Source organism: Microtus pennsylvanicus, chromosome 3, assembly GCF_037038515.1.
Source record: "Microtus pennsylvanicus isolate mMicPen1 chromosome 3, mMicPen1.hap1, whole genome shotgun sequence".
NCBI classification, from domain to species: Eukaryota; Metazoa; Chordata; class Mammalia; order Rodentia; family Cricetidae; genus Microtus; species Microtus pennsylvanicus.
The window spans coordinates 74,048,155-74,192,333 of NC_134581.1; the positions used below are offsets into that span (position 1 = coordinate 74,048,155).

Below are 144,179 nucleotides of genomic sequence, written 5' to 3' on the forward strand. Positions count from 1 at the left end.
GGAAGCTCTGCACAGCCATATGGCAGCATCTCCCTGGGGATAGCCCAAAGAGTCATAGACAGGAGCTTCTTGGAGATCTCTGTGGGTACCACTGCTTGATTTGTAGAATGTTCAGCATGCCCCCATTGCAACAGCTTCTGGCAATTCCAGCATCATTGCAACAGCATTGATGAAATGCAGGCAGTCTCCCTCCAGCCAGTTTAGACCCACAGTGTATAGATGGGCTTTGGCCTCTGTTACACAGCAGGCAGCCATACAATCCACGGATTGGAACTCAAGTCATGGAGGGAGTCCCTCCTCCTCCTCTTACCCTCCCTTGGAGAGTTTCCCGTAATCTTAAGGTGTTCTTTATTCGCATCCATTTTTGGAAAGAGTTCTTTCCTTATATAAAATCTTCCCTATTCAAATTGCTAGGTGGTTTCTCTCTCCTGGCTAGACCATGACTGATACAATATGCATACAAATTTCCCAAATCCTAATAGGCTTGAAAACGTGAGTTTTCGCAATGACAACAAATACTGTCGATTGCTTTCCTTGAAGCGACAGCCTCGCTCTGTTCATCCACAAGAAAATGGTTTCCATATACCCCAGTCCAGACAACCATCATTTGTCTGCCAGCCATTTTTTTTCAAACAAAGGGTATTTTAGGAAGAAAGGGGTTGGTTCAGCTCACAACTCAAACATTCATGGGTTTGTTTTTTTCAAGACCAATGTATCTGGCATAAATGCCTGTGCATCCCTCTCATTTGATGGCACAGCCACAAAATGGACATGTTCTGAAGGGTGGCGATTTAATGAAGTTGGTAATTTCATCCTCTCATGAGGAAATTTTTGTTTTTTCATTGTGTGCATGTGTGTCTGTGTCTGTGGCATACATGTGCAAATGTGTGTGTACGTGTGTGTACGTGTGTGTATGTGTGTGTGTACGTGTATATGGGTGCATGCCCACATATGCGCACATATTTGGAAGCTGAAGACCGATGCAGGGAATCGAGGCTCCTTGACCTTCCACTATTGAGGCCCATCTCCAGACCAATCCAGAACTTTCTGATGTGGCCAGTCTCTCTAGTCAGCTTGCTCTGGGGATTCCGCCTCCACTTTCTGAGGCCAGGATCATAGGAGGCTGCCATGCCCATCTGGCATTTGTGTGGGCTGTGGTCTTTCTGCTCATGGGGCAAGCACTGTAACCACTGAGCAAACTCCTCGACTTCACCAGGACATTCTTAAGTGAGAGTAGAGTTTTCCCTGCAAGTACGTTCTATAGTCACAAAACAAGTTGTCCGGTCTAGGGATGCCAAGTGCTACCCACATGCGTAAAATGCTGATTTTGCATTATCGCAGCCTGAGTCAACACAGTGGAAAAGGTAATTAGATCATTAAGATGTCTTTGCCCTCTTAGAACTCTGTAAAGAACCCAGGGGAACCAGGCAACCATGAGTGCAAAGGACATCATGAAGAGAAAATACCTCAAATCCAAGTCTCAATTCTGCCGGTTAGCAAATGACATTGGACAAATGTTCGACTTCTCCATACCGTTGTTATTGCTCCTGAAAAGGGAAGTGATGAGATCATTTCCCCTCACATGACTGAAGAATTAGATGAGATGCAGCATGGCACATAGCAAGGTTTTAATAAAGGAGTGTTTTGGTGGAATGAGGAGGAGAGGGAGCAAAAAGAAAGAAAAGGTAGTCATGGCCACTTCACAATGGGTGCCCAAGGACACTAACGTGGGGGAAGCCAATACTGGCTAAGTGGGGGGGGGGTGAGTCTGGAGGTCGAGTTCTTCCATCCTGTTCCAAACATTGTTGGAAGAGACATTGCCCTGTAGGTGAAGAAAGCAAGGTGGCCCAGGAAGCTGCTTGCAGACCACTTCTGGCTCCTCTTTAGAAGGTAACTATGGACAAACTTTGTTTCCTTGCAAGATCCCCTTTACCTCCCAATAAAGACAGCCACCATGTGAGAGAGGGGGCAGCTGACACAGAACAGGGCCTAAGTAACTTGGAACTTTGAATGGAGCGTGTGTGTGTGTGTGTGTGTGTGTGTGTGTGTGTGTGTGTGTGGTGTTTAAACTAGGTATAATTGTAGCACATACTGGCCTCAGACTTGCTATTAGCCGAAGAAGATCCTGACTTCTTATCTCCACCTCCCAAGTGCAGAGACTGTAGGCATGTGCAACACCCCAATTTAGAGTGGGTTTTGGGGGGTTCTAAATTATAAGATCTGGAGCTGAAGAAATGGCTCAGTGGTTAAGGATACTTATTTCTCTAGCAGAAGACTGGAGTTCAATGCTCTGAGTCCATATCAGGTGATTCACAGTTACCTGCAACTCCAACTCTAGTGGATCTGAATCCCTCTTCTGTTCTTTGGTCACTTGCTTACACACTTGTGCACACACACACACACACACGACAAGCAAAAACAAAATTTTAAAGGTCTAAGGTCAGGGCAACAACCTTGTTAAGTTTTAGACTCCTCTCCCTTGTCTATTGTGTTCTGGGACAGAAGGACACACAAAAGTCATCTCAGAGAATGCTGAGTAGGAAAACTCTGCAACATGTGGGATCTCTGTGTGTTGGATTTATTTGTTTGTTGTTTGTTTGTTGTTGTTGTCTTTACTACTATAACAAAATACTGGAACCTGGATAATTTAAAAGAATAGAAGTTTATTAAGAAATTCAGAACTGAACCCAATCAGAGTATCTCAGGTCATTAAAGGCTGGGTTGATTAGCTCTGGGCCAACCTGGGACTTGAGCTTGCGTGACTCTCATTTTACACGTACCCTGGAGCACCTTCTTCTCACAAGGGGTCCAGTGGCCAGATTTAGGTCCTCCTGGGCAGGTCTTCACTAGTGCCATTTCTCAGAACAGCAAACAAACACCACAACTCTCCATATTATGTCAATGACGTGACCCACATTCTGAGTCTGCTCGCTGAGAGCACACGCATCACACGCTGATCCAGAGGGAAGGCAGAAAGACCAGCTAGAAGAAACGTGATAGCTGCATTAAAGCCACACACAAACTCCAGCAAAGTCAACATGAAAATAATGAAATATTAGGGATTATATCACCATCAAAATGATACAACTACATATGTGTGCAGAAGTTTGAGTGTATGTATAGGAAGCTCTAGAAACTGTAGCACTGTTCCCCAGGGAAAGACATAGATCTTTCCGCATGTGTCAACAACCAAAAGAATCGTTCAGCTGTTCCCTCACCTGGGAGACATGGGTAGTAGAGAAAGCTTCAGTACTCTAGAAAGAAGCACTTACATGTCCATGTAGACATGCTTGTTTGAGAGAAATTTAAACAGAAGGAAGACCATTCGCTGTCCCACGTTATCTTCTTTCTTGACATCACCTGTGTTTGCTCTATAGCTGTCCATTTCTCAATAGTCATCTTTTTATTTGGCCCATTTGAGAGTGCAGTGCAGATACCCAGCCCTCCGTGCTTTATTGCTACACACACTTCGCAAGAGCAAGCGCACCGTCTCACTCAAGCATATAAAGTCCGCAATCCCCCATTCAGCGGTACTTTCACTGAATCTAGTCTCTATTCCGGTTTCATTGGCTCTGCTGGTAATTTCTCAGAGACAGGATCCAATCCAGGATTGGATATTGTATTGCCATGACTCTGATGTGGAACAATTCCTCTGCCGTTTCCAGTCTTTTGCAGTATGGATGTGTTTGAACAGCTCCGCTGGGGTTTTCTGATGTTTCCTTATGGGTAGATTTCAACTGTGTGGCGTGGGAGAGAATACTATTAAGTGATGCATTCCTGGGTACCAAGCCCAGATGCACAGAATGGGCCTGACTGCTGTCATTTATTTCCATCACACGGAAGAGAAGCGGTCCATTTTTCGCATTGTCCAGCCACTCTCTCTCCTCTTGCAATTAGTATTTTCTGGGGGAACTTTTATGTTGTGTTGAAAGTTTTTTGCCTCATCGCACGTGCCCTTCCCAGATTTTGTGTCCTTTGATCATCCTATATCTGAATAACTTTTATTAGAATTGGCAAAAATCATGATTTTATTTTTTAAGAAACCTCCACATTATCTCTGTATTTATTTGTTGTCATGGAAAGAAGAGGTTTCCTTTTATCTGTCAGTTTAAGATAAATGTGGGTTGGTTGTTGTCTGTTTTTCTGGAAAGGAAAAAAGAAATAGAAGTTTCTTTTTGCTGTTTCTTGGGGCTGGAAGTCCAAGCATGGTACCAGTTCTACATGGCATGTGACAAAGGCTTACCTGAAGCATCCCAACATGGCCAGGGGGCAACGTAGAGACACAGCATGGGACTTCTTCTTACAAAAGCCACTAAGGCCATCACTAGGACCCCACCATTCTGACCCCATCAAACCCTAACTACTCCCCCCAAATCAGTTCTGCAGCCGTTAACTTTCTCATTGCTGAGATAAAATATCTGACAAGAAGTCATTTAAGGAAGGGAGGAAGGGGTTTATTCTGGCTTACAGCTTGAGAGAACCATTCCATCACGGAGGGGAAGACATGGAGTTGGGCAGGGAGGGCATGGTGGCTGAGCGGAAGGCCAGCCGATCACATTCATTTGCAGCTAGGAAGCAGAGGATGACTAGGAAGTGGAGCCCATCCCCAGTCACTCACTTTTTCCAGCAGAAGCCCATCTCCTAAAGGCTCCTTAACCTTCCCAAACAGCACCTCCAGCTGGAGAGTGAGTGTCCAAACACATACAACTCAAACCACATCGAGGGAGCTGGAGAGAGGGCTCAACAGTTAAGAGCACTGGCTGCGCCAGTTGATTCTCAGCACCTCTCCAGCTCTAGGGCATCTGATGCCCTCTTCTGGCTTTTGTGGCACTGCATATATGTGGCATTGGTGCATACACACACACCACCAAGAAAAATAAAATAATTCTTAAAAAGCAACAACAACCCAACAAGCTCCAAGTAACATTAATACATGAGACTTGACATACATATTGCAAATGTAATTTCCAGCACGTGTACTTTTAAAAGATATTCAAACCACATATTCAGTACCATTGCTTCTATACTGTTCAGCTCCCAGATATCCATGCTGCCCCATTGCTGCTATGGGCTAGTTCAAAGTTAGCCAAGCTACTTCCATATCCTGCACTGCCTGTCTCCTTCTCCAGCTTCCCAGGCAAAAGAACACTTCCTAACAATAAATGCTTGTCTTGTCAAGCAATCCTCAGTAATATGAACAATGGCTCACACTTCGTGAGAAATCACCTTATTTTTCAGCATTATGTTAAATGCTACACACAGAGACTTCATTTCACCGTTGAAACTGCACTATCATGGAGCTACAATTTGAGTCTATTTTAAAGAGGAGTAAAGTGAGTCTCAGAGAAACTGTCTGACTGTCAGGTTTACACAAATAGCACATGGTAAATTATCGGTCTATCTGACCCCAGAGCCTCTCTTCTATCCTGCCTCTTCACACATGGAAGTTTTCATAGGATGTGACTGAATTTGTTTCCTTGGTTTTGAATTTGGGGTCAGAACTCTTCTTTGCTTGTCAGGGTTCTCTAGAACAATAGAGGCAATGGCGATCACTCAGGTTGAAATAGGATTTGTTATACTACCATGTCTCCCTCATCCGGTAATCACTGTCTTACAAGATGAGGCTGAGAACTCGGCAGTGGTTCATCCACAAGAAGTCCCAACCTGGTGCCAACTGTCTGGAAGGTTCCTAGAGAGCTGCTGGTCTTTGGTCCATGATGGGATCCCAGAAAAGCTTGTTGTAATGTAAGCAAAGAAATCAGAAGGCACAACAGGAGAGGAGAACTCACCAGTGGGAACAAAAGCCAGACAATGTAGGCAGTGATGTTTGTATGAGAGAAGAATAAACAAACATATGTATTTATACATGATAAAAGTTAATTAATTGGTTAATTTTTAGAAAAGCTGAGCAAGCAAAAAGAGAAGCTGCCAGAAAACACTTCCCACATCTAGGCTGGGTCTTCCCATATCAATTAAGATAATGGAGATGCCCCCCTCCCAGACATGCCCACAGGCCAGCCCAATGTAAACAAGCCTCATTGAGACTCTTCTTACGTGGCCCTAAGTTGTGTCAAGTTGGCAATAACGCTAGCCCTAACAGCTAGTTTGTCTCTGCCTTAGCCAAACTGAGTGACTGCTTTCAACAATGATGGCTCCCTGGGAGGGATGACTCTCCACTATTCCTCAGAGGAATCCTTATCCCGAGCATCCCTTGTGGGCTCTTCTGATCCCTGCTTGGCCCCTTGCAGGCCATCCTCCTTGTTTCTGCCATCATAGCCTTTGTGAACACACGTTCTTCCGTTTGTTAAGCGTCCCATTTGCCACCAGGTAAAGGCACTCACCTCAGCACACTTTGCTGCCCACTCCTGACGGACCTCAGCTCCCAGCCCCCGTCTACCCCTGCAGCTTTCCTAGGAAGTTGACAGTAAAAGCCCCTGTCCTCAGGATCAGCTTTGCACAGCTTCTTCCTCGGGCTTCTCTTTTCCGGCCCTAGAACCTTCTCATTTTCCTGTGCTCGGACTGTAGGGGGTCAGACCTGTGGGATGACCATGGTTTCTTAGTGCTCTGCCATTCCATGTTCTTCTCATGGAGCCTTTATCTCCCTGCCAGGAGCCTCCCAAACTTCTCTCCCACAGAAAGGTTCCTTCCAAGATACCATCTCTTTGAAGGCTGCTTTAACCGAATGGATGTCCACAATTTAATTCCCATCCTATTTTAGAATTAAAGATGTTTTCTCTTGGTTGTATAGAAGGAAGATCCATGAGGGTATGGGGTTGCCATAGTCACCACACCACAGGACAGACTCAAATAGCAGAGAAAGAGAGAGAGGAGATCGGGTATCCGAATTTTACCATCACACTGTCTCTCAGAGACTTTAGGACAAATACCTCACCAGAGGCAATGTGGCAAAAGTTTTTCTAACAAGAAAGATTCGATGGCACCAGAGGTGATTTATATTCAACTGGAATGCTTGCCTGTCCATCAACAAGGCAATACCAATTATGAGCCCAGGCCTGCACCAGCCCAGGATGGGGAAGCAGAGAGCAACATCAAACATACGAAAATGTGCTTCCCACCCCTGGACCACATTGCAAGCGAGTGAGGAAGCACACCTGGTATGAAGCAGTGAGGAAGACAATGGGTATAGAAGGGAGAGGCCGCTTGAGCTGGGTTGCTACTGATAGGGAATATAGAGTGTAGAAGAGGTTTTCATTACAGAGAAGCCAACTACCCTGTCTGAGCTCTGGACATACTCAGGCTGTTTACTATCATGTTCATAGCTTTCTAACTGTCTTCAGCTGTGGTCTTATGCAGTCCTAGTGACCCAGACAGCCCTAGACTCCTCCCATCACTCTCCCCTAGGAGATCTCCAGTAATTATCTGGAGTTCCAACCTGAGATTTGGCTTTTCTACAGCCTCCTACAAGAGCAAGAACAGAAAGGAAAGAACCACTCAGAATAAAAAATAAAGAGATAAAGAACCTTTATTATCTCAAGGAGGTAATGAAGGCAAGAATGAGGGTGCACCAGGAGGTAAAGCTACAAGTTAAACACACACACATGAACACACACTGATTCTCTGATGCTTCAAGTAACTTCATATGTTTACCAGCCAATATTTGAACTATGCATTTTATCTGGATGTTCATTCTAAATCCTTTGAGAGCTAGACTTTTTTTTTGTTTTGACTTCTGTCTTCAGCACTTAGTACAACATCAATATCAATGGACAGACAGCAATATATTGGATGAATGGATGGATGATGGATGGATGGATTATGGATGGATGGATGATGGGTGGATGGATTATGGATGGATGGTGGGTGGATGGATGAATGGATGGATGGATGGAGGGATGAATGGATGGATGGATGGTTGGATTATGGATGGATGATGGATGGATGGATTAATGGATGGATAGATGGATGGATAACTGAAAGCAAACAGTGATGCAACTGACAGAAATGAAAGATTAAGAAGGAGAGGCAGATGTTGTCACAAGGAAACAACAGAGAAACAGGTCTCATCTGGTTATGGTTTCAATGTGAAATATTTATAGAGTTGTTGCTCTTTGAGAAGCTGTGGAAACTTTGCGAGGTGGGGCCTGGCTGGAGTAGGTCAGGTTATATATTATAACAGAGATTATAATCACCCCTACTTCCTGTCTCAAGCTATCTACTTCCTTCCTGCAAAGAAGTGAAGAACAGTCTCCCCCACACACTCCCTGTCACCATGATGTTCTGTCCAGGCACATGAGGCCAAGGAACCATGGAATGAAATCTCTCTAACCGTGAACTCAAATAAATCCACCACCCCAAAGCCATCTGCATTAGGTAATTTGGTCACGAATACACATCTCAATAAGAAAAGGAAGTTTAGGGAGGCCAAGGGCATCCAAAGATGAACTCTGCTTTGTAAGAAGGTCAGAATGGCGGCTATAAAGACAGTCATTGTCTCCCTCCCATTCGTCCCATACAACACTCACTGCAGCACGCTGATCCGGGGGAATTACATCACGTCTGTACAGGTGAGAAGCTGAGACTCAAACGTTTACCTACAGATGAGGAAACCGTAAGTAGTAGAGACTAAGCTGACTCAGTCTCCCTGACTCTAGACGGTCAATGAACTTTGTGGTCCTCAAACAACAGAGTCCCAGGCCTGTGGGATGCAACACAGTGTGTACTATACCCTCCCTTTGGGGCTGTCTCCAGACTGCCTCCTTCACAGACTTCTTAAACCAACCCGCTGTTTGGCGAAATTACCAGAAGGCCTTGTCTGCCTTTGATATTTGTGTCTCTCTGACCCATCCCTGAGTAAACAGGCCTAGAGAGGAGAGTGGGTTCTTCTTCCCAGGCAAGCCTATACCTCCATGCCTCCCTAGGTCTCCTCCCTAATGTGTCCTTAGCTTCTGCTTCTGAATGCCTTGCCTGGGCAAGCAAGATTTAACCCTTTTTTGAGAGGTAATCCCACCCCCCAAATTCACCAGCTAAGTTAGTCCCAGAGGCTCCCACAAACTCTGTGCCACAACCACTGTTGGGCCTCATCCACACAGCTCTGCCTGCTCTGTCGGCTACAAATGATGGCTACAAGGCAGAGCTGGGAGTTCTGGCCCCTGCCTCAGCATCCACCTCCCTGCTGATTCTCACCGGTATTCTTCTGTAAGCAGTAACCAGGAGACTTAGTTCCGCGAGTCTTTCCAGTGAACACTGAGTGTGAGCATCTTGGGACCCTGGACAGCCGTCTTCTTATGCTTCACTGTCCCTACCTGCTCCCTCATGTCATACTGTTTTGATTTTTAGCCTGACTCTCTGCATGTACCCTCACACCTGCTCCTTGGAATGCTTTTAGACCCATGTTTCCACTGCCCCAGAGTGGTGTATAGTACTTGAGACGTAGCTGTGGCTAGTCCTGGATCCTAAAGAACTCCAGTCCAGATCTTCACACTCTGCTCCTCTTTCTCCACCCAAGGGGACGGGATAGAATGACTTCTACCATACATTAAAAACAAATCTGCTTGGTAGAAATGATGAAGACAATGACGCCAAGGGCTGACAAGTCAACCCTATGATCTCAAAGTTCCTCTCCAGCCCTAAAGCTGGCTGCTTGTGTCCATTGGCTTGTGTGCTCTAACAATGAGACAGTGATAGGACTTCCTACTGGTTATGCCTTTTGGTTTGCTTACAGAGAAGGCTGGGTGGACAGAGCTGCAGGCAGAACATCCTAGGGGCCAAGCTGTGATTGAGAGACAAGAGGCCAACAAAGGGCTCAGACTCAGGCAGAGTTAGAAGAACCCAGACTGCCATTTTCACAGCCGAGCTCTGGTTTTCCAGAACTTGCTGGGGAAGGCTCTCCTTTCCTCTCTGCCAACTTCTCTCTTCCCTACCTGGCACCAGAGGGCCTAGCCTCCAAGTCACAATTATGAAAGCTACGTGAGGATGCTAATTGCTGTGCTGACCTCCCTTCCGATAACAAGGGAATTGCTCTCTCTAATTAGCCCTGCCTCTGGTAGACCAGCAAAGCCAAATGTTTATTATGGGATGAATGCACTTACTGTAAATTTTAACATATGCTGGGGAAAGATGTTACATAAATAAGACTTCAGAGGCACAGGTTGTTTAAATAATGAATACCTGCTGCTTTGGGTGATGAAGGTGGAGCGGAGTTAGGGAAACAAGAAACTAAGGACCCTGGAACAACCCTCCGAGCCTGAGAACAGACTCAGCTGGCAGGAGAGCAGTGGAGGAAGGCGATCTGAGGATGGGCAGGCAGGATGAAGGCACAAAGAAAGTAGGCTGGTGCAGTATCTCACCCAAGAGTCCCTGAAGAAACACACCCCACTCCACCCCTTTTCCTCCTCTCTCTCCCATCTGCAGTCCCCTGGGAAGCAATGACATAGTTTCTGAAATGCAATTAAAAGAAGTAGCAGAAGAAAATCTCTCTCTCTGTGTCTCTCCTTCCCCACCCCCCCCCCTCTCTCTCTCACACACACACACACACACACACACACACACACACACACACACACACACAATGGGTCCCAAAGCTGTCTGGACAGCGCTTGAGTTCATAGTGGATGTCTTACTTCTCTGGAGTCAGAGAAGTGAATCCGTGGCAGACTGACCTTATGCCTTTACTTCCAGGGATGGGCCAAGATATGCAGCAGGAACCTCCCACCCAGCCACTGAGTTCAAGTTCAGGCAAGCTTTGAGGCATTTACAGAGGAACAATGCTTGTTTTACTGTCTCACTACCCCTTGAAGGCCTCGACCAGAGAGGGCAGACCCCACACCTGGATCAGAAAATTCTCCATACCCTATCCCGGGGACTCAAGTCTGGAGAGCTGATCCGCAGTCTGACCTCACAGATTGCTAACTGTTTCTCTCAGTTCCTTGGGTTCATCTGATCAAGGAGGCAGACGCCCTTTCATCTCGGTGCATGGGGTCTGTGAGCAGATATTCATAGATAGGAAGAAAGCAGAGGGCTTCTTGGTACCTACACAGCCTGGGGCCCTGCAGAGACCACACTTGCTTCAGACCAGGGCCCAGGCAGGGACTGATACTAGTCAAAAACTCCTCTGCAAACTGGGAGGTCAAGGACCCCCCACTTCCGCTTCTCGTCAGGACAGTCCAGACAGTCCACACTTAAGCCATGAACAAGCCAAAAGCTTCTTGCCTCGCAGGCACAGGAGAATTTCTGTGTCTATGGACAACCCATATGCTCAGCAGAGGCTTCTGCTCCCCACAAGTCTCTCAAGGACCTAGGCTTCATGATTCATCACAACAGGGAAGACACGGCTGGAGCTGTTATATGCCTGGCCTAGAAATGATGGTGGAACACTGCTCCGGGCTTATTCTCAGACCTGGGCATGGGACTTCACTTCAGTTTAAGGGGCTGACTTCACAGAGGAATGTTTAGGGCACAGGTCCAGAGGGAAAGAGAAGCAGTTAGCATGAAGCTCAGCTCCCCCCTTTCACAGACCTTCACAGACTTCGGAAACCCATAGGGCATCAGATTCAGACTGTGTGGAGAAACTGAGACCAGGGAGGTTTGTTCTCAGCCTGGTTGCACAAGACTTACCCCACCCCCACCCCCTGTCCCAAGCTCTGTGGAGCAAAGTACTGACCCTCAGAGCCATTTCCCTCAGCAGCTTCTTCTGTCTAGGGATTTCATTGCTGTTATTTTGCGCCTCTCATCTGAGGGGCATCCAAATGTCACTCTCTTTACTTTATCACCTCCATGGAGCCTCCTTTTATTTGCCTCCCTCCCTCGCTGGCTCCTTGATGGGGATGGGCTCTTTCTTTCTCCTCCTCTGACCTTTCCTGCTTCTCCATAGGACAAAGCAACGACCTGGCATGCTCCTGAAGGGAACTGACTCTAGAAGTTTCTATAATTGCTGTGTCCTTATTACTGGTCCACGAGGCCCCTGTTGGCCAGGGCAGTCCTCCCCACCACCCCATCACCACTTACTTGCTACAGATGGGCTGCTAACGAGGTGACCAATTAACAAGTGCTAAAGAACCCCAAAAGGGTGTTTTCCACCCTGGCCTGAGTCCCAGGCCCCTTTGTTCCTCTATGACAAGGCCACAATGGGGACTGTTCCAAGCCTGACCCTGTGAGAAACTGACCTATGCAAGCCCTGGTCACAAGACTGCAATTCCTTTGCATCAGGGGCCCTGGGAGCAAAAGGGATTCCTGAGTCTCAGGGTTACTGAGAACACCCCCAACATTGCTGGCTGTGTACCCTGTGTTATGTAACCCCTAGGAAAACTTTCATTCATGCATTTATTCAAACAAATTTGAGCTGACAAATTTAGGTGTGCCTCATGTTGCAAGGCATTACTGACCTTAGCCCCTACTTAAGAGCTCGAGGAACCAGCACCCGAGGCTGTGGAGCACCCTCCTGGGAAGTGTTCAAACCCCCACCATTTTGGGGCCTATAACCTGAAAGAGTTGGCTGTGTTAGTCAAGTTGGGAACTGTGTACCTCATGTGAACCCCAGCCCCATTTCTCCCCACCAAACACACACACACACACACACACACACACACACACACACACACACACACACACAGAGTTATACTCACTTTTAAACATGGTTGGCTCAGAAACTAATAAACCTGTGTGACCTCTTCTAGAAGTGGGGTTTGGGGAGCATGAAATGTGGTTGCCAGGATGGCGCTCCCATTCTGTGTCTGACATGTTTACCTTCAGGTGTGACCTGACTCAGGAGTTCAGATGGAATTCTCAAGAAGCAGCCTCCTTCTTCATTACCCGTTCTATAAATTGTGCTATAATGTCGTCAGTGAAATGGAAAGATCTCCGGAATAATGGAGTCCACATAAAACTAGTAGCCCAAGACGTACAATTTCTACAGCCCAGAAGACATCCCGTAGAGCTGGGTATGGCAGCACACACCTTTAATCCTAGCACTAAGAAGGTAGAGGCAGACGGATCTTATTCAAGGCTAGCCTAGTCTACAGCACTAGCTTCAGGACAGCCAGGGATACACAGGAAAACTCTGTCTCATTTCCCCTCTGACTCCCCCATAGATGCTAAGCTACTGAGCTGACTTTTGTCAGCATAGATCAGCCCTCCCCACCTCGACCTCCCACTGTGGAATCATGCTCTCAGACAGCCAAGTCCACGTAGCCAAGATCATGACTGTGGAAGGTACACTCCCTGTGTCTAACGGACTTTGTCCTTTCACTGCTATGTATATTCCAATAATGCCATGACTCGCATAGAGCTCAGATCAGTGTTGATGAACACAGAGGCCATGCTCAATGCTGGCAATTATGAACAAAGTGCTCTGCAGTAATTTCTCATGTATCTTTGGGTGGGCACAAATATCCTATCTGTTGGACATGTGTACCCCAGACTAGAGATGATGGGAAATATAGATTGTGTATGCTTGTCCTTAGTGGTGCCTTGAACAAGAATTCCCAGTTTAAGAGCACTGGCTCTTAACCTGCAGGACCCAGGTTCAGTTCCCAGTACCCACACGGTAATTCACACTGTTTGTAGCTCCAATTCCAGAGGGATCTTTGACCCTCTTTTACCTACCATGGGCACGTGAGGTACACATACATGCAGGCAGAACACTCATGTAAATAAAATAAAAAGAATAAATAAGTACCCCTTTTTAAAAAAGAATTTTAAAAACACTTTTCTCAGGGTATATCTTACTAAAACCTCACATTCTGACAATTATAGTTTAAAATATTTTATTTCTCTCTCTCTCTCTCTCTCTCTCTCTCTCTCTCTCTCACTCTGTGTGTGTGTGTGTGTGTGTGTGTGTGTGTGTGTGTGTGTGTGTGTACATGAATGCAGTGCCAGTAGACTCCCTATGAAGACCTTGGATACCATGGATCTATAGTTTCAGGCAGTTATATGTGTGCTACCTGCTTTGAGTACTGGGAACCAAACTCTGGTCCCCTATGGGAGCAGCAAACACTCTTAATCACTGAGCTGTCTTTCCAGTTCTCCGAATACTAGAGTTCTTTTTTCAATAGAAGAATTACAACTGTCTTTCCCCTATGGTTCCTTTCTATTGCTTGAGGTTCGGACACATGCTCAGCCTGGAAGGTAGTGTTGGGGGTAAGGAGGTCAAGCACCCAGAAAACTCTGGTAGGGATAAGGAAGGTGTAACTCTTCAGAGGAAATTAGGGGAAAAAAAAGAAATTAGGGTACTGTGACCAAAAGAAAAGGGGATGACTGGAGACCCCACAGGCTTCCATTCCAGCACCAGCAGGACTATTGAACATCCATGGCACTAGAAAGATCTCTTGCGCTTTTCAGAGATCCCAGGCCAATGCTAGTACCCGAGCCACCACTGACAGGATACGCAGGGACCCAGGTCCCTGGAGTTGCACACCACGCCTCATTTCAGCAGGTGTGCTTCCCGTGAGAAACCACTCTACTGGGGACTTAATGACAGGGGAGAGAGGACCAGGAAGGCTATAATTTCCAATACGCACCAGCCAGTCATTATGAGCAGGAAATGGATTTTTATGGGTAATCAAAGTCAAATCCCTGCTCTCCCCACCCTTGAGTGCCCCGTTCACCAGACCCCTTTGTACACAAGGTGCCCTCTGCACTCTGCTTTCCGAGTTCTGAGCTAAGATAAGTCCATGCCGGGCTCCCTGCCATTCTCTCTTCCCTCCCCAAGAACCACCACACCCTCCTCTCCTGGGGACCCTGGGTTTTCTGTTGGGGGGGGATGCATAAAAGGACAGGAGCATGGGGGTGAGGTCATTGCAGGGAGGGCTTCACCTAGCATCTGAGTGCAGGAGGAATAGGCAGCAACGTGAGGTTTAATCAACCTTTGAAGCCTGCACAGTGTTTGGACAGAGGTGTGTGAGTAATACTCATTTGGATTGGCACCTGTGCACACGGCGGAAAGGAAAATAGCATTTTGTCGCAGCTGTGATGAGGAGCAAGCGGTCTGGAGAGACAAGGTGCACATCTGAGGAAGCTGTGAAGGTGGGTGGCTTTTCCCCCTTTCGCTTCTGGCTCTGTGTGACCCGGCGACTCCTTGACAATCTAGTGGCTCCCAGTCAACACCTGACATTCTTTTTTCTGTTTCTCTCCAGACACTGAGTGAACAAGGTGGGGAAAGAAATTCCTGAGTGGGGCTGCCAGGCAGGGAGTGAGAAACAGGTATTTGAACCAGGTGCTCGCCTGTCCCTGGCCTGCTGAGCTATCGTAATGCCCCTGTGCTGTAAGCAGTGAGCGGGATTGTCTATCTGTCCTGCTTGAGAGGATCCCAGTAGGAGAGGAGACTCTGAAAGCCAAGAGGGTCACCCAGAGATAGTGTATTCCCCTCTGCCCAAAGACCCACAGTTCAGTGGCCCTGAATGACATGCTGGACTCAGTGCCTCTGTAGGTCCTGGCTCTACCTCCTGGTGGAATGGTATCATTGACCCTTATCTTTGTCTCTTTCCTACTGGGGAAAGGCTGGCCCTGAGGATAAAGAAAAAAATCCTTGTACCCAGTCACAGCACTATGGGAAGTTGGGAAGTGCCAACCTTTGTTCTGGGCTCCATGCCAGCTCCCAAGGCGCCTCTAGAGGAACTGCTTCCCACTCGGTTCATCCTGTCCCCCTGAGAACAGCCCAGCAACCAATCCATATTCCACTGTGATCACAGGGTGGCTGTGATGAGAGGTTCCAGTTCAGAAAACTTTAGAGTGCTCCCAACTCCACAGCCTGCTCCTCTCAGCATCCCTCCTCCTCTCCGCTCCCCCTCCACCCCTTCTTCCCTCCCTCCTTCCCTTCCTCCTTCCCTCCCTCTTTCCCTCCCTGCCTCCCCAGATCTCCTGTGGCACTCCACCTTTTCTATCCAACTTCCTGCTCTGTCCTTGACTCCTTTTTTTCCTTCCTCAAACTTCCTTTTCTCCATCTTCCAAGACAATCATGATGTCTTCAGGAGCTACTGGGGTTGCCCACTCCCAGCTAGAGCCCTCAGCTCGTCTCATCTCATTATGGACACAGTAAACTATCACTTCCGGATCTTTTCCAAACATGGTCCTCGCATCAGGCTCACAGGTGGCGCACCTGCCAGGCCTCCGTTGGTGAAGCACTCATTCCACACACAGCTTGGAGGGGTCCACCTCCCCAGTCACAGAACAAAACTGCCCCAAGCAGCCCTTCCCTTCTCTGGGCAGCAAATTGAGTGTGGAAAGGCGTTAGAGGCAATTTAGGGGTCTTCTGGACCCAGATGTATTGTGACCCACACACAGCAGCATTGCTATTTCGTATGCTACCAGATGTTAGTGTTGATCCCATGCTAAATTCAGTATCACATTATACAACCCTATTCCATATTATAGAACAGCCTGCATGCTAGCAGTGTGTGATCTATCCACCGTGTGACATGTTATGATACAGTGGTGGAGTGTAGTATTACATAGTGTCTATTACTAGATGCTGAATTAGTTACTTTAACCAATGTGACAGAAGCAGTTTAAGGGGATATGTGTTTGTTTAGGCTTATGGTTTCAGAGGACACCGTCCATCAGGAAGGGAAGGCATTGCCCCTCCAGCAGCGTGAATGTGGGGCTTGTTCACATTGCAGCAACACCTGCTCCCAGCCACCCACTTCTGCCAGCTAAACCACACATCCCAAAGGCTCCAGGACCACCCGCTGGGGGCCAAGGACTTGCACAGCTGAGCCTATGGGGGACCACTTCCAGAACAGATAGAAATGTCTAAAGCCAGAGCTAAATTGCAAGAGCCACAGATACATTAAACAAAGAGAATGGGGTGTGTGGAATCTATGGGGTAGTAAAAGAGGTCAGGAAAACATAGTTAAAACAGACCGTGATCAGTATGGGAAGGAAGAAATGGAGCTCAATGGAAAAGTATTCCATAGGCTGGACACATCCCTATATGAAACATAAGTCATAAGTTAGCCAACACGGGTGGCATTCGAGGTTGGTGGAAGGAGAAAAGAGTTGGCGATGTTACTGGGGTGACTATTTCAACTCTTGAGTTCTCCAGGATGGTGGTTCTGGGCTTCACGCACCACTGGGTACACCAAGCACAGAATGTCTCAAGCACACACCAGGTTTTAAAGACTCGGTATGAAAAAAAGTAAACTAACTCATTAATAATTTTTATATCAATTACATGATGAAATGATATTTTAGATAGAGTGGGTTAAATAATATATGTTGTTATAATTACTTCCACCTGTTTCTTTTTACTTTTTAAAATGTGGTTAATAGAATATTTTCAGTTACATATGTGGCTCAGTTTATATTTCTACCAGAGAGCTTCGATCTAGCCATTTGAAAGTAACCCTGAGTCCTATCATCCCTTATATCAAAAAATAAAATCCAAACACATTAAGGTTTTTAACTGCCAAATAATATGCCGTGGAAGGAAACACATACAATTTTTTTTTTTTGCTTTATAATCCCAGAAAAGAGAAGACATCTGAAAGCAGGGGAGACCTCAAAAGCCGTTTTATAAAAAGACTAATAAATCTGATACTCTAGAAACAAAATAGTTTACATACGAGAAACCCCTGAAATGTCAAAAAAAACGTGTTTAATAAGGAAATATTTGTAACATAAAAATAGTAAATTTCTTAAAATAAGAAAAGCTTTTACAAATGGGGTTAAAAAGAGATGAATGACTGAGTACGGTCGGCAGAGAACATGAATTAGCTATTCAAAGAACAGAGCGTCAAAAAAAATCATCACAACACAGATAAAAATGTCCAACGTTGTAAGAAAAGGCATAAAAATGTAAAGTAGGGCACATTTTTCTTCTAGCAGATTGATGAAACTCGAAAGATCACAAGTGTGGCAGAAGGCTGGCTTCCTCGGCTTCGGCCTGCTCTAAATGCGAGCCTTTTAAAGGCGACTTTGGCAAGGATTATTGCAATTTTAAACACATGTATCCTTTGACCCAGAAACAGCACTGTCAACTTGACTTGCAAATATTCTTGTATAAAAGTTAATATGAATAAATATACAAGCATAACCGATTTGTACCCATAGAGCAATTCCAGCCAACTAACCTCAGAGACAGCTGAGATTCTCATGGAGAGTGACTGACTTGGAAAGGAAATATTCCCATGGCCACACCCTACAATACTATACAGATATGAAGAAGGATGAGGTACACACGTGTATGTTGATGGGTAAATTACCAATCTGCACAAGTTGCTGAAAACAGCAAACTATAAAATAATGATATAATCCTATGTGTAATTTTTTAAGGGTATCTGTATACACTCTGTTCACATGAAACCTTTCTGGAAGATTCACATTTGTTGGAGGTATTATCTTTCACTACTGGGACGAATTCCAGGCTAGGGAAGGAAACTATTTAATTTCTGGGCTTTTCTTTTCCTTTACTCTTTTGTGCCATTTGAATTCTGCTTTTCAAAGAAAACAGTTTTGAAAAAGAAAACTGTTCAGCATCACTAGTCATTAGGAAAATGCAAATCAAGTTTGAAATAGATGTCACTTTATACCCACAAGGAAAAAGTCAGGAAATGAGTGTCGGCAAAGGTGTGAAGAGACTGGAAGTCTGGTGCGCTGTAGAAATGCAAAATGGCGCCTCTGCTCTGGAAAACACCATGGTGCTTCCTCAAAGATTTTAAAGCCAAATTACTGTACAACCTATCAATTACACTGTTGTGTATATGTCGGCGAGAGCTAAAGGCAGAACTTGAGGAGCTACTAATGAGCACAAGTTCGTCCCAGCATTATCCACAAACAGAATCCACCAAAGTGATCGCCAATGCATGAGTGAATCGACAAGCAGAATGTGGTATGTCCTTTTAATCTTTTCATGGAATATCACTCAGTCTTCAAAAGGAGGAGCATTTGACATGATACAACATGGATGGACCCTGAGATAAAATGGGGGTATCAGTGAGCAGGGGAGATAGGGAACAAGGAATTCCTGTTTGATACACACACACACACACACACACACACACACACATTCAATTATACAAAATAAAAAGAATAATGGGGGTGGATTTTGATACTAACATATTTAATACCACTGAAATAGGTATATTGATAAACTTTATGTTATATGTGTTTTACAACAATAAAGAACTGGGGTAAAAGTTCGTTAATTCCACACATAATTTTCAAACTATAGTTTAAATACTAGCCTAGTCTACCCACTCACTTCCAAAAAGGACCCCCCAAGGGATGTGTTTTGGCTCAGTCTAACAAATTACTTTAAAGCTCAGCAGTTTTCAGCAGCACCTGCATACCACTCAGCTCAAATGTCATAGGGCAGGAACTCAGGAGCTACTGGGTAAGGCGACTCCTTCTGGGTGGTGCAGTCAGAGGTGGGTTGGGTTGCAGTCATCTGGGGTCCACCCAGGCTGGGGGGTGCCCTCCTACAGGTCGCTGCTGATGCTGCCTGGTAGTTGGGAGCTCCTCTGGGCTGGAACACTTGCGTCAGAGCAGCTCAGGGAGGGTTTTACATCCTTCATGGTGGCTACTTCCCCCAGAGACACTGCCTGCGAACATCAAACAGAAGCTGAGATTTTTCTGAGCCAGCTTTGATGCCACTGCTCTGCTCTGTGCTGGCGGAGGCAGTCAGGAGCTCCCACCCCACCCGGTTCCAGAATCAGGAGGAGGGACTGTGGACTGGGTTCACCAACACCGCTCACTGGGATGAGTATTAAAGAACCCCGGGGCTCTGTTTTGCCATTGCAACAAGCAATTTGCCTAGCACAGGAGAGAGACAGTGTCACGGGCCAATGACGAGGCAAAGGGCTCCACACTGCCCAAGGTCCCCCACCTCAACACTGGCTATGCATCACAGGGGGCTCCAGAAAAAGACATTGGCCTCCCCTGTTTTGTGCGGATCTGATAGCTCTGCTGAGGTAGCCTCAGGCAGACATGGGGGAGCAGTTGGACTTGCAAGGATCTTCTATTGCCATCTATTTATTAGTCCAAGAGTGAAGCTAGGGGTGCCGGGGCCTTCCCCTCTGTTGGCTCCAATGATAGCTTAATTAAGGAGCCAGTTCCTGCCTTCCTCTCCCACCACACATGCTCCCGACTCGGCCCCTCCCTGCTCACCCCTCTTCTCCTCCTTGTTCAAGAGCGTTGGCAGAAATTGTCAGGGAGTTGATCAGATTTATTCAATTTAGACTTAACAGACCTGGGACTCCTATTTCTCCTTCAGGTTCATAAGGTTTTTTATTCCATTTACAGGTTTATTCATTTATCAGATCTTCGTCTCAATTCACTTTAAGCACCAGGCACAGGGAGATGAGTTCAGGGGAGACACTCATCATTTATGGCTCCAGTTCCTCAGAGAGCTGTAGCATCCATTCTATGTGGGCTGTAGATCCCGGTGGGAAGGCCTTAAAGGGACAGGACTCCAAGTCTGCACATTTCCTAGGTGACTCAGAACCATCTCATGCTCCCCTGTGATCCCGCAGGTGGGCAGCTCTTCCACTTTCTGACTCAAGGAATACAACCTTCTCAGTCTTCCAGCTTCTCCGAAGCCTCACTTCCCCAGATCTGTAAGCACCCCAGACATAAGCACCCCCATCTCTAGTATCTGCCTAGCTGACCTTCGGCACCATGCTGTCTAGATGCTGCTACAGTTTAGGGCCCTTGACCTTCAAGGAGAAGTAGGAAGAGGAGTAACTTGTGAGATGCCCTGGGCTCTGAAGAAGAAGCTGCTACCCACAGAAACATCTCCCAGAAGTCCTTCACCTCCAGGAAGTCCCTGCACACAGCCATCTTTACCCTCCTTTAGCAGGTTTTCCATCATACTAGGAAAGACGGGGGGGTCCTGCCAATTATTAAACATTTTCATCAAGTCTGTTTTGATCTCGTTTCTCTGATTAATACACACACAGAGACACACCCAATTCTCCGGCACCCTCAGACACACAGACTTGTTTTTTTCACCACTGTGCAATCTCTTCCTACAGAAAGGCAAAGCAGACCCTCCCAAACCCTGGCCCTGGCATGGAGCCTGGGCCCAGGCAGTTATCTGGAGTCCCAGTTCTGAGTAGGAAGACAGAATTGTCCCTGCCCCTGTGTGAGTACACACAGTCAGGACTCGATTGGGAAAATCAATGTCCTGGCAGAGGCTGCATGTGACTGTGACATGCGTCAGCTTCTCAGTGCTGCTGACCTTCTTTGGGAAATAAAGGAGACAGATATCTTTTTTTTTTCCTTCCCCTTTCTTGTCCCCGGAGTGATGTACATGTGGGCCCAGAAAGAATTGGGATGTGACTGTTTCTCCACTCAGACAAGAGGAAGGAAAGACAAGCTCTGGCCACAGGAAGAACTTTCTAGAAAGTAGCATTTCAGGACAACAGAGAAAAGGCACATCTGACTCAAATCAGGAGGTATGTCCTGAATCTGCCTCCAGCGCCAGGACAGTCACCAAGTCACTTGGCCTCTCTGAGAAAGAAGTTCAGCCGGTTTTCTGTCTGACCTTCAGGGTGTTGGGGTGGGGATTCACTTGGAAGAGGCTCTCCTTGCTCTCTGTAAAATCCACCTCACTGCCCAGGGCATCCATTGGCATGGCCTGGTCTTTGTGGACACTCACCATGAGGGCAGGTATTTATCTAGATCCTGCCTTCTTCTGTCAAGATCAGAAGCATCTCGTGTGTTCAATAAACGTGTACAATGATTCAATCAATCAATAGGCTAATCGTGTGAAAGCGCTTTGAAAAGAATGAGATGAAAGATACTTTCATCATCAGAATGGTGACCCAGCAAGACTGAATGATACTTTCCACCCACAAAGACTCACCCAGGAACTCTGGCCTGAGGGGAGACAGGTTTAACTCGATACTGGGTGACGGCCCCATTGACCTAGAGAGGTGACACCACTCAGCAGGGCATCTTAAAGGAATCCCAGTTTCCAAGGCTTTTAAATGAGCCCCGAGGCTCCTTGCAAAATAAGTCGCAGGTATCTACAGGAGATCCAACCTTTAAAGGGATCTAAGTGTCTTCACTGCCCACCACCTTCTCCTCTCAAACCCTTGCAGGTAGATCAATTCCTCCAAAATGCAAAAGACACAACAGCAGATTCTACTCTAAGAGGCGTGACTCCAAAAAAATTGCATAGAAAAGGGTGGTAAGGGAAGACTACACTGGGAATGTCTACATGGAAGATTCGCCAGGAGACAGAACGGGTACAGTGTTGAGCCAGGTGAGTTGGCCACTCTGTCACAGTGGGGCACTGTGAATGGCTCTATAGGTATTGTTCATCAAATTGGGCACCCCCTCTGAGCTCACACAGCAGAAAATGAAGCAGCCTGCAGGAGGTTGCAAAGAGATGGAACGGAGCAGGAAGTTTTGTCTCTCCAAAGAGAACTGGTCCCCATGCAACAGCCTCCTTCTCCTTCTCAATTCCACTGCTGCCAGCTGTCCTTCAGTCACTTCATCTGGACTAGTTCACCGTGTCTTCAAAATTGAAATGGACAGCATCGCCAGACTCCTGCCACCAACACTGATGGGAGCGAATCCAGCACTTTGGGAACTTAGGAAGGGTTAACTGGGGGAGGAAATGAGGGTTATTGCTATATGGAGCTCTGTGGGTATGTCTTTGCTTTTGTAAACCAGCGTTCATGTCTGTGTTTTCATTGTGTGTGTGAACTTGAGTTGCATTACATGTGCATGTATGTATGTATTTATGTATGTATGCATGTGTGCAATTGTGCAGAAGATGCACTGTGTGACAGAGAGGGGCTGCTCCCAGTTACAGCTAAGCTCTGTGTCGTAGCTTCCTGCCTTCTTACCGCAGTTCAGTCAGAACCCAATCATTACCACCAGCTGGAGACATCATTTGGTGTCATTTAGCTTCGCAAAACTCCTACCAGTAGGGAAACCCAGGAGAGAGTTTTCTTGGAAAGGAACAAAAGTGAGAAAAAGAGAAAATGCAGAGGCACGGGAAGGAGAGAGGAAAGCACAGGTGTCTCAAGTGGAGCCGATCCAGAAAAGCATGTGGGGATGATGTGGGAGATAAACTGAGGCAGACCTGGGAGGGGGGACTTGAGGAAGAGGTTGGTCTTTGTTTGGTTAAAGTTGGGTTTCTAATGATTGTATATATGTCAAATTAAAACTAGAAATACTAAAGAGGAAAATCATGTAGATTTGTGTTGTGTTCTGAACCATTTGGAAGACCCACTTCCCTCTTCCCTCTCTACACACGTGTTGAAGAAGTCCTCTGGAACTCAGAGGTCAGGATGCTAGAGGACTTTCTTTCTAAGATACCCAGATTTGGATCTAGGGAGCTCGACCCTCAGCTTTGATGGGGAAGCTCCCTGTATGCATGGAGCTTGGAGGAGGTTGATATGGGACACCTAGCCTGGAACCCCCTGCACTCTTCTAGCTTAGTTTGGGGACTGATGAGGTGATTAGTGGAAAAATGGACAGGAGGATCTAGGTGCTGGTCAAAGACCCTTGCCAGTGCAGAGGCCCTATGGTTTTCTTAGAATCAAGGCTGTGAACAGCACCTTCACTGCTCTGACTCTAGAAGTCTCTCATATTTTTGTAAATTGTTAGTAGCAGAGCATTTGTAGTTGCCCTATTAACTCAGCCTGAGATTCCTAAATCCTGACCGGCTAACATTGACTCTTAGAAAAGACATCTCCTTTCCTTGGCAATATCTAACCTCTCTGGAGCACAGTTATAAAACATGGCAGCTCACATGGTCTTTCAATAGAAATCACACACTTCTTTTCTCAAGTTCCTAATTTTTTTTTTTCATTTAGGCTAACATGAACTACAGTCCTGAATCCAGAAGGGGGAAAGTCATTGAAAATTGAGCAGCAATAGAAAGTGTTATGCACATAATTGATGCTTATAAATGTTAAGCAGATGAATGAACAAATATAACTCAAAAGGTAGTCAAGGAAACACATGTGCACATGCGCACACACGTGCATGCATTCCTTATATATTGCATACTGATACTGCAAGAAGTGAAATGAATATCACGCTCGATATTCAAAGTTCTTGATAAACACATGAGTCCCCCCAGCCCAAAGTCACACTGATATCAGAATCCAGGTGTGGGGTGCAGGACTCATGAACTTAACACTGTCTAACAAACATTTCAAGAGTCCTTGGGGGAACAGTTACATTTTGGAATCTTTGGGTTAGTATCTGGTCCTGTAAAAATGACAGAGGGAGGTTAATATCATTTCCAGGACACCAGACCAATAAGCCGGGGGTGTTGGTTTCTATTCTGTAGTGCACTGTGTGTTCTTGGGCAACAAATCACCTCCCTTTATGACTTGGGTGTGGGCTTTTGTAGGAATTTAGAGAGCCAAACAAGACCTGCCCAAGATCAAGCCACTCAATATTCCGGCATGGGTTGGGGAGGGAGTCACAAGGCCTTATACCTAGTCTAATTGAGGACAGTTGATGACAGCAGGGGGTTAAGGAGAGCCAGATTTCCTTGAGGGTGTGGTCCCTAGTGTGATCATGTTCGGTATATGCCCTACACCTGTGCCCATACGAGGAGGCACTAATTGGATTCTGTGGGTTCTTTTTTAAAAAATAAGTTATGATTATGGGGAAACACAGGAGTGATCAGGAGAAGTGGGATGGGAGGGAGTGGAGGGAATGAGAGGTAAGATATAACCAACATACATTGTATCTATGTATGAAATTCTCAAAGAATAAATCAAAGCTACATTAAAAACCATCCGAGTCCATTGAGTTGTCGCCCATCCCAAACCACATGTTTTCATCCTCAGAGAGCGGGAAGAGAAACACAGTGAGTTCAACATCATCTTGAAGATGCCCTTGAGATGATGAGGCCCTTCCTTCCAGCCTGTCAAACTCACCTGCCTATGTAGAGGAGGAGGTAAGAGCCAACAGGTGCCTGGATACAGGTCAGCACAGCTATGTCGCCTACCAAGCCTCCTGGACGAGTGGGAGGAAGAAGACCCACGCTGGAGCTTCTTGCCCTCTCTGGTAGTCACCCAGGTCTCCTGGAAATGGCATGGAGGGGAAGCTTTAAATCAACGTGCGGATTATAGTCATTCTGTTTGCCTTTTTCCGCAGTAGATCCGATGATTTAAATTAGGTCTCGATTCTTGTTTAAATTATAGTTTACTGTTCTGCACCCCGCTCAGAAGTGAATTACCTTAAGCAGCAGTATTAATAACATGGTTATAATTAAGCCTCATTACTGCAGGCAGTTTGCTGAAACAAATTGCTTCTTCATTATTATTATAGCACCTTTGGTAAAAAGACATTTCCCCAGAATGCGACCTTGATGCTTTATATAGTAAAAGCCGAGATATGATAGAGATGTAAGGACGCATTAGCATCCTTTGCCTTCTCTATCCGGCTCATTAGGAGGAAAGGAACGCGAGGCAAATCCAAACAGCCTTGATGACAATTTTAATCCGTACGAAATGGATAATGAATCGTTTTGAACTTTCTGCGACATTTTTGTAATGGTGTTTTATTTATATGACGCTACTACTAAAATGAATAAATAAAAAAAAGAAGAAAGAAAAAGAAAAAAGAAAAAAGAGATAAACAAGCCGAGGAGCAGACTTACGAAAACCCAGGGCAGTCTCAGCAGACAGCCAATGGCGTTGAACTTCAGCTTGTTAGCATCAATTGGTTTGAGAGTTTCTGGCCCAGAGCCTGTTACTTGGAAGGATAGAGAAGGGAACTGGCCTGTCTGTTTATTCTAATTCGTCTGCCTGCCTCTGGCGGCCAGGCCTGGGAAAGGAAGCGGCCTGCAAGGAATGACCTAGAAACTTTGCAAACCAAGTTTGAAAGGAATGTGAACATCTGAGATTCGTGGAGCCCCGGGATATTCATTTTTAATGTCCACTGGGGCTCTGGAAGCTTTGGCATTGTGCCACAACCCCCTCACCCCTCCTCACCCCCCTCTGCATCTGCCCCATCCCTCCTACTCCCCATCCTCCGGAGTGCTGAGAGGAAAACACTTCTTTGTAGACTAGGCAACTTGGCTTGGTCATTTCCTGTTTTGCTTATTAATTACTCTTTTTGATGATAATTAAGACTCTGAAAACTAATTTTGTTCGGTGATTTACACCCTTTTTGTAATTAGATGTGGTGATTATAACAGAACCCTGCCATAGCCATATTTTCTTAGAAAGAGGCAGGACAGAAACTCATACAGGCAGAAATTTTACACATGGGATTCTCCCTCGGGGAGAGCAGCCTTGCTCTGGTAGCCGAGCTTCTTCTTGCTGGCTCAACCTGTGGCTCTACCCGAGTGCTTTCAGAGGAAGAGCTGGGCCGAGCCTTTGCTGCCTGCCTCCAGGGAGCGATTCCAACAGACTCTGATCTATCTCTCCCGACTTTAGCTCCAGCTGGAGATGATGCAGTCAGTCCTGCCATAACGATACTCTCTAATGGTGTTCATGTTTCTGTCACCAGCTCGGCCACAGCGGAACATATGGCATAATCAGTAGAATAAATCATCGCCCTCTCCCTGACCCCACCCCAAGGAAAGAGCGGTCCTCACAAACCAGCTGCCCAACCCAGAACCCAGGAACCAACTTCCAGGGCCATGTGTCCTTGTCCCTGTGCAGCAACAACACTGCACCTGACCTACCGCATCCCAAGAACATGAAATGCTGAGTGAGGACTTCCGGGGTCAGAGCTAGCTTGGGTCCGTACTAACCTGGCTCTGCTGGTCCCTAGCTGTGTGGTGTTAAATAAGTGCCTTGATGGTTCTGAACTGTGGTTCTTACCGTCCTAACCCACAGCTGTGCTAAAGGCACAAAGATTAAATTAGGAAATGTATCCAAAGCGCTGAGCAGAACGCCGGGAACACTGTAAATCTCACCAAGTGGGAGTTATTACCATTCCTCCTGCCTGCTCTTTCGGCTTTCTCTAGGGAGGTAGCTCTTACACTGTGCACCGGATGAGAACTCAGCCTTCAGGACGCCTGGGGAAAGGTCAACGGGCCAGTTAGGGGACTCTCTTTATGACATAAAAAGCTCCCAAGAATAGCTGGCAAGTTTGGAACAAGCCTCCGGGCCTGGAGCCCTATATCCTCAGTGGCAGAGCTGCTGAGCTCAGCTAGGCAAAAGAGTGATGACGAGGAAGAGGCCTCCAGATTCTGCCTGCTTCTCTACTACCTGCCCTTCACTACCCTTCCCTACCTTTCCCTCCCCTTCCCTACCTTTCTCTACCCTTTCCTGGTGGCCAGTGCTATGGGGTTCATTACCACTTACCTCCATCAAGGGCCTCTGCTCTTTTACTTGCCCTTGCTTTAAATCTAGCTGAGAGCTGAGCATGGAGAGGTCGTAAGGATATTCATGTAATTTTCATGTATGTGTGAGGAGGTACACTCATGTGTGTTCTTGAGTATGCAGAACTCATACTCAACTTCAGGTGTTGATCCACATGAACTCTCTGCCTTGCTTCTTTAAGATAGGGTCTCACTGGAACCTAGGACTGGGTGATCAGGCTAGATTGGCTGGCCAGTGGACTCCAGGAATCCTCCTGTCTCATCCTACCCAGCCTTTTACACGGCATGTGTGCTGGAGATGAAACTCAGATCCTCAAGCTTGCATGGTGAGCATTCTACCAACTGAATCATCTTCCCAGCCGTGCCATGTCATTCCTAACCTTAAACAGCTTGCAACTCTGCAGGACTGCTCTCATGTGTGGGAGACATCTTCCCCATGTCCTCTTCATGAGCTGTTGTACATTTGGATGGTCAGAATGGAAATCTCAGACTGGACAAGTCAATTGTCCAAGGTGACCTTGTACCAGACCCAGGTCTGGAGGTGCAGTATGTCTCCCATGAGACTTTGAGTCAGGAAGTACAAAGATCCAGAAATGTTCAATGAGCTCAGAATGGCTCCTCAGAAGCAGCATGCAAGTAAGATACCCAAGGCAAAGAGGATAACCAGGTGCAGAGAAGGTCACATACACACGAGTTGGGCAGGTCTGGCATGTTCCACAAATGGAGGAGCCAGTGTGGCAGCAGAAGCCCAAGGTACATCACAAGAACGGAGACTGATTGACAGGTTAGAGGCTCCTGAAAGGCTGAAAAGCCACAACAAAGGGTCTAAGCTTTTTCAGCATGGCTTTGAAGGATGCTGAAGGGTGGAGAGAAGGCTAGGGACTCCACTTACATTTCTAGAAGGTCTGTGACAGCAAGGAGGATTGAGAGTAGAGCAAAGGTGGGAAAGTCCAATGGCCTCAGCAGGGATTAACGGTCCCCTGGGAACCCCAGGTGGAGGCAAGCACTAGTGACTGTGTGTTCTCAGTTCTCTCTCTGAGCTCAGCCTCCTTGGACCATGTGGACATCTTCCTTCCTCTCCCCTGGTCCTTTCAGACTCAAGCTTGGCAATCACCTTCTGTTCTTCTTCTCACATGACTTCCTCTTCTTGGACCTGCCTAGCATCTCCCTGGGACCCTGCCAGAGGCCCTTGGAGAAGGCAGCCCAATATCTGCTTCTACCTAATCACAATCTGAATGCTAAAGTCCTCAATGCCACCTCTGTGGCTTCTGGACATTGGAATCTGATCCTCAGGAGTTCCCCACTGTCTTCTGTCCTCCTTCCTCCTTGCCACATTTCTGACCCCCTGGCACTCTTGGTACTAGAGTATTTGGATGCTAGAGCCACCACAGCATGCTTCTCCTGCAAGGGCCTGGGTGGCATTTGAGGCAAAAAGTCACAAAGCTAAGGACTGAGCTTTCGAGGCCCTCCAGTCTCTTGTCACTTCCCTGTTGGGCACAGAATCACCAGTGAGCCCAACTGAATGATGGCAAGTGTGCAATTAGATCAAAGATCACTGCAGAGAAAGAGCTTGGCCATTGTGCATGAAGAGATGGACTAGGCAGGGCGTCTTGGAACCTTTCCCTCAGGTGTTTAACCGCTTGTGGGCTGAACTGCAAAGAAACACAGAATATGTTCCTCACAGGTTGCAGAAAGTCTCTTGCAGTAAAGAGCCAAGTCTAACTACTCTGTCACTCCATACATAGCCCACCAGTCAACAAAGAAAGGCACAGTCCCACCTAAGGGAGAGAGCGAAGCAGAGGACAGGAGCCTGGGAGCTCAACACAATGTCTTTGGTTATTCTGGGGCTGATTTTCCAGTTAGCAGGAATTCCTATTCCTTCATGTCTTAGGGCAGATCCGTGGTATGGACATGGTATGGAGAAAGTAATGAAAGGGCCAGTGCTGAATTAAGTTGTGTAGCAGGCAACTGTGATCCCTGGTGGAGACCAGGAAGACTATAGAAAATGATAGGAACTTGAAGATAGCTTTGCAACGTTACCCGAATTGCAAGCAGCGCTAGTATTAAATATATAATGAAATATTGTTTAATATATTTTCTTGCATTTCTGTTATATAATGCTTCCTGACCCCTCACCTGCTTTTTGGTGGAGGGGAACAATCAGCCCTTTGTATTTGTGGATTTCCATATGCATTTCAACCAGCTGTAGATGAAAAATACTTTTTAAAAAAATGCATCTGTATTGAAGAACACAGACTTTTTTCTTACGCAAATCCACTAATAATGCAATATACCAACCATCTACATACTATTTAATTATATTAGGTATCATAAATAATTTAGAGATAAAACCATTCAACAGGATGCATGCAGGTTATAAATGCTATTATAGAATATACCATTTTATAAAAAGGATAGTTTGAGTATGAAAGGCCCTCTACAGGCTTGTGTTGAATACTTAGTCCCCAGTTGGTAGCTCTATTTTGGAAGGTGATAGACTGGCTGGAGGTGGAGCCTAGTTGGAGGAAGTGAGTCACAGAGGGCTGTATCTTGTATTTACTCCTTCCTGTTACTGCTCCTTTCTGTTCCCATCTGCTGTATCCTTCCTGCCATGATGCATTGAAGTTCTGAAACCAAGTGCCACATGCATGTTTCCTTCCTTGTATTGTTTCTATCCCCACATTGTGTCATACTGACATGAAGGTCTAATTTAAGGGAGTTGATTTCTACAGATTTGGCACCCAGGAATGGTCCTGTAACCTCCTCCATGATGATGGTTAATCTTCATAGTTAAGTTGACTTGACTGGGCATCCAGGGATCGTCCTGTAACTTCCTCCATCATGATGGTTAATCTTCATAGTCAAGTTGATTGGACTGGACATCCAGAGATGGTCTTGTAACCTCCTCCATCATGATGGTTAATTTTCATAGTCAAGCTGACTGGACTGGGCATCCAGGAATGGTCCTGTAACTTCCTCCATCATGATGGTTAATCTTCATAGTCAAGTTGACTGGACTGGGCATCCAGGAATAGTCCTGTAACTCCCTCCATGATGATGGTTAATCTTCATAGTCAAGTTGACTGGACTGGGCATCCAGACAGAGATGGTCTTGTAACCTCCTCCATCATGATGGTTAATCTTCCCGGTCAAGTTGGCTGGACTTAGAGTCACCTAAGATGGAGAAGCACCTTCAGGAGGATTAGCTGAGAGGAAGGACTCCCCACTGAGTGTTTATGGCACCATCATATGGGGATCTGGATGAAGTAAGAAGGGGCTAGGGACAGAGTTAGCTGAGCAGCAGTCTCTGTTCTCACCCCTTCTCTTTCTCTCCCATCCATTGCCTTGTGAGCCACTCTGTTTTGTCACACCCTCAGCCATAATGGACTGATGTCTCTGAAACATCTCACACCAAGAACCATATCCTTCCTCATTCAAATGATTCTTTGAGGTGTATCATAATACACTTTCATAAAAGTAACTAACATAGCAGTGAATTCTGAGGGTGACTATTTATTTGTGGCTAACTTGCTCCATGGACTCTGAGCTTATAAAGATCAGAAACCAACATATTCATCTTTGTTACTGTGACATGGCAAGACAGCGCAGAGTTTCCTCCATCTTCATTCTTGCTGAGCCCAGATCAGATTTAACTAGAATTTGATCTCTCTGATGGAGAATTCATGGAAAATTGTCCAATTCTATGCTAGGAACCTGAGGTCAAGATGCCCCAGCTAACTTATCTTTGCTTCTATCAAGCTGCCTGCTTGGGCAGAACTCCCTCCAGCTAACAGCTTATCATAGCTTCGGTTAAACTGCTTGCTCCTACAAAGCATTCCTTGAAGTTGATGAACAAGGTACCAGGACATGGTTTTTGCCTTCAAAACCACCATGTGCTAGACACTCAAGACTACACTGGAGTCTCCGAATACCTGAGAGTAGTCCCAGCAGCTAGAAGAAAGACTTTCAATTGACTCTGTGTCTGAGCAATCATCTCTGGTAGACTCCCCATAACAATACTAACAGGTTGGTGATGCCAGAGCTAGTCAGTTTCCAGTTACAGCTTATTGAATTAATCACTAAGTAGAAAGAAGGGGGAACAACATAGTGACATTGTGTGCAGACTTCTGCACCAGATAAAAGTAGGCTTTTATTACTCAATCCTTAACTATACTTCATATCAAATGGCTGTCCTCTTTGTGAAGTTAAGCTCCAAGAAGTTTAAGATGTTAGTATGCATACAGGTATTTGAACTGGTATCTGTTTGGTTGTAAAGTTCATATTGTAGTTATCTATCTAGACAGAAACTATAACATAAGCTTTTATGCCTCCATTTTTTCATACTTATGTAACAATTGCTGTTTATGATTCATACCTCCCAACCCTCAGTCCATATGTTGCCCTACTCTGGTATTTCAGGGTGCCGAGTGATGCCCCCCTCCCAAAAGTATGTCAAACCCCAATCCAGGATTTTATTCAGGTAGAGTCACCCAATCCAGACAGATTCACCAGAAGCAACTCTGGAGAAAGAACCAAAGAGAGAGGGCTTTGTTGGTCTGTGACATGGTTCCACCCTTTGCAGCCCTTTCCTGATGCACAGGGCAGAAACCAGGAAGTTGTCTTCCTCAGACTCTGGTCTAGCCTGTGCTTGTGAAAGAGTCTACCAATGAGAGGTTGCAGACTCAGAGTCCAAAGGGAGGAACACAGAAAAACTTGGGGTTTTCCAGACACATGCAGCTTTGCATGCATCTGGTTTCCTCTAAATCTGTACACCTGGATGCTCCAGGCACCTGAGACCGTGAGTGACAGACCTCCAAGATCTCTGCATTCAAGATTTCCTGGAGGCCAGCCTCTGCCTTCTGGAATTTTCTACCTCAGCTCTTTTTATGGGGAGGGGGGCTGTGAAGGTTTAATTCCGTGACTTGAATTAATTTCTTCCTCTATTTTTCAAAACTAGCTTCTGGCCTCCTGATCCAGCACTGATGTGTGCAAGGATACTCACCAGGACTAACAGTGCTATGGTAGCATTGGAGGCCCACTATTGGAAAGCTGTTTCCTTCTGGTCAAGAGAATGGTATCCACCTCTGGCCTGGGTGGACACCTAACATGCCAAGCTACAGAAAATGTAAGAGTGAATCTAGGTGGACCTGTCAATCACCTGGCTAAGAGACCACTCCTCAGAAAAGTGTGTTCACCTAACACTGTGCTAAAGAGATGGGAGGGATAATTGTTCCCCTAATGAGATGATGTGCTTGGCCTTCTCAAGTTCCTGCTCTTTCTGCAGTTGCTTTGGAGCTGCCATGAGGCTCTGTAAGTACAGCCTGTCTCTCTGATTCCTTGCTCAAAAAGTGTGTAACTTTCCCCTTCCCCTTTTCCTTCTTTTTTGTCTCTTTTCGGTGACCTCTGGAATCTAACTATATTTTCCTTGGTACTTTGAACTTTTGCTCTTTCTCTAAAGCTACCTCCTTTCTGCCCTGTGGCTGCTTGCCTAGCCTCCAGGCCTAACCCAAAAGGCATGGCTTTCTCCTTTTTCTTTTCATCTTCCTCTTCCAGGAAGTTGCTGAGGCTATGGATTTCCTGCCTATACTTGAGCTTTCTGAGCCCATTACTCAGATAGGAGATTCAAATTTCCCCAGTGGGGGGGGGGTGGTGGAGGCTTCCCAAAATTTCCAGTAGCCATGGTTATAGGAGGGTGTATTCTGGCTCTGCTAGATGTTTTCTGAGTAGCCTCAAGATGAAGCCTTAGGAGAATGGGATGAAGATGAAGCGGGACTTGGTGGCATCTGAACGTGAAATCTAGCTCACCTATGGCCAGTGCTAGCCCAGACAGGCTTCTGAATGGCAGAGTTGATTAAGTTCTCCTCTGTAATTGTACCCATTCATTGCATTTGATTAGAGGTAGCAGCAACATCTTTGTCCTTCAAGTGTCTCCTCAGTTCCAGCAGAGAATTGCCCTCAGAGGCTCTCCCTGGACCTCAGCCATCCAAACCCTTTCCAAATTCCAAAGACCCAGTAATAATGGTTCTTTACCTAAAAGTCGGCAGCCTTTTTAGCCCCACTCTGCCTGCCGCCCCTTTTCCTGGGTGAGATTCTTCCTTCCAAATCAGGCTGGAAGAAAGACCTTTTGCTTGTATAACATGATTCCAAATGCAGTGCATTTTTTCTCTCCTTGCTATTGAAAAAAAAAAACTTTCCCTACTCAATACCTGACCCTGCCCACTTACCCCCACCCCCTAGGTGGTATTTTAAGATTCTACAATTAGATATTCATAGTTTTGTACATTAACATAGAACCTCTGGCCACCATTAAAATGCAAATCCCCTGGGAGAGGGAACACAATAAGGCTTAGCAGTCAGCACAGCTAATGGAAAGGACAGGGTTGCCAGACACAGATAATGAAAGTGAGACTCCCATCTCTGCTGGTGACCTCAGGCTAATTTCTCTTTGCCTCAGTTTCTTTGCTGGCGAAAAGGAGACTATAGGCCTCGTTTTCCTCGTAGAATCTTCAATGAGCCTTGGTAAAGGAGCATATTTGCCCACTGTGAGTTCCTACTTTATCTTAGAAAGCCATAGTTATTGATTAAAAACTTATTGGAGTTTGGATACCATTATTGGAGTTTACATACATTGTACATTTTCGGCTTTCCAGATCCCTATCCAAACAGTGCTGTGATTGTCTATGACAGGGCTCAGGACATGCTACCCTAGGCATCTATGTCAACAGCAGCCAAAATTTCCCCCTGACTTTCCACCCACCCCATCTTTCTCTACTGATGGAAGGATAAAACCCAGAAAATTATCTGGCCTCAAAGTAGGTCATAAACCTTCATGTCTACCAAATATTAAAAGGAAGAGTCTTCATCTATAAGGCAGAGAGATGCAGAAAGACTCTGGGCAGGGCTTGCTAAGTTTAATACCACTAGATCCAGGCTTCCCACCACTCAAAGGCCAGTACTCCTGAGATGAGACCTCAGAGAAAAGAATTGGGCTCATTCAAGGTTCAGCAATCATGAGACAACAGAGGGGTTCTCCACTCATAGGTCCATGCAGAGTTTCTGCCAAGTAGGAAAGGGAAACCTGGGCAGGAAGGCCCTATGTGGGGGGCTGTCTTTATTATCAGGGTGTAAACCTCTTTTTACTGTTCTCTTGTTATTCCGCTTGAATATTACAATGGGTTCCTAACTCCTGAAGGGGAAGAGTTCCTTTAGTGCCTCTTCAACTTCTAGATAAGTTAAGCCCCATGTTAACACACCTACTTTGTTTCAGTTGAAGGAACTGAAAGGTTAGGAAAGTTTTATAAGGGCCATCCAATTTCTAGAAACCTAAGAGGAGTTATTCAGTAGCATCTTAGGGGGCGGGGCCTCTCTTTAAAATGTGTACTGCTCTGTCAAAGGACTGGGGAAGGATAAACACCTCACCTTCTGGCCCTCCCCTAAGGGGAAGAGATGTATCATTAGACTACTCCCTCTGTCCAATCATACTTCTGCACTTCCCCACCAAACAGCATACAAATAAGTTTCTTTATATCTTTGGGTCTTCATTTCTTGAAGGTTCCATGTATATGATGCGTCTATTAATTAAACAAACTTGTAGGTTTTTCTCTTGTTAATCTGTCTTTTATTTCAGGATCCTCTGCCTAGATTCTGGAAGTCATTTCCTGTCCTCACCTTCTGTCTGTGCAAGTGAAGACACTGTAACACAGCAAGGTTATTGCTTTACCAAAAGGGAGAGACAGTGTTGGCCTCCAAGCGGCCTGATATACAAACTTGTACTCCTAAAGGTATCTTGGCCAAATATTTCATAGAAACATTTTTGTGTACTTTAGACTTTAAAGAAAAAAAAAGTGGTCCCTAGGAACTAAAAAGGTGGGATTTTGCTAATGAGTTCAGATGATGCAAGGTTGGTCAGGAAGATAAACTGTCCCAGGGCAGCCTCCTGACTCCTGTCCCTGCTTGGCTTAATTCAATGTTTTCCTCTTCTCTTCTTTCCTTCCTCCTCATCATGCTCTTCTTTCTTTTTAGTTAAACTAACTAGAAGTTTATTGAGTAACTTTTGCCATAGATTTCTGTGGGATACATATACACAGCCAAATAAAAGTTAAGAAGAAGAATTTTCTAGAAGAATGTATACCATACATGTTCAGTAGTTGCGACTATATGCTATGTCTGAAATCGCTCAGACATTTCATAAAGTTACATATTAAATACATGGACACTCTTCTGCACTTTTACCTGACATGAGTGTCTTAATTAACGTTCTGCCGCTCTGACAAAACACCATGAACAAAAAGCAAGTTGGTGAGGAAAGGGTTTATTCAGCTTCCACTTCCATATCACTCAAATGAAACCAGGACAGGAACTCAAACAGGGCAGGAACTTGAAAGCTGGAGCTGATGCAGAGACCATGGAGGGGTGCTGCTTACTGGCTTGTTCCTCTTGGCTTGTTCAGCCTGCTCTCTTATAGAACCCAGGCTCACCACAAGCCCAGGGGTGGCCCCGCTGACAGTGGGCTGAACCTGCCCCCATCAATCACCAACTAAGAAAATGCCTTACAGGTTTGCCTACAACAGCGAGGCTTTTTCTCAGATGACATTCCCTCTCCTCAGATGGCACCAGCCTGAGTCAAGTTGACATAAAATTCTCAGAACAGTGAGGGACAAACTTCAGAGCAGACAGAGCCGGGTGAGAGGAAGAAAGGAGGCATGGGCTGCTGGCGGTGCTTGATTCCTGCCATACTCCGGCCAGCTTTCCCAGGAGTGGCTAGGTAAACCCAGAGGCCGGAGAGGAGGCCACTCCCTTCAGCTCATTTCTGGACCCATAATGGTTTCCAGCTTCTTCATTTGTATGCGTAATTGGCAGTTCCTTAACAGCTCATTAGGAAAGTAGAGCTTTTTGTGACCAAGAAAAGGGGAACAAATCCCTGGGGGTGGAGACGTCCTTGAGGATCTGCTTAAAAGTCTTGCAAAGATAGGACTAAGTCTCAGGGACTGAGAGCTCCAGGAAGCTCAATAATAATTGCTGGCCCTGCATCACAGGGTAACAATTCCCATTGAGGTCAGAGTGTGCCTTTGTCATGGGTCAGGGCAGATAGGCACAGGGCACTGGCTAGTGCAGGGCCACGCAGACCTGGACACTCAGAGAGGTCAGCCTGAGTCCCCTGGGCATCCGAAGATGGTAGTTGACCCTTCATGGTGTCTAGAATCTCATGCCGAAGGGACGTTCGTGGAAACTGCATGTGCTCTGTGAGCTTCTACTAAGCTCTGTTTATTATCCCTGTTTCACGTTCTGGGTTGTTCTAATCCTCACAGTAGAATTCAGCTACATTAACCCTCTGCATTGCTTTTATAAGAACAAAGATTATAGCACAAAAAAGATCAACTAACATGTTGAAAGTCCAACAGGCCTTGGAGCCAGATCTCAGTAGTTCAGAAAACGCCTTCCCCTACCTGCACAGCTGTTCAATAAAAACCCAAGAGCAGCGTGCTAAGTGTGAAAAGATACGTGGACTGCAAATGCCACAGGAACAGAGGGGAGGTAGAGGCTGCTTCATACTGGGGAAGCCAGGGCAGGCTTCCTGCAAGAAGCAGGCATTTGAACCAGGTTCAAATGAAGGAGTAGGATTATTCAAAAAAACAAACAAAGGAGACATGGACAGGCTGGGGTCAGGATGCAGAGTGAGGCAACAGTGGATCCCTAACGGGACGTCTCACCATCTTCTGGAGGGCAGTTACAGAGCCACACACGAGAACAGTGGAATGTGGGTAGGTAAGAGAGAAGAAGACTGGGGAAAGGACAGAGGGCCCCAGCCTCTGAGAAATGAAAGCTACAAAGATGGTCAAGGAAAAAAAGATGTGTTTCAGGAGGATGGTGTCTAGCCAGGAGAGGTATAGTTGTACTTGAGACCTGGGTAGCATGATCAGGCCTGGGATTGGCTCTGGGTTTCAGGGAAGCTGGTTTATTCCCTGGGTTATGTTTCTTTCTGCAACTGTAACACACATCAGAAAAAGGTTATAAAGATAAAAAGGTTAATTTGAGGTACCGTGATTGATTGGACCCATTACTTTGGGCTGATGACCAGGAAACATAAGATAGTGTGAGCAGGAGGCAAAGAAAAGCCATGCACTTCACCATCAAGGAGCCAAAGACAGGGAGGGACAGGTCCCATAACACCTTCAAGGGTACACTCTAAATCACCCCAAAACACCTTCTCTAGAACCCACCTCTTAAAGAATCTGACACTACCCACTGTGGCTGAGACCTAAATAGTTAATAAACAGGTTTCAGAGAATGTTTTTAATGCAAACCGCCACATTTCCTCTGGCTCCCTTGGCCTACAGGACCCCTCGTCCTGCAGCCCCTTCCTCTCTCCCACAGTAGCCAGACAAGACGTGCAAACCTCTCCACCTCCTGCCATGACCTTCCAGAACGAGCCTCACAGTCACCCCTCAGTGAAGCCTGTCAGATTCCTTTCTTCCTAGAGTTAAGGAGGAGCTCACTGAGGGCCTCGCTGGTACTTCCAGCCTCCTATACCAGATCTTTCTCTACCTCCCATGAAAATCTCCGCGTGGCTCCATTCACATTTCCTGACAGATCAATTGGCTGTCATTTTTCACGTATGCATTATCTTACCATGTAGGTCACCAAGCCTGGCACATCTCTGTTTCCTTGGGGCCCCTCCCCCTTGATCTTCCAGTCTCCATGCTCACTTGTATGGATGTGAGTTCCCTACCCCTTGCTCCACTCACTGGCTGATTTATTCTATGAGAACAGCAATGGTTACAGCGGGCCTGGGTCCATAGCTTGCTAAGTCACCAGGCAGTCCCCAAGTGCTGTTGCCTCTTGTGTAGCCAATTTACAGACAGCAAATAAGGTATCTGCATGTGTCTGACACATGCTGGATACCAAAGCCAGTAGGTGAACTAGTGAATTAACCCATAGCATACACAGCTCCTGTGGTCCAAAGGGCAATAGAGAGATTCATACACTCTTTGCTACCACCCCCTGCCCTTTCCAATCCACTGGGCCCCATGTGTCTACGAACACAGATACTTCTTTCAAACAAGCGACATTGCATTCCCTGGATAGCTCCCAGGACACTGGGTCCACGTGGGCAGAAGCAAATGTCCCGGAAACCGTGAAGTTCTGAGCCAGCTCTTACCTCAATGGTCCACTCCCTAGCTGGCCTGAAGTCACAGGACAGGATGTCTATAGCCACATTCTTCCATGGTGCGGTGATGTAAGGGGGCCAGTTTCCCTTCCAATACCACCGGTGGGAGATGGCCTCACTGTAAGTATTGCAGCTGGGATGGAAAAGCATCCTGGCAGTCAGGAGCCAAGGAATACCACAAAGTCACTGTACGCCTAGCCTAGCAGCTCACAGCCCTGCTCCAGGGAAAGGTTCCCCCAATGTCACAGCTCTGCCCAGGCAGAGGAGGATTTCCTTTACAGTTCTGCTCAGGTTCCTAACAACTCTGCTCTGCTAGGAAGGTTTCTCTGGAGAAACTGGTACAACCCTGCTCTGCCCTGCTCTGGCTCCAGCGAAAATTGTTAACATCTCTGCTCCACTCAGAACTGATTCAAGAGGTTTATATTGGGAGGACGGATTCCAGGAGGGGGCCTACTTCTGCCAAGGTAGAAAAACACAGCTCCCAACTGAACTACAGGCCTCATATAGGGCTTCTTAGGGGTGGAGTTTTTCCAGAGTGAAGATTTTCAGGGTGGGAATTGGTTGACTTTCAATCCCTGAGCTTGGACAAGCTCAGAGATTGGCTGGATCTCATGATCAGGGATGGGTTGGTTTTGTGCTCAGGGATTGGCTAGTTTTCCTGATCAGGAACTGGTTGGTTTTTGTGCTGAGTTGGTCAGGGGCAAGAGTGTGTTTCTTTCACTGCCCCACATCCTCTGCACCACCACAGCCCCACATTCTTTATTCTAGGTTCAAAGAAGTCCGGCTGAGTTTAGCTCTGCTTCCAAAACTAGTTGCACTCAAGGACATTTATGACACTGACCAGTCAGTCGAATCCATAACCCCAACTAAACAATGTGAACTTAATCTTAGTTAGCAAGGACCGTGCCAAGCTGAGATCACAACCCCAAGGTGCAGTCCTGGCAGCACAAATGTATCTGAACGGCTAGTGACCCAGCGTCACTCCTCTGTGCAAGCCAGAGGATGGCACTGAAAGTCCCCTGAGCTACCATCCATGCACCCGAGTGGCAGCTGCTGATGTGCTGGACTCACAAGATATTTTTCCCACCCAGCTCCCAGCCAGAAAATCCTTCCCTGATGCTGACCTGCACAGATACTCTTGCACAGCAAGTTCCTTCTTTTACTGTTAGCCTCTGGCATCCAGTCTTTCTCATCCCTCTGTTTTGGGAAAGAGTTGGGGTTTGCAGCTTGTGCCTGACCAGAAAGAGAAGGGAGCTTACTACAACTGACTCCATTCAGCCTGCAGTATTCAGATCAAATACCATCTTTCCAGAAAGAACTTTCCCGACCATGCAATTTAAACCAGGCCCATACACATCATCTTAGGTACCTGTTTCTCTCAGTCAGCATGTCAGGGGAATGCTGATCACTTGCATTTATAGAACTATGCATTGTGATTTGTTATTTGTTGATGAAATAACATGGAATGGATTAAACAATATGAGACACTCAATAAGAAAACTCACAATTCTGGCATCCGTTAAAAAAGCACCAAACATTCAAATATATATATATATATATATATATATATATATATATATATATATATATATATATATATATAGAGAGAGAGAGAGAGAGAGAGAGAGAGAGAGATAAAGTTTATCAATTGAAATAGATTTAGAACTGACATAGGTATCAGAATTCACACATGATACCCAATCCAGTTGTTGTAACTGGATTTTATGTAGTGAGGGACAAGCCAAGATGCAGAGGAGACAAAAGAGGAATAATTTAAAATTCTAGAGATGAAAATTACATTATATGAAATGACAACTGTACAAAGTAGGACTAATGGCAGATTAGACATGGCAAAAGGAGAGATCAGTGACTCTGAAAACAGCAATAAGAAAAAAAGAAAGTAAGTAAAATGAATCAGAGAAAATAGAATATTTAAAGTGAACACATTCGAAGTAAGGTGTAGGATGCCCCCGAACACTCTAATATACAGGCAATTACAGTCTGCAAGAGAGGTGAGGTAGAAAATGTATTGAATAATGGTCAGAACATATCTATTTGATACAAACTATAAGTTAACACACACACACACATATATATATATTAAGCTCTGTGAACCCCAAGCGTAAGAATCATTACATGAACCATAAGGCATACCAACATTAAACTATTCAAGAGGGGGCTGGAGGGATGGCTCAGCGGTTAAGAGCATTGCCTGCTCTTCCAAAGGTCCTGAGTTCAATTCCCAGCAACCACATGGTGGCTCACAACCATCTGAAATGAGGTCTGGTGCCCTCTTCCAGCCTTCAGGCATACATGCAGAAAGAATATTGTATACATAATAAATAAATAAATAAATATTTTTTTTAAAAAAACTATTCAAGAAAAGAAACTACAAAGATAAAGAGAAAAATCTTAATACTACCTCAGAAAGATAGATAATATACAAAGGAATAAAGATAAGGTTGGCAGAAAACATCTCCTTAGAACAAAGGTGTGATGGTTAGCCTTGATGGTTGCTTGACAGGATCCAGAATCACCAAGGAGACAAGTATTTCATAATCCTGTGGGATTATCTAGATTGAGGTGTAAGGTGGGAAGGACCACTCTTGCCATGGGTGGCACTATTCCCTAGACTGGTGTTCTCAACTGCATCAAAAGGAAGATGTGAACTATGCAGCACTCATCTTTCTGTCTTCTGATTGGAGGCAATGTGACCTGCTGCTACCATGACTTTTCCACTGGGGAGGACTGGGCCCCCAAACTGTGAACTAAAATAAACCCTCTCTCCTTAAGTTGCTTTCATTGGGGTATTTTATCTCAGCAAGAAAACACACAACTCAAAGGAGAAGACCACAGAGCAGTATCATAAAGTAAAATACTTAAAATAAAAAAGAGTCAAGAAGAATTGTGTATCTAGTAAAATTAACTTGAGAACAAAGATGATGTGAAAAGTGTTCAGACATTTTAAAAGCTGAGATGGTTAGTTATTAGAAAGTCTACACTGCTAAAACTGAAGGACTTCTACCAGCTTGAGGGATGGCGGTATCGTTCAGACATCAGAGGGAAGATGAACCTGCACAAAGAAATGAAGGAAACCTGAAAATGATAGCTGTGTAAATAACAACGTATGCTCTTTCCTTAACCATTTAAATATCTTCATTTAATAGATGACTAAACACAAGTAACAATGCAGTGCAGGATTGACAGAAGAGGGGGCATGTGAAAAGAATAGCACAGAAAGAGCAAGGAGAGGCTGGGATGTGGCTCAGCTCAGGGAGGGCTTGCTTAGTATGTACAACGTCCTGAGTTTAGAGGAATTAGAAGTTCAAAATCATCTTCAGCTGTATAATAAATCCAAGGTCATCCTGGTCTACCCGAGTCCCTGTTTTCTAAGATAAAAATGTGTGAGAGAAATGAAAATAGTCTGTTGTTAGCATTATTGCTATAGCATTTCTTTAAAGTAATCTATGATAAGTAAAGGTGTTCCAAGATCTTAACATGGGAGCTGGAACACTTGCTGCTCTTTTAGAGGACCAGGGTTCAATTCTCAGCACCAACATTGTTGATTTACAACCATCTATAACTCTAGTTCCAGGGAATATGATGCCCTCTTATGGCCTCTGCAGACACCTGGCATACACACATTGTGTAGACATAAATGCAGGCAAACTCCATGCACATAAGAAAAAATAGTTTATTAAAATATCAACATAATCAATAACAAAGTTTCAGCTCATGAGGTAGGAAAATTCTGAATAATTAAGAAAAATCAAGATTATAGACTACAAAAAAAGGAACATAACCACAGAGACCTGTGAAATTATAACAAAATATCTCATTTTCATATTAATAGATTTCAAGAAATAGTGAAGGAAAGTAACAATAAACACTCCAAGGAATAATGACTGAAATCTTTCTGTGCTTGTCCAGAGATATAAACCTACACACTGGAACTGCTATAAAATCCCAAACAAGATAAATCTAATCACACTTTCACTACCACATGTAGTGACTAAACTGAAGACTACAGACATAAAAGAACAATGTCTCACATGCTAAGCAATAATCCTTGTACACTGTAAAAGTTTATCACTCAAATTGGCTTAATACAATGGTGATTGGCCAGTAGCCAGGCAGGAAGTATAAGAGGAGCAACTGAACTAAGGATGATAGGAAGGAGAAGGAGTTGCCAGCAGTCACAGAGGAAGCAAGAGATGAGTGTGTCATGCTAATAAAGACACCACCACATGGCAGAGCATAAATAAGGAATATGGGTTAACTTAAACTGCAAGATCTAGTTAGTAATAAGCCTGAGCTATTAACCAAGCACTTACAATTAATATAAAACTCAGAGTGGTTTTCTGGAAACAGGTGGTCAGGACAAGAAACTTCCTTTTACATATGACACCCCAATATGTGGCCAAAATTTTCACATAAAACCTGACAAAGCTTAAAAAGGAATTCCAGACACATAAGAGCAGAGTCAAGCATGATTTCTTGGAAGCCACATTCTCTTCTGTGAGCTCTGTTTGCTGGCAGTAAGCAGAGGTGCAGCTCTACTAAGAGACTGCTTTCTGGCTTGGTGCTAGTGGTAAAAATGGGCAACTCTTTTAAGAGGCCCTACTGTCAAACACTTACATGAAGTTCATGAGCAGCTGGTGGCATGTTAAACAATGGTGGCATGGACCTAGAAAAATCCCAGAGTTGGAACAGTAAACATGACTTTCAGAGCTGGCAGTATACATAACCTCTACCATGAGACTAGACTCTTAGGGAACTGAGGGGGAGGAGCCAACATCAGCATACCATGATCTATGTTACACAGAAATATTTTGTTTGCTTGTTTGTCTGTTTCTGTTGGTTTTTTTCCTCACACAGACAGAAAAAGTTACAGGTCTGCAGTAAGGAAAGATTCAGACAAAAAGACCCTCTATGTAGACTTGGGAGAGAAAAAAAAAAGGTAGAGATAGTCTTTTAAAAGTTCTCTAGACTACTTCTTGTTTAAAAGTTTATATATTTTCAGAGCAAGGGGACCAGACACCAAAGAAAACAATGGCCCAGGTGATCCAATATCCAGAACTGCTTCCAAACTGCTGACTGAGATGATCTAGTCTCACAGAATACTACAGCCAAGACTTAGCAATTATCCTAAATTTTCTCAAGGTCCAAGGATTACCAGTGCTCCCAACCAACAAGAAGTAGTCTAGAGAACTGTGCCCACATTTACAAAACACTGGTTAGGGATATTTATTATCCTTTAAGGAGGATTGATTACAAATTGTTAGTGGTCATAGTAAAGAAGAAGACTAAACAAAAGAGTTAAATTCAAAGATCTCTTTCTGAAAAAAGAAAGGGAGATATGATACAGAAGTGATAAGATGAAAGGGTAGATTATTGAATATACTTTAAGCCAAAAAACTACTATTTTATTTTGATTTGGTTTGATTTGGTTTTTTAAGACAGGGTTTCTCTGCAGCTTTGGAGCCTGTCCTGAAACTAGCTCTTGTAGACCAGGCTGGCCTTAAACTCACAGAGATATGCCTGCCTCTGCCTCCCAAGTACTGGAATTAAAGGCATGTGCCACCACCACCCAGGCAAAAAACAACTATTAATCTTATATATTTTGCATTAGTATGGATTTTGGATACAAATTTAAAGTTAATTTTGTTATACTGTTTGTATATTTCTACTTTAGTTTAAGGCATTATGTTCATGCAGTTCATTTAAAATACACTATATAATTAAGAAATACAGATTTATAGTCATCTATAATAGCAAACTTATGGTTGTGTTAGGTTTTCAAGGTCATACAGAGATATATTTCAGTTAGATAGGCAATCATCAAACATTTCAAAGACCTGAAGAACATGGCATTTAAAACATATTAAGAACTTAGACTTTTCTTAACAGTGAGACACATCTGCTCCTGGCAGTACCAATTACTTCAAAGAGGATGATGGGCATCGAAGAAACACCATATGGTGTTTGTTTTCTTTATGGAGAAAAGTAGCCATGTGGACAAAGAATTGCTGAAAGTTACCATCCAGTCTGGACCAGCAGAGTGCAAGAAAGGCCACTGCCTAACTTTGTCAAGACAAGGTAGAACAGTTCTTCAAAATTCTCTGTTTCACAGGTAAGTCCATCAGATATGCTAGGCCTGTGGCCAGAGTTGGAGGACCCAAAATTATAGAGCAATATTGGGTGCCTGTCCAGGCAGCATGATGTCCCTGTCATTAGGTAACATTTCACCCTTCTAGTGTCTTTGATGTAGTTGAAGACTAGATAGTTATAGTTTTCTTTAGTTATGATAAAAAAAATAAATTAGGTACAAAGCTCTGGACTCACAAAGATAAAATAGATAATAAAGTATTTTCTCTAATTTTGCCAAATACCAATAGACTGAATATTGTAACTATCATCCATACTTGATAACTGTTTTTGTTGAATATAATCCTACTATGTTAAAGCTAAAACTTTTATTTTAATTAGACAAAAAGGGGTAAATGCTGTGGAATAAACCTCTTGTACAGTGTAAAGATTTCTCACTCAAATTGGTTTAATAAAAAGCTGATTGGCCAGTAGCCAGACAGGAAGTATAGGTGGTGCAACCAAACAAAGATGATAGGAAAGATAAGGGTGGAGGCAGGAGTAGGCAGCAGATGCAAAGGGAGCAGGAGATGAAAGTGTCGTGTTAATAAAAGTATTACCACATGGCAGAGTGTAAATAAGGAATATGGGCTAACTTAAAATTTAAGAGCTAGTTAATAATAAGCCTGAACTATTGACTGAGCATTTACAATTAATATAAGACTCAGAGTGATTAAGAGTGGTTATTTGAGAAAAAGTGGTAAGTAAAAGAAACTTCCTTTTAGACTCACTTGCAATGGAGAAATAGCTCAAATTATAGTAAAATCTCAGTGAATGCCATGGAGACCCATAGGAAGTCACACAGTATTTTCCAGGTGCTGATCTCCAAAATCTGTTGCCTAAGACTCCAAATCTGAAAAAAACTTTCTATCATGGATAAGAAGAAAATGTTCTCTGAACAAAAATTTGTCACCAGATATCTAACCTAAAAGGGTGGTGAAAGGAGTCTCAAATTAGAAGGGAAGTAAAAGAAGGAAGATAATTTGGAACTCCAGGAAGAACTCAGGAAGCAGGTTACAGGCAAATGCAGATGGTGTCCTTTCTGTTGAGTGCTCTGAGCTCTTTATAACAGTTGAAGCAGCTGTGACAAAATTGCCTGCTGTTTTTCTAAGAGCATGTGGAAGATGTCTTTAAGAAACATATTTACAAACCAAAGAAGGTGAAGAGATGCAGAAGAAGTTAATTTCTCTATGTTGAGGGAGTTGGGAGGATGTGGTCATAGTGGAATGTGACATGCTGTGTACACAAAGTATGATATGTAGAAAATTAGCTAGAAAAGCTAGACAAAAAAATATACTCACAACATTAATAAACCAAAGTAAGTTTCTTTTAAAACTCAGTTGAAATTAAAAAAAAAAATAAACACAGTAGAAAAAAAATAAGATTGGGTTTGGTGAGATGGCTCATGAGTAAAAACACCTGGCACTTACCTCATAAGCCTGACAACCTGAGTTTAAGCAATGTAAAAACTGAAGGAAAGAATGGACTCCACAAAGCTGTCTTCTGACCTCCACATGTGTGTCATGGCACATACATATACAATCTACAAAATAAGATTAGACAGGGAGCATAAATCAAACAATAGATGAATCATTGATATAGCAATAATCACATTAAATATAAATGATACAAAACTACAAATTAAAAGGAGTATTTAAACATATGACTTAACTACATGCTACCTTCAAGCAACTAACTTTAGTAATATAAAGCATCTGAAAGCAAAAGAATTAAAATCCTTATTAAGCAAAATTATACCACAAATGTTACACGTCAGAACAAAAAAAATTACTGAAGGAAGAAAAGTGTATTATGTAGTAATATTAGGATTAATCTACTAAGAAGACTCTTAGCAATGCTAAGAAAATGACCCAAGCAGTGGAATTAATAATTTTGTAATATATATATATAAATTTGTTATACATATAAACATTAATATAGCAAATTTCAGGCCAATCAGGTTTACACAGCAGTATTCTCTTTCAAAATAGAACAAAACAACATAATCCAACAACACTGTATTGTATTATAAATTTTTATTTTTTGAATTCATTGCTATCACATGCAAATATCATTGTTCTGTGTGTATTTATCACATACTCTATAATCTTACTAACTATAATTATTGGTTCCAGAAGTCTCTGATAGGGACTTGGGATTTCTGCATACACAGTCATTTCGTGAACAAATAGGGACGATTTTATTTCTTGCTTTCCAAGTTATACATGGTTTAACTCCTTGTCTTATCTTATTACAATGGCTAGAACTTAAGCACTCTTTTAGTGAACATGGTGAACAAGAAATTACTTATCACTCTAGCATAATGGTATGGTTAGCTGTAGATCATTAGTTCTTCATGGAATTAGGAAAGTTTTCTACAAAGAATTCACTACGTTTTCTTTTTGTAGTTTCTGCTGTGGATTGGCATTGAGCTTTGCCTGCACTGATGTATGTGATTGTATGAGTTTTTTTTCCTGAAATTGTTAATATGGTAAATTAATTACACTAATTAATTTCTGAATCTTGAACAAATTTAAGATCCTTGAGATAGACCTCACTTGGTCATAAGGTCATTATAATTTTCATATATTGCAAAATTTACTAGATAATGTATATTTTTAATTTTTGTGTTTATACCCTTAAGTAATATTAGTTTATAACTTTGCTTTGTTCAGTCTTTGCCTGGTACAGTATCAGAGCCACTTCAAAAAATTAATGTAAGAAATTCTCTCCTCTTCTATTTTCTAGACATGAGTACTAAATCAAAGTTTTGAATTTATGGATGTAAATTTATGGAACTGTTATAATATCACCTATACTTTTTAATACATACAGGAACTATAATAATTTCCTTTATTTTGATATTTTATTAACAAAATATCACATCAGTTTCTGTGAGTGGAATGTTGAAATTCTCAGCTATTATTATGCTATTGGCAAACCTCCTTTCAGCATCACCAGTTTTGGGTACCTATGTATGTGTGATAAGGCAAGAAAAGGAATTAACCATGTGTGATTCAGAAAGCAAGAAATAAAACCATCCCTATCTGTTCACAAAATGACTGTCTACACAGAAACCCAAGCCCCTACCAGAGACTTCTGGAACCAATATGCTGTGAAATAATCCTTCTACACACTATGAATACATATTACTCTCATTGGATAATAAAGAAGCTGATTGGCCTATAGCAAGGAAGGATAAAGTTAGGTGGTACAATTAAACTGAGGATACTGTGATGAAGAAGGGTGGAGTCTGAGGGGATGCCAGCCAGCTGCCAAGGGAGCAGGACATGTAGAAAGTGAGGTGACAAGCCATGAGCCACGTGGCAGAGGGTAAGTAAGAAATTTGGGTTAATGTAATTGTAAGAGTTAGCTAGTAACAAGCCTGAGCTATAGGCTGAGCATTTATAAGTATTATTACGCCTCTCTATGGTGATTGGAAAGCAGGCAATTGGGACAGGAAATCGCTGCATACACTAGTAAGTACAGTTAGTAAAATTATAGAGCATGTGTAAACATATGCAAGTCAATGATATTGGCATATACTAGCAACAAATGCAAAGAAATAAAAAATTATATTACAATGCCATGTTGTTGGGTTATGCTATTTTGTTTTGTTCTGTTTTTAAAGAGGATCTTGTTGTATAACCCTGGCTGGCCTGGAATTTGCTACACAAGCCTGGCTGCCCTCAAAAATTCAGCACTCCTCTTGTCTCTGCCTCCTGGGGTTGCAGGTATGTATCATCATGTTAAAATATAACACTAATTAAACTCAATGTCAAAAAAGAAAATTTAGCTTTTAAATATAAATGACAATATGTATGGTACTCATATGCTAAAGATTACTCAATATTGATAAATTGGTGAGACATAAATAGCTATACACCAGTGTTCGTGGGTTAGAAAATTCAGCAGGACTAAGCAAACAATGTTAATCACTCCCAAATTAATAGAGAATTTTAGCAGTGGTCCTATCAAACTCCCAAACATATGTTTTATAGATATAGAAGTCCTAAACATACAGGAATGGAAATAGCTAAAAGAATTTTGAAAAATAGCAGAGTGGAAGGAACTGCTTGCTTGATTTCTAGACTAATATAGTTACAATAATTGAGACAGTGTGGTATTGGCAGATAGATAGATAAATAGGACCGAGTAGAGAAACTAGAAACTAAGCCACACAAATATGCTGAATTGACTTATGACAAAGGTGCAAAAGCAATTCACTGGAGGAAAAATCGCCTCTTCAACAAATGGTGTTGAAGCGATTGGACATCTTTAGGGAAACAAAAAGAACTAAACCCAAATCTCACACTTGGAGCAGAAAGTAATTGAAATAGATTATAGCCTTAAATGTCAAATTTAAAACTGTATCTATATTAAATAACTTTCTAAGCCAGGTGTGGCTTAGAATCCCAACCCTTGGGAGACTGAGACAGGATTAATGTGAGGCGAAGGCCAGCCTGGACTACATAGTGAGTTCCAGACTAGCCATAAAGGATGAAACCCTGTCTCAAAAAAAAAAAATTAGAAAAAGCAGAAAATCTAGGGTTAGCCATTGGATTCTTAGACTTAAAATCAAAGTCATGTTAAAAGGAGGAAATGATAAATTAGATTCTGTTAAGATAAAGATTTCTGCTTCTGTCAAAGACCTTGTGAGAGTGTTGAGAAGAAAAGCTGCAGAGCGAGAAATCATGTTTCCAAACTGTGCGTGCAGCAAAGGTCCCCATCCAGCGTATGGAAAGACGCCTCAAAATTTAGTTAAGAAATCCAATTAGAAAATGGACAGACATGAAGAGGCATTTCACCAACCAGGATAGACAGATGGTTAAAGTAAGAACATGAGAAGAAGTCCATCATCATTACCCTTTAGGAAAATGCAAATTAAATCACAGTGAAATATCACGGCACGCCCATCAGAAAGCTAAAATTAAGAGTAGTGACAATATAAACACAACTGAAGGTTTATAGAAACTGGACCACGTACACATTACTGCTGCACATGTCCCAGTATACAGACACTCTGGAAAACTGCTCAGCGGTTTCGTGAAAAGCTGGCCCGTCGTTACCATACAGCAGAGCTATTGGATTATTAAGGATAAATCTAACAAGAATGAGGACTTAGGTGCACACAAAGGCTGGCTCGTGACTGTTTCTAGAACCCATACTCATCATAACTGAAAGGGATAACTGCCTGAGATGTGTGCAGGGTGTGACTGTTGAGGCCACCGCGGCACATCCACACTGTGGAATACTACTTAGTAACGAAAAGGTACAAAACTATTGCCATGTGCAGCAGCCTCATTTATTCCCAGACAATTGTGTTAGATCGAAAAAAGCCAATCTCAACCACACATGTATTTTTAAAAGAATAAACTTTTAGAAAAGCAGGCTAGACTTTTTTTATTGCTGTCTCGGTTAGGGTTTTTTTGTTTTGTTTTGTTTTTGTTTTTTTTTTTGTTTGTTTTATTTTTTTGGTTTTTCGAGACAGGGTTTCTCTGTGGCTTTGGAGCCTGTCCTGGAACTAGCTCTGTAGACCAGGCTGGTCTCGAACTCACAGAGATCTGCCTGCCTCTGCCTCCCAAGTGCTGGGATTAAAGGCGTGCGCCACCACCACCCGGCTCGGTTAGGGTTTTATTGCTGTGAAGAGGCAGCATGACCGCAGCAACTCTTAGAAAGGAAAATATTTAATCGGGGCCGATTTACAGTTCAGAGGTTTAGTCCATTATCGTCATGGTGGGAAACATGATGGCCTGCAGGCAGATGTGGTGTTAGAGAGGTAGCTGAGAGTTTCACATCTTGATCCACAGACAACACAAGGAGACTGTGTTCCATACTGGGCATAGCTTGAGCATAGATAAGACCTCAAAGTCCACCCGCTCAGTGACACATTTCCTCCAATAAGGCCACACCTACTCTGACAAGGACACACCTCCTAACAGTGCCACTCCTGAGAGGCCAAGCATTCAAACACATGAGTCTCTGGGGGCTATTCCTATTCAAGCCACCACAGTTGCCAAAAGTTGAAAAGGTGGAGAATAGGAGGAATATGCGTAAAGACACCATGCGGCATCCCAAGGGTGCTGCGCATGTTCTGTGACTTTAACATGTCTGAGTCGGAATCTTTGCTATAATAGCAAACTGAAAATTTGCAAGATAGGGGATAAAGCTGGTCAAGGGTGATGTGGGATCTCTCTGTTAGAGCGGTGAAAATATCTGTGAATTTGTAGATAATTGTAGCTACGTTCAAATAGAAGGTATAATTGAAATAGTTTCAAGGCCCCCAAACACAAAGAACACACAATATATGACTCCACTTCTAGGAAATTTCTAGAATAAATATAATATAAAATCAGTAAAGAAATGAAAATAGTAACTTCTGAACAAAGGTGGGGAGAAGGGACTAAGGGTGGCTGTTGACAAGCATGGGTTTCCTTTGGAGGTGACAAAAGTGTTTGAGGATTAAATTACGGCGATGGCTTTTCAACTCTGAAACTACAGCCCATTGAATTCTACCTGTGAAGTTGGGTCAATTTCTACTGTGCAATCTTTCTCTGTGATGCTATGAAAAAGAAAGAGAGAAAGAGAGAGAAAACTGGAGTGGTTATTATATCAAACAAAGTAGCTTTCAGAACAAAAATATCACCGTTTAAATAAAACTTGCTTTATAATGAAAAGAGAGTAGATTCTCTAAAAGGACATATAATCTTAAGTGTTTATAACTAATAACAAAGTTTTAAATGACTTAAAGCTAAAACAACTGTCAGGAGTGAAGGACAAACCAAGAACAAGGCACACCCGTGAGATGCTTTGGGATGTGTAGACATTAGAAAAATAATGGGCATCTCTGTGCAAACATGGACTCTGTTTATAAAACTTAGAGTGTATATGCCAATCACTCCTTGTGGTTACTTGGTACGATCAAGAGGTGCTGGGAAGGTGAGCTTATGAGACTGCTACCCATGTGGCAACATGTTATTTCCAGGAGATATTTCTATAAATAGAAAGCATACACTCTAAAATAATGATAAAAGGTATAATAGAGTAAACAGACAAGCCAGCAGTATATCATTTATTCTCATAACTAGAATATACTCTAAATCACTGTGTTTGCTGGACTTGTATGTGCTTGTCAGCACAGTAGGTTTGCTGTTTCCAGCATCACCACCAGGGTGTGAATAACAACTTACACTATGACGGCTACGTGATTCTGCATTATATTTTTATGGGACTCAGGTCATCTATATGACCTGTTCCTGGCTGGAATAATGCTAGCTGGTGACTGGCTATACTTCTTTATCCAAAGGTAGGAAACATGAGGAATATCTGAATTGCGCTATCAAACAAATCAACCCAATGAACACCACTGATCACTCTGCCCAGCAATTTTTTTTTGCATAGCATAGAGAAACTTGCTTCAAAAGTAGAAAGACTACTTCATAAGATGGCGCATATTTGGTGTCACAAAGAACTCAGTTCATATAAAAGGGTTCAAGTCATCAAAATGTTCTAATTAACAAAGTTAAATCAGAAATTAATAATGTGGTATTTTTGAAAAATATCCAAACACTCATTACACAAATAACCTGTGGATCCTGGGGGACTCAAAATGGAAATTATAAAGTGCTCTTATGTAGATAGACACATGGCGTAACTTAATTAAAATTGTGGGAAGCCACAAATGCAGCACCTGGTAGAGAAGATGGTATTTTGCACTAAAAGCCACCACTAAAAAAAAAAAAGGACAGGGGAAACTATTAAATCAAAGAACTCAACTTCTACCTTAAGAGAGTTAAAACGTAAATGAAACCCAAGACAATGAGAAGAAAAGTTCATCATAAATATCAGAACGGAAATCAATAACAGGAAAACAATAAAGAAAAATCGATAGAACTGAAATGTGATTCTTTGAGATTATCAATAAAATTGATAAGTTAAATCTTTAACCAAGCTGATCAGATATAGAACGAAGATAACAACCATAAGGATAAATGATGAGAAACATCACAACTCAATGGACCCTACATCAAAGTGCAAGGGCTCATCATAAATAACCATGCCAATAATACAACAACTTAGAAAATGATAAATAGGATGATTAAAATCATCAATTCTCAATAAAAAAGAATGTAGACATCAATCTCTTGAGGAAATGGCAGTTAAAGTGAAAGATCTTCTGAAAAAACTTTGAGCTCAGTATGGTATCACAGGTTTATAATCCAAGGCTTAGGGGGATAATGCAGGAGGATCATGATCTCAAGGCTAGCCTGGGCTAGATAGGGAGTTCAAGGACAGGCGGGGCTATGTAGTGAGAGCTTGTTACAATAACCAAACAAGACAAAACCTTCAATATCAGAGAGGGTCATTCATAATTTTATGAAAACAGTATCAATTTTTACATTCTCTTCTGAAAAACTGAAAACAAGGAAATATTCACAACTCATTGTATAGGAACATAGTTATCCACATCTTCAAAAAAGGTTGTTACCAGAAAATTTTAGGCCCATAGTATTGCTAAAAAAAAAAAAAAACTACACAAAATTGGCACAAGTTGAATCTTCTATTTTAAAAAAAATGGTTATTATTATGAGTAAGAGAGATATAGTTTGGGAATGCAAGGTTGGTTTAATATTCAGATATACCAATGTAATTTAGTATATGAATAAAATTTTAAAAGGAAGCCCACAGAGTCTCAATAAATGCTGATAAAGTATTTGACAAAAGACAGCATCCATTTGAAACAAAGCTTCACCCCAAAGTATGCATAAAAGAAAAATTTTCTTGGCCGAACAAAAAGGGTGTTTATGTATAAAAAATCATGATTTGCCCTCACTTGCACCATAGAACAGTACAGGATATCGTCATCTGTTTGACACTGTATTGTGAGTTTGAGCAGTAAGAAACATTAGAAAAGGAATTGGAATTGGAAAAGATCATAAGCAATGATCTTTATTCAAAGACACCATGGTTATTCATGGATTAAAAGGGCAATAGATTCTCTAAAAAAGCTGTCAGAACTAACAAATAAGTTGACCAAAGTTGAAAAATACATGATGAATGTACTAATTTCAATATTTTAAATATCAAAATATGTACTCAAGTTACACCAATGATCATTTATGAGGTTATCAATAGTATGAAATACTTGAAAGACATGAAAATTAAGGAGCCTGAAATATTTTGGATAAAAGGATTTAAACACCCTAATAAATAGTAAGACGCACTCTGTTCATGATTTGGAAGATTCTATGTCTTAAGAATGTCAATTTTAGATCAGACATACTTTCAATCATTATTCCAGATTTAGGATTTTGACCCTGTGTAAGCCAGCTACCCTCAAACTTCCTTCCTTTACCATCTAGTTATAGGATTAAAGGCATGCACCACCACATACAGCTGCACCATGCAACTCAATAGAAATTGATTTTTAAAATTTGGTGAAAATACAAATAAATACACCAACTCTGAAGCAGAAAACAGAACTTTAGAGAGGGCAAAGCTAGAAAGCCAGCACTATCTTCATAGAGTTACAGAGATGAAAGTGGGGTCTGGGAATAAATGCTAAATAAATGGATCAATAAAAGACAGAGTGCAGAAATAGAGCCATTTTGACAACTCTGTAGAGGCTATGGAGTAGAGAGAGGTCAGTCATTTCCAGTAAAAGTCTCAACACCGAACGGCCGTGTGTAAAAGCACAAATTTTCCGTGATTCTGTGCATCATATTTAAAAAATCAAAAAGAGCACACGGAACTCTGCGGGTCAGACCTTTCATTTCTGTGGGAAATGTCGGACAGAAATAGCAGAGAGGAGGAAGGATTAATTTGGCTCACTATTTCAGAATTATCAGTTCTTCATTGTACGAAAGAATGGTGGAGTGGAGCTACCTACCTGATGGTGTCCAGGGAGCAGAGAGATAGACCAACAGGAAGGGGCATGGGGCAGGACACATCCTTCACAGGCAGACCCACAGTGACCTACATGCCCTCCCTCCTAATGTTCTCGTAAGTTCCCAATAATGTCCCCAGATTATGAGCTCATCGATGGATTTCCCCTGATGAAGGCAAGGCTTTTATGATCTAACCACGTCTGTAGAATACTACTCTGAACACCACTTGCATCAGGGAATACGCCTTCAATACAAGAGCCTTTCATAGAGGCACTAAATTCACTAACCCTAGCAATACTGTAAGATAAAAATTCCAACTTCTAGAAGTTATTTTGTACAACAAAGCCCAACAAAGCTACTAAAAAGAAACAATGCTGTGATGGTTACATTATATTGGAGAAAGTAGGCTTCAGCACGCACAAAAAAAATATTGTCAGGGATATTTTTAGTGGTTTTTTTTTTTAATAGCAGAAGGGGGGTTGTTCAGTAAAATACAATCCCTGATATGTATGCATCTGATAGCAAAGTTTTAAACAGTGTACAGGAAAGGCAGAACACAGAGTAATGGACAAATCCATGATCACAGCCAAAAATACACTCTGAAAAAGACTTCCATTAAACCATTTTTTTGTTGTTGTTGTGCAAACATCATAAAGTATATCTTATAAACTTTGAGAAGATAGACCAATATTCCACATGGCCAATTGACATAATCAAGAAACACGATATGGCCTTTATAGAGAAGGAAAATACTTACGTGTAGGAGAAACTGTAGGCCAGTCAACCCAAACTACAGTTGCCCTGCCCAAACTAGCCCACATGAGCATGTGCAGCAGGTAATTCCTCCCTGAGCCAACCTAAGGCCTGCCAGGACACCCAGAAACTGTTGACTTAGAGACATCTAACTAGAGAAGCCAATGAGGGGAGGACAATGCAGCAGAGTTGACTGCCTGAGCCAATGGGACCTCGGGAGAAGTTATAACAGGCCTGCCCGTCCCCTCAATAAATGAATTGGCTTTTGTTTCTTGACGGACCCCAGAGTCTATGTTGTTGACTCCATGCCTTCTCGCCCCCTCCCCCAAGGGGTGTCCATGCAAGGTCACCCCCAACACTTAAGTCCAATGGTATTCAAGAACAAATTGGTAAATTTCACCAACACTTACCATTCTATGCTCTTCAAAGATAGTTAAGAGAATGGAAAGACAAGCCACAGGCCAGGGAAATATTATTGTTACTACTATAATTTGCCTTTGTACATGTGTATAATGTGTGTGTGGTGTGTATGTGTGTGCATTCGTGTGTGTGAATTCAAACATTTGTATATAAGTCAGAGAACGACATCGGAAGTCGGGCCTTGTCTTCCACCGTGTTTGGGACAGGGTCTCCCTTTCATTCTCACTGTGCATGCAGGCTAGCTGGCCTGTGATTGTCCTTGGAGTCTCCTGTCTCCACCTTCCATCTCTCTGTGGGAGCGAGTGCAGGGATTACAGCCGTGTGTGCTCTTCCATTCAGCTTTCTGTGGATTCTGAGGGTGCGAATTCAGGTTCTCACACTTGCTTGGCTAACACTTCTTCATATACTCAGCCATCTCCCCACTTCAGGAAATCTTTAATAAATAAATAAATAAATAAATAAATACCCCTAAGTCATATTTCATGAAAGATTTATATCTGTGGTATGCAAATGACCCTCAAAACAATAATAAGAGCATAAACAACTTAATTTTAAGTTGAGTTAAAAAGAAAGCCTGATTTCACAGTAGAAGGTACATCACAGAAAAGAGACATATGATGGATACTCACCATCGCTATTCATTAGGGAAACGCAAATGAAAACTACCATGAGGTACTGGTGGCATCTCTTGGAATGGCTAAAGTTAAGCAGCCTGAACATACCAGGCGCTGCCAAGAGCGTGAATCAATTGGAATTCTCATACGCTGCTGGGTAATGTAAAATGGTACGACTGATTTAGAAGGCAATGTGGCATTTTTTCAAACAGTTAAACAGCTACCTAGAATGTGGTCCAACCATTCCTCTCTTAGGAGTTTACCCAGGAAGAGGGAAAACACACAGCCAGGCCAAGACTTCCACCCAACGGCTCTTAGCAACATGGATTGGAACAGAAAAAAAAAAAAAAACAACAACAAAAAAAAACTGGAAACCTCACACGTGTCCACCAACTGGCGAATGAATAAACAAACCATGGGATATTCATATAACAAAATACCATCAGAAATGAAAAGGAGTGAACTATCGATACACACTACGACACATATGGAGCTCAAAATGATTATGCTGAGTGAAAGAAGGCAAGCAAACAGAGCGCATACTGTATGCTTCCATTTATATAATTGTAGGAAATGCAAATGAGATTGTAGTGACAGAAAGCAGATTTGGTTGCCTAGGGACTGGGGGTGGGGAGCAGGAGCCAGGGATTTCAGAGGGGGCAGGCACAAAGAAACTTGGGGGGGATGATGGATATGCTCATTATCTTGAACACACATATGTCAAAACTCATCGTATGGTACACTTTAAATATGTTCAGTTTATTGTATGTCAATTAAGTGTTAATGAAGTGAAAGGTAAAGGGATTTGTGAAGAGGTAAAGGAGCAGTAATGGAGATAATTGTTTCAGCTCTTCCCTTTTCCTGATACTAATTTTCCAATCAAGGCTGATGTGGGGGAGAAAAGTCAGGGGTAGGGGCAGGGAGGAGATTGGCTCCCACATTTATTGAAGCTGAGAGGTTCCAATATGGTTTGAATATAAGATGCACCCCACCAAAGAGTCAGGTGCTAAAGGCGTGGTTCCCAGTTGGCAGATCCAGTCATCGAGAGGTATACTTGTATTAAGGGGGGTGGTGACCTTATCAGAGGATTTTCCCCTTGGTAGACTTACGATGTGATAGCATTGGAAGGTGATGGAAACTTCTAGACCTAGTTAGAGAAAAAAGATCCCTGAGGGCACGTCACTGGGGACTGTATCTCGTCCCAGGTCCCTGTATTAACAACTTTTCTTATGGCTGTGAGAAAATACTTGACCAAAGCATTGGAAAGAAAGAGATGTTGATTCTGGTTCACAGCTTGCAAAATCTATGATGGCAGGGAGGTCATAGTGGCAGGGTGTGAGGCAGTTGGTCCCATGGCCTCTGTAGTCAAGAAGCAGGGGGAGGTGAATATTGGTACTGAGCCTGCATCCTTCCCACAGAAGGGTACTCCCTTCCCATGGAATAATACCGCCCACATTTATGGTGGACCATTTCCCCCAAATTAACCTAATCTGGAAACACCTCAGAGGCATGCCTGGAGATTTGCCTCCTGGGTGACTCTGGATGCTGTCATGTTGACCATCAATATGACGTCACCTCTCTCTCTCTCTCTCTCTCTCTCTCTCTCTCTCTCTCTCTCTCTCTCTCTCTCTCTCTCTTTCTGTCTCTCTATCTGCCATGAGTTGAATGGCTCACAAGATCTGAAGTTGCTGAGCCAAAGAACCAGAAAACCAAGGGTATAAATTCCAGTCTGAAGATAGAAGACTCATGTCAACTCAAGATGGTCAAGCGAAGGTAGAAGGCTCATGTCTCAACTCCAGATGATCACGTGTTTCCTCTTTCTCGTCAGTTTTCTTCTACTCAGATCTCTCGGTTGGATAATGCATGACTCGTGAGGGAGAGTGGTCTTCACTGCATACTAATTCAGTGCTAACCTCCTAGAGAGACCGGACATAGCAGACAGTCTGGACAAATAGCAGAGTACCTCCTAGCCCAGGCAAGTTGACAAATAAAACTAATCACCATGCTCACTGGGAACATTCTTCAAATACACGGGCAGGGCTAAGGGGACAGGACAAGGGTGATACCGCACTACGCAATTAGCGACAGTCATGTATCATCACCTCTCCCCACCTTAGGCCGATGGGACTGAGAGTCAGGAGTGACCCGAACCTGGACACAGGAAATTTGGAGTGTGACAGTTTAGAGAGGGACCCAGCCCAGCTGCTGCCTAGCAATGAGAAGACAGGAGAGCTGCATACCTTAACCTTTCTGCCTTTCCAGGCTTTCTTGATTCTTCACTTCAGCCAAGCCAGAAGGGAAAAGATCCCCTCTTAGATATTTTATCCTATTAATGTTGTCTATTGTGGTGTGGCTCTACAACATCCTCCAAATGCCGTGTCTGAAAGGTTTGGTCCCCAGCTGTTGGTGCTGCTGAGGGTTGCCGGAACCTTGAAGAGCTGAAATGAAAGTCAAGCCACTGGAGGCCTGCCTTTGAGAAGGACAAATGAGAACCTGGTCTATTCTTCTACTTCGGCTTTTCTGCCACCAGGAAGTGAACCGTCCTCCTCCGCCACACTCTCTCCTTCCTTCATGTACTGTGGTTCCACAAGCCCAAAGCAACTGTCAGTGACCATGGATGGGCTGAAAATACACAAACTAAAATAAACTTCCCATCCATTTAAGATGACTTTTCTCTTTCAAGTGGACTTCATCACGGGGATCAAAAGCTGACTAAGATACATCCTGTAAAGGTCAGCCTCCTAGAACTCAGAGAAACATGAAGAGCAGCTCTGAAGGGCCCCAACAGGAAACAGCCAGAACATTCCACTAGAGGTGAGGATACTACACATCAGCTGCTAATTCAATAAGGACAAAGCAGCAGAGGCAGAAACAAACATCCCTCTGTCGCTAGGTCCCCAATGCTCTCCAAGTTCCTTGTGGGAAGTCCTCCTCACCCCCACTTCTGGGATGGACTGAAAACTTCTTTGGGGCACAAGTCTTGGTACTGAAAGGCAACTTCTGGGAGCTTTAACTGTATCTCCACTCAAGGAGACTTTGCACTGTCCTGAGACCCCCATCTCCTGCCTCTCACTAGCAGCTTTTGGTCACTGTTCCCTCACACTCCCATGAGCCTAAGGGGTAGGGAGAGACAACAGCACCTGGCGGTCACTAATGCTACAGTGTTGCATCACCCTTGTCCTGTCCCTTTAGTGAGGGTGATGCTTAATTTCACATGTCAGCCTGACTGGACCCTGAGGAACCCTGATATTGGCTGAGACCTACTATAGTGTCCAGTCACTGGATGAAGTTAGCACTTTTGTTCTCTCAGCTACCCCAGCCTCTTGTCAACTCTCAGCTTCTCAAAGAGACCAATCATTTTCCTGACCTCAAGCTTTGTACGCTCGCTTCCACCACTCAGAATACCCTTCCTCTCACCTTTCAGTGAGTTCCCTCCCAATCCCGCTGAGAGAATGCCTGCTGTTTTAACAGTCCCCCACTCTTCTCCCATCTTCCTTCATCTTTCCTGCACAGTCTTTAATGAGTATGGAGCTATATACTTAGAGATGCGACCTTTGGCTCTATAACTGGCACCTACAACTTCAATTAGGGCAGAAACTGGGTCTATTTTGTTTGCCAATGTAAACCCAAATACTTTGCACGGTATCTTATATATCACAGGTGATCAATAGAGATTTGTTTAATGCATGAGGCGATTGGCTCTGGGAGAATGGTTGGGAGGCATAAGGAGAGAGGAAGAAATGAGGAGATAGAGACAGAGAAATAGACACACAGAGAGATACGTAGCTATATAGAAAGAGGAAGGACAGGAAGGGGAGAGAGAAAAGATATACAAAACCATTAAGCAAATTTCCAAACTAAGCTTCCTTTGCAAAGAACCCCTTACTGCCTAGTAGAGACTAAGGATCACCTGTCTACAGAGACTGGGGAGTGCCTCTGACTTGATTGCTCATCTGTAGAGTACCTCTATGGGTTACCAAGCCTTTGGTATTTAGAAATTAAGCATACCTAGTCCCCTGAAATAATGTCAGTCTCCTCAAGGGGAAAGGGAGCTGTTAAAGTCATCAGTTACTTATCCTACAATGTAGATGTCTTATTGGATTTTACGACATTGTTATTGTTGGAATGGGAACTGTCCCTCACAGACTCATAAGCTTGAACACTCGGTCCTCAGCAGGTGGTGCAGTTTTCTAATGTTATAAACTCTTCTAGCATGGGGTCCTGCTAGCAGATGTAGGGCCATGGGAGCCAAGTTTATAGGTCACAACGTGGCTCCAGTTCCAGCCAGAGCCCTCTACTTACTGATTGACTACCAGGATACGAACAAGTCACCCCAACCTCCTGCCACAGACAGAAGTCACCGTTGTTAATGCTACCACCATGCCTCCCCTGCCGTGAAACTGAGTTAAAATACATTCTTCTTCCTCCAAGTTCTGATGCGCAGGTAGTCTGTCCCAGGAATAAGAAAAGTGAACTAATAGGCAGTATTTTGATGGATGGCATGAAAGAAAGAAGGAGGGAGAGGAACGGCCATGGTGGAAGAAGGCAAAGGAAGGGTATACAGAGGAGGCTAAGGCAGGTGGGCTAGAGTCACTGACAGTTGTGACTTTTTGTAGAGCATAAAACAGGTACTAGTCCAGAGCCTTGAGAAAGTTCCTCCTAACTCCACCCCCAGCCCTAGAGGGGAAGTTCCTCTTACCCTACTCCCCATCCACTCAACCCCACCCCACCCTAGAGTCAAGAAAATTCTGCCTACTCTACCCAAGAGTTCCTTGGGATTTATGAAGGTAACTGGCTTGCTCATGACCATATTCAAGCAATGGATCTGCGACGTGAACCTTCGTCTTCACAGCTTCAAAATGCAAGGTTTCCAAGATGGACTTGGTGGCATGGACCTTTAATCCAAGCACTCAGGAGAAAGAGGAGGGCGGATCTCTGTGAGTTCAAGGCCAGCCTGGTCTACAAGAGCTAGGTCCAGGACAGGCTTGGTGGCTACAGTGAAACCTTGTCTCAAAAAATAAACAAACAAAAAGAGAGGTTTTTCTCCCTCTAATTAATAATTTTCCCCAAATCATGGGTTAATCTATGGAGAAAGATGTAAGTTTGACTCTCCTTGAGGCAGGAAGGCAGGATGGCTTCAATTAGATATTTCCATAAAAAGCAATGGAAACCTGAATCAGAGAATTCAGTGTCGTTACATAAGAGCAGTAACAACAATCACAGCAGAAGTAACACTAATCACAGGATGGCTGGTGGGTGATTCCTTACACCCTGGAGTGAGAACCATAGTATACGGAGCTCAAATCTCTGCTCCCAGCCCCAGCTCAGTGACTCTATTATCCTCATTTTACATGGAAGGGTCCTGACAGGTCTCTCAGGTTAAGAACCTCTCCAGAGTTACACGCCAGTCAATCAGGAGGTCAAATCCCTAGAGTCTTCTCTCCCCACCCATGGAGTCCGAGCCCCAAACCCCTCTCCCATCCTGTGCTGCTCTTATTATGAGGAGGGAGCACTCTGGTCCCTCCCCAAACAGCTATCCACCCCCTGGGGCACACCTTGGCTCCACCTTCCCTTCCCTGTGCCACCCCACAGCCATGTGGGCAAACACTCTGCCTCTCCCCAGGCAGGGGACGCCAGATTTGCATAACTTAATTAAATTCTGCATTCTCGTTTTCAGAGGAGCGGGCCTATGAAGGATGCTGAGTGCATGGTCTTAAGGCAAATCAACGTGCATGATGAAAGAGCCTATTTCGGTTAAGCAAATTATGAAGAGGCGGGCGATGTCCTCACTCTAATAATTTCCCGTGAATTATTTATATGGAAACTGCAATTACATCGGGCAAAACAGTGTTGTGTGCATAAAGCTCACTTAATTACCCAACCACCTGTTGGGACACAGGGTCCTCCACCAACCCATTTCTTCCCCCAACAGGTCCTTCCTTCCTCTGAGAGAATACAGATGTAAGCTGGTGAGTCTGGGAGGAAACCAGGGATGTAAGAACGGGAGGTGCATTCTCTTCTCTCAGACCCAGATCCCCATCTAACTCCCTCCGGTCCAGCCGATGCTACCTTCCTCTTCTCCAGGAACTGAGCAACCCTAGTTCATCAAGATCCCTACTTCATGCTTCTCTCTCTCTCTCTCTCTCTCTCTCTCTCTCTCTCTCTCTCTCTCTCTCTCTCTCTCTCTCTCTCTCTCACACACACACACACACACACACACACACACACACACAAAAGAGACCAAAGGCAAAGAATAAGAAAGGCGACAAAGAAAGGAAGAAAAGGAGCCCCACACCCTTCTCAACAAACCCTTTAACCAAAGGAAACGAGACCCCTTTCATCAGTGCCCGGTTGTTTAACTGGAAATGAGAGTTGCCATGGCAACCATCCTGTCACATAGTATTTCTTGCCACTTGCCAGTAGGAGAGGCGTTGATGTGTAGAAGAGAACCCTGGTTGGGTGGGGAAGGTCGGGAAAGGGAGAGCCTTGTTTGTGCTCTGTTTGCTGAAACACAAGGTCACAGGGGCTGTCCCTAACCTGGGACATCTCGGTTCTCACTCCCTCTCTCAGACCGTGAAGGCTGGGCCTGGGGGGTGGGAGAAAAATCTCCCTCTGCCACCCCTCCTGGGAGGAAAACATCGTAAGTGTCAGTAGTGCAATGGAACTGTCAGAAATACATGGAGTCGGAGACAGAATAAATGGTGAAACACGCACTCCTCTTTGTTCTGCAACTGAAAAATTCATGTGATTTTTTTTTCTCCAAGAAAAAGCAAAAAGGAAAGAATAGCCACTGGGAGTGGTCGATGGGAATCGGGACTGTCTGTCCCAAGGCTGAGGAAGGAGCCCTCCCTTACCTCAGTTTGGAATCAAGGTTGGTCTAGACTCAGGCAGGAGGGACCCAGGAAGCATTAAAAGGTAGAAGGAAAGTGAAGTTGGTGAAATGTTCTTGGGGGTAGGGATGCAGAGGTCAGGGGTCACCTAAGAGCTGATGAATAATGGAAGATCCCATGTAGCAAGAACCCTGGCTTCAAGCTCTGGTTAACCCTTGGCATTGTGCAACCTTGAAGAACTGACCAGAAACAGAGAGCTTTGTGGGCAGCTCTGGAGTTCACATAGTCTTTGTAGCCCTGTGATTCATTTCGCCTTCAGTGAGAATGCAGGGTGGGTAGATAAAATATTAATTGTGTTTAAACAGTTTTAAATCGTGATGACATAGCTTGGGAGATGACTCAGACAGGAAAGTGCTTGCTCTACAAGCCCAAGGATCTGAGTTTGAGCCCATGTAAAAAGCCAGGCGCAGTGGCATGTGTTTGTAACCACAGTAACGGGGAATAAGAGTCAAACAAACCCTGGGGCTCACTGGCCAATCATTCGAGCCTTATGGATGAATCCAGGCCAGGGAGAGACCCTGCCTTAAAGAATACAGTGGATGGTGAGCGAGGAATGAAACAGAAAATTGTTCTCTGTCCACACGCACACATACGCACACACACCTGCCCCACTAAGTACACGCACACAGAGAAGAGAAATAATGATAATTTCCATGGGAAGAACACAGAGAACACACCATGTACTATGTTGAGTGAGCTACATACACATAGCATGAATCCCACGTCTTAGGCAAAAAAATAAATATGAGGCTAAGAGAGGTTCAGTCCTGTGTCTCAGCTACAAAGTGAAGAAGCATCAAGGCCAGCCTAGAAGTCTGGCTCCTATTTGCTTAAAACCCAGGCTGCTTAAATCAAGTTTGGAGCTGATAGCCCAAGTTATCCTGAGCCGAGTTCCGGGCCCACATTACTGCCATACTTGGTCTCTATCCAGTCTGGGACCAGCTGCTTAACAGGGGTGAAATGGAGTGTTTTTTCTCCTTTAAAGATTTACCATGTATAAATGTATGAGAATATTAAAGGCAACAATTAACTTTATTGGGAACCTTATATTCTCCAGCCTCATTAGAACTGCCAACAAGATCTATTATTAGTATTACTATGCAGATACTGTAATAAAAAGGGTATTTAAAGTGGATAGTTTGGCAATGAAATAAAATAGCTTTTCTCTCTCTTTCTTTTTCTTTTGAAGATATATGTGTGTATCCGAGATGGTCTGAGCAAGGCAAAGGCCCCGTGGGACCTGAGAAATGAAGAGCTCATAAAATTTCCCTTTACCACAGTGGCAGACAGCTAGAGCAGACCAAGGTGTGACTGCAGGGCATCAGAGCTCTCCAGCCCCTAGCTTGTCCCAGCACCACTCAGAAGAGGTGAATGTCTGCAGGATAGAAGATGCCGCTGCTCACTGAGCAGAAATAGGCTCTGGGGTCCAGCTGCTGTCGTGGCATGCTGAGAGTGTCTCCCAAATCCCTCTTCACAGCCCCAGTCTATCTCATCCTCTCATCTCAGAGGACAGACAGGAAGCTGGGGGAGAACGCTATACACCTCTGCTTCCTCTGTTTCCTGTGCACTCCTCCCTGCTGATGGAAAGGCAGGGGCAAGAAGAAACCGTTTCCACATTGTCTGCATCCCAGTTTGCTTGTCCTGCTAGCTAGGCCTTTCTCCCATCCCTTCTCAACTCAGCAGACTTACTGGAAAGGCAGGAATGTCTCCCAGCTCCATCCTGGGAAGGCACGGAGCACAAGATGCTTGGACTCTCCCACTTGCTGGCAGTCTTGCTTTGGTGACTCATAGAAGTGCCCCTCCTCCAGAGACCACCTGTCCACTTCTTCCAGACTGGTGACCACCTTGCCGTGGGTACTGAGCACCATGGCTGCTCTTCACACTACTAACAACCCAGGATAAGAAAACCAGGAAGGATGAGGGAATGGGATGGTCGAGAGGGGAGATGGGCAGAGTGGGAGAGCAATTAAACAGAGATCTTGATAGAGAGAGACATTACGGGTTTAGTCTGGTGCTGAGGAAATTCCCAAGAATCCACAAAAAGTGACCCCAGCTAAAACTTCTAGCAATAGTGGTGAGAATGCCCAAACTGGCCTTCTCCTGTAATCAGATTGGTGAATGCCCCAACTGGCATCGTAGAGCCTTCATTCAGTAACTGATGGAGCCAGATGCAGAGATTCACAACCAAGCACCAGGCTGAGCTCTGGGAATCCAGCTGAAGAGAGGGAGGAGGGAATGAGCAAGGGAGGTGAAGATCATGATGGAGAAATCTACAGAGACAGCTGAATCAAGCTCGTGGAAACCCATGAACTCTAGATTGACAGCTGTGGAGCCTCCACGGGACTGACCTAGGCCCTCTATATGTGGGAGGCAGTGGTGAAGCTTGGACTATCTGAGGGGTCTCCAGCAGTAGAACCAGGATCTGTCCCTGGTTCATGAGCTAGCTTATGGGAGCCCACCCTATGGTGGGATGCCAAGCTCAGCCTTAATGCAGGGGGAAGGGCCTTGATCTCACTCCAACTTAATGTGCCAGACTTTGTCGACTCTGCATGGCATGGGAGCATTTACCCATTGGGAGGTGCTCCTGGGGGGCGGGAAGGTAAGGTGGGTGGGAGGAGAGATGGGAGGGATAACTGTGGTTGGAATGCAAAATGAAATTTAAAAAAGAAAAAAAAAAGCCAGGAAGGGCAGCCTGCATCCTGTCCCCAGACTTTCCAGCTGAAAAGTCCTGACAATTATAGGTTCAGTTCTCCTGGGAGGGCTTGCACAGCCACGCCTGCAACCGTGACTATCATTTGTTGTTGTTATTGCTGCTGCTGATATTGTAATTGTTGTTGTTGCTGCTGCTGGTGTTGTTGTTGCTGCTGCTGTTGTTGCTGCTGCTGGTGTTGCTGCTGCTGCTGCTGCTGCTGCTGCTGCTGCTGCTGCTGCTGCTGCTGCTGCTGTTATTGTCATTGCTATTGCTGTTGCTGGTGTTGCTGGTGCTGGTGTTGTTACTAACGGTTTCTGTGGATTGAATATTGTTTACTCACCTCATTTTATCTTCATCACCATCCTGGGAAGTCTTGTCTTCATTTTGGAAACAGGTTCAGAGAGCCAGTGCCCCAAGCATCATCATTCCTGGCCAGGACCCTTGCAGTAGCCATGTAGCTGCACTCTCTGCTTCCACCTTGAGGCCTTGCAATTCACTGTCTGTGTGGCAGCAAACTAGGAACCTCTTAGACTTCTCAGTGGTTCCCTGCTTTGCCACTTAAGGCCTTGGACTTGTTGTATCCTATGTCTCCAAAATATTTTCTTTTTCTCCATCATTTCTTTATGCATCATCATTATGCTTTCAACCAAAAGAGGCCTTGACTGCCTTTCCCAGTGATGTTCTAGGCTCTGTCAGTTCTAGCACGCCACTTTCCTGTCCTAGTCTACACAACCTATGCTAGTGTGCGGCACACAGTGGGTGCTCAGTAAATATTTACTGACTAAATGCTAACAGACTAGTTCAAGGTCATATAGCAATGAATAATGAACTATAAAGTTAAGTTATAACCACCTTACCTTCAACAACAAAGCACATTAGTATTTGATGTAGCTATTCAGATAAAGACAGAAAGAGATGGGGGCTCCCCAGGGTCACTCACAGATAACTCATCTGGAGCCCCAAATCCAATGTTTTACAGAGCTCCTGGCAGTGAGAAGGCCAGGTAAGGGTGTTCTTTGAAGACAAGAGTCCAAGAAGGAGAAAATGAGATGACAGAGGCATCCCTAGACAATGCTAGTTCAAGAGGATGTCTACTCTGGGAGCCAGCACCACCAGCCTGTAGTGTTTGGCTGTGTGAGCCTCACACCAGGCTCCTATAACCCTCTAAGGCTATAGATAACAATCACCAACTCTTATTTCTACCCCTCACAGAGAGTCCTGGATATTGATATAAGACATCTACAATAAACCTTGGGACCAGCACCCAGGCCAGATACTTGGTTGAGGGACAGACTCTTGGGTATCTCTTCAGTTGCGCCCTTCTATAGGAGGGTCCTCTTATTTTGACACACCAGCAGCAAGGTCACTTGGGACCTGATTCCCATGCCTCAAAGTCTATAAGGTCACTCTCATCTACAACCAGGCAAAACAGGAAGTCAGGGCTAGGAAGATAGCTCAGTGGGTAAAAGCCTGTGTGACACAAGCATAAGGACCCAAGTTCAAATCCCCAGGACTCAAGTAAAAGTCAGACATGTAGCATGAACGCCTCTATTTCTAGCATATCCGTGAGAAGAAAGCGTGAGACATGACCATTTCTGAAAATCTGCAGGCCAGTTAGCTCAGCAGACCTGGTGCAGACTCAAGCAAGAGGCTGTCTCAAACAAGGGGGAAGGAAGGCAAGGTCCAACACCTGAGGTTGTCCTCTGACCTCTTGACCTTGGTACACACTACACAGCATGAGTATGCTTGCACTCACACGCTCCACATGCACACACATACACACACTGTAACACACACTGTAACACACAACTGTAACACACACTGAACATACACTGTAACACACACTGTAACACACACTTTCTACATGTACACACACAAACACACACACACCAAAAAGTAAAAGGAGGAAGGAACGAAGGAAGGAAAAGGAAGAAACGAAGGAGGGAAGGAGGAAAGGAAGGAAGGGAGGGAGGGAGGGAGGGAGGGAGGGAGGAAGGAGGGAAGGAAGGAAGGAAGGAAGGAAGGAAGGAAGGAAGGAAGGAAGGAAGAAAGAAAGGAAGGAAGGAAGGAAGGAAGGAAATTGAAAATTAATCATACCCTTCTCTGTCTACAACCTGGGGGTTCGTACACAGCATTTTCAACTTCAATCAAGGTATGTATCTGATATACCCAACAACAATCTTGACTTATGTTACTGAGCAGAGTTTTACAATAAAGGGAGATGGGAAGAATGCAGCAGTCTCTTCCCGGGGCTTCCACGGTCTAATAGGACACACAGAGAACGCATGCTGTGTAACTGGCTTACACTGGGCTAGGCCAGGAAGCTGTGTGTCCAAATCCTGACTCGGTGTTGACTCTTAGCAAGCACTTTAAGCCACCAAAGTCCTGAGTTCCCAAGGTTGCTTCTTAAGGTGTCTGCCACCTACATGCATGATAAATGGCAGTGGCTGTTGTCGTTGTCATTGTTGTTATGGGAAACATTAAGAAGCATAAATAAATGCATTAATTCCAGGATATCACAGCTTGTGACTAATGGAAAGGCCAGGATTGGGGATATCACTTGATGATGCTGTAGGGCAAGTTTCTCAGAAGAGGCAGGTCTCAAAGCTGAATGACAGCTCACAGGACCTTAGTCATATCATCTCAACAGAGACCTCTGGGATGATTTCTAGGGTGTTTCTAGGCGGTCCTTTTCTGGTTTGGTTTGGTTTTGTGTTTTAATTCACAGCACACAGAGAGAATGGAACTGTGTGATCTTCATGACAGAGATCAGACCAAACTCAATTGGGAGAGACCCTTCCAGGGGTTATCTAGACCTACCCAGACATCTGCCAACACAGGGATTCTCTGTTTGGCTCAGCACCATGCTGCGGTACTCTTGCAGAGAAACCTATCTAGGACAAGCTCTTCCCCCAAGAGAGATCTGGAGAGAAGTGATTTAGATGAAGTCTTCTCTGGTCCAGCATCAAGAGGATAACTGGAGTCTCTTACATGATATCGTCTTCTCTTAAATGATGAGAAAATGGGGCCTGGCAAGACAGCTTGGGTTAAAAGCACTGGCTGCTTTTCCCAAGGACCAGGATTCAATGCCCAGCACTAATGCAGTGGTTCACAACCATCTGCATCCCTAGTTTCACAGGATACAGCACCCTCTTCTGGCTTCCATAGGCCATAGGCACACAGGTGGGACACAGACAAACAAGCAAGCAAAACACCCATTTACCTAAATCAAAATGAAATAACAATTTAAAAACAGAAAAGGTCAGGAAGACATTGAATAATGGGAGGTCAAGGATCCTAGTCCAGGGCAAGAGAGTGGAGCTTTGGGGCCTCTGTGCCCTGAGCACCCAGTGTCCTGGGCAGCGCATCGACTGCCTTTGATGTCTCATTTCTACTGTGTCATTCAATGATGGGAACCTCCCTGAGAGAGGACACTGTCAACCGAGTTGTTACTCCAGCCTGGATAGTCACCAAAAGGGCAGGATCCATGGGCTGCGTCTCCAACGTTATACCGGTCACACTCACACAACTTGCAACGGTGTACAGGCTGATCCCACAGCCTCACTGCCACAGCCGGAAAAGGCAGCTTGTCAGGGAGGAATGAACGGTGGACACTCTCCACCAAAGTCAACTTCCCCTTCCCTTCCCCTACCTTCCCTTCCTGTCACATCCACTATTGCCACCTCTGGACTTGGTCCTGCTATCTTGCCCGTATGCATCCCATCCACCAGGTCAAAGGTCTATTAACATTGCACATATTCTGTCTGCCTAGCAGAGTCTCTGGCCAGGACTCTTGGGGACAGGAGTCCTACTCAAGAAGGTAAACCACAGAAGCTCAGCTTAACCACAGATTCCCTTGGTACTCCACACCCAAGGTTGGTTCCTTCCATATGGATCTACCAAGGCCCAGGCTGGTCGTTCCAGCCCTTTGGCTCCAGCCCTTCAATGTCCTCAGGTAGGTCTGGTGAACCTCTCTTGATTTGCCACTGCCAGGCTCTTCAACAAACTCTGGGGCTCCCCCTTCAAGATCTCTTTGCACTGCCTCTTGAGGTGACCAAGTCCCTACCTTCCCTGGGCTACCCCCATCTTTAGCAGTCACACCAAATGTCCTCATGTCTTCAGAGTGCCTTTCTCAAAACAGCCAAGTCCCTGTTAATCCAGATGCTCGTCAGCCCTTGATGTCCTCCTCCACTGTGCTGCAGGACCTCAGCTATTCTGCCCAGACGACATAGGAGGGCTGCCACATGACCTTACCTGACCACATGACCTGGCCCCATCCCAGTTTCTCTCACTTATTCTGCTCCACCACACCCACCTTGACAACAAACTTTGCGTCCCCAGGGCTTTTGTGAAAGCTGCTTCCTTGGCTGGGGCCACTCTGTCCCTAGTTCTAACCTTGCTTCTCCAAACATCCCGGGAACAAAATTTATATAAGACTGTTCCAGGGAAGCTTTTTCTAGCTGCTCTGCCATTTCCTTCATGAAGTGTAGGCAAAGGTAGGTAAGATTATGTGTTTATTTTTTCCTACTCCAGGGCAAGCACTAGGGAAGAGGACACTGGGTCTTCTTGCCACTCCACTGTCCCCTTACCCATCATGGTTCCTGGATACCCACTAAGAATTTACTAAAAACCTTCTGAGCAAGTGAGCAGATGATTTAGACAGCTGGAATCTCAGTTCCACCTTGCTGCTGACTGGTTGTGCAACCTTGATGGAGTCCCTACCTGACCTTGGATCTCTTGGCCTCTCCACAGTCAGACGGGGAGAGGAAGGAAGAGGCCTGAAATCATCCTGAATGTTCCTCGAGCTTAGCTCCCACCACAGCCAGAAGGAGACCTTAAAGATAGCACCCAGAAGACACACGCTTGGGCCAGGGAGATGCCTCAGCAGGTAAAAGCACTTGCCACACCAGCCTGGTGATCTGAGTTCAGGTCCCGGAAGTCCCAGAAAGGCGAAAGTAGAGAGCAGACTCCACAAAGTGGTCCTGACCTTCGTACACATACACGAGTAGCCATATTCATATCATACAAACACACACTGCATAATACTAAAAACAAGAATTTAAATTTATAAATTTTAAAACAGGATGACCATCTTAGGTGAGCAAAAAATTCTCACCCACCTCCCAACCCCATCCAAAGTAAGAAACCACAGGCAAGTTTAAATACACTGGCATTTATAGTGTTTTTATGTGGTTTCATAAACAGCCAGAAGGCTCTCACCAACACAAGGAACATTACTAGGGAAAACCTGAAATAAAAAAAAAAAACTCTAGGTGGGTTCCAGGTTCCACCAAGGATCATGATGGGTGCTCACTCTAGGACTCACCCCACTCCTGAGTATGGAGCAGGTTAGGGAGCCAAGTGACCAAGATCCTTCCATTCTCAAAGCTCAGCATCTCAAGAGAGTACTCTGGGACCTGGGGTAGGCCCAGTGCTTGGCATTATATAAAGAAAACTATACAGTGTGTACTTTGAATTTCAAATGAATTCACCTGATACTTACTGCTTCTGACTCTCCCAGCTCCCAGCCATGTGTGCGAGACTTTCTTTAGATCCTATCTATGTTCATAAATATTTGTGGCGCAGAGAGGAGGCTAAGTCTATTCAGTGCAAACTATCCCTTTCCATTCTCCATCTCTACAAAGTTTTTGGGCTCAGAGATTAATCCAGAAGCCATGTTGGAATTCACTGTTTAATGGGGACCACCCAAAATATTAACTCCTATGCCCAGTGAAGTCTCCGAGAGACAGGGATTCTCACTGCTCCCACTCTCTTGTGTCCCAGGTAAACTGGGGGACACACCATTCCATCTCTTTCTGTGCCTCACTCCTAGAATTATTTGATGATGAAGATACTTAGGACAGACACTGACCATGAGGGCATGTGCTGGTCCTAGGTTATTGAGTGCTATCACTAATAAATGTCCTCTATAATCACCCTGCAAGCCTCCAGTTCACACCAGACCTCAAACTTGGTCTTGAGTCTGTGATGGCTTAAACAGGAGGCTTCAACAGATGCCTCCGAGTCCTAACTAGTCCTGAGGGCTTTTGTTCTCTCTTAAAGCTTGTTCCCTACCTCACACTTTGTACGGCCTGATGGAGTCAAAAAGCCAGGAAGTAAGAGTTAGAGTCCCTATTTTGTCTCTCCCTTATCGTGAATGAAACTGGACACATCGCAGCCTTTCTTTCTCCATCTCAGGAGGAAGTGGGGCTAGGCCAGTGAATCTGGGGTTCTCGAGAGGTTCTAGAAGCATATTGTAAGTCTCCAAAACAGAACACTGAGGCTCAAATCTCAGAAGCTATTTGCTTAGATCCTAAGCCATTTGGCTGAAGACCCAGACACCTGTCCCTTCTTAGTTTCAAGGGACCACAATGTATACCATACGGGACAACCCTGCCATCTCAGATGGCTCCGTCGTAGAGCACTGGTTTGGTCACTGTATACGTCTGTGTTTTCTCCATTAGATCCCTCTCTTGATGGGCAGGAGTCTAGATCCTCACCTTTACAGCTCCACCATTTAGTCTGGAGTGGATGGAGTTGCCTACTGGCAAGAAGCAAGCTTACATCTTAGCTGTGACCTGAGTCTGAAATTCAGAGTGGGCCAGGGCAATAAAGAGGGCGCGTGGGAGAGACACCCAGAGAAGCAGAAGCAGAATCCAGGAGCCCACAGCTGGAAAGGAAGGTGGTGCTAATCACCCTGTCAAGACTGGGAAAGGAAGCACCTGGCAGGAGTGGGGGCGGAGTGAGTGGGAGCAGGCAGGCACCACTGGGAGGGGAGCCAGCAGAGGGCGCTCCCTTAGCCACCGCCACAGAAAGCTCCAGCTGGGCAGCTGCCACCTTAACACCAGGCAGCAGCCCCGCTAATTACCAACCCCAAGTTCAGCTTTGCATTTTATGAAACGGCTCACACAGGAGGCAAATCTTTTCCCTTTAAAAAAAAATCAAGATGGATAGGGGGAGAAAAAGCTCATACCAGTACATACTAATTCAATCTCATCTTGGTCATTTCAGTTTCCCTAAGAAAGTGCTTTCACAAGGCTGCAAAGCTAACATCCATAACTCTCCAGTTTCCCCAGACAGGGTACCTCTGCATTAAGCTTCCCATTTATCTTCAGAGATGGCAAATCATCCATTTATAATGGGATCTAATAAAGCTGGCTCCCGTTGTAGTCCTAGCTGTAGGAATGAGCTGGGACAGAGAGACATTGATGTTTGGGGGCCGGTAACTGTTACATCTTCTCAAGAACCTCTGACTACACAGGGTGGCTGGCTATGCTGTGACAGGGGTGTCAGTGCACCTCAGGGTGGGGTGGTATGTGTGTGTGACCTGCAGGGCCTAGTACCCTATTCCCTGTAACACACACACACACACACACACACACACACACACACACACACACACTCAATCATGAGACCAATGGAAAAAGAGCTGGACCTAACCTTACTTTACTCTCTAAGGTACCAAGGGCTTTCTGAAAGATACAATTTATAAACTGACAATTTTAGGGTTTAGCAGATTTAGGGTTTAGCCAACAAGAACCATGCTCTATTGTCCCAAGGTAGGGTCTCTGAACTGAATTTTACCAAGAGAGTTCTTAACAAGGAGTGTCACAAAAGCTGGATCTTCTGAGAGAGCAGCCAGTGCTCTTAACCACTGAGCCATCTCTCCTGCCCCTAATGAAAGAACTTTTGGAGTAATCCCAAATCCAGCCAAATGGCATATCTTCCTCCTCATGTATCAATCTGATATTGAATGTGAGAAATCTCTAAAGGGTCTCAGCCTTGGGTAGGAGGCTCTCTGCCACTGAATTGTCCCCTAAAAGTTCCAAGTGCAGACTACTTTCCCAGCATCTGGCCAGCAAGTTCTCCACTGATGAGGAACTGGTGGTCACCTCAGTGTCCACTATCCCTACTGAATAAACTGTTTCCATCCTTCTTCCCTGCCTTCCTAGAAAAGTAGTTTTATTATGCTCTGTCTGTGGCCGTATGGTATACATTGCTCTAGTCAGTGCCCTAGTCTTGGAGAGTAGCAGGTTGTCAACCTGGTTCAGTTGCTTGTTGAGTTCTAGGCCTTCTTGTCTAGAACAGGTGTCACAGAAAAAAACTTCAGACTAGGCCTGCCCAACCCTTGGCTCATCAACTGTGTGAAACAGAAGTCCTTGGGAATGGTAGACGTGGGAGCTCATCCATCCCAGAGCTATCCCAGACTAAGAATTCCAAAGATCAAGGAGAGACATAGCTGCAAGTGTCTATGAGGCATCCTGGTCTCCCAGGCCTGGGCTCTGGTGGAATAGAAGATAGGGCATACAGCACTAAAGTACCTGCCACCAAATGCTCGCAGGGGTCCTCCCAAGCCAGCAGGAAGGCAAGCTGAGCATCTGTGTCAGATGAGTGATAGGTATTCCTCAGCAGAGGAGGGAAGTTCCAGGCTCAGTGCGACATTGTCTTAATTTAGGTAGAGTCTGGTGGAAATGGAAGGAGGGGATCCTCAGAGGTCTCAGCCTCCTCCACACAGGGCAAGATACCCTTGTCTTCCTTTGGGTTATTCAGAAAGGGGATAAAGAGGCTAGGGACCAAGTGCAAGGTCATCGTTCTAGAAGCAAAATGAAAAAGTACCAGCGGAGAGTTGAGGAAGAAAGGCGGGGAGGAAGGCAGCTAAGGAACCTGGGCCCTGGGGAAGTTTCCACTGTGGGCAATAGAGCTTTGCGACATTGGGAACTCTGGAAAGTAGTAACCTTTCCCAGGGCAAGAAGGAGCGGGACTTGGACCTTTGCATACGTGTACTCCTTTCAGACAGCTATGAAGGCTGCTCCTAGGTAACACTCATGCCTTGAGACTTTCAGCTTGTCATCAGGAAGTAAACAGAGAAGGTTCTAAGACAGGAAGAAACGAGGTCTGGTAGCTAAAGAATACTGGTGTGCACTGGAAAAGGGACGGGGATAGATGAGCATTTATAGGACATGCTACATTCTCTTCTGCATCTCAGGGGTCTGTCTACAAAGTCTCTGGTCAATCTTGAAACTTTCCCGGACGTGAAGAACCTACTTCCTCACAAGCTACTGCATTGTTGGACCCTCAGCCTCTCAGAAACTCACTGCTTCGGTCAATCTGAGTTCCAGTCACTGTCCAGTCCTTCCAGCACATCCCACTTGAAGGAGGACAGCTCTGGTGTCCGTCAGCATCTATAAAGAGCATCTATCACATGTCAGGCTTAGTAAATATGTTCTGAAAGATACACTGCATGGGTACATGGACACACACATGCCTGGCCCGTCTCTAAGGAATTCACAACTTTTTTTTCTGTTTCTAGATTGCTTTTCTACTTAGTGCGCATGTGTATGTGTTTGGACCCCCATCCCCCCACCCCCACCCTAGTGCATTTAGGTACAGTGCCTCAAACAGAGCTGAGCTCCAGGGAGCACTCAGTAAACTCCTGCTCACTCTGGGCTCTGTTTTCCCGAAGCACAAAGAGTTAAGCTAAAGTTAGATGACAACAAAACATGAACAGTTGTGTAGATTTTAGGGAAAATGTTAGGTACTTAATCAGCTTCCATGGGTAGGTACACACTGCACATATACACACACTCAGCATCCCTGGGTAGGTACACACCGCACACATACCCACACTCAGTATCCATGGGCAGGTACACACCACACACATAAATGCACTCAGCATCCATGGGTAGGCACACACCACACACATACACACACTCAGCTTTCATGGGTAGGCACACACTACACACATACACACACTCAGCATCCATGGGTAGGTACACACCACACATGTACACACACTCAGCATTCATGGGTAGGCACAAACCACACACATACACACACTCAGCATTCATGGGTAGGCACACACTACACACATACACACACTCAGCATCCATGGGTAGGTACACACCACACATGTACACACACTCAGCATTCATGGGTAGGCACAAACCACACACATACACACACTCAGCATTCATGGGTAGGCACACACTACACACATACACCCACTCAGCATTCATGGGTAGGTACGCACTGCACACATACACACTCACTTAGAAAGCACTTGTAAAATTCTTTAGACAGAGCCAACTCTTCCAGCACAGCCATGGAGGCCCCTCCAACCCAGGTATCACAATCACCAGGAAAATTAGCCATCTTGTCTCTGCCACCAGGATTCTTGAGAAGGCCCCCAGAGTCCTTTAACCCTGAAACTCAGACATCCCAATTGCTGCAGTCTGTCTGTGTAAGAGGAACACGATCTTCAGAGCTCCGCTGGGGAGGAAGGAGCCATTGCCCCTCTCTGCCACGGGTACTTCCTCTGAGAGCCTCCGTGTGTGGAGATGGGGTGTGGATTAGCTCCCCTCCTGAAATATGGCTCCCGTGCCAGGAAAAACGAGTTAAGCTTTTCCGCCTCTAGCTGCAGGCTTAGTGGTACAGATTACAACAGCAGGTGAGGAGCGACGCGGGCGCTGCTGTGGAGACTGCAAATCCCGTTACAGGGCAAAGGCGTTTTAGCTCCACTTCCAAATTTCAAAGAATGATTGAGTTGGAATGTGGCAGGCAGGAGGCAACTGGGGACCAAAGCTATTTGACTTAAACTCCGAGCCAGGCCTGAGGGGGATGCTGGGGTAGAGGATGCCAGTGAGGAGCTCAGGTGTGTGCCTCTGCCTAACCATCTCCAGCCGCCTTCCCCTTCCTCTGCCCATGTCTCTGCATCTGTTGGGATTCTTGCCTTCCCCACCAAGCTACAAGCTCTCGGGGAACCAGAACCCCGTATTTCTTCAACCCAGTGTGGTTCAGCACAGCTCCTAGAACGTATGCACTGCACGATACAGTTTGCAGAATGATTGATGGGTGACTGTGTCAAAGCCCAATCCTCCCTTGCTCTGCCTGGTTTGACTTCTCCCATACCTGCTCAGGGCACTCCTGGAAGCCCTGATCTTCCTGCGTTCCCTGGCTAAGAGACCAGAATCTCGCTATAAATGACACAGGACAAGGATGAAGTCCCACAAGCAGGCTGGGAAACATGGGATTTTAGTGTGTGTTGCCATATTATGCAGGAGAATCATTAAGTTGTGAAGTTTAGGGACCCTATTAGAGTCCAACACCTCTGCCAGCACATCCTCACTCCACACCCCTCCTGCTTTCCCTTGCCCCATGGCCATTGGCCTTAACTTGCCTTTAGCAACAATGAAAGAGAAAAGAAAAGAACAACCCACACCTCCCTCCCCACAAAAGAAAACCAGTTTGATGGTTTATAGTAGAAAAGAGCTTTGCAGACCAGCAGGAATATGGATCCAGATCCTAGTTTTCACGTCATTTAATCCTTCTGAACTGCGGCTTCCTCGTCTGTCAACTGTCCACTGCCCATCAGAGAAGCTGCACACTGAGACTGTAGAGAGAGAAACTTCTCTGTGGACATTAGTCATCATAGCCACATGGTTGTTGTTGGACTTTCCAGAACTAAATCCGAGACCTGCACAGCCTCCCTAAGCTCAGATAAATAATTTCCCTGGGTTGTTTTAAAGAATCCCAGAATAGACATCTAGGTACAGAGGGCGAAGCCCAGAACTGGTTTCCATGCCAAGGTGCTGCTCACCTCACCTGTGTCAGGAACAACTATCGGTGTGTGTGTGTGTTTGTGTGTGTGCATGCACACATGCGTGTGTGTTTGCGTGTGTCCATCCATGAGTATACATGAAGCCAGGGTTTGACGCTGACTGTCTTTCTCAATCACTCCCCATCTTATTTTCAGAGATAGTGTCTCTTTAAACCTGAAGCTTCTATTTCAGTGAGACTGGCTGGCCAGTGGAGCCCCCAGAATCTGCCTGTCTCTATCCTGCAGCACTGGCTTGGGGATACACTTTCGATGCTCCACTTTGACTTGGACGCTGAGGATCTAAACGTTTGCAGGACCTCAAGCTTGCACACGGTTTATCCACGGAGCTACCCATTCCCCCAGCACATGCTGGTTGTTCTGCCCTGGGTGGGAACCCACTGTCAAGTAGAGAAAAAAAGTGAGGACAGATCTCCTTTCCTCTCCATTTCCTTTTCGTCCCTATCCAGGATGTGGCTCGCCATATGCTCACCCTGCTGGGCGTAAATACGTGGGATATAAAAGATGGAGATGCTCTGGTCCCTGCTGGCAGCAGCTCACTGTCCAGCTGAGGAAGAGGAATGACTAATGCTGAGCAGCCAGCCACATCCCCAGCAAGACTGTGAGAAGGGTGCTCCGAGTGTACAACCCAGGTGGGAGCAGATGACAGGTGCCACAGTCTAGGCGTCCCAGGAGCCTCTGGAATATTGGGTGGAAGTTCCCATTACCCACCTGGAGGCAGACTGTTAGGAGAGCCTGCATGGCGGTGACATGGTGGCCCAGGGAGGGGAGTGAGGGCTCCGTCTCTGCAAGCTCTCGGGGAGCATCAGGTGATCCTCTCCCAGCACTCCAAACTGATGACAGTTCCTTTGAAAGCCCATTGTAAGAGAAGCAACAGCCTCCATAAAGGTCAGTTGCGTTCTCTCCAGAGAAGTCGAAGCTTGTCTGAGCAGGGCTCAGATCAACCGCTCCCCAGATCAGCTTAGCGGGGCTTCAGTCTCCGCATCTCACATAAGCCATCCTCCCCTCCAATTTCTCTTGCCCGACTCCTCCAGGCCAAGATTTAGAATCGTGGCTGCCTCTCCCTCCAAGGGAAAACAGTGGAAGGCCCGCAAAGACCATCTGAAAATCCCCTTGTTTGCTCTCCCCTTCTGAGTCTCTGAAGAACACGCTGGCAGGGGCCCAGACAAACAGGAAGCCGCCTCACTTCTGCCCGTGCCCTTTGCAAAGGCTGTGCCTCCACCTCCTCCCCAGCAAGGGCCAGGACTGGGGAAGGAGTTGAGCATTGTGAGATACTTGGAAACCCTGAACCTCTAATTTCTCCGGGCAGCAAATATAAAGGAGCTTTATAACTACTCATTCTGGGGATTCTCCTGTCCACCGGAGGTTGTCACCCCGAAGGTTCCGGCACTGACAAAAGTGACATGCAGGAATCATCTCCTCCAGCCACCTCATTAACTGTTTCCTGGAGATGTCACAGTAGTATGCCACCTATAGTGACTTCCTCCGACGGCCACCAGCTAAGCTCCTGGTACACCCGTGAAGGATGGCATTGTTCATGTTGAAATTATTTTCGCCTTACCCATAGCCTCTCCACCCCCACACATCCCAACTAGCACAGCTTGAAGCATGCCCAAGCTGGATTCCGGTCCTTGCTCCTGTCGCTGAGAACTATGTGACCAGTTTGGGATGGAGGCTCTGCTTATGTGACAGTGTCTTTGCAGTGATGTGGAGCTGAGACTGGTGAGCTGTGCTGGAGTTATCATGGCCACAAGGACAGGATACACACAAAGCCTTAGGCATCTAAGCGGGAATCCACTTTGCCTCCGTCTCTGAGGACACTACCAGAGGCGCTTTCCCATGAGTCAGTCCCAGAGTCCTAGCCCCAGGTGGACCCCGACTCCTGCTTCTCTGGGATTTAACAAGAAAAAATGGGACAGAGAAGGTAGAGCCACCATTCTGAGAGCCAAGTATTGGCTCTATGTTCTAAGACTCTAAGCCAGAGCACGTCAGACATGTCCAGCCAGGCCACACACATAGCACAGAGAGGTGGGCAGACAGACATCCCATATGGCCAGCTGAGGCAAGAGAAGCAGACAGCTGTGCTATGAGAGAAGACAGCCAAAAAGAACAGTGCCTCCCAGCTGGGTATCACGGTCCCTTTAGAGGAGTAAATGGCTGAACTAAACACTCTGGGTTCATAAAGGGACTGAGCCCACTCCTGTAACGCCATTTTAGGAGGGCTGGCCTAGAGCGAAGTGACAGAAAGAAAGTGTGCTGGTTATTCTAACTATGCACGTGAGTGGGCCGTCGAGTGCCATATATCTGGTCAGACATTATTTGGCCAAACATTATTCTAAGAGGTGTCAGCATGTTTCGGGATAACAGTGTTTGAACTGGTAGCTGGAGGAAAGTAGATCTTCCCAGCGTGAGGGGCCCCTGCCCAGTCAGGGGAAAGTTGAGCAAAGCAAACTCAGCAGAAAAGCTAAGTTTTTTCCCAAGGAACAGAGAACCTCTCTGCCTGACACTTCATCAGGCTTTTATAGCTGAAAACTGCATCGTGTCCTGACTCTCAAGCCTTTGAATGGGAAGGCACACTCTCGGCTAAGCAAGGTCTTTGGTGTGGGACTTGTCGGCTTTCAGAATCTTTCCGGCCAGTTCCTCACATTATTACACAGGTCACATGTGCCTATATGTATATAATATGAGAAATAGATGTTTTGTATCCTGTTGATTCTGATTCTCTGGAGAGGCTTGACTAACCCAGGAAGACCCACCCCCTAATCAGAGATATCCCAGTATGCTAAGTTGTAAATCCTAACAGAGACAGGGAGAACATCGTCCTGCTCCTGAACTATGAAAGCAGGCCTCTGAGCAGCGTGGCATCCAACAGGGAGATGAGCTCGTGTTCTGCAAAGACCCTCCCAGTTCTCAGTCTCTTTGTGAAGCCTAATGTGGCCTTTCTGCCTAAGCACCAGCAGGGCCACTGCAGCCAGAGCAGATGTCACGTGACACAGGCTAGGTGCATAGCTTCTCTTTTTGCCCCCACCGTTCTACCGCTTGGCTCACATGGCAAGTGAGCTCTTCTGATTCCTGACCCTTGCACAATGCTGCTGAAAGACAGGTGAGGAGAGTCAGGGAGCGGGAGCCTGGGAGGAAGCCTGGGGAATCCTGAGGCAAAGGGTGGCAAATGACAGACCAGCTGAAAGGATGGAAGAACAGGCATCCTTACCCCACAACCCCCACCCCCCACTTCGGTGGCTCAGCGTCACAGCGTGGCGTGTGGGTCTCCAGATGATGGTGGGAGTGTAGAGCATTTCTACAGGGAAATAATGGGGCACAAAGAAGATGTAAAAGCTCCTTAACCCAGAAAGGAAAGTTCCAGTCTTTGTGTACTCTAAATAAAGATTAAAAAGGAAACAGCATTTCTCTTGCTTGAGATGGTTGGGGCATAATCCTATTAGGACAGAAAAATGTGAAGAGAGGTTACCGCCACCACAGCAATGGCCGGCTTAAGAAGAAGGAGAGTTGTGCTAATTCTCACCCCTGCTTTCTCTGGCTCCTGCTTCCGAATCTCCCAAACCCTGAACAGACTCCAGGCCCAGTCAGGTTGCCTCTGTACTCCTTTCTCAAAGGATTCCTAAAGGCAACCCTACTGCTCTGGAGCTTTGTCCTCTGTCAACTGAGGGCTGAGTGAGTGGCTGGGCAGTGGGGCTATGAGTCTGAAAACTGACCCCGTGAGCAATGGCAGAAAGTGAATCTGGGGACAGTGAGTGGAGCTGTAAGGGTAAGTCTCAGCCCAGGGAGCTCCTGGGGGGACACTGCCTGTCCCATGTCCCCAGAAAACAAAGCAGGGCCAAGGAAAGGGAACATATGTGCCCCCCAGTCTCTTTTCTACTGGGGTTCAGTAAGTCTGTAGAACCTGGGTTTTATACACTGAGTTTGTCTCCCACCAAATTTTGCTGTTAACAGTATAACTCTCCCAAAACCTTAGAATGTATCTCTGTATACAGAGACACTTTTTACTAAGATAGTCGAGTTCAAGATAAGTCAGGTCATTGGGATGATCCCTAACCCAGAATGAATGACACCAAGGTCTGAATTGCTTCCCTGAAAACTTCGATCTTGAATCTCATCCCTCAAAGGGATCATAGTTGGAAGCAGCACCTGTGAGGAGGTGACAGATTAAAACATAACTAGTGCTGGACTCCAGGAAGCTCACGGATATCCTCTCTTTCCCAAGTGAAGATGGCCTTCTGCAAACAAGAAGAGGCTTTCCCACCCTGCTCCGAGGCTTCTCGGCCTCTGTAACTGCAGGAAAAGAAGTGTTGGCTGCTTCAGGCATGCCATTGTTGATAACCATTTGTTCCAATAGGCTGAGCATACTAATATAATTGGTGACCCCCAAAATAGGAAAATTGGGAAACATGCAGAAGGAAGTCAATGAGGAAAACAGAGAAGGACACCATCTACAAGTCCAACAGAGAGACTGAGACCAGATTCCGCTCCTCCCTCTGCAAGAACCAAGCCCCAAAGTCACATTTTGATATCCGACTTTTGCCCTCAGAGCTCTCAAGAGACTGCTTTTGGCTTATTGTGTTGCTTTGTTTTGCTCAAGACACTGTAGCTAAGGCTAACCTGGAACAGAATGTATAACCCAGGCTAACTTCAAATTCATGTCCTTTTGCCCTCCTCAGCTTCCAAAGTGCTGGGATTACTACCATGTGCCACCATGCCTGGCTTGTGCTTTCATGACTTAAGACTCTGTGGTTCTTTAAACAGGTAAGGCTAGAATGGATATAAGGCGACCTGAAGAGATTGGCTTTTCATGCAACCCTTCCCTTCACCTGAAGGGAAACCCGTCTCCACTCCCTGGTACGGCCTTTCCTTCCTGTGGACTGAGTTCTGCGGCCCTGGAACAGCAAGTGTCTATTTCATTTTGGGGTGGACTCCAGACAAGACCCTATTTTGTCTTGCAAGAAGGAATCATTTTTAATCAGGCAGCAGTGAGTCTGAGAGAGCAACCCATAGAGACGGTGCAGGCCTAGTGCCAGAGAGGAGGCCAGTTGCCAAGGCCCAGCTCCCTGTTTTAATTCCCTGGCTCCGAAGGGAGGGCATCTCCACCCTGCCTGAGGGGAGGAAAAAGATAGGGCACTTGTCAGTAGAAGCAGAAGTCCTCCCGGAGGCTTGGCTGGTGCTCTGCTCTGGCAGGACCTGTCCTAGCGCCACATCAAGCCAGACTGCAGGGTACTGGAAGAAAAAAGACGTTGGAAGCGAAGAAAGGGGGAAGCCTTAAGAAAAAAGATGGTATCATGGTGCCCACAACCAGTTGTTCACAGCTCCTCCTCCCCACTCCTCTTGACCTTTACCCTTTGTGAAGGAAGGAGTCCCTGCCACATAGTTGCAAGGAAGACTAGAGACAGAGCTTGTGGGCATGAAGGGACCTGGTGGACAACCAGAGGATGCTAGCATGGGAACAAGGGCAGAGGCCAGCGGAAAACACCCCTGCATAGAGCTGTTTCCACAGGCTGAGGAGACACTTCAGAGAGCCTGCCATCCAACTTTCTCATCATCTCTGTGAGACTGCATTGCTATTGCCTCTGGAGTTCACCATTGCTATAAACTAGCTACAGTACAGCAGCCTGAATCCCCATCTGTCTGCCTGCCCTGCTGACACATTCCCCCAACTGTGTTTGGAGTGGGATGGGGAGACAGGGGCTCCTCAGCAACAGAGGGGCACAGGTGAGAGGGAGCTCAGACGAGCCCAGATGAGCCGGCCACAGATTTCAGGACCCTAGAATGAAATCCCTACACCCGCAGATAGAATTTGGATTCTGGCAGACTAGCAGATGAGAAGATGCTTGGGCAGCTTGACAAACCCATTTGAACCAAATGACAACGGGCATGGAGAACTGCCACACCCCCACTCTAGGCCCTCTTCAGACAGCTTTGAATCCTCAGCAACGGGTCCAGAAGGCAGACCAACATCTCAGCCAGCAGGGGCGGCAGCCTGTGTTTTCAGTAGCCAGGCACACCAAGTTCTTCTCCAATGAGTGCACTGAACATTCTAAGGCTTGGGATAGCCTTTCAAGTAGTTTGTGGAAGGTGCTAAACCTTGGAGAAAGCAGACCCTCCTTTGGATCATAGCTCTGTATATCATTAACCGGTGTGATGGACTAGTTCCATGAATCTTTGAGCTTGCTTTCTTTAATGTTAAAAAATAGAGATCAGAGCATCTACTTCTGGTTTGCAGAATGAATTTAGTGAGGTTAGAAGAGTCAGACACCTCTCTGATGTTTGGTAAATATTGTATTCATTGCCCCTCCAACCTAACCTTCAACTCCTGGATGAGATGCCCAGAGAAGGCTGTCTGGATTCTGCCTTGAAAATCAGCAGTAATGTGGTACTCACCGCCGTGCCAAGATGGCCATTCCACTTGGACAGATCTCATGGTCAGGATGCTGAAGTAAATAAAAGCCAGGCTTTCCATAATGTCTCCATGAGCCGTATGCTACCTCCCACCAGCACAATAAGACATAGGCGGAGGAACCGGCATATGTTCCCCTTCTCCTGTAATAGCGATTGCTGTCACCATCTGTACATTCTCCACTCATCCATCACTTCATCCATTGACTCACTCATTCCATGGGTAGCTAACTAGCCTCGCCACTGGGCCCAGACACCAAGACGGGAGGCCCGAGTTCTTTCTGAATCAGGAACTCACCACAGAGTAGATTCTCAGCCAAGCGTGGTAAAGTTGCTTTTTAACTCTCCAGAGGCTGAGGAAAAGGATGGAAAAGAATGGACTAGCTTTGGAAGTGCCTCTGGAGGGAAGGAAATACTCCCACGGCCTCCAGAGAGGCTACAGAGGTCACAGAGGAAGCACAGATCCCAATTTCTGATTCCCAACAGCTAATGACCCCATGGCACATGCCAAGGAAGCCGCTCTTTACTTTAAGATGAGCCAGCTCTGCCTTATTTGCGGAGCAGTCCCCAAAGCCTCCATAGGCATCTCACCATAAAGAATCCTTATCTTCTCATGTGACTACTTCTCTCTCTTAAGAAATAGTCCAAGTTTGCAGTGAGCAAGCATCCTCTCTCTCCCCCGCCTTTACCTGATATTATTTTGGCTCCTGATAATTGCATTAGGTATAGAAACTGACTTTATGATGCTAATAATTATACATGCTCACAAAACAGATGGGCCTGGGATTCAGAGGGGGGAGCCTTTATGGACTCGGAAATGAGACATTTTGTGGGTAGGAAATGGATAGTTATTTCCAGATTTTATTGCTGTGTTCCATGGGCTTCTTCTTAAATCTTGTTGATAATACTTTCCCTGAATTGCCTTCCATGCTTTTTGTAGGGCTTAGCTCATCCATTCAGGGTATGCTGGGAAAGTGGCCTTCACTGTCTCAACTAGGAGGAAGCAGATATGACATGGGACAAGTCTGTCCTCTTGGAAGAGACACACATCATGAACATGAGAGAATCTTCCCACCAATGGAAGATGCGTGACAGAGGGACAGCTAATTCTGTACTGTGATTGGGCAGAATGGCCCATAGAATGTATGAATCAGAGGAAACCTCAGAAACCATCTGGTCAGCGTTTCTCAAGCTAAGCTTCCGCAGTAGGGAGCCTGTTAAAAGTACAATCATGGTTCCTACACAGACAACTTTCCTTCATTCCAGATGATCATTGACTGCTAAAGTATAATGAAGTTTCACTGACCTGGGCCTGGAGAGATGATTCAGTCAATAAAGTGCTGACCATGCAAGCACAAAGTCTTGAGTTTGAATCATCAGCACCCACGTAAAAGGACGTGTGTGGTGAACATCCATAATCCCAGTCCTGGTGGGACAGAGACAAGAGGATCCATGGAAATTACTAGCTTACTGGCTAGACGGTCTAGCCAAATTAGTGAGTTACAGGTTCATTGAGAGACCCTGTCTCAAAAATAAAATAAGATAAAGATCAGCAGAGGAAAACCCTTATTGACTTCTGAACCTATACAGAGAGACAGACAGACAGACACACACACACACACACACACACACAGAGAGAGAGAGAGAGAGAGAGAGAGAGAGAGAGAGAGAGAGAGAGAGAGAGATTGGTCTGAGCTGATCATGCTGGGACAAGCTTGGATTTCCAGTATTTTCTAGGCAGAGGCAGGAGAATAGCTGCAAGTTTGAGGGCAGCTTGGTTTCTATAGCAAGTTTCAGGCCAACAAAGACTATGTAGTAAGAACTTTCTCAACCCCTCCAAACAACAAAAATTAGCTGCTCTAGTTTAGTCCCTTTACGTGAAAAACAAGTGAACTGAAGTCCAGAGGTGTTGTCACCCAGCCAGCGAGTGGACCCCACACTGGCCTTCTCTTCAGTATCCTGTCACCTCACAGTGTGAGATAGGCAATGGATCAACAAGCTCTCCAGCTCTAGGGCCCACATAAATCATATGGAGGGCTGGTGGAAATACCAACCCTAGTTAGTGGCCACGGCACACAGACCAAGCTCCTGCATATGCAACAGGACTCCTGGGCAATGGGCTCCACTGATCCACAGAGAAAGCTGCTACCTCATCAGAAACACTTCATTTCACAGCTGTAGAAACACAACACAACACACACACACATACACACAGATATACACACACAGCCTGCTCAGGTAGGGTAGGACTCATGCCCAGGAATAGTTGGCTAGCACAAAACAAACTCAATGGTATTTCTGTAGACTTTTTGTCTAGTTTTGCTTTATTTGGACTTTTTTTGTCTTATTGGCCTTTTATTTGTATATTTTTGATTTCTGTTTTTGTGGGGAAGGATTACATGTTTGTTGCTTGTTTTGGGAGGACATAAAGCTGGAAGAACAGAGTACTGGTGAGGATCTGGAAAGAGTTAGGGGTGGGGAAACTTGATCAAAATATGTTTTATGAATTTTCCAATTAAAAGAAAAAATACAGATTCTTGCTACAAAAAGAAAGAAATGAAGGAAGGAAGGAAGGAAGGAAGGAAGGAAGGAAGGAAGGAAGGAAGGAAGGAAGGAAGGAAGGGCTGCTGAACAGAGGCCCTGCCCAGATACAGTGACCAACCCCTTCATTATTTTCTCACCTTTTACCTTGCATTCGAGACAAATCATTCAATGCTCCTACCTAAAAGGAAGGAGAACTCAGCCCTTGTGGATACCTCCAGGGAATTTTCAAATGATTCCCAGCTGAGAAGTACCCAGGCATGTGCAGTGTCCTAAAACCCCACCAAAGAGTTCACATGTGATCGTCTACTGGTGACGCTCCATAGGGAAGGACACTTTCAAGGGAAAATTAGCCCTACCACAGTTCTGCAGCTTCATATTAATAATAGAAATATCCAACACAATGTAAATGAGTGTACATTATTTAAATATAATAAAGGCATAACTAGTCAAGTCATCCCCAATGAAGCACTCCCATCTCTTCAATGTCTCTGAGCTCATAGAAAACAACACCCCAACCTTCCTTGAGTGAGGTTCTCACTGTTGAGGCCACCAGCACTGCTCCCCAATATGGATGTTCTCTTCTCAAACACCCCAACATCTTTCCAATAAAGTGTTTGATTGCTGTCCTGCGTTCTTCTATAAATTATTTGACTGACGAGAACAAGAACCTGTGCCAGGGGAACCCAGACTCCCTGGTGCTCCCCCCCAATACCATTACAGAACCCAGCCTTCCTTGTGCCCCCCCATAGCATCATAGAACCCAACCTTCCTGGTGCCCCCCTATAGCATCACAGAACCCAGTCTTCCTGGTGCCCGCCCCCCAGTAGCATCACAGTCAAAAAGCGCTACTCTGAACAAAACAGCTGTAGGGCTTGGGGAAGTCAACCGGGTTGCAGGGGTGGTATTAGCACCATTGCAATGTTTTACGCATCTTTTGTGAAGCCAGTGTATAAGGTAGGGACTGTACCACCTATGATGCTCCTCTTTATTGTTGTTAGATCTTGGACCAATGGGTAGCAGCCCAGTCATCCACTGGCCATCTCTGGTCTGTTCACCTCTCACCCCACAGGCTCCTACAGCACCTTGAAGAGAGCTGGTTCCATCATCTCTAAACTTCTTTGCAATACACAAGTAACAGTAGCCAGAAACAATGAAATGCACCTCCCTTTCTTCCAAAGAACTCCTGAGCTAAAAATATAACATAATATAGAATAAAAAAAATCCCATGCTTTGTCTTTCTGGCTGCTGTTTCTCTTTGTTCCTTGGTGGTTAGGTCTCCTGATATTTGGCCTTGTTTCTTCTGCTGTCCATAGAGTGTCATTTCTTCATTCTGCATGATTTTGGGTGCTTTGAAAGCAGAATCTTGGGGATGCATAGCTCTGTGGTAAACAGATTTTTTCTTCTTTGCCTTCTTTCCCTCTACCGTTTGGGCTTAAAGGAAGCTGCATTCAAACCTGGCCAAGACTCCTTCTTGTTGGACATATTTACAACATTTCTTCTAATTTCTCTTGGCTCACCTGACTAACCAGGTGGCCTTGTTTTAATCTCCTAATTGGGAACACCCTATCTCCAGCCCCCAAACACCCATTCATCAGCTGCTAGCAGATTGGGATCAGCCTCTTTCACATCCAGTCCCTCTTGGCATCTCCCTCCCTCCTCCTTCCCTCCCCACTAGGTCCCTCTCATAGACACACATTGATAATGAATAAATCTCTTTCAGAGCAGGGAGTGTGCTGACGTGTCCATGGGGAAGCCCCACAGACACATGCAGGATGGATGGCTGATGGGAGCCCTGCCGTCGGCTCTAATTAACGTATTGTTCTCTGGGCTCCAGCAGGGTTATGGATGAGCTCCGCAAAGCAGCCCACTTAACCTGAGCATCCCAGTCCCAATCTATTACTTTCTCCACCGACTTCAGCCTGGTCTAAAAGGGTTGAGTGTGGGCAAAAAGCCAAGAGAGCTTAATTTGAAGAGTTCCCTAAAGGTACCTGCCCACTTGCGTCCACTGACAGGTCACCCTATGGGACACCTGGGTTTGCCCCTCAGTAGGCAGAGAAAATACAACCAAGCGTGCCTGAAAATCTGATCTCAGTCCACGCATATAGATAGTCAGCTCTGCAGATAGGCACAAGAAAGTTAACACTTGTATGCCAGAGTTGCCTCCTTATGTCTAGTTGAAGCATCATTTGGTCCCAAAATGAAATCTTTCATTTGCATATCACAGAGAGTCTGTGATCATTCATGTGTCCACATTCTTAAGGGTGTAACTTACATAAGACTCAGTTTCCCTCTCAAGAAGTTTGTCATCTAATGAGCTGATAGGAGCTAGTCAAGGATGACCACACAGCAAGAGGGCCCTCCAAGAGAGGGGCTAGATGTGTAAATAGAGATTACTCATTTGTTTCCTCACCATCCAGGGCCAAATGATCACACAGAAACTGTATGAATTACAACAGTGTTTGGCCAATAGCTTAGGTGTATTCCTATCTAGCTCTTACATCATAAATTAACCCATTTCTATTAAATCTATGAGTCACCATGAGGGTGTGGCCTACCAGTAGGGTCCTGGCATCTTTCTCTGACAGCTACATGGCATCTCTCTGTCTCTGCCTTCTTTCTCCCAGCATTAATTTCATTTTCCCTGCCTAGTTCTATTCTGCCCTGCCATATTCCAAAGCAACTTCTTTATTAAGCAATGGCATTAAAACATCTTCACAGCATATAGTGAAGAATCCCAAATCATTTCCCCTTTTCTCTATAAATAAAAGAAGAAGTTTTTCACTTTAACATAGTAAAACTACATATAACAAAACAGGTATCAGGCAAAATTAAAGAAAATATTATATCATCTATTTTATCTTTGTGAGTCCAAAGTTTCATATTTACTTTTTTTTGGTTTTATCATAACTAAGGAAAACTATAATTATAACTATCTATTCTTCAACTCCATCAAAAACCCCAGAAGGACATAATATTACCTAAGTAAACAGGAAGTACATTGTAAGCAACTTCCAAAACCCTAGAACTGACAGAGACTTCTTGCTCCTTGGACCGTCACCCAAAGTTCTTCTGTCATATTAGAGCATCTATTTTCAGCCTACAGGCCTATAGTATCCAACAGATTTCTCCATGGAGCAGGAAATTTGAAAGACTGTTTTGTCTATATTGGTAGTTTGTCAATCACTTTCTTTTGTGTCCTGTAGAATATCTGACAGACTTTTTCATGAATCAGGAACCCTGATGGACTGTCTTACCTTCTTTAGGCAGGTTTAGCAGTCATCTTTCTCTGGATCTTGCAGGCCCAATATATAGAGTATACCATCAATCAGCCGAGGCAAGAGCAGCTTCTTGCCCAAATGGCTAGCCTTGTCACATTGAAGGCTAATTCCATAATGAGTTTCTTCAATGCCCATCAACCCCCTGAAGTAACTGGTGCTGTCAGAATCAGACATGTTTCACTGTTGAGAAAAGTCAATGTTTTTAAAACATTTTAAATGCCATGTTCTATAGGTCTTTGAAAGGTTTGAATAATTCCTATCCATCTGAACTATATCTCTATACAACTAGAAAACCTAACTAACATGACTACAGTTTGAATATTATAAATAACTATCTATTAATCTGTATTTCTTAATTATAAATTACATTTTAAATGAGCTGCACAACGCAATATCTTTTTTAAAAAGTAGAAATACATATATACAATGTAACAAATTGTCCTTAAATTTCTATCAATAGACCAAGATCCATACTAATGCAAAGTATTCATCTTTATATCATATCTCCCCTTTTTAAAAAAGAGATTGACTGCAATTATTTAACCATTTATAATCAACCCCCTTTAAACGAAAACATTTATAAACAATAATTTTTGGAATTTGGACATAGTTTTCTCTAAAATGCTTACTACTGTTTGTTGGATGAAGTATTTTTAGGGCTCACAGAGACCATTTGGGGGGTCTTGTTCCATCAAACCACATTAGTCTGGTAGGAATCCACAGGTTCTCATCTTCTGTGGAAACAAAAGCATGACCTCTTTTCTGAAGTAACATATACTTAGACTCAAATTTTGAAGTCAAGATACCTTTAAAATATATATGTTGGTTTAGTTTAGCAGCCCCCAGAATCAAATGTCTCTCCGCAGTTAGCTCATTAACAATCAAAAAGTTTAAAGAACACAATAATATACATAATCCAGATTCTCTGTGTATTTTCCATCTTTATGTGACTTTTTACTCTATTACCTTTTAATATTTATTTTATTATCTTTACAGCTTTAATCTATGACTTTTGCCCTCTTTTATATTACTTTTACTGTCTCTTTAAAGAGTTTGCTTATTTTTTTTAAATTATTTCTTCCTATTACTGCCTATACACATTTTCTTTTTTCTTGTCTATGCACATTTTTCACACACATTATGACCTATCTGGAGGTTTATTTTTGTCTGAATCTGCCTTTATTGCATATCTGTAATCCTTTTTTGATCACTGCTTTAAGCTATTGTGCAAGTTTGACTAAAACCCGAGTGACCGCTTTGGCTGTTGGTTCTACCCTGCTCGACTTTCCAACATGGCAAAGATCTGTTTACTGCCAACTCTGGGAGCCATGCTTACCACCCCAATTCTGGGAAGCAGTTGGCCCATGCCACCACCAAGTAACTTGTAGCATATTGCCTACAAACCCCATTTGACTACTCTATAGTGAGACCTCCCAAAAGAACTAGAGCTGTTCGTGCCACCAGTACAAACCAAGAAGTCATCTCTTAATCCGTGCCTCTGCTTGCCACCAGCAAGCAGAGCCTATCTGAAAAAAAAATGTAGCTACCAAGAAGTCCAATTTACTCACATTTTTGTGGGTCTAGAAGCCCCCCTTCTAAAAGCTTTCTAAGGCTTTATGTGGGTGTATATTGCTAAACATTTGGGTGCTATTATGTAAGTCATATATGGGCATCTAAAGACGGTGACATAAGATTGAAAATGAGCAATGATTAACCGAGGGATTTTAGAGGCAACACTGATGTGCTGGTAAGGAGGGCCACCTGGTCATGGGGTTACAAGGATGAAAAAGACACCACAGAGGGAGCATGGAGCATTTGGTGTGTTTCAAGGGAATCAAGGATGATTTGTCTGGATGAGTACAGGAAAGATGAGTACTTGGTTCAAAAATAGGCAGGGACTCTGTTAGTGAGCTTGGACTTCAGAGCAGGGCTGCCTATATCTTGTTGAGCATCAGAGCAGTATGGGAAAGGTTGTATGTGTGACTAAGAACAAAGGTTAATCTGTCATGGATATGCAGGAAGAGTGTGAAAAGTGTGGTGTTGAGAGGCTGATTAGGAGGTTGGTTGAGATGCAGAGTGATAATAGGGGCTACAGTCTTCAAATTTCAGAAGAAATGTAAAGGAATGAAGGACTCAAAGTGAAATGCCCCAAGTAGCTGTCAATTGCAGATGGTTTCTCAGCACGAACACCTCCCAACTCCTAACCCCCCGGGGGGGGGATTTGTCCAAGATCATACAACTAGAAGTCAATTTCCAGTTTCCAAGTTTATGGTTAGCAACCCAGATGAGTTACCATGATTATAGCTTTTCAGGTGTCCCAAGAGCCAAGAGGCTATAAAGGACCCTACTCACTCCTGAAAACTTTAGCAGCGTACTTAAGTTTCATCAGGATATCCCACCCTGTTGGACAGAAAGATGACTTTCTGTCTACCCCACTTCCAATCCTATGGCCAGTGGGAGCCACAGCAATATAGTAGAAAGGAGAGAGAATGGGACTAAAATGTTTCCATAGCCTCGTTATCTGTCAAAATTGGGTGAGCCACCCAGTATCTCTGAGGTACAAGGTCCTCAGTCAGAAGACAGGCCTAACTACTTCATGGGATGAGGGTAGTGAAGATTATAGAGAGTGTGCCTAACAGAGTACACAGAAGCCAAATAAATCATTAAATACAGTGGTCATGATTGTTAATCTTATACACGCACAGATTTCTAGACCTAGAACAAAAAGGGCCCAACCTTTGTTGGTAAAACCAAAGACTTCAACTGTAAACTATAGAATGGGAGACCACAGAGCCTGGAAGGCAAAGACCTACATCTGAGAACAGACTCTAGCTGTGCAATGCTGGGTATGGTTCACCAACGTCTGCATTCTCCTCTTCTTCCGACAGTGAGAACTAGACTGTATCTTCCAAACTCCTTGGTCATTACTTATAGCCACATGACTATATTCTGTGCTGTGGAGTGTGAACATAGATGATATGCTCCATCTCCAGGTCTTGCCCAGAAAAGCATATCACAAAGGATTCTTACCTACTATTTCCCATCCACCTCCCTAATTGAGATGCTCCAAGAACCTGATGGGCAGAAGAACTGCAAAATAGAAGTTGCTTAGGCGCCCTGACTACTACTCTGATAGAGCATCCTAGCATCCTACCAACTCCAACTGTAGAGAGGAAAGCTGGAGAAGCTGTGCTGACCCATTGAGATATGGGGATGTTTACAGCAATGGCCCTACAGATACACTTAAATCATTCATTCACCTTATTTGAGGCCCATAATCCTCACCTCCAAGGTTCACAGCTAATACCTGTAGCGTTCATACTGAATGGCGAGTGTAAAGAGAGAAATGGGTTAAAAGAAGAAGGATGCAAGCAGCCAAGAACTCACTAATGTCAATAATCAGTACTGTCTTGTGCAATCTACCCCTTGAGTCATATCCTGAGCCCCTCATACCCCAGGTGCTTCAAAAATTTCATTGAAGATGGCAGAATGCACAGAAGGAGGTCACAAGAATTGACTGTTTCCTCTTACTTTTCTTTGGCAAAATAAAAATAAAAAAAAAAAACAGTCACCTTTTCTGCATCTACTTGCTTTCATTCCCCTACTCAATATCTACCCATACAGACTTTCTTAACTCTTAGAGTGGACCCAGATAGAACACCAATCTGTCCTGCTGAAGGACCACACTCAGTCTGGAGTCAGCACCCCTCCCTCTTCTTTTCAGCAACGAATAACAGAGGAAGTTGGGAAAGGTTGTGGAATTCATGTTAATGCGTTAATTGCAAAAGTCAATAAGAATCCAGACTACCAGAACAACCCCACCCCCTCAGGTGTGGGAGAGAAATGGCTACCAAAAGAGTGTCAGCATGGCCTTGAGAGGTACCCCTGCAGAAGAACATGCATGTGTACCTGAGCACATATGAGTGATGGTGAGGGTGTGCTTAAGATGTGTCAATACATGTGCCTGCATCTAAGAAATGGGTATCTTCTGTATGTATATGTTTTGGTCTCCTTAGAGATGTGTGTGTGTGTGTGTGTGTGTGTGTGTGTGTGTGTATTTGCATGTGTTTGTGAGGTATGTATGTGTGTATATACATTTGCATGTGATTAAGATGTGTCAGCACACACACACGTATTATCTAAGTGTGTGTTTGTTTGTCCATGTACACACATGGTTTGGTCTCTTTAGGAGTATAGACATGTACTTGTGTGTTTGTGAGATGTGCATGTGTGTGCATCTGTGTGGATGTGTTTAAAGCACATGCATCCATGTATGTTAAAAGGTATGTTTGTGCTTATATGGATGCATTTAAAGTATATACACATATAGGTGTATTTGAGTGTTTGAGAAGTGTGTGGGTATACCTGTGTAGCTATGCTTGAGGACCTCATACAAGCCTTTGTGCATATGTGCATGTGTGAGTGTGTGAATACCTTAGGTAGGGAGTGATGGGAGAGCAACAGAAATACGTCTAAGCAAGACTTTTGCATCTTGTTTCCTCCAGAGGACTCCCTGGAATCGCAGTGGATAGGCAATGCATTACTCTTAACAACGTTCCTAGCCCCCCCCCCCGAATCTTTATCCTGGAAAATTTGGGGCAGGAACCCTGAAGAAGACACACTCTTTCCTTGTGAATGTGTGTTCTGCTACAGGGTGCAGCAGATTCTGGACTCGGCTGCGCTCCAGGACCTGTCCCCCAGCTCACGGAGAGGATAGTGTGCAAGAAAGAACAGGAGAGTCCGTCCTCTTAGGAACAAAGACAGCTGGGAGGCCAGGTGGGTGGGGGAGCTGGAGCAGGAGGACCATGGGCCCTGGGAGGATCTCAATTCTCAGCCCTGCAGGAGGCCCAGGGAGAAGTGCTAGCAGCCTGGTGGGCCTGCCAGGTTAGGAACAAGCCCCTGACACAGGGGTTTGCACAGGCGCACAAATGAAAGAAAATCAGAGGAGATGAAACCATACAAATTTCAGGTAATAGAAAGGGAGGAAAGAGATGTGTGTGTGGCCTGGGTCTCAGCTCAGAAAGGTCGGTTCCAAGAAGATGCTGGCCAACTTTATATTACTTTTCAAAAAGCCAGTGAGCTGAAAAATAACTCTCACCTTTTTTTCTATTATTATTCGTATCTTCAGAGTTTCTTCTTCACATTGTTTTCTGCATCTCGCTTGTTCATTTCTCCCCAGCCTGATTTCATTTGGAGATTTGGCCTGCAGCCTGGAGGGAAGACGGTCCTTCTAAGAATGCATTTATTTTGAATCCTCAGCAGCGGCCGAGTTGCTCCAGCCCAGTCATGGGGCTGGAGGCAGATGGCAGGGAAGGGGCTGGGACTTGAACTGGGGAAGGATGAGGGTGGACAAGTCACAGGAACCTGTGTGCCATTCACAGTAAATACACACATGTATTTGTACGTCTGTGGTTGTATAAGCCTAAGGGTTGCTGAAAGAGCACACAGCACAGCAGGAGGAGTGTGCCTTGCCAGCATTCCAGGTGTGTGTGAGAGGCTCCTCCAGCTGTACATGTTTTATGACATGTTGAGCGGGCATATACATGGGCATGTGTGGGCGCTTCTGGGGGTCCGCCCTCCCCTGTGCAGGTGAAAGGGATGTGGGATGGCTCTCTTCTGCCTCACTAGAGTCTGCAATGGCAGCGACTGGCTCCTTCACCTTTTGCCAAGCTCGGTGAGGCGCAGATGTTGTTTGAACCAGGGAAAATGTCAGCCCCCAGGAGGAGCCCAGCTTTAACTTAGAGCAAGCCCCTAGGAAGCATGGCAGTGTATTCTGGGTATTGTGCTTTGGGTCCATTTGCATTTGTTCTTTCCAGTAGCATAGGGCTGGTGGGTGGTGTGAAGAAGGGGGCACACTTCCTCAAGTACCTCCAGTTCCTCCCAGTTTCTCCAAGCCCCTGGTGAGCCTGGCACCAAAAGATACCACAGACCAGGGTGGGGTGGGAAAAAAGGAGCCTTAATCAGCCTTGCCCTTACCATCAAAGCAGCCTAGACTTGTTCTTCCTGGCCTAATTGTCCTATAAACAGTGACATACTCTGAACTTTGCAGAGGGAAAGGTGCAGATGTCCAGCCCTCCTGAGAAGTGTATGCCTTCACTTGCCCCTAAATTGGGAACTCTGTGTGACATTCAGATCCTTCCTAAGGGGACCTCAATGGGCTGTGCAGGAAATCAGTATGTAAAAGAACTGTACTCCCATAGCCCGATCACCCCAGACGTCATGGTTCATTAAAAACACCATACGATTTAAGCAGATGGGGAAATTTTGGTCAGCCACTCAAACAGGGGTACAGAGTCAATAAGTAGAAAGGCCCTCAAATTTGGCCCGGGGCTCTGCCATCATGGGGGCCACTGCTATGGAGAGCTGGCTGCTAGATTGAGCAAGCTAGAAGAGAGAGTATCCAGAGAGAGGAAGAAGCCACACTTTAAACTTGGATTCCTCCAGCCCATCAGAAGACGCAGGCCCAGGGCATTCCTAGCGAATGTGGAGTCCCATGTGTGTCACCTGTGGGAGCCCCACACAGGTGGCTTTCTGATTTAATTCTCAACTGCTATCAATCTATACCTGTAGAGCGCCAAGGAACGGGCAGTTGGGTGTGACAAGGAGATGCTGTGTGACCATGCTGAAGTCACTTAAATTCTGACAGTGATGTGAATGGGACCATAACTTTCAGAGTTACTGATGTTTGAACAAGATGATGGATGCTGATGGGCCTCGAGCGGGTAGATCTTCTACTTCGGTGGCCAACGTAGCCTATAGGTGGGCTCTGCTAGGATCACCTCTTTTCTTAGACCTTGAACCATGGGAAGTCAAGGGGTCAAGCCACAGAAGAGATTCTACTGAACTAGGACACCCGGGCTGTAAAAACTCTAATGTGTTCCTTTTCCTATAAAGAACCAGAAGCAACCCACCCACAGCACTAGAAAGGCCATGGACAGTCCTAGAGAAGTCCCAGCAGGAGGACAGCTTAGAAACACTTCCTTTTCCTTAGTGCCCTGGCTTCTAACGCCACAGACAAGAGTTTCCCCCTTTGCTGCTTTGCCAGTACTCATGCGTAGTAATAACAAGGTTAGTCCTGTTCCGGGAGATGCAGCCTCATGTCAGAACATGTTAAGGAACGTGGGTTGCCGTGGCAATGAACTTGATTTCCTAGGGTGAGAATGGACCGTTCCTTTCTGTGTGAACTAGTGGCAGAGGCCCCTATCTCCAAGGGCTGTTAAGGAACTGGGATGAGGTAATTGATGAATTCATGTGACCTCTGTAGCCTAATTAGTCTAAAATGAACATAATAGCCCTAGCTGTGTGACCTTGTGCAAATTACTTAAACCTTCTGTGTCTCCATTTCCTTATCTAGAAAATGAGACTAATAATAGTATCCACCTCATAGGGTTAAAAGGGGATTAAGTGGGATTAACGGAGGATTATGCAAGTTAATATTCATAAGGCACTTAGAACAGTACCTGCTACACGATCCATGTTCTGTAACTTACAGTTATATCCTCGCTGGGATTATTTTTGTTGGCACAGCTCAAGGAGAGCTGCTAGTCCATTTCACAGATGAAGAACCTGAGGCGGAAGGGATTGAGTCCCTGCTCTGAGACTTGCACCTGGGATTTTCTGACTGCACGTGGGGTTTCATGGCCCTCTCTCGGTAACTTTGGTGGATTTTCCTCTCTCTGCAGAGACTGCCTAGGAGGACGCTGGATTCCCTCTGTAGTCAGATCTTCCCCAGGGAGCATGGGTGGGGGTGACAGAGACACCTGCTTCACCCAGACAGGAGAGCAGGCTTGGGGAAAGGGCTGGTTTGGGGTGGTTTCAGCTCTAAGGCTCTCCAACCTTTTGAGATCAGCAGTCCTCCTCCGGAGCTCTGTCTATTGGCCGATTTAGAGGCTGTGGGGTGACAGCTGTACAGCTGTAGATTGGAGAAAGTGGAAAGCGAGTGTGTGTGTGTGTGTGTGTGTGTGTGTGTGTGTGTGTGTGAGAGAGAGAGAGAGAGAGAGAGAGAGAGAGAGAGAGAGAGAGAGAGAGAGAGAGAGGAGAGAAAAATGGTCAGCCCCCACCAATATCATCTCCAATGCTCAGTTCTCACAGGAGGGCTCAAAGGGTCTCCTGCAGGTGCTTGGGAAACCTTCTCCAGCCACCCACACACACCCTGTCATAGTCACACACCCCTGCATGCATGGACACCACACACACACGCACACACACACATACACAGAAGACATAATCAAGCACTGAATATCCTCACAGGCTACTTTATCCGGCAAACAATTGAACTGTACCCTTGTGGTCTCGGTGAGGAGTTCCATCCATATTCAGGCCCCTCATTTCCTGTGGAAACAGCATGCCAGACACCCCAGCTCAAGCACAAGCTGGACATCTCAAGCACTAACTCAGTAGGCTCTGGGTCCCCGTGCTCCATCAGGGGAGAGTAGATTTAGGCTGTGAGGAACCAGCATGAAGGCTAACAGTCCTGGACGATTTCCTGACTTCTGTATCCCTGGTCCCTTTCTCTGCCTTTTTTCCTTTCTGCCTTCTCTTCTTCTCTACTCCCTTCTCTGCTCCCCCCATCTCTTCCTCCTCCTCCTTCCCATCATTCTCCTGCATCGCCTCCTCAGGCTCCCTGGCTTCCTCCCTTCCACGCCTTCCAGGCCTCCTCCTCCATCCAGCCCTGGAAAGTTCCGGTCTGCACTGGAAATTTCAGTTTCCGGCTCAGTTATAACGGGGGGGGGGGGGGGGGGCGTGCAGTTGGTTAGCTTGGAAGCTGTTTTGGAGTGTGCGTGTCTATGAATACCAAGCATGTTAATAGGTTAAAGTAAATCTAAAGTAACATTTGAAAGCAGAGAGATGAAAGCAGATCACAGGCCAAAGATCAAACAATCTAGAGCCACTTCTAAGCCTTTTACAGCTGGAGGTTATTAGCATTTGAGAGTGAAGAGCATTAGAGGGAGACAGGGGGGGAAAAGTTGGAAGGAATTTTTGTTGTGGAGATAAAAACTAAAATAAATGACAGTGGAAAGGGAGAACTAGAAAGAGGCTGCCTCGTTTTAAAAAACTACATTAAGACAGTGGTGGAGAGGAAGCCCTGTACTTTTAGCTCCGCAGCCAGCATCAGGGCTTGGTGCTGAGGCTTGAAGCCTCCAGGCTGTCCTCTCCCTCTTCTTCCCCTTCCTCCCTTTTCCACTCTTTCCTCCCTCCCAGGTCGCCCTCTCCTCCTTCCCTCCTCCAGACTTCTGGTTCCCTTCCCCTCCAGGAATGAGACACAAAAGGCCCTGCTCTGGGTGTGAAGTGTGTGTGTGTGTGTGTGTGTGTGTGTGTGTGTGTGTGTGTGAGAGAGAGAGAGAGAGAGAGAGAGAGAGAGAGAGAGAGAGAGAGAGAGAGGAGCCAGGCTCTTCTTGTGAGCTCCTTCAGCCACCTGGTTGGGGGAGTCTGTTCAGAATATTTGGATGGATGAAGCTAAAGGTTTTTGGTGTGTGTGTGTGTGTGTGTGTGTGTGTGTGTGTGTGTGTGTGTGAGTGTGTGTGTTTCTATTGTCTTGGTATGACCAAGCTTATCTGCCAACCCCCTCAACCCACTCCTGGCTTTTATTCCACTGAACAGCCTGGGGTCTCACACCCCGTAAGCAGATACTCTTCCCTGTAAAGCTTGCTTGCCTCCACACTTTTAATTTAGTCAACACCTATTGCCTAAGCTGCTGCTAGCGTGTGCCAGGCACTCTGGTAGGTGCTTTGAAAGCTGAGGAAGGAAGCTGGTGAGAGTGACGGTGGGCTGTGCTAGGTTAGTGGGGAAGGCAGATGTTAAATCCACAGACTTGGGAGGTTGATCGTGACGGTTTATCACAGTTCCCTCCTGGAATCACACTAATGTGAGACTCAAATGGACAAAATCCCACCAGGAAAAAGGAAGTGGGGATGACAGAAACAGAGAGGAAATGTCTAATTTGGGGAAAATCATAAACACACACTCATGGTCAGCTGACTTAACAGGATGGATGAAGTCTGAATAGCCAACTTACAGAGGAAAGTATAGAATACATGTCCTGTGGACCCCGGGAGGCCTGAGGAGTTAAAGGTAATTAGTGTAGAGTAAGACAGAAGGAAAAAAGCTAGGGCTGTAGGTAGTTCTTCTGGACCATGCAGACAGACAAGCCTCTCCCCTCTAACCAGGTTGAGCGGGAGGAGCCAATCCCATAAGGTGACTAGGGAGGGAACTAGAAGGCGCTTTGCAGACAGAAGGAAGGCATCAGACAACCTATACAAGACAGGGCCACTATCGATCCCCTCCCCCGGCTAGGCTTTCAAAATGGAAGCATCCAGTAGACGCCCCTCAAAACCTCAGTTGGCTTAAGGGAAAAAAAAGACAATAAAAATGTATGGGTGTCCTCCCAAGAAAATTCCGTTCCATAGCTATTCATCTCACAGTGAATCCACCAGTGGGTTGGGACCCACTTATGTCCAGAGAATTTCAGGGCAGATTTTCTTTTTCTGTTTTTATTTTTTTAATGCATATAGATAATCAGTAAATCCCTAACTTTTATTTTCTGTTTAAGATTTGCTTGTTTTAATTCTATGTATATAATGTGTGAAAATCCGCTTGTATGTGTGTACCGCTTGCATGCCTGGTGCCTGCAGAGACCAGAAGAATACACTGGATTCCCTGAAACCGAGGTTACAGGTAGTTGGGAACTGAACCCAAGATCTCTGGAAGAGCAGCAGGTGCTTTTAACAACTGAGCCAACTCGATGGCCCCCAATCAGGTTTTCTTAATGACTCCTTCACTCAGACATGGACAACGCAAGAACTCTTGGCATCATGAATGCCACACAAGATGAAAGGAAGAAAAGAAAACTAGAAGAAGCTGAGACAAACATGGGGTTGTCAAGACGCCTCCATCAGTAAAGTGCTTGCCTTCCAAGCACAAGGATCCGAACTTAACCCTGCGTGTGCGCACGTGTGTGTGTGTGTGTGTGTGTGTGCATGCGTGTGCGTGTGTGTGTGTGAGTGCGCGCACGCGTGCTAATGGGTGAGTGGATGGATGGGTAGATGCATGAATGAGTTGATGAATGGATGAGTGGACAAGTAGATGAATGGGTTGGTGGTTGAATGGATAGATAGATGGGTGGGTGAGTGAGTAGATGGGAAGATGGGTGGCGTGGCTGGATGATGAGTAAATGGGTAGATAAGTAAAAAACATAAATATACAGTAAAATGCTAATTGTAAAATCCAGGTGTAAAATTTTTTGGCATTTCTGTTTTCAAAACAATAATAAAAATATGTAATAAAAATATATATGCAAATATTTCCATAGTGGTATTAGCTTATAATCCCAGTACTGGGGAACAAGAGACAGGCAGATCCCTGGGGCTTGCCTGCCAGTCAGGTCATCCTACCTGGTGATCTCTAGACCAGTGAAAGACCAGATCTCTAAAATAAGTGGCTAGTGCCTGGGAAATGGCATCTAAGACATCTAAGTCCTCTGGCCTCCATATGTATGTGCACATATGTGCATGCACGCCCACATGTGAATACCATATACATGAACATATGTACACACATCTATTCATATATGTGTATATAATATCTTCGTAGAGATAAAAGCAGAGATTTCACCTGAAATAAAAAAAAATGGTAGATGGGAGACAAAGAGATCCCAGATAGGTGTAGATTCAAGCTATCATACATGACAATCAAAGCACAAGAGAGAGCTCTTGGCTATTAAAAGTGATGGCAAAAATTCAAAATTCAATATAAGGTTTGAAAGATAAAATAGATGAAATTTCCCCAAAAGTGGAACAGAAAGAGAGAGAATACGAGGCAGAGAAAGGCAGATAATGGCAAAGAAAATGAGAACATTAAAGTATCAGTTCAGGAGGTTGGTCATTTGACCGTTAGGAATTCTAGAGAGGTTCAGAGAAAATGGAGGGGATAATTATCAAAGAAATAATAGAAGAAAATTTCCCCAAGCTGAGAGATGTTGGTCTGCAAATTGAAAGGGTCATTAAAGGTCTAAGGTATGTGCTGGTGATGTCTCGGGCACCAGAGATACGAGCTTCTGAAAGCTGAGAGAAAGCAACTCTTGACTGATGGGAAGGCAGTTTCTCTGGGGAAAATAAGTTATAGATTATCTGATACATTCAGTCAGGTAGCAAATAAAGATGATAGAATTTTCTGGTTCTGTTAAATCACTCTGTGTGTGTGTGTGTGTTCATGTGTGTGTGTGTGTGTGTGTGTGTGTGTGTGTTGCACAGCAAAGAAAGCTAACTGGAAATGAGGAGAACAAAGTTGTACAAGAAGGATCATTACACGGTGATGTCTGAGGAAGGAAACTTACATTTATTGTTGTGTGTGAAGATGATGCTGATTGAAGTTTTTAAAGTGTGATGTAAGTATATTATAGGAACAAAAACAAAGTGAATGGGTAGATGGATAGATGAGTGAGTGAGTGAATGAGTGAGTGAGTGAGTGAGTGAGTGAGTGAGTGAGCAGATTGGTGGGTGGATGAGTAGGTGGGTAGATGAGTGGATGGGTGGATGAGTGGATGGATAGATGAGCTGGTGGGTGGATTGGTGGGTGGATGGGTAGGTGAGTGGATAGCTGGATGAGTGGATGGCTGGATGAGTAGATGGATGGATGGATGGATGGATGGATGGATGGATGGATGGATGGATGGATGGATGAGTGGATGGCTGGATAAGTGGGTAGGTGGAAGAGTGGTGGATGAGTAGGTGGGTGGATGAGTGGGTGAATGAGTAGAGGCGTGGATGGGTAGATGGATAGATGAGTGGGTGGGTGGGTGGGTAGATGGATTGGGTGTATATATGCACTATGCATGTGTTAATGGGTGAATGGATGGACGGGCAATGCATGAATGAGTTGAGAAATGGGTGAGTGGATAACTGGATAAATGGGTTGAATGGATAGACGGGTGGTGAACAGAATGGTGGATGGCGGATGGGTAAATGGGTAGATAAGTAAAAAAAAATGAAGATACAGTAAAATGTTAATTGTATAATCCAGGGACTATGGGTTGTCACTGAAAATTCTTTTGGCATTTTTATGTATTAAAACCATAATAAAATAAAATATGTAATAAAACCTTGGGTTAATATGTAGTGGTGTGTTATTTAAATGAAAAGATATAGCTAAAGGGAGAATTGACCAAGAGTTGGGAGTGATTGACTATGAAGGGTGGAAGAAGAGGTGTTTCGGGTCAATGGATTCTCCTACAAAATCTTAGGATATTATTTGATGTTTTAAATTTTGTGTATAAGTCACTTTGGTTAAAACACTAATTTACAAAGGGAAAGAGATATTTTACATTGAGATGTCTATTAAGTCATTTAAAATGCTTGCACAAAAATATACAATATCATTCCTTGTGACTGTAATGAAAAAACAAGAGCAAGGGATCATGATGATGTGGGGTCCCTGGGACTCCTTAGCTGTGAGTTCTGGAAGGTTCTCTGAGTAAGGACAGAAAGGTTCCAGACAAACAGAAAGAGCATAGGAAAGGTCCAAGGCTGGACTAAGAAGGGCAGTGGGAAGAGAGGAAAAGGAGAAAGGGATGCTGGGACTCAGGGTAGACAGCTTGGGCACAAGCCCAAAGGACTCCTGGCTATTTGCTAACTGTAACTGATACCTTTTGGCCATCTTCTAATATTACCCTGTGCTGATAATACTTCTGGAAGCTTCTATCTGTGTGCCCAAGGTTGCAAAGACTGGAAAAGGGGCATCAAGACATTGCTGTGGTACCGGATGTTAGGGAACTCCTAGAGCAAGAGCCGCCTCTGTCTCATCATGCCTTCCTGTCTGCTCTCTAGCTCTTCCTATTCATTTGACCTTGGGATCCCTGCCACTGTTTTCACAAGACCATTAACTTGGGTATCTGCATGCATGTTATGAAGAGTCATTTCTTGAGGGGCACTAAGTACGGAATCTGGGAAGCCTGACACTTGTGCCTCTCCAAAACTAAGATCTTCAAAGAGAAGTACTTCAGGAAGATCTTCCCTTACTCCTGAGAGGAAGAAATTGAGGGTAGGGACAGGCAACCCCATCAGAGGCGAGAACCTGTGGAACACAGGGAATAGAGCAGCTCCTTCTAGGGAGTTAAGAAGAGGGAAGCCTAGAGACAAAAGTGAGGCTGTGGGGCAGCTGAGGGGGCAGCTAGAGACATTCATGCTCCAGGCCCAGAGTCTAAGGTGCTGGTGTGAGAGACAGCCAGGCACTTTCAGCTGGCAAGCATCCACCCCTGTGACAGCGAGTGGTACCAAGCAGAGGAGCCGTGGGCACCTGCACAGAGCTGGCAGCTGCCACTGTGGAGGTTTTTATGCTAATGCCACTTGTCAAGCCATCAGCTCTCGGGGCAGCTGGACCTGACAGGGAAGCAGCTGGGTCCTCTGGGTTTTGCTTCCCTTGGGTCTTTGCCAGGCCCTCAGAGATGGCCATCACAAGCTCAGAGCTGGCTTTCTAGGACAGGAGTAGCCAGGAAGCAGATGCTGTGGAGGAGGGCCCTGGGGGGTGCAAAGGGGAGAAGGGATCGTTGACCCTCTCCAGAACGTGACTTTTTAAGTCACCGTTCTCCACTAAAGTCCCATCTAGTTAAAATGGGCTATCAGCTTCTAGAATGAACTGCATGACCAGGTTTTCCTGATGGAAGGGTGTCAGTCAGCCTTCCTCTCCCAGAACAAGACAACTGAGATTCTCACAAGGTGATAAAAAGTAGCCCACCGTTTGGGAGGTTCTAGTCCATGACTGAGATGCCCCACTACTTTGGGATTCTGGTGGGTGTTCTGATGGGCAATGATGTGCAGTGTGGTGGAGCCAACTGTTTACCTCACGGCCAACAATAAAAGAGAAAAGGAGGAATGGGGAACCCATGAAAGGCACAGTCACCAATGACTGTGGACCTCTCTTGAGGCTCTAACCCCTAAGACCCACAGAGCCCCGCCCCCCGCCAACAGAATCATCCTTTAGTTTATGTAGTTCTGGGGGATGCCCGGCATCCAAACTGTACCAGAAGATCATGGCAACCTAATTCCAGATCATTTGGTTTGGTCCCACAGCCCCTGCCTGGGTCGGGGGAAGAGTGTCTTGTCACTCTTAACTATATGTGCCTTGACAAGTGGCCTCACTCACCTGTGCAACCAGTGTCTGCTCTAGGCAGTGTGTATAGATGGCAGAAGTCTAGGTGTAATCATCTACCAGATTCACTGTGTCTCCTTCACCAGGCCCTGGTAAGTGGTATGGAGATGAATCGGTGTAGTGCCTGACTCTACGGTGAGAGCATTCTCATGAGGAAATGATGTGCTTCAGAGCAAATGGGCCAGGACTTGGATGGGAGGCATCCACGGAAAACATCCAGTAAAGGATGGAACGTTGGTATGGGATTCATTAATGAATAAAGCCGCTTTGGCCGACAGCAGGGGCAGAACGGAATAAGGTTGGAAATTCCAAGTAGATAGAGGGAGAAAGACGGCAAAGTCTGAAAGACGCTATGTAGCTGCTGAAGGAAACAGATGCCAGAACATTACCCAGTAAGCCTCAACCACATGGCGATACACAGATTAATAGAAATGGGTTAATTTAAGATGTAAGAGTTACTTAATAAGAAGCCTAAGCTATTGGCCAAACAATGTTGTAATTAATACAGTTTCTGTCTAATTATTTCCAGTCTGGGTGGCCAGGAAACAAACAGGCAGCCTTTGTCTACAGACCGTCTGCAGCTGTCAGCATCAATGGCCTCACCTGGACCCCAGGCCTGTAAGATTCCCCCTGAGAACATCTAGAGCTGAGTGGTAGGGAAATTACTTGAGGAAATCTGCTTTCCACCGTTCCCTACAAGAGGTCGGGTGCCTTGGAAGCAGAGAAAGATGAAGCTAAAGCCTGGAAACGCCCTGGGACTTCCCAGTTCTGTCGCTCCTCTCAGCTTGAGTAAGGACTCTCCCCATCTCAAGTTCCAGTTTCTTCACTGGTACAATGGGTACCATGATCCTGAGACTGCTGTTTCTAAAGCCACTGCTGACCCCTTCCCATGCAGCCATCCCATGAGAGTCTCGGTGTTGTGAGGGGGTAAACAGGATGGCACCAGCAGGTGGAACCCTGGAGAACGCCTATTGGCACAAAGTCAGATGTCCTCTTCACCCACCCACGGCCACTAGCACTCCCTGAGATGCACAGGGGAAGTTCCCTGTAATTGGTTTATAGATGGTTCACTCAGCATTGTGTCTGGCCATAAAATACACTCACTTAATAGTCTCCAAGGAGCTGTGGAGCCTTCCAGACTATAACTCCAGGCTTCCCACCCCTCTTGCCTGGCCTGACACCTTGTTTGGTGACTCTGATTTGATTTTGATCTTAAATCTACCCTAAATGCCTCAGAGCTGTAGCCTCGGGGAGGAGGTAGAAGCGGGAAGGGGCCTGTGGTGGCTGAGAATTATGACTCAGGTCCATTATAATGGAAGGGATGACTGCTCAGCACAGCCCCGACTAAATCATCCCGGGGAGGTTGGTGCTGAAACTGCAGTGGTTTCGGCTGGCAGATAGAGTTGCAGGGAGCAACAAAGCCTGGAACGTCCTTCACCCGACCCAAGACTCCACTACCCCAACTCCGGTGCTCTGTGCCAGCCTCCTGGTCATTTCTGTCCTCTAGGGGTCCTCTCAGACCTTTCTGGAAGTATCTTCCTCTTATAGGATGCTGAGAAACGGGCTTCCAAAAGCTAGTGTGTAGCTAGGGATATGGTACGGTCTGTAAAAGGCTTGTTGCGCAATCTTGAGAACCTGAGTTCCGATCCCCAGAAACTGAGTGTCTTATTAGGGTTCCTCCTGCTATGATGGCACTGTGACCGAAGAGTTTACACTTCCACAGCACTGTTCATCGCTAAAGGAAGTCAGGACAGGAACTCAAGCAGCAGAGCGGGAACCTAGAGGCAGGAGCTAATGCAGAGGCCATGGAGGGGTGCTGCTTACTGGCTTGCTCCCATGGCTTGCTCAGCTGGCTTCCTTATAGAACTCGAGACCACCAGGGATTGCCCCATCCACAATGGGCTGGGCCCTCCCCCACCAATCACTAATTAAGAAATGCCCAATAGAACATCCCCATTGTCTCAGTGTGTGGGTGCACCCCTCGCAGTCCTGAGTTCCTTGCTCGTGCTCTCTCTCCTGCTCCTGATTTGGACCTTGAGGTTTCAGTCCGCAATGTGGGTCTCTGTCTCTGTCTCCTTTCATCTCCTGATGAAGATTAATATTCAGGAGGATGCCTATATGTTTTTCTTTGGGTTCACCTTCTTATTTAGCTTCTCTAGGATCTCTAATTATAGGCTCAATGTCCTTTATTTATGGCTAGAAACCAAATATGAGTGAGTACATCCCATGTTCCTCTTTTTGGGTCTGGCTTACTTCACTTTGGGCTGATGAGGGAGGGGGACTTGATCGGGGGAGGGGGAGGGAAATGGGAGGCTGTGGCAGGGAGGAGGCAGAAATCTTTAATAAATAAATAAATAAATTTTAAAAAATAAATAAATAAAAAGAAATGCCCGATATCTGGATCTTAGGGAGCCATTTTCTCAAAGATCCTCCGCTTTCAGATGATTCCAGCTTGACAAAACTAGCCAGGACACCAAGTAAAATGCCAGCCATAGTGGGCACACTCCTGTAATACCAGCCAGCCACTCTGTCTGAATCGGTGAGATTCAGGTTCAGTGAGAGAGCCTGTGTAGGCACACACATTTACACACCTGAACACACATGTGCACACTCACTCAAATACCTACACACACATGCATAGCTAGATTATTCCAGGAATGGGAACCCCACCACGTCAGGGATAGCAGGTATAGGCACAGGGAGTATGGTCCTTCTGAAACACGCTGAGCACCCACCAGGTTCTCCCGTGTTCCCACTGGGATGGCGGAGGCTAAGGTGAAGCTGCTGCAAGCTCCCTTTCTCAACAAATCAGGCCATAGCAACCACTGGTCAGAGGTGAGGCTCCCAGCCATGTTTATCACCAGAGTGTGGAACTGGTTTCTCCTCTAGGAGCTTTTCATTCACTAGACCTCTCCTCTCCCCTTCCCTCCTCTGTGAAATCCTTCCCAGTCCTCAGACACCCTCAGAAAACAGATCACTCGCACCTGAGATTTGCTCTTAGCTTTGGGGGTGACAGATGGGTGCAATGGTGGAAGTCATCTGCTCTGAAGTCAGATGGTCTTCAACACTGTGTCATTTCTGAGCTTTGACAATGTACCTCACCTCCCCATGGCTTTGTTTTCTAAGCAGTAGAAAACAGGATAATGGGGGGCTACATAGAGGTGTTAGCACCCAGTAAGAAATCAGTTCATGTGAGCCTCTGGAGGCGGGTGATGGGGAGAAAGTATACTGAATGTTGATCACCCAACTGGATCATGTGTCCAAGGCCTAGAAATAAATGAATGAGTGAATGAATGAATGAGTGAATTAATGAATGAATGTCTATTACAGAGCGTGGCAGCAGGGGCATGCTGTTTAAATCTTATCTCCCATCACGGTGTTTCATCATTCCTATTGAAGGTATCATGTGTACGGACAGAGAAAGAACCAGGCAGCTGAGGCTAGGAAAGGCCACACAACCTCTCTTGAGATCACAGATCTTAGGGAGCACGGAGAGACACTCATGTCCAAAGACTTCCTGTGCTAAGGAAGAGTGTAGATTTACTTGGGACTAACCCTTGGATGCACCAATACACAGTAGGGGTTGCTGAGACACACGGATCCTTGTGCGTTAACCAGTAGATCATTTCGGTCCATGTTACAGGCTAAGGATTGGAAAGGGCCACAACACTGTGGTTTGTGTGTTTTTATCCATCCATTCGTTTGTTTGTTTGTTTGTTTAAACCTGAAAGCCAGACATGGTGGTGCACAACTGTGATCCCACCGCTTGGGGGGCTGAGAAAAGAGATGGCAGATTAAGGATGACCTGGGCTGGTAAAAGACAAGACTAGGCAACATTGGTGGTGTTGGGGGGGGGGGGGAGCGGGAATCTATCTCAAAAAGTCCAAGTTAAAAAGAAAGGGAGGCTGGGTGATAACAGGGCAGAAGAGAGGAGAGGTAGGGACTAGATCGAAGGGAAGAGGAAAGGGTGCCAGGGAAGAAAGTGGAAAGAGGGGAGAGAAACGGGCAGGCAAGTCTGAGACAGCCAATAACCTTACCCCTCACTTTTGGGGAAAGAAAGCAAAAGCTGACAGAGAGAACACACCTATCCTGAATCCCTGGGGCCTCTCCCCCAGCTCCATTGAGTCCCTGTCCTCATCTTAGTGAGGAGCAGGAGTCTTTCCCCAGGTTTAGGGAACCAAAAGGAAGAGTTGCCAATAGGTTCAGTAAATTAGCCTAGCCAAAGCCACATGACAAATCAGAGCACTGGCCACACAGGTGTCCCGACCCCCACTCTCCTGTCTCCCGCTGTCAGGAGAAAGGGTCCTAGGCACCTAAAGGTCTGTAACTGAGTCAGGTAGGTAGATGCTCCTGGCTAGATGAAGAGAACTCGCACCCCCTAAGATGCCTGCGGAGAAGCTGGCCTTCCCAAGAACCCGTGTCAGCCACACAGAGCCCAGCCCAGCCAGCACACAGCCTCCAGCGCCAGCGAGGCTCCGCGCTAGTATCAAGAGGATTTTCATAAACACAGCAGCCTGTGTCGGGGCAGCCATGCGGAAAGTTGCAATATAACCCACTGATGTCATGTGGCAGGGGAAACGATTTCCAGAAGCAGTGCCCCGCTCTCTCTAACCTCCGCATGGAGCAGAGTCCCAGACAGGATTCTGAAAGAAAGGGAAGAAGAAAAAAACCTCAACGACAAATCTCCTAGCAAAACCCCCTCCACTCTGGGATCCCCAGGGAGGGCTTGAAGGGCATGCTGAACCCAGGCTCTTGGAGCCCCCAGAGCGCCCCCTCCAGGTGCTCCAGTCCGCAGAATCTTGGGTCAGGGAGATTGGAGCAGCCCGGCTTGCCCCTCTCAGCCTGGCCTGGACTAGTCGGTGTGCCCATGGTCACAGAGCCCTCGGGTCCTTCCTCAAAGCCTGAACTTTATACACCATCTTAATTTCCCTCCACCCTCGGGGAGGCTTCATTCCTAGCTTTGACCAGAGGCACACTCTCCAGTTCAGTAAAGACTTGAGATTTTAGATTTCCGACATTGACCCTGCCCAGTTTAAGCCCAGATCTGCTCCTATAGAAAGGCTGGTGAGCCGAGGAGGGGACTGGGTCTTGGCCTTCTCTGCTGGTGTCTCAGGATGTGGCCTCACTCACTTGTCTTTCTGGCTGGCAGACCGGGCTGCAGTTTGCTCATTTTTAAATGGGGGAAAGAGGCAAATGAATGACATTTAAAGGTCCTCTTATCTCAGAATGTCTTCTTTTGTGGCTATTTACACATAAGGGGCAGAACAGAGGTGGGAACTACAGAAAGGATGTGGCTCTTATTTTTTTTATTTATTTATTTTTTGTTTTTGCGAGACAGGGTTTCTCTGTGTGGTTTTGGAGCCTGTCCTGGAACTAGCTCGTGTAGACTAGGCTGGCCTCGAACTCATAGAGATCGGCCTGTCTCTGTCTCCCGAGTGCTGGGATTAAAGACGTGCCTGGGGATTCTTAAAATTATAAAAATTCATCATTCTTGATGTAGAGAAGTTTGAAATTAAGGGTCAGCTTTAAAATAACTATTGGGTTACTATGTTTAAATTCTGACTTATTTATTCCTTCTGTGTGTGCGTGTGCCCACACCTGAGCATGTGGAAGTCAGAGGGTAGTTCGCTGGAGTGGGTTCTCTCCTCCCACAGTGTTGGATCCCAGGGATCGAACTTAATCAACAGACTCCATGGCAAATGACACCCATTGAGCCATCTTGCCAGCCCAGCTTGCTTTCATCATTGTTGGGTTTTTTTCCTTAAATATAGAACACATAAGATATGAAAACAGAAGGACAAGCCACTGAAATTCAAGGGTGGCATTGGGGCCTAGGGGGTCATGGTGTGGAAGGGACAGAATCAACCAGAACTAAATATGTGTGAAAATACTGGAAGGAAACCTATTCCTTTTTTAGGCTAATTAAAAAATAAAACTGAAAAGCATATACCCATCTCCTAATAATCCAGTGATGATCTCCACTAACCCATGGGGCTTTGGTTGTTGCTTTTATTATCACTATTTTAATTGCATGTTTTCTAGGCCAGTTAACCCTGTGGAATGTGTTAAGTCTTCATACTTTGCCTACTTATCTATGTTTTCTTAAAAATACTAACCTATAAAAATATTATGGAAATTGGGCATTGGTGGCACATGCCTTTAATCCCAGCACTTGGGGGAGAGGGGCAGAGGCAGGAGGATCTCTGAGTTTGAGGTCTAGAGAGCAAGTTCCAGGATGGCCAGAGCTACAAAGAGAAACCCTATCTCGAAAAAAAAAACAATAAATAAATAATATATGTTGTCTGTACTCTAATTATTTTGGAATGTGTGTTATAAATATTTTCTTACATCAGTATTCTCCTATAAAATGGCACTTTATCTTTTATGTGTGTTTTTTCTCATGATTTAAAAAATACACTTATTTATTTATTTAGGTGTGTGTGTGTGTGTGTGTGTGTGTGTGTGTGTGTGTGTGTGAAGGCACGTGTGTGAGTGTCATAGGACAGCTCTGAAGAGCTCTCTCCTGTACTCTGTGGTTCACAGGCTAAATCTCGGGTTGCCAGGCACGGAAGTAAATATCTACGTGCTGCGCCATCTCACTGACCCTCGTGATTTTTAATGTTCAAGCAAGTCACAAATGAAGCAATACAAAAAATGGTCAAGAAGTATGGAAAATATCCAGCCTCAGCCATAAGCTGAGAAGAGAAACGAGATAATTTTACACATCTGATCAGCATCGATCTTTCTTTAAAGCCTCCGGATCGCACCTTGCTTGTTACTGGATGACAAAGTAGACACTTCTCCTTCTGCATGGCTAGCAGGTAAAAAAAAGTACTACACAGTTTTATCTAGCAGAGTATAAACTGTGCATGATTGTTCATTTAATAGTTCTCGAATTTACCCTATGGGAATAATTGCCTAAGTAGGAAACAGTGTAAGTACAAGAATGTTTGTGGAAGTCTTATTTGTAACAGCAAAATTTGACTTACATGCCAATCAATAGGAGAGCAATTCAGTAAAGCCTGAGACATAAAAAGAGAGAAGTAGTATGCAATCATTAAAAATGATAATGTGGTTCTATACTTATTGACTTGGGAAGACGTCTTTGACATTTTGTGGAGCAAAAGGAAAGGGAGGGGGAAGCCCAGATAACAGAACAGCATGCAAAACCCAGCTCCCTTCTGTGAAGTCATGTGCACAGATCAGGATGCATTTTTTTTTTACAGAACAAAATGCCTGAGGCATTGTCGGCTTAGATAGGAGGGGCTTGAAGGTTGCAGTCTGGTTAGGGTGGGAAGGGGGCTGTGGAGACAGGATTGAGTTCTCACTTTTGAGACCACATTTGCTACCCAAGCGTCAGCATTTTCTTTTCTTCTCAGAATGTGTATTCATTTAGGACAACAAGGAGGGACATTGTAGGAGACAGGACCCCTCCATATGCTGATGCTGTGTCAACTCCAATGTTGATGGTAATTATCTCTTAGATGTGGGGTTTGGGCTGTCTTCATTTTCACTTTAAATTCATTCTTATTATTGAAATATTTCTACAAAACTTTTTGTAATGCTTGTTACTTTAAAAAGACTCACAAGCACAGGGATCTTTTGCTTTTGGTTTTTGGTGATACTCGCATAGCAGAGATTCTTGCAGTCAACCCGTCAACCTCTATAGCCTGCTAGATTTTCCAGCCTTACCATCCTCTTCCTCCAAGAATTTTGGTCCTCTCTTGACCGGTACAAGGTGTCTAGATGTGCTTAAGCAATAGGAAGCTCCATTCTGCACAACACTCCCCACATTAAACCCTCCCTGCCACACACACACACACACACACACACACACACACACACACACACACACTGCCAGATTGTAAATCCCCTGACTTCTTCTGCTTGCATTGGCCAAAGCTTCTTCCTGGGTTCGGGTCCTCTGCCACCCTCTTTTTACCTTGGTTCCTTGGGTTATGACTCTGCACTGTGTGGTCCTTGGATATGGAAATTCCTGCCGCTATCTCTACTCCCAGCCTTGGCTCTGTGGATCCTGGCAAAGCCCCCTCTGGCATCTGACCTTGCTCTAGCTTTCATTTTGGACTTTGCAGTTCCTTGACAATCTCAGCACACCCCACTATAGCTGCATTCTATCCTACTCAATCCGACAGTTCTAAAGACGTGTACCAAGTCTCATTATGTACATCATCCCTGGGCAGAACCTTCTGGACACAGAAACGGTGAATCTAAGTCTGTAATCTGGGAGGGAGCTCAGCATGTCAAAGGCCACCAAGGGTGACTGTTGTGATGTCACGAAGTTGACACTGTGAACGCTTTGCGTATCATTTCATTCAACACTATTACTACTCTCTAACGGGAGTGTCCCCTTTGAGAAGACTAGGAAACTGAGGCACAGACAATAACTTCTTCAAAGGAACAGAGAGGAGTGAATAGCAGGAAGGCCAAGAATTAGAACCCAGGTCATTTGGCTCCTGGGGAATCTGAGCTTTGGTGTCAAGTTCTAAAAAACAGAATGGATGCGCATTGTGTTGGGCATTTACCCAAAGAGCTCTAGAAGGTCTGCAAAGTGAGGCACAAGTTCTGGTTCAGGCTCTTGGTTTCCTCATGGATGGTGGTTGGAATGGGCAGGGAAAGTAGCGGGTGTGCGTGTGTGTGTGTGTGTGTGTGTGTGTGTGTGTGTGTGTGTGTGTGTGTGTGTGTGTGATGAATGTTGATGATGCATGTGTGTGTGGTGTGCGCATGCATGGTTTTCATGAGTGTCAGTGATGCATGTGTGTGTGTGTGTATGTGTGTGCACGGTATTATTGAGTGTCGATTATGCATGTGTGTGTGCTCAGATGAGCACGCAGGTGTGTGTGAATGCAGATGAAGGACAGAGGGCAGTTTCGTGTCTCATTCCTCTCAGGCACCATTCACCTTGCTTTCAGACACTGAACCTTTCCCTTACTCAGCCTAGAACTCATCACAGGCTGTGCTGGCAGGTTAGTAGGCCCCAGGATCTGCTATGAGGAAACAAGCTCATGTCATGATGTCAGGCTTTTTATACAGGTTCTGGGGATCAAGCCCTGGGCATCTCCTGACTGAGCAATCTTCTCAGCCTTGACTCGTGGCTCCTTGACTCTGATCCAGACATATACTTAACTTTCTCTACACTCACCTCCTCTTCCTCACCTGCTCAACCAACAGCCCTCTAGGAGTGAACTGGCCTAACCCCTACTCACAACCTCAGACCCAGCAAGCAACCTCTGGATTTCTATGCCCTGAGATGAGGTGCACAGAACCACAGCTAAAGCCCTAGAGCTATCTACCCCTGTCGGCTCTGAGCTTTCTTCCCACTGTCCCTGAGCACCTCGGATGGAACGGCAGTTTATAAACTGACCCTACAGACCTTTAGTGTCCGTAGGTAGTCGTGCCTTCCACAGTAAGGGTGTTCCAAGGAAGCTCTGTCTAAACTAAATGTTCGCAAATTGAATCCCACTTAAAATACATTGGAATTGTCAGCTGATGGCACAATAGCATTAACTAGCATCGAGGGATTCTTATGCACTGGGAACTTTCCTGTAAAAATCATTTAATTCTTAGAACACCTCTGTACGGCAGAACCAAGGAGGAAACTGAGCCCAGAGAAGTCACCACACCTGCCCAAGGTCACCCCGCTAACAAGTGGCAACGGACTCCTCCTGACCAGAGATTCTGATCTGTTGTGGCTGTGAAAAGTCGCTCAGCCAACTTTTAAACAAACAGATTCTAGAAGAATAGAGTTTTACAAGCTTTGATTCACGTTTTCTGAAATGAAAACGGACCACATTTTCTTGGCTTAATCTTCGGACTTCAAACTACGCTGAGAAGCAATGTATGTTTAAGAGTTTCTGGCAATTTCTAGGAGACAGTGGTGAGGAAGCACCAGCATCCTCCAGCAGGGAGCACTCTAGAGCGGCCCTGCCGGAACAAGGGAGCACATAGATGCTTAGGCACATTTGCAATGGCTTCGTGGTCCAGCCCTGGATGGTCTTGGTTGGTCAAGGCAGCTGTGTGAGATCCGAGGACAAAGTCACTAGGACCCTGAGCAGTGACTATAAAGGGAGCTGGAGAAGGGCAGTTCACACTCTATGATATGCAGCTTTGGTCATAATAAACACCGCAGCTGAATATTCCCGTGGGGCCTTCCTAATGGAGGAGATGGATACACTCCAGCGCAACCCGCAGGGTTTCACACGCAGCTCTGACTAAATTCCCTATAAAATCAATCCCACCTTTTCTCCAGCTGTGGCAGGGTGTTCTAATAGTAATCCACTCTTTTTGCCGACTCTCCCCCCCACCCCCACCAACAAAGGCTTTAATGATCTTTAGCCAGGCATAATAAATACTACATATTCAAGCAGAGAATGCCTGAGCTGGGGAGACTGCTTCCTCTATCCAGTCCCACACTGGCCCCTTTGTCACCTTGAGCAGCTTTCTTCTCTCCAGCTTGTGGGACTGAAGGACAAGCCCCAGGGCAGGATGGATGAGAGGGACAGGATCAGCCCCTCTACAAGCTTCCCTAGATGCTCAAATGGGACTTCAGCAGCCTGCTCCTAGTCCCAGTGGGCCCCTGGTTGTTGCCTGCCTCCAGCGACCCAACTACTGCCTCTGCTTCCTGTGTCTTGGGCATCTCCTCAGTACTTCTGCTATCTCCTTCTCTCTGAAGTCTAAAGGGAAGCTGGGTCTGGGGAGAGGCTCTTAACAGCCGAGAGGAAAAGTGGAGGTGCCTGGAGGCCAGCCTCTGTGCCTGGCTGGGTTAGCACCTCCAAACCAGGCTGCTTGTAACTGGCAACTTCTCAGTCTTTCTCTATTCCTCTTTGCTCCCTCCTACCTGATCCCCTAAACTGCTCACTCAGGTCCCAGAGAGAGGCAGACCTGAAAGCAGTGTGGAAAAGCAGGCAATAGGAGAGAGGAGCAGACCCATAAGGGAAGAGTAGGAGGTGCAGATGCTGGGATGAGCAGATACCTGAAATGATGGTAGAATCTAATTGGCAAAGGCCTTCCCCTCCTATTTCAGCACCCTTCCTGGAGTCTTTAAGGCCCAGTGGTGTTTACATGAGCCAAGCAGGGGCCCTGGAGTGCCTTTGGGGAGGCTCTGGGCCTTATTTCCCAGCAGAAAGCTGTGTAAGAGTAGCGGCATCAGCTGCCCTCAGCATAAGCTGGCTGCCTGCCTCCATCTGAGCTCGCAGCAAACCCCCTCCAGCGACAACTGGCTCGGGAGTTTGGCTTCTGACTTCAGAAAACAACCCAAACAGGCCCAGGGTCTCTAAACCAGCATATTCTTGCTCTACAGAGAGGTGCAGACCCTTAGCACCTGGGGGACCCCTGATGGGTCCAGCTTTCTCTATAGCTGTGATGGACCTAGGCACCTGGAGGATGCTATCCAAGAAAGGAGTGCTGGGTAATCTTACTCTCCCACTCAAATTTGGTTTGTTTCACATTACAAACAAGCATTTTATTTAAGAAAATTATGAGGGGAAAAACAACGTCAGAGGGGGAAACTACCTGCATTAACCCATGGCTGTATTGGAGCGTCTCTCACTCTATGCTTCTCAATCACAGTATTGAGCTGCGGCTTTGCTTTGTATTTGCCCCAACCTTGGTCAGCAGTTAATGCCCATGACTGGTCAGAGTGCTGAGAACAGATCATTCTTGAGTGTTGAACTCTAAATGGGACATCTAATCAATCTCACTAGCCCCAACCCCACTGCCCCAAGGCTCAGGGAACATGGAAGAAAAGGGGGTGCTGAATATAGGAGCCAGAGGATGGGGAGGGGTGCAGTAAGCTGCTGTCGTCCAGACATAGCATGGTGGTTGTACTAATGAACTCTCTGCAGCTGTCGTTAGCTGCACAAGGACTGTACATGACCAAGCCAACAAGATCAGGCAACATTCTAGAAGGAGTCCCATCAGACTCTGAGAGCAATAATTAGACTCATTAGGTTAAAAAATGATTTCAATGTGCAAAACACTTAGAATAGCACCTGCCACACGGAAGCAGGCATTGAGTATGGTAACAATGTTGCTAGCACCATTATTTTAAGTACTTGATCTAGTTCTCCATAAGGAATTGGGTTATGGACTGTTTCTTCCAGTCTGTCGAAGCTACCCCCTGGAGTAGCCTACACATCCAGCTGGATCTTGTGTGGGCAAGACAGGGCGTCACCATGGGCAGACAGAATTGTCTGAGCATCATCACCATCCTGGAACTTAGTCTTTGTTGAGATAGGAAGAGAAAAGCTTGATTCTAGCCTTTGTGAGGTCTTGTAGTATGTGGGCCACTACTGGCTTGGTCTAAGTAGTATGTGCCAGGTACCACTTAAAGTAGGAAAGCTTTAGTTCGCCTCCTGGTTTCAGGGAGTCTCCTTCCATCATGGTGGGGAAGGCACATGTGTGGACACGGGAACTTAGAATATAGACTCCCATCATGGAGGACCAGAAAGCTGAGAGTGGCTGAAACTTAGTGTCTGGGTTCCAACCTTCAAAGGCCCCCCCATTTAATGACCTACTTCCATCAGCCTCATTCGTGAGGTTCCACAGCCTCCCCAAAATAGCACCAATGCTAGCTGGGAACAAAGGTTCAGAGTGTGAGCCTGGGGGTGCACTTCAGAGTCACGCCATTACACAGCCTGTCTAGTTCCACGCTGGTGTGGCATGGCAACAGGCGCCTCTTCTTTGTCCCTTCTCTCCTCAAAGCCCCGCGTGACTCCCAAGTAGGAGCCAAGGACGAGGCATGAACTCTGGTAGATGAGCCTCCATGCCCGTGATTTCTCTAGCAGGGCAGCCCAGGAAGACCATTCAAAATAAATAAGTAAAAATATTGTCAGGGACCCATAAGTTCCCTCGCCTCTGCACAGCCCTCAAATCTTACACCTTTCTCTGCAGCCCTCACTAGGGATTGTTCCGAATACCACAGTCCCTCGGGCTCTCCTGGAGACAGGTCTGGCTTACTAAAGCGTGCCGGCTTGCCCAACCCTCACAGAGCCCTTAATGCTTTCTAACTTCAAGCAGTAGATTACCAGAATGTTCTTGGAAGGAAGCCTAGATACCCCCAGTTCCCAACAATAATAACAGCCCACATTCGTTTGGTACTTGCTCCCAATATTTCACTAACTTAATGTATCTTCTCACTTAACCCCCATAGGACTCTGAGGGTAGGAATCACCACTATCTCCATTTCGCAGGTAAGGCCACGGCTTGAAGAGACCATGTCATCTGCCCAGGACTGGTGCCCTGCGGCACCTGTCACCAAGGTGACTTGAATCTAACAATGGAGAAAATGATCTTTGCTCTGACAGACACCACAGAGGATCTTTTTTGTTTGTTTGTTTTCTGTAACTATTTTTTTTTCTAGAGGCACACTAGAGTCATCGTTAACCTCAATGCCAATTTTAAAGGCATTTAGTTTGATCATGTGTGCTATGCATCTTTGCTGGGACATCAGGCTAGGCAAAGAAGAAGAAAATGAAACCCAGCAGTCAGTAACAGTCTAGTGGCCAGAAAGTCACAGAGCTGGGACCAGAACCCACCTCTCTTCAATCATGCCTTCTTTCTGGAGTATTCAGATGCTTTTCTATGCCCTTAGCTGAGGCCAGAACCCATACCCCATGTCTTGTTTAATATTTGGCACTCAGGACCCAGAGCAGAATAGAGCATGCAGTAATTGTTCTCTTAATGCCTCACATCAAATCGGAGTCAGCTTCATGCAGGTTCCATAGGAGCACAGGCTGAGCTATACACCGAAGCCACCCTTTATAGCATTGTGAATGGAACTGAGTTTACGTCCAAGCTATTTATGGACAAGCCAAGTCTATTCCCTGGCTTTGGGCTCTCTCCACCTTCTCTGCCCAGCCCACTTACTCCCTTGCCAACTTTCCCTTCCTCCTAACCCAAGACCGTGTCACTTCAGGACTTAATGTTGTACAAAAGAACCCTAGGGAGACACCCACCAACTAGGGAGACAGCCACCAACTGGAAGTCTTGTGGTGCTGGCTCTTGAATTCCAAAGGACAAAGCTTCATTTCTTTCCTTCAGGGGCTGGAGACTAATCTCCTACTGCCCGATGGTGCCTGTCTCGGGTTGAGGGGTCCATGGGATTGCAGATTGGAGGCGAGTGGCTTGGGCGGGCCTCCTCCAGCAGTGGCACATCTGGGCGCTGGTAACTATGCATTTTTTATAGAGTAAGCGAGTTAATGGGCACGGAAAACATACACAACTTATCAGCCCGTTAGCTGCTGCCGTTGCCACAGAGGCTCTCCTGCCTCAGGCGCAACTAAATTGCTCATCCGCTTGCCCGCTTCTTCCCTCTCCTTTTCCTTCTTAGTTTGATTCTTCCCTCCCACCTGAAAGTCTTCCCCCTCCCCCAACAAAATTTGCACTTCCGTCCCTCAGCAAGCAGCTAAAGTGTCCCTGGGAACATTTTTATTTATTTATTTTTGGTTAACTTCCTAGGCAACCAGTTCTAGAGAAGACTTTGGTGTCGGTGCTCACCCCTCCCCTGAGTTAATGCCCTGTCCTGTGTTTCCATGCAGGAGGCCAATTTTCAAGGACAGAACAGAACAGATAGAGTGTCAACTGGAGGAAAGAGAAGACCATACAAGGCAGCATTTGGCAAATTCAGATGCCATGGTCGTCTGCACGGGCCACCGTGGTCTGCGTGGGTATTCTTTCAATTGTAGACCGCTCAACTGCCCACATTGCAGGCACTCTGCCAGGATGCACCCACCCTTACTAGCCTGGTATTTCAACACACACACACACGCATCTCCAGCTATACATAGCCCCTCAGCCCCGTGTCTTCCTGCACACACTCAGCTGTCATCCCTACGTGTGAAGAATATAATGTGCAAACAGACTTTCAAAGCCCACATTCAAAATGGGTGCTTCTAAATATTTACTCTTGAAAGAGCTCACAGCTGCAGGCGCACCCTGCAAGGATCCCATCTTTGAGTCTCCATAAGATACATTGTCAAGGCTGCAACCATGACTCTCATACTCATTCTCTCTCTCTCTCTCTCTCTCTCTCTCTCTCTCTCTCTCTCTCTCTCTCTTTCCTTCCCCTATCCTTGAACTTCACACACCCTATGGAGTCCTCACATCCACATCACGTTGCCCTGCACCGGTTCCTTTGCCACTAATGTTAGCAATCACATAGCTATGATGGCCTCACAATCGCCATTTCTGCACATGGCCCAGCGTTTGCATACACCACCAACAGCCAAAGCTTACTTACACACTTCCAATGAGCACACACTTTCAACAGGCCTTACATGCACACACATAGCCTAGATAAAATTTATTCTCAGCAAATCATGTCTACACAAACACACTTCTGTCTTGTACATGTCTGCTCATGTCTGCCGGAGCCGCCAAGATGCATGCATTCTCTGTACTTCCCCGCCCCTTTCTCACCAGCATAGCTCCGAGTAGGCCTTTAGTATAGACTTCGGATCTATCTGTATACCCCCTCACACACACACATACTACCATTATACGTGTTTGGTTCATGTGGCAGTTTGGTGGTTTGAATATGAAGTGTCCCATAGGTTCATGTGTTTGAACACTTGGTTCCCAGCTGGTAGAACTGTTTTGAAAGGCTGTGGAAGCTATAGGAGATACTGCCCTGATAGAAAAAGTCAGTCACTGGGTGAGGACCTTGAGGCTGACAGTCCAGCCCCACTCTGCTTCCGAACTGTGAATGCAAATGTGGCCTGTTGCTCAACATACCTGCTACATGCCTTACCCACCATGATAGGCTGCATCCTCTAAAACTGTCAGCTGAATAAAACCCTGCCCTATTTTGGTTGCACATATCAGGTATTTGGGTCACAAGTACTAAACCATATTCCAGGCACATGAACTCTTAATCCCTATCTTGTATGTCTAATGTAAACATCCCATAATAGTTTATGTTTGCATTTTCATTTCATGAGTGTCATAAAGTCCCTTATCTGCCCTTGTGATCATATTATTCCAACATCCTCCTGGCCTTATGCATGTCTCCAATGTCTACCTCCCAAAGGCCAAAGGGCTAGTCCATACACAAAGACACACACACACACACACAAAACAATTCCTTGTGTGCTTATAAACACCCTGATGCAGGGGCATACACACACCACACCTGGCATCTCCATGTACAAACAACTGTATAAAGTCCCCTCTCACACACAAGACTGTATTGAAACCCCAGCCTCTACTCAACTAATTCAATTAAACAATTTAATTAAATCTAAACTACAGCCCCTTGGTTAAGTATCATCCAATTCTACGCTAAGCACTAGAAATAAGCAGATGAACAGCAGGCCTCACCCTCAAGGAGTTTCCTAGTTCAGCAGAGAAATGGACAAGAGGGCAGTTGCAGAAGAACACGGTGATCTCAGTAATAGGAGTACGTGTACACGCATTCATTTGCATGTTCACACAAACACGTGCGCACACCTCCAGGAGCTCCATTTCAGGCTGTACCATCCTACATGCATACCTAAGATCCACAAACAGGCACAGAACCTTTCACGGATACAGTAAGGCTGTCTGTTGCTCCTCTGAACATTATAGACTCATGCATTTAACCTGCCTGGTCCCAAGAACAAATTTCCATTCCAACCCACTTTGAGAAAGCCCCTCATTTTCACGTGGGATTCCAGGCTCCTCCCACTTTTTCTCCTACCCCCCCCCCCATTCCAAACTCTTCTTGCCCTGTGAGAAGCCTTCCCATTCCTCTCCTCTCCGGCTTCTCAGCCTCAAGTCATGCCTGCTCCTCCCAGGCAAAAGATTCAGACGAGAGTAAAGCCCTGGTCATCCTCGATCCAGGATCTTTGCCAACTGCTTGTTCACCCTGTGCCACCAGAAGCTGAGCTCCCAGCTCTGGGCATGGGATACGGAAGAAGGAAGGGGAATGAAGAAGGGGGTGAGATGAAGGAAATCAAGCCTGAAGTAGGGATGAAAAGGAAAGGGGAAAAAATGCAAGACAAAACCAGGACTGGGGTGGGGAGCCCTCAGGAATGCTGTGGTTAACCGGTTTGATAAGTAAATGAATGCTATTTAGAGGGGAAGCCCACCTTTGAAAATCCCTGCTGGCGGCAGAGTATATAAAAGCCTGCATAGCAAATATTTACTTGGAATTAACGTGGAACAGATCCCATCAAGCAACCTTGGAGCTGTTTCTGGAGTCTTACCTTAATGTCCTGTGTGGCGGAAGGGCTCAGGCAGGCACTAGACCTGGTGTAATACGCTAAACAAATCTAATGGTGTGCTTTATGTCCCCCCTCAGCAGAACTCTTAATTATGTATCTTGCAAATACACAGAGAACATGGATTAGCTGCGGCAGCTGTTTGCTGCTGAGCCGCACCCTCCTCAGAAACTTTGCAAGGAGGCCGGGAGCCAGCAACCCTCCTCCCTTGGCTTGTCAGGAGGCCCCACAAGAGTCTGAGAAGAACACAGGTCGATGCTGATGCAAAGCTGGGATTTCCGGCTGAGAGATGTCTGCTTCCTGGCACCGGGAAGGGAGAGGCAGGCTGCGAGGAGATAAAGAGTGACCTAGGCGAATCAGGTCACTTCTGTCATGGTGTGGATGAGTCTCTTGAAAGACTTCTCTACTAAGGCCTTAGCTTCTTGCTCATCTCCCAGACCCAGGCCTGAAACACTCATCTGTGAGAAATGGCCAAATGTGTTTCAGTGGGGATGGGTAGGGATGGGTTAGAAGTGGATGAGGGGTCTCTCACTGCTGGGTGGAGTGGATGAGAGGTCTCTCACTGCTGCCCCCTTACACCTCCTAGTAAACTGCCCATGTCTCCAAGCAGAATCTGTGAGAGCTGAAACCCCGAGACAGTCCATAAGTTGGGGTTTTATCTGGGGGGAGTCAGAGAATGGAAAGCAAGGGAAGCTGGGACAGGATGCTGACTGGGTCTGAAGGTAAACGCCGCGATGAACAATAGCACGAGGCCTGTGAAGAAGAGAGCGGTGCGGGGTCTGAGGAGTACTGCGGAGTGCTGTGGAGGGGCAGAAGAGCCACTCAGAGTGGTCCACGGATTTCAGGTAAGTCAGAGATGCTGGTGTGCACACGTGGGTACGTGTGTGTGCAGCGGGGCACTGGGGACTCCATGCCTCAGAGGGAGAGTCATGAAGGCTAAATTTGATTGCCAGCTTTATTGACCGGAGTGATGTGAAGCCCGAGAGGTTGATTAGTAAAACACACTTCTAGAGAGACGACAGAACACTGCCAGGGATGACTGATAGGTGGGACAGTAACTGAGGGGGAAAGACCCATTTTGGATATTGGGGCATCATAAGTCTAGGGCCAGGATGGGATAAAAATGGAAGAAGAGAAAGTCAGCCACTACATGCAAGCTCCATTCTTCCTGAGCAAGTTGCACCTGCTACTGCTGAAACCACCCGTGATAGTCAGACCTTTTCATGTGGACTCACAGTAGTGATACTCCCAGGAGATTTCCGGTCTTCAACCCTGGATGGGGCTACATCACTCATCCTTTGTGGCCTGAGGCTTCCAGGTTCATAAGCAGCAACCTGGTTCCCTGACTCTCCAGTGAGCAGATGGGGATTTCCCAGCACCTAATTATGCCAGACATTTAAGTGGCATGTCTGGTTGCTTTACTGCTTTGGGGAACCCTGACTCAAGAGTATTCTCCGGGGGACCTTTGGCACTGTCACCCTGGACAGGAGACTGTCAAGCAGGGACATAAATCAGCCTGCTATAACAATAGAAATCTGGATTCAGTACCAGGACCTGAGTCCCATTCCACTACTCACTAGCAGATCTCAAAATCTTTCTTGGCCTCAGTTCCCCCATTTGATCGTATTACCTACTAGCATGATTTATCAAGTATACCAATAATAATTTTCTGGATGAAGGGCTCTGGGTTTTATTTCCCTAAGGGTTGTAGAGAGTCATGGGTTAAAAATGTATGAAGTGGCATAAACTGAGATTACATTATAACCCTAGTGGTGGTGACATTTATTAAACACCTACTGTATGCCAAAGACAGTGTCCAGTATTTCTCATGTATTATCTCATTCAGTTTTGCCAACGATCCAATAACACAGGCCCCACAAATTCCCTGCGCATATAGATAGGCTATTGAAGGCGTGCAAAGGCTGTAGAAATTCTAGGAAGCTGTACACTGATCTTTAGGTAGAACCAGGACACAAATCATGGGGTTTCACAAATGGTATTCATCAGGAGATGACTACCCAGAAAAACTGGCAATGCTCAGGAAGCAGAAAAAGCAGGGATGAGACCAAAGCTTTGGGCTCCAGTAATGCAACCATCTAGTACCAAGTGTGTGAGCTTAATCTCCGAGTCTGAATTAGGCAAGGTTAAGGCCAAATGAGACCAAGAGAGAAGACACAGGGTCATGTGCCAAGATCAATGACACAGAGTTGTTAGGTTCTCTAAAAAAACAGAGCAGATAGCATAAAACACACATACATCACACACACAATTTATTAAGTTGTCTTACAGTATGCAGGGTGAGGTCCAGGCAGCCCAACAATAGCTGTCTTACACTGGTGAGCCTGAGAAATCAATAGTTGCTCAGCCTAGAGTCTGGATGTCTCAGCAGTCCTGATCCAATGCTGAAGACCTGGAGAATTCTTGGAGAGATACTGGTTTTCATCTATATTAGAATTGAAAAGAAACTCGTCCAGGTATCAGTGAAGGGATACTGCCACAACAGGATAGCTGAACTTGCTAGTGACAGTGGAAGCAAGCAGGCAAAGAGCAAGGTTTCCTTCTTCAATGTCCTTTTATCTGTGTTGCCACCAGAAAGTGCCACCTACATTTAAGGTGGGTTTACCTTCCTCAAGGAGTCTGATCAAGAAAATGGCTACAAGTGTGCCCAGCAGCTTGTACTTTAGTTGATTCCAGACACAGTTGGCACCCAAAATGAGCCCTCAAACTGATCAGCATGGCAACACCGCTTTCCGTGCTGGCCAGATGGTGCTATCGGTGTCCCCCAAAGCGCAGATGCATTCCATGCAACCTGGCAAATGCACTTGGAGCATCGTGTTGATACCAGGCAGAAGGGATAGAGGAACAGTACACACTCCCCACCCTCGTGTAGCTTCGAGTCTACCACAGAAAGTGATCCTAGAATAAAGAACTGAAAGCATGATTAGCGTAAGGAAGAAAGTTGAATGTGTGTACCTGTACCCGCTACAGAGACAAATGGGTTCCAAACTGTATTATAGGTCACATCCAAAGTTTATTTCACACTCACAAAGCAAGTCAAGGTGAGTGTTCTAGGTAGTAAGAGAAGCTGCCCTCTTGGTTCCAAGAGAGCCTAGCACAGCTTTGCTACCTTCAACTGGTTCTCCATGGGTTATCTCATCCTGTCACCCAAAGGTCACCATCCCAGTCATTTGCTTTTGTCTTTAAGGAGTATGTGCAAAAGCTCCTACAAGCCAGTTCCGGGCAGAGTATGCACCCATTGTCTTCTTCTCACGCTAGATGGAAGTCATGCGCCATGGCCAGCTCCAAGGGCAGAGCTGTGTGCCCAGGAGGAAAGCCAGGCCATGGATTTGGTGAGTAGAGCAGGAACCACCACAAGCTGGCTAAGAGAATTTTGTGCAGTCTCCCCTTCTCCGATGCCTCACCTTGCCCAAACACCTCATTTTACCCGACAAATTCTGTGTCTTTATAAACAGTGGCTTATGATATCCAGTACTATATTTTCTTTTATTTTATTTTCTCAGACCTATGATCCCCTTCTGCTCTCAAAATGATGGAAAAAAAAATGTCACTTGTGACATTATTTATACTATTAGTGTCTTCAGAACAAAGCCTTTGATCATTTGTTGGGGAAATCTGGACTGACAGAAAATGAGGGCAAAGGCAAGACATCAAGAAGGGCTTTCAGAACTGAGACAAGGATGGGCATCAGAATCACAAGTAGGCGGCGGAACTGGACCACTCAGGAATCCTCCAGACTCTCGGGAACAGTGACTTCCCATGTGCGATGGGCATCTGCTTCTCTCGCCTAGACGTTAGGAAAGGTAGAGTTCTCTATTAAGACTCTGACTTCTGGCATGTCAGAAGGACTCATTAAATCAAAGACTATGAGGCATCAAACCTGACCTGTTGACACAGGAACTGTAACTCCAGGTCACGTGGCTGAAGTTGCCGTTGCGAGTCCCTAGTTCAGACTTACCACAGCTCAAGGGTAGTCTGAGAAACTTAGTGAGAGCCAGTCATAAAATAAAGTGTAAAAAGAAGTCTGGGGCTCAGGTCTGTAAAACACTAGCCTTAGGTTCCACCCCCTAAAGACTGCCCCCCAAAAAGACTAAGAGACAGTAGTAATTGGTGTTTACAATATGCTGTTATTTTCACCAGGTAAAAAAAATATGCCCATTTGACAGATATGGAAATCACCCTAGAGAAAGACACAGGCCACACAAAGCAGATTAGGGACATAATTGAGAGGAGAGAGAGAGAGAGAGAGAGAGAGAGAGAGAGAGAGAGAGAGGGGTGGATTATACTAAGAGCTTGGGGTGGAAGTGGGTAGGCAGAAGACGGAACTACAAAGAAAGAACAAGTTTCCCGAGGAGAGAGGGTAGCCAAGCTGGCCACCGGGAGGAGTGAAAGTGACCCGCAGGTATCCTAAGGAGGGAGGCTAATAAGCTGGTCCTCCCTCCCTAAGGCGAGAAGACAGAAGCCTGCTTGGCCAGACTGTAGATTGCTGGGGCATAAGGATGGGTGCTGTTGGCAATGCTTGACTCGCTAAGCCTCAGGGGAGAAAAACCAGGGAGTCTGCACGAGCAGCTCCCCAAGGTGCCTCAGGCAGGATGCAGAGCTTTCCAACAGGGAGAGAAACCAGGAGGAAGCAAATCAAGACCAGATGGAGTCAGTGTTCCAGCAACAGCACGTGGTTTTGGAAATAAAGGAGAGATGTGGATTGAGGCCAAGTGTAGCCCTTGGGGTTCCACAAGCCTGCAGCCTCTGGGGAATCTCTCAGACACAGGGCAGCGAGACTGGGAGACACCTTTCCGAGCATGCTGTTTGCACTACAATGCTGGAAACAGAAATTTAGAGAGTGGGTTGGCAGAAAGGGTGGGACCACAGCCCACCTGGGCACCTGCAGGGCTACCTTCGTTCTCTGTCAAGTCTGCTGAATGCTACTAAGTGTAAGAGCTTAGGATCCGCTGCAGCACCAGTGCCTGTGTGCCAGAATTCTGTACCCATCTCCCTGTCCTTCCTCTGACAATCCCCCTTCCAGAGCCTCCAAATGTTTCAGTAGCTCTGTGTCCCTGGCAGGAGATGCTGCCCTTGTGTAACTCAATTTCTTTGCTCATGAAAGAGAAGGGAGCAGTGGAGTTGGGGCTATTGCTCAGTTGTAGAACACTTGCCTGGCATTCCTGAGGCCTTAAACTCAGTCCCCAGAACAACCCCTACAAATGAGAAAGACGAGAACATCCTCAGGTCCCCATAACTATGCTTATGGAGATATTAAACCCTTCATCAGTGCCTGAGCATCACTCCTTGGCATCACACCAAAGGCTACTATATGACTGTGCAGCCTGAGACCGAGGCAGTTGACCAAGACTGTAGCAGGATATCAACAGAGCATGTAAACTCCAACACAGACAGAGCTCAGAACGAGAAGGTCAGCACAATTCACACATCTAAATACTTAAAAGGTTCAAAATCAGATTTAAAAACTATTTGATAAAATGATGTATCCGTTGTTATAAATTGTAAATCTGTATACCCCTCCAAATGTATATTTGAAACCTTAACCCCCTAACTTGATGGCATTAGCAGGGTGGGCCATCAGGAGTTGACTCAGTCATGAAGATGCAGGCCTCATGTTGGCATCAGTGCCCTTGTGGAGGCAGCCCAACCAGCTCCCTTCCCCCTTCCACACCCTGAGAACTCAATGAAAGGCACTACCTACAAACACAGCAACAGACCTTCACCAGGCAGTTTGGTAGCCCTTGACCTTGGATCCCCCAGTCCCCAAAACTGTAGGAAATAAATTTCTGCTTTGCAAATTACGTCCTCTGGGTGTCTTACAGTAGCAGCGTGAATGGACCAAAACTTCTTCCTACCTTAATGAAAACATCTTCGTGATGATGAAATCAAAATATAGGTGCCTGGCGTGGGACGTTTGACTGTGGATGAAATTCAGCAAATATCAAAGACGGATGAATGTATTTTTGCACATGTCTGTCTGAGTGCTAACAATGATAGGAGTCATGAGAAAACAAAGATCAAATCAAATCATTAAAAAGCTGTTATAGATTTACTCCAAAACTATTTTTCATGCTTCTATTTTAAACAGAACCCCTACTTGTGTTGCTATAATCCAGGTATTTGCCCAATAATTGTCCTGTTACAAGCAATACTAACTCCAATGCCATCTCTTGAGTCACTGTAGTTCTTAGGGTATTTTTTCCCTACTAATTTCAATTGGGAGGAACTTCTATGCTGTAGAAATAAGAAGCGACAGTAAAAGTCTTTAAGCCATACTCCAAAGTGTCCAGAAGGCAGCATTAAATTTTGCTTACTTTTTTATTTATTTATTTATTTATTAAAGATTTCCGTCTCTTCCCCTCCACCGCCTCCCATTTCCCGCCCCCGCCTCCAATTTCCTGCCCCCCTTCCCCTTCTCCTCCCCCAATCAAGTCACCCTCCCTCATCAGCCCAAAGAGCAATCAGGGTTCCCTGCCCTGTGGGAAGTCCAAGGACCTCCCACCTCCATCCAGGTCTAGTAAGGTGAGCATCCAAACTGCTTAGGCTCCCACAAAGCCAGTATGTGCAGTAGGATCAAAAACCCATTGCCATTGTTCTTGAGATCTCAGTAGTCCTCATTGTCTGCTATGTTCAGCGAGTCCAGTACAAGGTCCAAATCAGGAGCAGAAGGAGAGAGAGCACGAGCAAGGAACTCAGGATGGCGAGGGGTGCACCCACACACTGAGACAATGGGGATGTTCTATCGGGAACTCACCAAGGCCAGCTGGCCTGGGTCTGAAAAAGCCTGGGATAAAATTTTGCTTACTTTTAAACACTATGATGTGGTCACCGCTGATAAATTATCATTTCAGCAGACATAAGTAGCTCACTTCCACCACCGTTACCCATCACTGAATCTGCATCGCTCATTACGTGTGCTAGCTCGGGACCTCTGTGTGGTCAGCCCTCCACACTCATGGCTTCTGCCTCTGCAGAGTCGACCAACCTCGTACGGAAAGGATTTCTTGAAAAGCTTGCATCTGCACTGAACTCATGCAGCCATTGATCCCTGAATCATACAATGTAATGAGTATTTACATATAGTGTGCATGTTGCGTTAAGAAGCGTCAGTAATCTAAATATGATTTAAAGCATACAGGAAATGTGTGTAGCTTCCATGCAAACACTATGAATTTTTTTTTAATCTGTGACTTGAGCATCTGTGGGTTTGGGTATCTGTGGAGGGTCCTGGAACCATCCCCTGAAAATACGGAGGGGGGACGGGATATATCCAACCTTAAGAGCCATGTGAGTTGTTTAATATTGCAAAATGTTTCTCAGTTTTTACACTCAGCTACTGCAAATACCATGCTAATTAGTGAGGACTTCCCGAACTATGAATCTGAACACAAAGAAAACAAGAAAATGGATGCTCAGAGCTGTGGATACTTCATTATGAGAGAACCCACTGCACCCACTCTAAGAAGAAGGATTTGACAAGTTAATTAATTGGTCTTATATCTAAGCGTTTCCACTGCTTAAATCCCCAGTCTCCCACTCCCCACTCCAAAGCGCGATGTCCCTGATGTGGGCAGCGGCATAATCCACAAACCTTCATGGCATTTCTAGCTCAACAAACCTTTGCCTCCGGGCCTTAGGGAAGGAGACATGGAGAAGCTTTTCCCTGGGGCCTGAGCGGTGCTCATGAGAGTGGGTATTTGGGTTATAGATCCAAGTCTGTGCTTCAAACGGAAGTATGTACACGTGCCTTGATGGCTGTATTAGTGGTAAGTGCGGGACCTCCTGGAGATTTCTAAAGTGCAGGACCGACATTAATTCTCCCCAGGCCCACATGAGAATGCCCCTGGGAAGGGCTCCCGGACCTCCCTGAGAGCATGTGTTGGTCCTTCTACGCTACCTACCTCAGGTGCACACAGTTATCTGACACCTTCACAGTCTACGCGTGCTTCTCCGCCACAGGGCCTCGACGATTAGGTCATCCTGCTCCTGTCATCACCTCTACCTGTAATGCCTGGCCCCTTTTCTCCAAGAGGGTCAGTTATGGAACTGTTCTTGGATATGCAGTATGCCCCCATCTGGTGGGGTGCTGCCGGGTTAGTTCCTAGCTAGTGGTTCAACCACTGGGTGGTGCTCAGATCATGAGGGCTGGGACCTCATGGATTCACAATTTGATGGCATTATTTAGGAGATGGTGGGAAACAGGGCCTAGTTAAAGGAATTACTGGGTCATGAAGGGTAGCATTCCTCCTTTCAGTCAGTGGTTCTCAACCTTCCTAATGCTGCGACCCTTTGAAGCAGTTCCCCATGTTGTGGTGACCCCCAACCATAAAATTAATTCATTTCCAATGCATAACTGTAATTTTGCTACTGTTACGAATTACAACATTAACATCTGTGTTTTCCAATGCTCTTAAGCAACTCCTGTGGAAGGGGCATTTGAGGCCCCTCCCAGAGCATCGCGACCCACAGGTTGAGAACCACTGATTTAAAGGCTGTCCTGTCCTAGGCTCTTTCCTGTGTCTGCTTCCTGTCTACAAAGAAGTGAACAACTTTCTCCATCCTTCAGTCTTGCCACCATATTGTTCCGCATTAGCACAGGGCCACGGGCACCAGGAGAACAAGCCAGGCACAGCTTGAAACCTCTGACCCTGTGAACCAAAGCAAATCTCTCCTCTAGACACTTAACACGGCAACGGCAAAGGAAAACTGGCTGACACAGCTTATATTCGGTGGGACTTAAACATACCTCTTTCTAGCTGTACATCTGTACAGCTGGCTGTGAGGATCCTCATTACGACCTCCCAGGCAGGCACTCCAGCTCTCTCGGCCCTTGCTAATCACTTGCCTGCCTCTAGAGCCACTGGTTACAAGGGTAAGGATGAGAGATAGCTGGAGTCAGGGAGATGATGGCCTGGTCGCCCGCAGAAGCCGCCAGTGGGCCCAGCCTAGTTCCACTTCCTGAAGGTGGCTCTGCCCACGTGACAATCTCTGTGAGTGGAATATGTATGATAGTCTTAAATATGTGTTCAGCTGCTCTTGCCCTATGTGACACTGAGATACCATCATCACAGGCCACCTGAGGCCCTTGCAGAAGTGTCTCCAACCCCCTGAATGTAGAGGTTTCCTGCTCATGTGCTCCGCTGGACAGCCCCACAGCTGTCCCACGTGTTACATTCTTTTGCTGTTTCTGCCTGAGGAGATGTCCGGGTTTTCTGTGGTCCTCAGAACTGGGGGGGAAATCAGGATGGAAAGGACATTACTCTACTTTCCAGACCCCTGGTCTAAGCTGCTTCAACAAGCCCTTTTCCCGTCGCCCTTCCTCCCACTTTGGGAACTGCCAAGGAAGAAGCAAGTAGAAGACACAGCCAGGCTCCCACCCCCCCAAACCCCACACTATCCTCAGCTATATTTTCAGGAGTGTTTCATTTGGCTCTAAAGTGACATGTCTCCCTCCCCTCTCATAGGCATTTCTGATCCCCATACTTAATCTCCTCGGAGTCCTGCTGCTTCACCTGGCTTCAGAAGAGGGAGAGGAAGCTCTCGCTATAAGCCATGCTTCTCCCACCCTCCATTGACTTGAGTGTTGAGCACTAGGAAGTGGGAGGTGCAGCCAAAGCAGAGCAAACACCTCCCTAAGTCCCCAAAAGCCCCAAGCTGGTGTTTCTCTTTAGGATAATAGTGAATTACAATTTCTTTGTATACAGCTGTTGATCCCTCTGGATGTCCTGAAGGGACAGTCAGGTCCCCCCAGGAAGCCTCGGTAGCCTCTTACTAGACCCTCCTCTGTGGTCTCTGAGCGCTGCTTTGCATCCATGTTTGACTCACTGTGGTTTGCTCAACTCTTTGCAACTCTTCCCTGGCAGGGATCCCAGTGCTTAAAGACCAAGATGCCTAAGCATCTTGTCACCTTGGTTACAACGCTGGGCCTGGCATCTCTCAGACCCATGATAAACATTTATTGGGTTAAATAATGAAGTGAGTGAGCTTAAGAAACAATGAATGACATGAAGGACATGAATAAGTGATGGCCGGCTGAAGAATCAATGCTTTCCTGGTCCTAGCCCCCCACCCGCTTGTTCCGCAGCCTCCCTGAGTGTTCTCAGAATCCCATTTGCTGATACTCTGAGCTCTCAGATTCCAGGAGAGCAGGCTGCTCAGTCCACGATAATGGAACTGTTAGCTCAGGAGGCCACAGTTTCACCGTGTAAAATCACAGTCTATTCTAGTCAAATTAACTAGGTAATACTCTGCATTAGTGTAAAATTCTCCATCAAACCATGAAGACTGGCATTTAAAACATTCAAGACCTGAGAAGGGGAGGAGAGGGCAGAGGAAGCGGGAGAGAGCCATTGCTTTTCCTGGCAAGTCATGTTCAAAAGACTTTCCAGCCCGATGAAGCAGGGGAGAACTTCTCCCCAACCCCAGGATTCTCAAAGCCTGGCTCGATCGATGCCCCTGACTGGGCCTCTTCACCCGGGCTTCCAACTGCCTCCCTGACGTTTTCTTTTTCAGAATCAGTGACTACAAATGGTTTGAATGTGAAATGTCCGCCAAAGGGGCACACAGACATAGAACATTTGGTCCCCAGCTGGTGGCAGTGTTTTTGGAAGGTTGTGGAAACTTGAGTCAGTGAAGCCTCGCTGGAAGAAGTGGATGACTAGCGGAAAGTCTTGAGCTTGTATAGCCTGGCTCTCCTTCTCATCTACACTCCGCTTCCTGCCTTTAGAAATAACATGACCATCCATGCAACACTCCTGCCCCGTGGCTTTCCACTATGGTAGAAGCAAAATAAACACCTTCTTCCTTATGCTGCTTCTCAGCGGGTATTTGACCACAGCCATAAGAAACGCGACAATACACTGACTCTGTACTAGACTCTCGTGTGGCTTGTGGGATGAACCTGGGGCTATCAGATATGAGGGAGAAGGAGAGATTCTCCTTAAAGCAAACCTTACACAGTGTCCTTAGTGCCACCCACATGCATACCTGGCAGAAAGCCACCCTTGCGGCCTCCATTCCAAAATCTCCAGGCCCGTTTTCCATCAAGACATTTACTGAGTACCTCCCACATCGCAAAGGGACTGGAGAAGGGGACTCTAGGGAAGGGTCACAGGCCGAGATCGAAAGTGACCTGTGAACCTGAGTGATGAGAAGAGCACCCTTTACCGATCAGAGCTCCGTTTGGGGTCTCCATCGTGACAAGCTGGTTGGCGCTGTGCAAAGGCTGCAACAGATACTGCGTTCGGCGACAAAAAGAGGAATAACAGCCGCAGTGATTCAGGGTACCGCCACGTACACCCATCAAACTGGCAGTCAGTCATCCCAGCCCCTCGGGGCTCAGTCCTAGAGCCCCTGCAGGAAGGGGAGATGGAGGCAGCCTCCCAGGAGAATTATTCCATGCTGAGGTAGCATACTGACTGCTGTGCCCTGGGGAGCCAGCTCTCTGTGTAAGCGCACAGATAGACAGATCGAGCATATTAAGCATACAACATTGAGGGACCTCGTTTGGGAAAGACGTTGATTCTAAGTGGCTGTTTGCCATTGACAAACCACATCACCGAGGCTAAAACAGTCAGCTTTGGGTTAGCTGGCTCATATCCCCCTACCTCTGCAGTTTCCCACATGGGCACACAAGCACCCCAGGGCCCCCGCTTGCTCTAGCCCTGTGACCAAGCTGATGCTACATTCTCGGCGGCAGACTCGCTTGGCAGAGACCAGATGCCAGCATATCCCTCCCTGTCCCCTGGGGTTCCCAGGCCCAGCTGCAGTAGGCAGGCAGCCTTGAGACCTCATAGTCCCCATCCATCCTCCCACTCCCAGAGCCCATCAGCTCATCTCTCCCTGTCTCCTGTTCCCCTCTTCCACTCCAGCCTCCCTCCTTGCTGTTTCTGCCTGTGTAGGCAGGAGGCAAAAAACCATAGGAATACATTAACATTTCCTTAATTCTATCTGTGCCTCCCAAACTCTGAGTCACAACTGGGTAGGTTTTCATGCCTGGTGAACTGTCAGCCTCATTCAGAAAAGCTGTTTTCTCTTGGGCTCCTAGCTCATCAGAGGGACAATGAGTAGGGTCCCATGGGAGTAGGAGACGACACCCTACCCTGACCGGTCCTCCAGTGATGAAAGGGCAGGTCCTACCCATATGCTTTGCTTCCTCTGTTTGTTTCCGCCTTCTACAACACACAGCTAACCCGCCTCATTTTGTCATCATGCTCCCATTTCACTTCCGTGAAAACTCCGGCACAAAAGTCTGAAATGTCTTTTCTGGATCTCTCATGGCTTGTCATGAGAGAGGCAAGGCCAACTCTCTTACCCACCAAGTCCATGTTCACCCAGCCTACTAACCTTGTAGCTAATGTGGAAATTCCAGACAACGTCCCCTTTCCTAGAGTCAGAGAGGGAGATTCCACCTCAGACAAGCTTGCCCCATGAGCAGTGGGTTGGGAGGATGCACGTGTGAATGTCACGTGCCTTAGCAGAGAGCGAAAGTTCTCCACCTATCCACATGACATCCACACAGGTTTCTGCCACCTCAGGCCAGCTCTACATCCACATGGGGAGGGCTACACCATGGTGGCATGAACCCCTATTGCACAGAAATTGCTCACTGGTACATAGTACATAGGAATATGTACTCAGGGTGGCCTGCTTGGTAGTGAGTAGATACACAGGCGAATATCGAGTCCTTTCCTCCCACAAGGCAGACAGTTATGGAAAATAAGACACACTGAGTATATGAATGCTGCTGGCATGAGCATCAAGATGTACCAGGATGGGCTAGGGGCTGGGGAAGAAAGAAAGCAACCATACAATGGATAAGGGCTGGAAGGGAATAGGATAGGACATCAAAACAAAACTCAGCTTCTTTGCCAGAACAAAACTCAACCTCAGATGCCTAATAAACACATCTCCTTGTCCCTAACCACACACAACTCCCAGTTGGCCCACAGCTCTGTGCTACTCCTCCTCACAGGGAGGTGCCTAGACTTCTGAGTCAAGGGCAATGCCTCGGGCTCCAGCTCTTGACATGTATGGCTGTGTTCAGTGGCTGTCCTTCCCTCTTTGGATCAGCTTTGGGGAACCTGAGAGAGACATGGAGAAGCGGTAGATTCTCCTTTAGTAGAAGGAGAACACAGCCAGCTGAGATGGTGGGGCCAGGCCACACATGAGCATGGGCAGGACAGAGCATGCAAAAACACTTTGGGAACACATATGTCCTCAGAAACCCAAGACATCAGATGTGCTCAGGCCTCTGTTGAGTTCTTGATGACACCAGGATTCTATTAGCTGAGCCTTACAGCAGGTACTTGATATCATACAGGTGTTTCTAGAAGAACGGCATCCCACAGGTGTTGGCAGAAATAACATGGTACAAAAGCCAAACAGATGGAACTTTACACCTGAGCTTGGTGTGCTCATTGGTATCCTCATTCCTGGGAAGCAGAGGCCAAATCACTAGCTTGTGGTCAGTCTCTGCTGCATAGTAAATTTGAGGCTGGCCTAGACTGTAAGAGACCCTGTGTCAAAACAAAGATACAAACAAAAAGATTAAAGTCTGCCAAAAATTTGCTGAATTGAATCAGAGTGAATTCTTTTCACTGTGGAGTTCATTAATTCACTCACTGTTTGTTTGTTTTTTTCCACAAGCATCAGGTTAGTTGTGTAAACTGAGACTACACCTCTTGTTCTTAACCACCGCACTACTAAATGTGCCGTTGAAGCTTTGTGGAGATGCAATTCATATGCTATACAACAGAACTCAGTGACTTTAAGGTCATATAGCCATCAAATTAAAAAATTTGGAAACATTTCATCACCCAAATATAAACCCCATAGAGGTTAGTTACCATGCCCCAATCCCAGCTCTGAGCAACCATGGTTCTATTTTATATTTCTATGGTGTTCCCTATCCTGGACTTTTATATAAATGGAAACACACAGCATGTGATCCTTTGTGTCCTTGTTCCTTTCACTTAGCGTGTTTACAATCCTTTTCAACACTTCTGTCCTTTTTAAGGACAGATAGTATTACACGGTATGCATGTTTTCCATTGTCAGTGGGTGACTTTTGCATATTCTTCACTGATAAAGGGGTTAAGAGCCCACTGAAGGCATTGCATGTGAGGTCATAAATATCATGCATATTTGCATGTATGGCATTGAAACAAAGTTAAGAGAGTTCAGTAGAGACCACATTTCCTGTGGCCATCGTTCTTTGGGGTTTTCTGCCAACTTTATCCTACTGTGATGAAGTTCATCTTTCTGCTGACATTCAGTACCTTTATCTTCACAAGGCTCGCTTGTGCATGCGTGCCCACCCTCTTCATCATATCTCGTGGTAGAATCCAACACTTTCCTGCTCCTGCTCTTTGTCCCAAGACAGACACTCTAGTTTCTTCTTTCGAGTATGTTTTCTTCTGCATCTAGAGAAGCCAACCAACTCTTCCCTTTCTGTGTTAATGCCCTGTCACAGCCTACCAAGCCCTGCCTGGTTTCCTTTATGAGAAAATGTTGACTCTCTTGGGTAAGCAAGATGGTAACTGGGAACCTTATAAAGCTGGCAGGAAACTCAGATACATGGATGCTTACTGATTCCACAGGTAAGGAGGCTAGAGCTAGGATTCAGAGAAGTATTTCTCAAGGATGTCTGACTGGGTAATGACCAAGTTAGCTACTGCTGCATAGTAACCAACTCCAGAACTCAGCACCTAAAAGCAAGGGCATTTATTTAGCTCACAATCTGTAGATTGGGAATTCAGCCTGGGCTCAGCTGGGATCCCTCCTGCTATCTGTGGCCACCTGCAGGTCAGTGAGGTGGCCCTGCTTCTAGGGTTCAGCCGACTGTCAATTAGGCATCAGGGACAATTGGGCCACGTGTTTCCCACTATTTCATCCGGCAGGCTGGGCTGGATGGCAGCAGGATTCCAACAATGTGACCAGAAGCAGGTGGGCCTTTGAGGGCTAGGTTTGGAACTGATACATCATGGGACATTCTGTTGGTCTGAACGGCCCAGATTCAAAGAGGATATACTCAGCCCCTTGATGATATGCAAAGCCATGTGAAGGCTCTGGCCAGTTTTCACTGTGGGAAGCCAGAGCTGGAATTCAAGTCTCCTAACTCCATACACAAGTCACAGAGGCCCTGCTAAGTCCTTCGACTGCCCAGCAGTCCTTTACTCCATGCCTTTTTCCTTACACCTCAGTAAAATCAGGAGTGCCAGGAGAAAGGCACAAAACTAACAAAGCAATGGCCAAGGCCTTCTTGGTAGAGACAAGAGAATTGGTAAAAACATAGCTTCCTCTGGGCTCTCCCAGCATTCCCCCAACATATCTTCATCTTTGACACTCACAACCTCCAGGATGTCCCCCTCCATCTTCCTCCAGCAAACACTCAGATCCCAGATCAGATATTTCACAACCAACCCAAAATACCAAAAGCTCTCTACTGCTCCGTGGTCCTGGAGCAGGGACTGAAGCCAGTTTTCCGGCGCTGAATGAGCTAGCCCCTGGAGTCACTTTGGAAACACCACCAATATGTTATGCCAACTTCTTTTCTGGGGGAGAACAAAAGCTATTTTTCTCTCCTTTCTTCCCCTGGTAGAAAGAAACAAGACCCCCTTTTTGAATTCAACTTTCTCCTCTCTGGCATTAAAAAAAAAATCTGTCAAAATTCCCACCCTGCCTTTCTAGTTACATTTTTTAATTCAGTTGGCTCCATGCGGGGGAGTCTTCTATTAATAGGTATACCAGGAGGCTTCGCGCTTCTGGCAGAGGAGTACCTACCTAGGAGAAAGCGAGAGGGCTGACGTCGCAACAGTGAGCAGGAATCAAACCAGGCTTAATTAGGAAAACATGACTTCCCTATTAACATCCCTGTCCGTGTGATGCCAACGCTAGGAGAAAAAAATGCCGAGAAGCTTATTTGTTTTGCAATTACGGGTGAAATAAAAAATTACTTGGTCTAATTAGACCTCTTTTACTAAAAGAAGCGTGTAAAATAACCTCAGTTTCATTAGCAACTCAAAATGTACTATGCTGTGTGCTACATATGTTTAAGTAAAATGTGGAGGGTCAATTTGCTATGTAAATTTCCACAAATTTGGCTAAACTAAAACGATTAACCTAATGCGTATGCAAATTAACTTAATTGATAACGACTTTTCTCCAGGAATTTTCAAAGAGGGGGAAAAATACATTCCGAATCTAACAATCCTCCAAAGTGTTCCGTCACCCAATAACGAAATGATATCTTGACAAATTAAAGGGAATATAATGAAATCAGATTAATTAATGCCAAGACCAATTAGCACATGCAAAGAAACAAATCTCACTAATAGACAAATCCAGCAACAATTTGAATGAGATTTTTGAAAGCTTTCCGTGTGTGTGTGTGTGTGTGTGTGTATGTGTGTGTGTGTATGTGTGTGAATGTGTGTGATGCTCCCTTTAAGATCTAAGATGTCAGGATTGGAAAGGGCCGTAAGGTCTGCAAACTCTCCTTTCACTGAGTAGAAAATTCATACATAAGAGGCGACTCCCTCAGTGTCAGGAGGCAGGAGGACTGGACCTGTACCCAGCGCCTGTCAACTGGTGCCTGGAGCAGGGAAGGCATCCTGCAGGCCTTTTAGCCTTGGGACTGTCTGATCCTATTGTCCATATTGAAATGTTTACCGTATTAGACCGCTGTCTACATTAGAATATGCCTATATATTTAAGAATTGATGGGATTTTCATCAGGAGTCTCTTTCTTGACTCAAGCCCCCTTTCTCCACACCAAAAACAGTCACCGAAGCAAACTTCTGAGCCTCAGCATCCTGGGAGAGCTATTTTCCTAAGCCTGGTCCATGATGTGCTCACCCTGCACCCCCATGCAGCTAGCCGTGAATTCTCTGGGCTAATGGTTTGGCCGTGAGTGTTTCAGCTCAGCTACCTGCCCCTCCCCGCTTCACCAAGGATCCTGAGCTCCAGTTTGGGTTTTTAGTTTTATTTATTTTTTTCTTGCTATTCCAGATGGCTGTTGCTGAAAGACTGAAGTCTGAATTGCTTCCAGTGGGCTCCTCAGACAAAGGCAGAGTAGAAGGAGCATGGGCTCTGAATGGAGCTTGTGCAGCAGGGAACGGTCGAGCACAAACACACAACCAGAAGCCCCCCAGGGAAGGTCACATGCAGCCCCCCCACCCCCAAGGCTCACTCCATCCACTTGGGCTGGGAACTCTCTTCTTTGCACCCAGCTCTTGCCTGGCTCTAGGTGAGATATGGTATAGGACAGCGTAATCAAACAACAGAAGGCTGAGACCAGACATTGTTGGTTGGGAAGGCAGAAGTCCTGACATGGGACTACTGACCCCAGGCCTCTGACTTCAGCCAAGCCATCTCTCATCTCTGGCTCTCAAGTTTTCTTATCTCTAAAATAAGCGTATGTGGATATGAGCTAATATCCCATGTGGCTGTATGTGTGCCCCCTTCTGGGTATGGTGTTGGGCTCTAAAATAGAATTAGGAGGAGGCAGAAGAAGAACTAAGCTGCCTGGACAGTCCCTGGTACGTAGCGAGTGTCTAACGAAATCCCATCTAGCCTGTCAAATGATCCTTTAGTCCCACCCAAACACTGTCCTATGTGGATGGCTATAATGATATGCCAATGAACGCTTAGCAACCAGCCAGGGTGAGGGTGGAGTTCAGCAATATAGGGTCTGTCCATGACTGTAGTGCAAAAATCCCATTCCAGCTGGTTTCGTCTTAGCAAATGCTGTAAAGGAGTTAACAAACTTCTAAAAAAGAATTCAACCATTTGTTTTCTCAAGCTGGTATGAGCCAGCACCAGGGCCCCACTGAAACAGAGTACACTCTTCTCCCATTTGAACGCATAATCTGGTTCTTGCATGTATGGGAACCACAAGATAACTGAATGATGGGTTCTCGTGGCCATTCTCTCACACGATAGTCTTTGGGTCATCATACTTTCCCTCCCTACGCACCCACACTCACCTCCTCACCCCAACTCTCCCAGCAGAGTGGTCCGTGTGAACTCGGAAACAGAAAGTCCCATTATCATTAATCTCAGCCAAGCATCATTGAGAAAGCAAGTCTGCTGAAAAGAAACATTTATTCATCTTAAAATTTTGATGATGTGTCTATTAATCACTGTTGGGGATCACCCACTTTATGTCCCCTTTGGCCAGTCACCTTGTCCTCATTCCCTCTGTCCCATGTCTTTGGCTTGGCCTCGATGCTAATGGTCAGTCATGGCCATTGTTACTACTGCCTTACCTAGACCCTGAACTTGGCATTATTCCTGTTCCCCAAAAGATGGTTATTTACTCACTGAAGACAGAGAAGGAAAAGAGAGAGAGAGAAAAAGCACCTTTCCCAGCAGGGCCCATCAGTGGCTCATGAAGTCATAATGACAATTACTGGCAGGTCTATATGGAATACCCTCTGTGAATCATCTGTCTTCTGCTGGCAATAAAGGCACAAAGCAAATTAACCATGAGGGAGCCCACTCACACACCTTGTAATTAGACAGAGCTGAAACATACTTCCTCCCCAACTTCTCTAGGAGGGTCGGTCTGAGTAACCAGTAGACTGGATTGCAGGCCTGGGCTCTTCCTGTGGTTCCATCCAGATGAGTTGGGCTGAGGAGCTGGGACACCTTGGCAAGGGCGGAATTAATACACAGACTCTCCTTCAAAGACCAGACTGTGTTTCCAAACATGTGTCTTAAGATCTTTTCTCATGGAGCAGGCGAGATGAATTCAAGTATAAAATTTTTCTATGCAAGTTTGAACACCTGACTTTGGGTCCTAGTTACCCATATAAAGGCTTGGCACTGTAACCCCAGCACCGGGGAGGGGAACAAATTCTGGGGGCTTGCTGATCAGCCAGTCGAGCTGAAAGGGGAACTCTGGGTTCAGTAGAAGCCACTGTCTCAACACAATGAAGTAGAGGTGATAGAAGAAAACATGTAATGTTGACTCTTGGCCTCTGCGTGCACAAACCTGCACACATACCCTACAGACAATCTTTTTCTTCTCTCTTGACTATGACTTTGAGACAAGGAAAGGTCTGCTTATCTTGGATGCCCGATGCTATTTAACTCTTCCTTCCAGCTTCTAGAGCCATGCACTTACCCAAGCCGGTGCCCCATAAATGCTATTTGGAAAAATGAAGTAAGAAGCATAGTAGCAATAATAATATAACCTACATTGGTGATGAACTTAAAAGTGATAAGGGCTGGACATTCTCCTGAGCCAGGGATCACAACAACGGGAGGTCATTGGAATCATAGGCCTGGTTCCTGTGCGGGGCCGAGGCAGTCCCTACCACTTCTCCATGGGAGATAAAAAGGGATCAGAAACAGAAATCTTGCTGAAGACATTACCTAAGACTTGGATCTCCCAGAGGGCAGAGTTGGGCAGGCAAATTAGCACTGGCCCAAAAGCACTACACTGGAAATAAATCGCTAAAAGCAAGATCAACTGTCAGTCAAAACTAAAAGTGAAAGTGGTGCTGATGTTTTTGTTTTTCTGAGCCTGGAACATTGGCAGCTAGAACATTCTTTCCAAGGACCATGCTGGGAAGGGGGACTAGAGAAAGATGGAGAGTGTGCATGACGGAGTTTGGCATCTGACCTGCGATCCCTTGGGGACAAGGAGAATGTGAAGAGGAGTCATAGCCCACACAGGACCCCCAGTAGGATTATCACCACAGCACAGGGCCGACAGTAGCTTTTGACCTACATGAAAACCATGCTTTGGGAAGTCTTTACCAATATTTCTCCAAGGTTCCTATATAAAGGAGACCCTTTCAATCATGCAATGAATATGAACTTCCTGAGTGTCTACACGTGGCAGGCATAGTTCCGCGGCCTAGATATAATACACACACATACACTGGTAAACAAATAATCACAGCCCCTGCGGCTCATATACAAATAATCAAGAACTGTACAGACAAGTGACTGTGGCAACGGTCTAGGAGAGGGCCCTGTCCCCAGTCTGAGAGGCCAGGGAAGGCCAGTGGGGAGGCCCCATTGACAATAAGCCCAATGAAATGAGGGGTAGCTGCCCAATCAGAACAGGAAGAGTGTGCCAGGCAGAAAGAAAGAGCTGCTGAGGAAGAGGATGCAGGTGAGCAAGACAATCCAGAAGGAGTTCTCGCAGCCATAACACGAGGAGGAGGGGCGACCAGTAGCTGCTGGAAGACGTAGCGATCACATCGCTTGTGCACCATGTTGCGGTTTTGTACTTCTCTTTGGGCTTCGACCTATAAGGTGCTGTACACTGTTAATACCACACCCCACAGAGGTGCCTGGCCAAAGGATAAATGAAAACCGATGCCCCTTACTTTGTGTTCCCCAAACAGTATATCCTAACATAGGGCTATGTCTCCCAAAAGTAAATTCTTGTTTGTATTTCATTTACTGGTCTCACTCACAAAACTGTGACCACCCAGAGAGAGGGACTGAAGTGCCCACCATAGCGCTTCTTGGCCAGCGATGAGTGTGTTACACTAGACGACCTCTGAGGTGAGACGCTTGTACCAGTAGATTTTTGTAAGTCCTTGGAAGAAGTGGGAATTTACGACAGTGAGTTAGGCAATGAACCCAAAGCCAGGACAGCCTCCCATCAACTCAGTACCACAGCTGGGCTGTCAAGGAGTCTTTGTTTGCCAACGGTTCCCTTGGTCCTACTGAGCTCGGCAGAGGGCTCACAGAATTGAGCATGACACAGCTGGATTAAACTGGCTTAGGGGCCATAGCTAGGGACGCCTTGGGCAGCTGGCTCCTGTGGATCCCACTGGCTCTGAGCACCGCGCTGTCATTTATTTCAGAGGACTGCCCAGAGAGGTAGAGCCCCAGGGGAGGAGGCATTGTTTGCACAAAGTATCTGTTGTTGCCTGAGGCCTGTAGCTCACCTGGACTCAGTCCCCAGCTGGTTGCCGGTTGGATTTCCTGCGCTGGGAGGGAATGAGGACACTGTCAAATCCCATCCATCAGGATGTCAGAGTGGGCACTGCAGGCACAAGTGGCCCAGGGCTCTGCCTCCAGCCCAGGTGCTCAGGGACAGAACGGAACTTCTTCTCCCTGGCGCTATGGTCATCCCACAATCCAGTTTCCAGCCTCCATTTCATCCACACCGTACCACAAGTAATACATTTCCAAGCTCAAAAGTTGCAGCCCACAGGGACAATCTAAGTACGGCAAAGCTGCCATGCTGGGCTAGCTCCAGTTCCCAGAAGCAACAGTTCCATCTATTGACTGGACCAAGAGTGGGATGCAGCAGCAGGTGCACGGGGCTAAGGAAACACTGGAGGACTCAGCCTAGTGGCATTACTGGAAACGATGTGACATTCGACAACTATAACATCTTGAGCCTTAGTTGTCCCATCTCTAACCAGATGGATTATCAGAAAGAATAAATGAAATAAGCATGGAAATGATTTCATATGGTGTCCAGTGCAAAACAAATCCTCAACCAATGTTGATGATCCTGTAATGTAGGAGTTCCCTTCACTGATTCTCACCAGCATCCAGAGGTGGTCAAAGGAACCGCCCCAGGTTACGGTGGAGATGGAAGTACTACGTACAAGGACCCAGAGAGCCACACCTGATCCAGGTCTGGTAACGCAGACCTGTCTTCTCGTCTAACTACTCCAAAGGCCGAGAAAGGAGATTTGCAGGTTCAAATCCTGCAGAGGCTAAAGATTGAGTTCAAGACCAGCTTGAGATGTTTAGTGAGCACCTGCAAATTTTAAAGGAAGAAAAGAGGGTTGGGAGTGTAGCTCAGCGGTAGAGTGCTTGTGCTACATACATGGGGCCTTAAAGTAGAAGGGAGGGAGAAAAGAGAGTAGAGGGGAGAGAAGAGGAGGGAGGGGAGGGAAAGGGAATGAGTGAGTCACATCTGTAAGACTGGATTCTATTAACCAGCACTGCCCCCTTAGGCTGAGAAGCCGGGGCCACCATCTGCTTGCCTTGGCAGTTCTTTTCACCCAAGTTAGCTCAGCAGTCCCCAAGTGAGGGAAGAGGTCAGAGAGGCTGAGGCTTCCCAAGCAGCAGCTAGACCTAGCCTGTCACTCTGACAGTCTTTTAGTGTACCTGGGACACTCATCACTCCCATATCTGGTCCAAAGGAGAGCAGAAGGGAGCCTTCAGAATCAGACATCAGAATCCAGAGCCAGCAGTAGTCACGGC

General features: G+C 45.7%; 1 long non-coding RNA gene across 1 annotated transcript; it reads right to left on the minus strand.

The window, feature by feature from the left end:
- Positions 1-18,997: 18,997 nt before the first annotated feature.
- Positions 18,998-98,139, minus strand: LOC142847070 (uncharacterized). The gene is made up of 3 exons (XR_012910124.1): positions 97,896-98,139; positions 94,712-94,823; positions 18,998-19,493 (listed from the first exon to the last, which is right to left on the minus strand). It is a non-coding gene; the product is annotated as an uncharacterized LOC142847070 (long non-coding RNA).
- Positions 98,140-144,179: the final 46,040 nt, after the last annotated feature.